Here is a 111,191-nt window from a genome sequence, read left to right as displayed (position 1 = left end):
AAAATCTTGTTAATCCTTTATATATTTTTTTTCCTCAATAAAATCTTTTCAATCCTTTATATATATATATATATATATATATATATATATATATATGGTGCTTTTGTCTTTTAGTTAAAATTTCAATTTTACCACTTATGGAGATGGCAAAAGTACCTTTTGTCTCGTAGTAATATTTACAAAATTATCATACAAAAGTAACTTTTTTAAAAAAATAGGCTACAAAATTAATAAAAATTCACCCTTCACAACTCTCTATATCTTGAGCCATTGTAATTTGAAGGGTTGTTAAGTTTAGATTATTCCAGGGTTTGTCTAGAGTTAACAACCCCTCAAAATACAAAGGTTCAAGTTAGAAGAAGTTGTGATGGGTGCATTTATCAAAATATTTATTATTTTTTATTAAAAAATTGTTTGAATAGATAACTTTACCATCAAGCAAGAACAAATTTGAAATTTTCACAAAAGTACAATGACATTTTGGAAGTTAGTGTCATCGAACTTTATATGTAGAGTGCTTTTGTCCTTTAATTAAAATTTCAACTTTACCTCTTATGGAGATGACAAAAGTACCATTTGTCTTGTAGTAATATTTACAAAATTGCCCCACAAAAGTAACTTTTTGTAAAAAATAGACCACAAAATTAATAAATGTACCATTGATAACTCTTTCTATCTTGAACTTTAGAAATTTGAAGGGTTGTGAAGTTTAGATTATTCCATATATATATATATATATATATATATATATATATATATATATATATATATATATATAGGGAAAGATTTCTATACTTCCCTTATAGCATAGAAGATCTATTCTTCTCCTACCATCCAGCCGTCCAATTTTGATCAAGAGAGTCACTCATCGTTTGATCTTAGATCTGACATCTAAAAGTATTTTATTTTTATTTATTTTTATACAAATTTTATGAATATGAAATTTGGTACGTGACATCTTCTCATTGGGGTGCACCTATAAAAATATTAAAAATAATTTTTGATAAAATATTATGATCAAAATACCCCTTCAAACTTGTAAGGGTATTTTGGTCATTTTATTTTATAGAAAATAATGTTTTATATTTTTACTAGTGCGAGTTTAATAGAAGATTGGACGTCTAAAATTTGGTATCAAATTTTATAGAATAAAAATTAAAAATAAAATAATATAAAAATATGACATTATGATTGAGACAATCTTAACCCTCAATTCAAAATGGACGGTTAGATAAAGAGAAATATATATGTTTCATACTGTATTGTATGGAAAGCATAAAAAGCTTGTCCACAAATTTATAAATATATTTCCGTGTGATAAGTTAAAAATGATGGGAAAGGCATTTGAATAATTGGAGCTGTGCTAGGGAAGCATACAAAACTAGTAAAGGTACAGCATTTAATGTTATTACATCCGATACTGAGGTGTACGATCAGACATGGTGTGGGTCTAGGCCAGGTGGCGTACACACATTTCCACAACCATGACCTGGTGAACGCAAAATAATGAAGAAGGCATAGCCATATGAAAATTAAATCATACTTTTAAAGGTTTGGTGCACGCTTTGAATATTTGGGTCGGATGTTCGGATCGATGTGTGCTGGCATGTGAAAAATGATAAACGTTTGGGTGGGGCAGGGATCGATTTGTATTGGCATGTGAAATTTATTACTATCATTCGTGGGTATATATATATATATATATATATATATATATATATATATATATATATATATATATATATATATATATATATATATATATATATATATATATATATGAAAAAGATAGGGTTAGGTTATCAGTTTATGTGAATATATGAGTTCAACGGTTCAGATTAATTCAGATCGATTTGATGGTCACGATCTCATTTTATGTTTGAATTTTAATTTTTTTTATATAAATCCAATAACTTAAAATTTTAGGCGTGTGATCTTCTCATTAAGACGTACCTAATAAAAATATAAAAAAATTATTCGTAAAAATTAAAATGACAAAAATACCTCCAAATCTTTTCAGGGGGTATTTTGGTCAATTTATTTCTTGTAAAATATTATTTTGATATTTTTCGAAGATTCAACTAGTTTTGATGAACACACTCTTAAAATTTTAAGTGATTTGGATTTGTAAAAAATCAATTAAAATTCAAATATAACCAAACATCTATGATCGTCAGATCGACCAAGATTCAATTTGAGTCGTTGGGCTCATATGTTCATATGAGCTAGTGGGCTAATCTCAGCTTTATATATATATATATATATATATATATATATATATATATATATATATGGGTTTGTCTAGAGTTAACAACCTCTCATAATAAAAAGGTCCCAGTTAGAAAGGGTTGTGATGGGTGTATTTACCAAAAAAATTATTATTTTTTATTAAAAATTTATTTAAATAAGTAACTTTACCATTAAGCAATGAAAAATTTGAAATTTTCACAAAAATACAATAGCATTTTGGAAGTTAGTATCCTAGAACTTTATTTTTAGAGTACCATTGTAATGTAGTTAAAATTTCAATTTTACTCGTTATGGAGATGACAAAAGTATCATTTGTCTTGTAGTAATATTTACAAAATTTCCCCATAAAAGTAACTTTTTTTAAAAAATAGACTACAAAATTAATAAATCCACCATTCACAACTATCTCTATCTTGAACCTATGTAATTTGAAAGGTTGTGAAGTTTAGAATATATATAAATATATATATAGAAGATACTACTATTAGCCCAAGGGCTAACAAGAAAATATGAGCCCGACAACTCAGATTGAATCTAGGTTGATCTGACAGTCACGACCTCATTTCGTGTTTGAATTTTAATTTTTAATTTTTACAAATCCAAATCAATTGAAATTTTAGGCATGTGTTCTTCTTATCAAGTCGCACTTAATAAAAATATAAAAAAAATAATCTACAAAAGTAAAATTGACCAAAATACCCATGAATCTTTATGGGGGTATTTTAATCACTTTTTTTCATGTAAAATATTTTTTTGATATTTTTCAGAGCTTCATCTATTTTTTATGAACACACGCCTAAAATTTCAAGTAATTTAGATTTGTAAAAAAATATTAAAATTCAAACACTATGAGTCATCTGTGATCGTCAGATCGGCCCAGATTCAATCTGTACCGTTGGGCTCATATCTTCTAGTTAACCCTTTGGCTTGTCTAAAGTTAACAACAACTCCTCAAAATACAAAGGTTCAAGTTAGAAAGGGCTGTGATGTGTGTATTTATCAAAACAATCATTACTTTTTTATTAAAAATTTACTTAAACAGATAACTTTACCATAAAGCAAGGGCAAATTTGAAACTTTTATAAAAGTACAATGACATTTTGGAAGTTAGTGTCCTGGAACTTTATTTGTAGAGTGCCCTTATCCTTTACTTAAATTTTCAATTTTACCCCTTATGGAGATAACAAAAATACCATTTGTCTTGTAGTAATATTTACAAAATTGCCCCACAAAAGTTACATTTTTTAAAAATAAACTACAACACACACACACACACACACACACACATATATATATATATATATATATATATATATATATATATATATATATATATATATATATATATATATATATATATATATATATATATGAAAAACTATATGAAAAACTCTTCCCAACGCCTGTAGGCGAAAATAAACAGTGATTTCGCCTACCCTCATCACCATCCAAACTTCATCGCGCGGTCACAGTTGTCCGGTAGTTTTTCAATTGTCATTTTTTTTTACAAATCCAAATTACTTGAAATTTGGAGCCTGTGTACATTTTAAAAAATGTACCTTTTATCATAGCTTTATCATTAAGTAAAAGCAATTTGGTAAATATTACTACAAGATAAAATGTATTTTTGTCATCTTCATAAAAGATAAATTTGAAATTTTTACTAAAAGACAAAGGCACTCTACAAATAAAATTTCAGAACACTAACTTCCAAAATGCCATTGTACTTTTATAAACATTTCAAATTTGCCTTACTTAATGATTAAGTTACATATTAAAATAATTTTTTAAACAAAAAGTAATAATCTTTTTGATAAATACACCATCACAACCCCTTCTAACTTTAACCTTTGTATTTTAAGGGGTTGTTAACTATATATATATATATATATATATATATATATATATATATATATATATATATATATATATATATATATATATATATATATATATATATATATATATATATATATATATAAGGAAAATGCTTGTATGCGCTGGTTCATGTATGTGGGAGTTGTATGCCCAACGGTTGAAATTTGGCGTGGGGTTTGGACGGCGATAAGCTGGCTTTCTCTGCCTGACAGGAGCCTGACACCCATAGGCCGCCCACTCTCTCTTCGCAGGCTATTCCTACGCGAAGGTTACCTATGCTTTCTCTCTCTTCACTCTCTCAGACTCAGAGAACCTCCGCTCTCTCTCTTCGCTCTGAAATTTGGCGTGCGAGGGGCTTACTCTGCCTCTCTCTTTACGCAATCTGCCTCTCTCTTTACACAATCTGCCTCTCTCTCTACTGAATCTGCAAGGGGCTTTCTCTGCCTCTCTCTCTGTACGATCTGCCTCTCTCTCTCTCTACTGAATTTGCCCTAATCGTTCACTGGAAAGTGTTGGAGGTTCGTTTTCTAACTTGGCCTTGAAGACTAATTGGTTCACCGAGGTGTTTATGACCCAGGTGTTTTGGACTAATCATCTCTCCCCTTTCTCGTATTTCTGGATTCTCTTTCTAGGGTTCATAACTGTAACCCCAAATCTTTTCTTTCTCTCTCATAAATATTTGTATCTTTCTTTTGTCCCTCTTAACTCCACTCAGTGACGCTCATTTTTTTTTTATGTGGAAAGCTTATCATTTGTTTTATTTTGATTTCTGCTATTGTTGTTGTTTGTTAATTGGTATTAGAATGTTTGCATAAGAGGACTTGGTTATGAGAAATGTAGAAATTGGGGCAAATATTTGAGCCGTTTTTTTTTTTTTTTTTTGTAGATTTTGGGTTTGTTGGGTTTAGGGATTTTTGTTTGTTTTGATCGTTGCTTTCTATTTAGTCTTAGTCTTTGTTGTCATACAAAATCAGCTCCTTCAATGTCATTTATCAAGAGATACACTCATGGCTGGTTCAGGGTTTGAGTTTTTATTTAATTTTTTAATATTTTTATCATGCTATTGTTTATTTTGTCATAAACATCATTTTTAATTTGTTGAATATTTTTAGGGAGAGTTCTCAGAAGCTCCAATTCTCTGTATTAGCACCTCTTTACTTTCTCCCTTATGGACAAAATTGGTAATGAGTAGGTGTTAGTTTTTCTTGCTTCCAGTCTTTGAGCAGCCTTATGTGTTTTGCAGACAACTTAATTCCTTAAAACGTTCGATTTTTCTTTGGTGAATGCGACTGATATCTAGTGCTTAGTCTCTATTTTATTACATCAAGTGCTACTTATCTGTCAGTTTAATTTTGAATTTTGAATTTTGAATTTTGAATTTGGAATCATTTTTGGGTAATTGATTTGTGATTGGAAAAATAAGTGCTTCTTATATGGAGCTTATAGTCTAGATTTGCATCGAGTATATCAAGAAAAAGTAAGTGAATTGAGTGGTTATTTGCAGAAATAGTTGAGAACGAGGACTTTGAGAATGTTTTTCAAGCAAAGAAAGATTCATTCAATCTCTAGAACATTTACAACTTCAAGAGTGCCAGGTAGGCATAAACCACTAACCTATTCTTTAATGGAATGGCACTAGAATATCAATACCCTTTTTTTAAAGGACTGATATGCCACTCTTTCAAAATTGTTATGTATGCTCTTGCTTTTAAAGAAATAGCCCCTATGCCTGTGGTTTCCTACTCTCCGACCAAAAAACTAATTTTCATGTTTTAACATTCATTCCTATAAACCATGCATGGATTATGAATTATGAAAAAGTGATTCTCCTAATCTTCTCCAACTGATTTCTTCCATTTGCGAAATGATTTATCCTTCTAATTAGTTGATATATGACCTCTCTATGTTGTTTCAATATTATTTCTTTATTTAATAATGATTGTATAGTTTTCTGGTTATTTGCCCCACTTAACTTTGATATTTGTTGAAAGTCATGTGAAGTTGATATTTTAATGAAAGTAATTATCTCTCTATATAATCTGTTATCGCACATGTGATCATATATTGTTATAATTGCAAAGTCCTCATGGGAATAATGATTTTTGCACAGGTCCTTGCTGTGTACATGGCTTTTGATGGAACTCTGGGGAAAGAGGAGGCTGATCAATTTGTGTCCATGGCTTTTGATGGAGCTTATGGGTAGGTGGCTAGACTAAGAAGACTAACATTTTGGAGATGAATTATTTCTAGAAGTAGCATTTTAGAGAGAGAAAGATGGGTCTTCGATAGAGAGAACCAAGGTTATACAGAATTTATGAGTTACTTTTATGTAAAAGTTGTACAGTTCTTTGTTTTCTTCTTCTTCTTTTCTATTATGTTCTCTAAAGGGAACTGATGATGTGGCTGTTTGCATTATCCTTACTTTTAATGGAAAGATAAAGTTGTGCATCTTGTATCTTGGGACTGTGCCATTGAATGGAAAAAATCAATGCTCTTTCTCTTTGGACTTGTTTCTTGATAATGGGTCATTGAATGGAAAGATCAAGACTCTCTTTCTACTCGCTCTGTCACACACACATACAAAATATACCTTCTTGCAAAGTGTGAAATTTGATAAGAAGATGTAGTTTGCATTTTGGTTTTCTCATGATGGTATTGTTGCTTGCATTTTGTATATTTGAATTTACAGATGCTTGAGCACAATATACCTGCTACTAGAGTCATTGTTCTCTCATTATTTTCCTTCTCAATGAGGGAGACAGAGAATAGCCACTATTTTCAAGGCTCTTTCTCTGTCGACTTGTTCTGTCATTAATTTCCTTCTCAATGAGAGAGAGAGAGAGAGAGAGAGAGAGAGAGAGTGAGAATAACCAAGTGATGGACTGAATGCATCCATTCATATATTTGGAGTTCTAACTAGTATTGTTTCAAAAAATAAAATCACCCACTAATCAAATGCTCATTCAAAATAAAAAATTGCCCACTAAGAGTGCTTAAGTGGAATTGATCAATGGATAAAGCAAAACAAAATTGATCAAGGATTTCTTTCATGTGGGGAACATGTTTAATATGTTAATTTAGAAATCTCAGAGTTGGCATAGAAATGAGATAATGAAAGTGCTTCAATGAATAATTCACCCCCACACCCCTCCTCTCTCTCTCTCTCTCTCTCTCTCTCTCTCTCTCTCTCTCTCTCTCTCTTTATCTATCTATCTCTATAAGAGAGTTGTTGGAACATTGGCATTTAGCACAAATTCAATTCTACAATGAGAATAATTACATTAATAAAAAGGCAACCCCAAAAGATGAGCTCAAGCACACACACATTTATTAAACACAAAAAATACAAAAATTGTTGCAAGCGCCCAAAGGCACCGAGTAAGAATTGTTCCAAATGCCTTATGGCACCGAGTATCATATCATGGCCAACACTTCTTTCTTTATTTACAATGAGACGTTCTTCTGATTCATCCATTGGATTCCACTGTTGTGTATTGCGATGCTTAATATTAACATTTTGCATGGCGGTAACTTATTCATCATACCATTGGAAGAACCAACATAATGGACACTCATAATACATCCTGCCCGGGTTAATTTGCTTGCCGATGCTTTCGTAGCACAACCTATACCATACTTAGGGCATTGTCGAGTTGTATATCCTCGATTACTTGTAGAATGAGATGACATTGTTATGGCCTACAACAATCGCATTAGGATCACATTGTCAAGGACTAAATAACTATGTAGTTCAAGCACATCCAAAATCTGAGGGTGAAGAAAATGATTCAAAATTCAACTGACATAGAAGTAGAACTTGATGTAATTAAATAAAAACCAAGCACGGGATATCAGTCGCGTTCACCAAAGAAAAATCGAATGTTTCAAGGAATTAAGTTATTTGTAAAATACACAAGGCTGCTCAAAGACTGGAAGCAAGAAAAAGTAATACCTACTCATTCCCAATTTTTTCCAAAGGGAGAAAGTAAAGAGGTGCTAATATAGAGAATTGGTGCTTCTGAGAACTCTCCTTAAAAATATTCAACAAATTAAAAATGATGTTTATGACAGAAGGAACAATAACATGATAACAATATCAAAAAATTAAATAAAAACTCAAACCCTGAACTAGCCATGAGTGTATCTCTTGGGAAATGACATTGAAGGGGCTGATTTTGTATGACAACAAAGACTAGGACTAAATAGAAAACAACGATCATAACAAACAAAAATCCCTAAACTCAACAAACCCAAAATCTACAAAAAAAAAAAAAAAAAAGGCTCAAATGTTTGCCCCAATTTCTACATTTCTCATAACCAAGTCCTCTTATGCAAACATTCTAACACCAATTAATAAACAACAACAATAGCATAAATCAAAATCAAACAAATGATAAGCTTTCCACATCAAAAAAAAAAGGAGCATCACTGAGTAGAGTTAAGAGGGACAAAGAAAGATACAAATATTTATGAGAGAGAAAGAAAGGATTTGGAGTTACAAGTATGAATCCTAGAACGAGAATCCAGAGATACTAGAAAGGGGAGAGATGATCAATCCAAACACGAGCTTCAGAAGCTCCAGCTATGGCAACCCATAAAACTAAACAATTTTCGCATTTCTTGAACTCCCAAATTCGTATAATGTGCAGCTCTCGCTCTCTTTGAATCTCAATAAACACCTCGGTGAACCAATTTATCTTAGGGCCAAGTTAGAGAACTAACCTGCAATGCTTTCCAGTGTTCGATTAGGGCAGATTCAGCAGAGAGAGAGAGGCAGATCGCAGAGAGAGAGAGAGAGAGGGGCAGAGAAAGCCCCTTGCAGATAGCGCAGGGAGAGAGGCAGATAGCGTAGGAAGAGAGGCAGAGTAAGTCCCTTGCACGCCAAATTCCAGAGCAAAGAGGGAGAGCAGAGGTAGCCTGAGCCTAAGAGAGCGAAGAGAGAGAGCGGAGGTTCTTTGAGCCTAAGAGAGCGAACAGAGAGAGCGGAGGTAACCTTCGCGTAAGAGTAGTCGAAGAGAAAGTGGGAGGCCTACGGGTGTCAGGCGCCTGTCGGGCAGAGAAGGCAAGCTTATCGCCATCCAAACGCCACGCCAAATTTCAACCATTGGGCGTACAGCTCCCACATACGCGAACTGGTGCATACAAGCATTTTTCATATATATGGGTATATAGAGTTAACAACCCCTCAAAATACAAAGGTTTAAGTTCGATGGGGTTGTGATGGATGTATTTATCAAAAAAATCATTATTTCTTATTAAAAAATTATTTAAATAGATAACTTTACCATCAAGCAAGAGCAAATTTGAAATTTTCATAAAAGTACAATGGCATTTTAGCAGTTTGTGTCATAAAACTTTATTTATAGAGTGCTCTTGTCCTTTAGTTTAAATTTCAATTTTACCTCTTATGAAGATGACAAAAGTAACATTTGTCTTGTCCTAATATTTACAAAATTGCCCTACAAAAGTAACTTTTTTAAAAAAATAGATTACAAAATTAATAAATCTACCCTTCACAAGTCTCTCTATTTTGAACCTTTGTAATTTCAAGGGTTATGAAGTTTAGATTATTCCCTATATATATATATATATATATGAAAAACTCTTCCCAACGCCTATAGGCGAAAATGAATAGTAATTTTTCCTACTCTCATCACCGTCCAAACTTCATCACACGGTCACAATTATCCGATACTGTTTCAATTTTCATTTGTTTTCTATAAATTCAAATTTATTGAAATTTGGAGCGTGTGTACATCTTAATAAGACAACCCTAATAAAAATATGAAAAAAATAATTCTCAAAATATAAATTGATCAAAATAGTTCTGAAAATTTATGGGCTTATTTTGGTCAATTTATATTTTACGAATTATTGTTTTCATATTTTAATTAGGTGTGCCTCACTAATATGTACACACACTTCAAATTTTAGATCATTCCGATTGGTAAAAAAAAAAATTGAAAATTGAAACATTACCGGACAATTGTGATCGTGCGATGAAGTTTGGATGGTGATAAGGGTAGGCGAAATCACTATTCATTTTCGCCTATAGGAATTTTGTAGTATCTTCATTCATATATATATATATATATATATATATATATATAGGAAAGAAAAGAAAAGAAAAAGAGAAAGAAAAGAGAAGGAAGAGAAGATAAAGAGAGAATCTTTTCTTTTAGAGAGTGAAAGCCTCTAAAAAGAAAAGAGGTATTTGAGAAAGAAAAGAACATCAAAGAAGAAAATATAGAGAGAATTCTTTAGAAAAGAAGTCAATGATCCCAAGAAAGTTGGTTTCTTGGAATATTGTAACCATTGAGTTAACATTGGATTGGTATATTTCTCCGGTGGATGTAGCCTGAAAAGGTGAACCACATAAATCTCGGTGGGAGTACGTTATTTTCTTTATTTGCATATTTTCCCACTCATATGTATACACATCGACTTTAGCATATTTTTTATGTCTCAATATTCACGTTCTGCTGTGCGCATCCGCATTCGTGGTTGACGACCCAACGAGTGGTATCGAGCAAGGTTCCCTGGCCACAACCTGACTCTTGAGCATATGATCACGATGAGGACAAGGTTCAATGGGTCGCTGTTAATCCTGCTCTTTGATCATAATCATTGCTTATGGGTATTACCCCGACGTTAACTTTTGGTTAATTGGGCTTTTGGGATTGTTTTGAGACACATTGTCAGTCAAGACTGTCGATGAGTGCCCACTGTGCAAATAAGGTTCTGATAGAATGACCATTAGTCATCACCTTAACCAACAGTGAATTGCCACTTTGCAAAGAAGGTATTGATCAATAAACTGTCAACCACCACCTTGACCTACACTAGATCCGATGTTAGATAACTAATCGACTAGCGATATCTAACCGATAGGTAATAGCTAACCTAAGGGCGATAGCAAACCAACAAGCGATAGCTAATTGACGAGCCAAAACTAACCCACGGGCGATAGCTAACCTACGAGCGATCGCTAACCTACAAGCAATAGTTAATTGACAGGGGATACCCTGACAAACGGGGGATAACCGTAATAGATGGTGAATAGTAGAAAGGGTGTGAAAGACAATATGTATGGATTTAAGATGGATTCCAATACCGGGAGTAAGATGATATCACTCAATGGGAAGGACTGGATCATCTGGAAGCCAAATATGAAAGTTTTGTTATATTGTCAGGACTTGTATGTACTCATTGGAGGGCTAGAACACAAGCTCGAAAGTATGACATACGATGAGTGGAAGAGATTGGATCGAAAGGCTCTCGTAACTATTTGACAATGGTTGAAAGAAAACGTGTTCCACCAGGTGTTGATGAACTCGCACGCCTGTATCACAAATCGAACTAGATCTATGAATGGGGAGAAAAACCAATAAAAAATAAGAAAGGGGACAAGGAATGACACTTCAAGAAAGATTGCCAAAAGCTCAAGAATGAGCGGAATGAGGAAAATACCATGAATGATGGCAGGGAAACAACTATAGTGACTACAAATATTGATGTAGTTGAAAACTATGGTGAATGATACATTAATATTGCATCATGCAACTCAGATTGAGTTTTGGATATCAGAGCATTGTTTCATGTTACTCCACAAATATGTTATTTTGCTTCTTACAGAGCAGAAAATTTTGGCTCTGTAAAGATAGGGAACAATAGTTCCTCAAGATTGTGGGTACAGGAGATGCATGTATCTCTAACTACATGTGACCAACTGTTTGCTAGGAAAACAACATAGAGTCTCTTTATCTAGTAAGGGCTCTAAGAAAATCCTGGATCTGGTGGATTCAGATGTGTGTAGTCATATGGATGTCAAGTCGTTTGGTGGCGTATCAGATCTCGTCACCTTCATCGATGATGCTTTATGAAAGGTATGAGTGAAATCGAAAGATCAGGTGTTTATGAAAAAGTCCTCACATCATACTATCTAATATCAATCCCCATTGTTTCCTCTAGATGGTCAAATCCCAGAGAGAGTTTGGATGGAAAATGATATCTCTTATTCACACTTGTTGGTATTCAAGGCATTGGTGCATGTGGATAAGGAACAAAATTCTAAGTTGAATGAGTTAAGTTGAATGAGAAAACACTCCTATGTGTCTTCTAAGGGTACTCAGATGAATAGTTTAGCTGTAGGCTGTGGATCATGAGTAAAGGAACGTGATCTGGGGTATGGGTGTTGAAGACGTGAGGAAGGTATCAAAGTCAGAAATCTTCAATGGTTCAGAACCAATCATAGTTTCTCCACCGTAGTAAATGAAGATGGAGGAAAAGTGAAACAAGAGAATGGGTCAAAAGAGTTGACATGCCAGTTCCGAGTGATGAGAAGCAGGGAAGCAACCTGTTTAAGAAGACCAACCTACAGTTGAACTGAGAAAGTCCTTTTCTAAGGGACATAAACCCTTTACCAATTACATTGCATCAGAGTATATCCTATACACTGAAAGGGGTAGACTAGAAATCTACCACGAAGTTCACGCTGCTGACAAACACAAAGGGGTGTGGGTTAAAACTATGAAATATGAGACAAGTATTTGCATAAAAATAACACTTATGACTTGATAAAGTTGCCAAAAGAAAAGAAGGCACATGAGTTAAGTGCAAGGAGATCCCTTTAATCAAGAGGTAGAAGGAAGAAATACACAAAGTTTCCTATAGGCCCACCGTAGGAAGCACACACAGTAGAAGTGTTGTGAGTAAATTTTAATCTTGGCAATGAACACTAGGCAACAATCAATTGGACATTCAGATATCTTAAAAGAATATCCAAAGTGTGTTTGTGCTTTGGGGGAGGAAAGCCTGTATTACATGGGTATACAAATGAAGACATCATTGGAGAACTAGACTCCAAGATTTCAATCTCAAATACTTGATTACTTTTGCAGTGAGAGTTGTTGTATGACAGTCTAAGAAAGTGTTCCAACCAGTGGTTTAAAAAACGGATTGGTGGCCCGGATCGGGCACCCCAAAAACCCATTTGGATCGGTGGATCGGCGATCCGGATCGAGAATCGGCCAAATCAATAGGATTAAGCTGTAAAAAAAAATATAAAAAATTATTAAAATTTATTATAACTGTTGTTTTTTAGGAATCCAATAAGAAATCGGGGTACTATATTATTAATTCTAATTTTTTGCATCAATATGTGAATATTGAGATATTTTTTCTTTGTATGAACTTATTTTAACCATTAAATTACATCACACAAAATAAAAATCATAGAACTATCATGGATGAGGTATATAATCATACATGGACTACAATAAAGAATGATTGTTTTTATAAGAACATTTTAGTTTTTTTGACAAAAACCTTTTATTTTTTTACAAGAAATGTTTGTCGTATTACATTTTTTTTGTTTTTAGAAAGAACCTTTTTTTTGACATAAAATACTTGTTGTTTTTTTTTTTATATAAGAACTTTTTTTTTTGACAATAACTTTTTATTTTTCTGAGAAAAACCTTTTATTTTTTTGACAAAAAAAAAGAAATTTGACAAAAAAAAAAATTGATAAGAACCTTTCATTTTTTTTTATACGAAACTTTTTATTTTATTGATAAGAAAAAAATTTGACAAAAAGCAAAATTAATAAAAAAAACCTTTCATTTTTTTGATAGGAAATTTTTTTGACAAAAAGCGAAATTGATAAAAAAAACCTCTCATTTTTTTCTTATGACAAAAATAATTATTGTATTATTATTTTTTTATAAGGAATTTTTTTTTTTGAAAATTTTTTTTTATTTTTTTGACAAAAAAATTAAATTTGACAAGAAAAATAATTGATAAGAACCTTTCATTTTTTTTTTATAAGAAAATTTTTATTTTATTGATAAGAAAATTTTTTGACATAAAGCGAAATTGATAAAAATAACCTTTCATTTTTTTTTTATAATAAAAAAATTTGACAAAAAGCAAAATTCATAAAAAAATATTTTATTTTTTTGACCTCAAAAAAATAAAATTGACAAGAAAAATATTTATAAGAAAAAAATTTGACCTCAAAAAAATAAAATTGACAAGAAAAAAATAAAATTGACAAGAAAAATAGTTGATAAAAGAACCCCCTTTCGTCCCAAGGAGAATGGAACCCACACCTTCCACATACAGAAAGAATGTTATAACCAGTACGCTACATGCTACTTAGTAGTACTAAAGCCGCAACCAAAATATAAAATATATTAATGTTTCAAGTTAATACCTTTACATTATCCCACATCGAAGAGGTAGAAGGAAGTTGTAGTGAATCAATACCTCTTTGTAGTTAACGAGGATAACGCGTGCGAAGTGAGGAGAGTCACGTGACGAGGTGTGCGGACCTTAAGGTACATGTACTTTTTAAAATTTACAAAATGCCTATTGAAGAAAATTTACAAAAAGGCCCATTGAAGAATCGGCGAGCCGTGACGTCATGAATCGAAGAATCGAACATCACATGGCGATTTACGGCATGGAATCGCCAGTTCTTCTCTAGAACCACGCGATTTTCGGTATTTCATTGGAACCAGATCGGGTCTGCCGGTTCCCGAGTAGAATCGGACGAGTTTGGTTCGACTCTCCGGTTCGACTCGTCGACTTTTGAATCACTGGTTGCAACTAAAGAAATCCATACTAACAAGAGTATGTCAGATATGATGACGAAAACCTTGGTTAACATGCAAGAATCATGAAGAAACATGGATGGCACATGTGCCATTTAAGTACCTGATTGATCTGCGAAGGGATACCTCCCTCCTGGGATTGGAGGCGGTAATTGTTGCGTGTCCGATCCCATGAGGAAGGGACACCAATGGAAATTATCTTTCTAAAAGGGAAGTTTTGGAAAGATATGAATATGACTTGTTGACCTAATCAAAGTCCCATGAAATATTGGAAGTTGATTTGCGAAGGGATACCTCCCTCCTGAAGTTGGAGGGGGTGATTGTTGGGTGTCCTATCCCATGAAGGAGGGACACCAATGAAAATTATCTTCCTAAAAAGGAAGTTTTTGGAAAGATAGGAATATGACTTGTTGACCTAATCAAAATCCCATGAAAGAGATTATTGGAGAGAGATTATTCATTTTATTCCTAGTTTCTTTGGCTCTTCTCTCTCTACTTTTTTACAAGAACTTGGTAATGTAGTGCACAAGACCCGTAGCCACCATGAAACCTCTTATTCTCTCTCTTCCTCTTCTCTCTCCCACTCATCACTCTCTCTCTACATCTCCTGGCTCCCACCTAAAAAATGTCAACCTGATGATGATGCAGGTCTGTTAGGGTTCAAAGCCCTGATTAAGGAGGACCCATCCGCCATGCTTTCTTCATGGAAACCCAACACTGATTGTCGTAAATGGGATGGAATCAATTGCCTCTCAATGAATAGAGTAATGGCTACCTTCCTCTGTGGCCAAGAAGATGACCCCAACAGCTTTTTATCAGGCCCATCTCATTACCTCTCTCTAAACTTACTTACCTCAATTGGATTTATCTCCAGAATCTCAAAAAAATTACAGGTACTTTGCCCACTTTTCTATTCAAAATCCCCAACATCAACTGTGTAGATAGAGAATTGTTAGCTACATGGCGATTTGCAAGAAAATATAGGCCAATTATTTGGACTAGAGGCTCTTAGTTTCAGAGCAAACAAGCTTTGGCCCAATTCCGAACTCCATATCTAATATGACCAAGCTTGCCCATGGACTTCTTTCTTCTACTTTCTCTGAGTCAATCTCAAAGCCATAAGTTCTCGGCAGTGCTTTTCAATACAATTATGCACATGAACCTCTTTCTTCTGCTTTCTCTGAGTCATTGGATGGAGAGAAGGAAAATGGAGAGAGAGGGAGTGAGAGAAGCGGAGGTGAGTGGTGGTGATGGTAAGAGAGAGGGAGAGGAGACGCGGTTGGGGGTTTTGCCAAGAGATAGAGATAGAGAGAGAGAAAGGAGTCATTTTAAACAAAAAGACACGGAGAGAGAGAGAATGGAGACTCTATTTTGTGAGTTTTTTCGGTGGGTACGAGAGAGAGGAGAGTGTACGGTAGTACATGGTATCAGCATGCAAGCATTAAATGGAAGGAAGGGAAGAGAGAGATTACAGTGGTACAGGGGCAGGCATTAAATTTCGAATGAAAATTGAGAGGAACAACATCGTAACCGTCAATTTTACACAATTAAATCAGAACCATTTGGCGCACGAAGGGTATGCGAGCTCGTGCACATAATCTTTTTCTTTTATATATATATATATATATATATATATATATATTACACAATTAAATCAGAACCGTTTGGCGCACGAAGGGTATGCGAGCTCGTGCACATGATCTTTTTCTTTTATATATATATATATATATATATATATATATAGTAATAGAGTAATGATCCCATGAGACCCTCCCACACCTATGTGTATAGGATCTCAAAGGATCACCATTAACTATCGTACATATATCTAAAAAAGTTATCACATGGATGTAGGAGGGTCTCATAAGATCATTACTTTTATTTATATATATATATATATATATATATATATATATATATATATATATGAAATAAAGTAGCAACCTTTCATCATATATTAATACCCGGGTGAGTATTGTTCATACTCACTAGAATATCCTAGAACGCATTCTTACTTGTCCAAGGTCTACAGTACTTTTGGCGACTAGAAACAAAACTAGCCCAAGTATTGTTCCCCTTGCCTATGTAACCGAGGTGTACATGGGTACTCATCTCAACGCATTGCCGAAAGTAGTTGACTAGGCCAATTCTTGAAATATTTGGGTGAGGAACTCGAATTTTTCAAATCCATCCTCTTTATGTTCAAAATTAAGATCCAGATGAAATAATGAATTTGAACCTCTAAGCATGTTCCATGTTTTAGTGCTATCTCAAACTTAGTGACAATTATCGTCAACGGGATATTATCGCCGGAGTTTTTATTATATGATATTATCGAGTGAGTGCTTTTTATCATTAATTTTTCAGTAATTTATCGGGAGTTTAAAATGTATTTACTATATATATTTTTTTATATGATCCAAACCACTTTTGTTATTTTTTGCAGTGAAAAAAAACTTTGGCAAAAAGAAAATACATTTTTTGCATTTTTATAAGATTGATCAAGTATTTTAAAATTTTGAAAAAACGATCCACACATTATCCATTCAGTTTAGATTTGATTTTGTAGATGTTTTAAGCTTATTAGAGGGTTTTTAGGAAGCATTTGAGATTGAGAAACATATCCAACATTGAAGATTGACGATCGAGCAAAAATGTTAGTTAAAAATCTTTATTATTTCAATGTCTTTTCTGGGTTCTTCTAGAAGTGGTGATCCGGGATGGAAGTATGATTATAATTTAAATGCCAATAAAATATATAAGATGTAATTATTGTAAAAAAGATCTTAATGGGGGTATAAACCGGTTCAAAAAATATATTACCAGTATTAGGGGAGAAGTTGCCCCTTATAAAAAGTTCTTGATGCTATCAGGGAGGAGATTAAACAATATTTGATATCAATAAGACATAAAAAATAATAAAATGCTCCTTGTCATTTGGATAAATCTTATTCTGATTCTTCTTTGTGGTGATCTAGGTTGGAAGTATAGTTATAACCTAAATCAAATGCTAAAAATTGTATAAGGTGTAATTTTTGTGAAAACGATACTAATGGGGGTTTTAAATCGGTTGAAGAAACACCTTGCCGGTATTAAAAGAAATGTTGCTTCTTGTAAAAAGTTCTTGAGATGAGATTAGACAATATTTAAATTTCGTAAAACCAAAAAAAGAAGAAAATGAGTCAGGCTATATGGAAGTATCTTCTTCAGGTTCTTTTAGAAGTAGTGATCCAAGTTGAAAGTATATTCATAACAAGAATCTGAATGATAAAAATTGTATAAGGTGTAATTATCGTAGAAATGATTCTTATTGGGTATTTCCTGGTGCAAGAAACACCTTGCCGGTATTAGAGGGCTGTTGCCCCTTTTAAGAAGTACCAGGGAGGTGAGTTTGGTCATCTGTACAAAGCAACAGGGTGGTAGAAGATGATGCAGATTCAAAAAATGAAGAGGACAAGCGTTATGGTGAAGAAGAAGATAACTTTAATGATGTTTCTTCATCTGATGATGTTGGACTCAACTCTCTGATGCATATAATGAGGCTTATCCCTTTTTTTTTTTAATGTTGATTAAAGACTCTTGAGTCTTTGAGTGCATTTTTTCTTTTTCTTATTGTCAGCTGCTACGTGTATGCCTATGTCATTGTATGAAGCTATAGCTTATGGATTGCACTTGTATTACTATTATATTTTATGGATTGTACTTGTATTATTATTATATTTTATGGATTGTACTTGTATTACTATTATGGATTGTACTTGTATTACTATTATATTTTATTTTTGGTTGGCTAATAGTCTTTTACAATGGTTTGAAACTCTGGATTATGGGATTTTGAATATTTTATGTTGTGGTAATGTGTTAGTATTATATACTCATATTTATGTTAAATTATATAGTTAAATAGTCATAAATTTGTAATGTTGTATACTCATATTCCTCTAGCTACTTCAACCTAGGCCGCCAAGAAATCTCGGTGCCCTCCTAGGCACTAGATTGCCAAAATTCCCCTGACCGCTTGACATTATTTTGTACCATTGAGTCAAACCACTTAAGAAAATCATTAAGGATGTAAAATTATCCTATTTAATTCGGAATGTTGATTTTTATATTTTATTGAGTCGGGTACCTTCTTCTTAAAAAAAATATATAGTAAAAAAAGCAACCAAGGTCATTTTCGTCATTTAGCTCCATGTAAGTAGCCCAAGCTGAAAATGACGAAGATCCATTGGCTATTCAAAGTTAGAAATGTTCAAGAATTTATCATTATAAAAATGAGTTTTGTGTTATGCTAAATAACTAGATGTATTTTTGTTATTTTGCAATTCCATATTGTTGATCTTGAACAATCATGAGTAATTTTGTTGTTTGACTCGAAATACTCAAAGGAACCTAAATTGCAATCAGCCATTTTCACCGTTTCTTATAAAAAGAACTGCCGAAATAAAATTCAAAAGGAACCTTCTTAATATCAAATGGGATAATTTAACTGGGTTAGTGGTTTTATACTTTGACTACTATTAATTAATGGAATTAATTTCTATAAGGCTTAAGAATTATGAAAAAAAAGAAGTGAGTTTTACTTCGTCCAAAAAATACTTTAGGGATGGGACATCTTTATGGTGGCTCTAAATCAATTCCCCCCATCTATTATAAAATTTGTAACTAAAAAAAAGGTACAAATCTTGTGGATCCATAAACACTTGAAAGTGGACGGTCTAGATAATGTGTTGTAATATACATTACTTTTGAGATTTGAAATCCTATTTTTTCTTCACAACCATAATTGCCAAGATCGAGAAGATTGATTTGAAGGTTTTCTAAAACCAAAATTGCAATTTTTCCCTGTGTTTTGAGGTGAAGTATTACTTATGGCTGCAGTCCTATCAAAACATTTTATTTAATTAATATTTTACCCCGATTCCTTGAAATTCATGCAGATCCAAATTTAAGGTTGCACGAGCAAATAAGTAAAGCTTATTTATCATTTTTTCTTGCACGTGTAACCCTAACTTTTGAAAAGTAATGAAAAAGTTTATAAGGATACTATTTATTTTTGGTACAAAGAAGTTACATTTATTTATTATGTTTTCGATGTTAGATCTGAGCAGTTGTAAACTCAAAGTAAAAATAATTTTTAAACTATGTGATATATCCGAATCCATCCAATTTAACATCGGGTAATTGTGACCTCCTTGAAATAATGATAAATAATTTCATAGCATACAACCTAAAAAAATCCCCAAAAAAGTGGATATTGAGGGATGCCGGGACCTAGTTTGGCCACCCAGTCTGGCACTATTGGGGCACCCGATATTTTTGAATCTCCAACCCAATGGATGGGTTGATGATACTATTTATTCATCTCAGTATTTCCCTTTAGTTGAGCACTTCAGATCGATTTGTTTTTACTAAAATTAATTTCCTTTTAATGGAATACTAAAAAGTTCACATGCGTGGCCGATTAGCCACTCCAGAAACTCAAACAAGTACTAACTCCAACGAAATCCCAACTCCACAGGACCGCAAACATCTCCTCCAAGTTCCAAGGTGCCAATTACTCATGATATAATATTACCTTTAAATAAGAACAAATAGACATGGCAAGTTTCACTAGTAACATCCAAATAGATATTGGAATCGGGTTTGGATCAAAACAGTAGAGGGGGGGTTTTCATTAGCACAACGCCTCAAGTTCCATTCCTATCTAACTTTACAAAAAAAAAAAAAAAAATCCAAATAGATCGTGAATCAAGATAGATTTCATTTATCTCCATAGGACAAAAGAGAGTGATTTCAATTTCATAACCATTCAAGCATATCACTAATTCCTCAAAGAGATTAGGTCATAACAAAGATGGTATCCGACATGTTCCTAGTGAAAGTGTGCGACGTGTGCTGGTTTGAATGAGGTCATTAAGGTAATTTGGTGCAAGCATGAGCGGGTCTTGGTTTCTTATCAAGAAGCGTTGGAATTTGGGGTTATAGGGATTTTACAATCATTTTAACCTTGTTTTCAATTAATTGAAGTCGACTATACAAATCTTGATCCATTATTCTTTTCTATTGAAGGTCATACCTTTAGTGAGATAATAAGTCATTATATCTTTTCAAACTACTTCCAACATCGTCATTTCGAGTCTACCCCTTATTATTTTCAATCATTCCACTTTAATTAACTTGCACCTTTTAACAGGTGCTGTATTTGGTCGGCACCGCGCATGGCCAACTCATCTAAATCTACTATCTTCATCTTATCGCCTATTGGTGCAACACCTTAATTCTTTTGAATTGATTCATTTCATTTTCTATTCACTCTTGTCTTGTCACTCATCTATCTCAACATCCTCAACTCTGCTGCATTCATTTTATAGGCATACTGGTTTTTGTCCACCCAACATCGATCTCAACATCCTCAATTCTATTCATTCTTGTTATTCTTTGCATATGGCAAAATAAAGTTTTCCTTTTTTTTCCTTTATTTTTAGGTACGGTGTATCTCGCACCTCTCCAAATCAGGTAAGGGACACTACATTTCTTCTGTAAAATTGCAGTTGATATTACTCATTTCAATCACTAGAATACCTCTTACAATCAAAATCTAAAATCACTAGAAAATCTGAATTGAAAATCTACTCCATCGCATACCCACTAAAATGATCAGAAAATCATTTAATATGAAAATCTTTTCCAACATACACTTAGAAGGGAAATCTTCATCATAAAACTTCTGAAGAAGGGTCAAATTATTTATCCCAAATTCCCAGTATACTTTTTAAGTCCTAGAATATAGGAATTCAACACTATAGAATAATAATACTTTTTTTATATCTTTTATTTCTTCTACTTAAGGGAAACTTAGGTGATCGTTTATCGAACTACTTAATAACTCACTCTACCATTGATCCAAGTAACTCATCAAAAAGCACATCGTGGGTCTAAATTGTTAGAAAATGTTGGATGCATTAAATGTCAAATAGCTCATCTCCCAAGTGCAATTTCCTAAATTTTCCTATTATTGTATTATTTATTTTTGAACTAGTGCGCGTATTACATTAAATTAATGAAAGGAAATACAAAAGAAGGAAACCAAAAACAAAAGCCAAAAAAAATCAACAGAACAGAAGGAGAACTCCTTAAGAAGACGTCGCGAGCTTTACTAAAAGATCTGCATCCGAGTTGAAGCCACGACGAACATGAACAAAAGAAATTTCACAAAAGCCCAAGAAAAGTAATATCTCGTCCATAATAGTGCTAGTTTCCAAGTTATTATAATATTTAACCCAATATTATCAAACTCGCTTCGCTTCGGCTGAAGAGGCCAAAGCCTTCGGATTTAAGGCATAAACCGAAACGAAACCTGGTGCCACCGCTTCAGCCAGATTCGGGTATGCTTTCGTCAACAAAGAAATAACTATATAAAACTATTTTTTTAATTTTTTCTATAATTTGTATATATTATATGAGTAATGAATGAGACCCTCCTACACACCTGTGTGTAGGACCATAAAGAATCACCATTAAATTTAATACATATCTCTAGAGATGTCAAGTCTCACACCCATATGATAACTTTTCTGGAGATCTGTGCCATATTTAATGGTAATCCTTTAAAGTCCTATACACATAAATGTGGGAAGGTCTTATAAGATCATTACTCATATTATATATATAATATCTAATTTATATATATCAAATTAAAAAACATCTGAAATCTTCCCTCTACCAAAGCATCAAATTGCTTTATTTTTCTCACCAAACGTTAGAAAACTCCAAAAAGAAAATACATACGTTTCCATAAAAGCAAGGCTGCTTAATTTTTACATAGTGATTTGCTTCAGCTTGAGTCTGCAGCGTCTTCGATCTAAGTGAAAGAAATTTAAAGAGTGATTTACACGTGTTCTCCTAAAACCACTTTATTTAAAAAATACCAACGTTTTCATGTTATTACATCTGTGCTCAATTTCTTTGTAATGTTTTTTGAATGACGATACTGCTCCTACTTCAGATTTTGAGTCTTTGAGTTTTAGTTGAGAAACCTTCAAAATGGGAAAGTTCAAAGTATTTTAGTTGAGAAAATACTTTGGAACTTGAAATTCAAGTAGTTTTCTTTGGCAAAGGCAAAATATTCCAAAGCAGTTGTCCCACTAAAAGGTGTTCAAATCCCAAAGCATTTGTTTAACAAAAATACTTCGGATCAAATCCCAAAGCATTTGTTTAACAAAAATACTTCGGATTTTCAAATTCCAAAATATTCGTAGCCCCCTTACAATGTAAATGTTAAGAATCCTAAGTAGGTGCAAATTGTCACTCTTGAAAAGTCAGAATAAATTAGGTATAGACATAATAAAAACCCTAGTTTGCCTTAGTTCTCGATGTTAAGGTAAACAAGACTTGGTTCATCCAAACTCATTCTTAGTAACTGAACCTGCAATGTTGGGTGAGAGACGAGAAGATCCAGAAAACACTATGGTACAAGCCAGAAGGAGGTTTGATTTCAGCAATAAGGGCACATAATACAGGCAAACAAAAAGGAGCAAAAGCTATTATATTGAACTTAAAAAAAAATTGAATAAATGGAAAAGAAAATTCCTTATACAGGGAAAATAAAAATGATGCTCAGCTTTTCATGGCTTAAGATGAAATAAGGCCAACATAAGCGGCACATAGAGCAAAAACAGAAGATATTAGATAAGCCATCGCGACAATGACCGGTTCCTTGACACCAAAAAGTTCAAGGTGGTGGTGCAAAGGTGCCATGCGAAACAATCTTCGGCCACATATTTTGAAGTACGCAACCTGGTCCCATATTTCCCACTCAGTCTCTTTAAAAAATATGTTGTCTCCTACTAATCAATTCATACTAAATAATACAAGGTTGCTAAAGTAAGAAAAGAATAGGTGAGACGAACAAGCAAAACATGGCGCCAGGGTGTGCCATTGAACTTCATTTGAATCGGTAATGAGTATCATGCATATTTAGTCAAAGATGTCACCATCCTTTTCTGAAAGCATTGTGAATCTGTGACAAGCTAAAATATAACATTGTCCATAATAATGTGATATCTTCCCCCTAGTATTTCTATTTTGTTAGGAAGATTTTTTAAAAAGATCACTTCTCAGAAACACAAGGATTAAAGGGAAAGTCTGTTTTTCCTTTTTTATTTCGACTTCTTTAATTCTTGTAAACTAGCAGGAGTTACTGTTACTGAGCTGGTTCTAGAATTGGATATTACCTAAGTGAAGCAAAAAATAATTGCGAAGCACATTTGTCTAGGAAGTGTTTTTTATCCTTGGGGTCTAACCAGAGTCGACACTTGACGGACACAGGCATGTGTCGACACTCGCACACGCATACGACACCTCTATTAAGGAGCCACTAACGTATCCCTTTTTCAGATACGTTTCTTTTTTAAAAGCGACATTTTTTTTTTTAGAATTCTTCATTGAAGAGTATTTTATTTTAAAAGTAACAGGTATTTAAGAATAAAATAAATAATAAATAAAAAATATTTTTATTTCTTAAATTAAAGTTTCCATAAGTCATTATTATAATAAATAAAAAACATGATTTATTTTAACTACCATAAAACTTTTTAGGGTTTCTCCCTTTGGAATCCATGGACCACTGCCTTCTCCCTCTCCAAGCCCTGTGGACCACCAGTTTCTCCTTCTCCAAGCCGTGAGCAACTAGATATTCATCTCTCTTCAACTTTTCTCTCCTCCATTCTCGTTGTGCAATGTGTCACATAAGATCTTTATTGTTCCATCTTTTTTCTATTAATAGCATGAATGTATTGTACCTTTGCCTTAACTTAGCGATTGACGTTTACTGGTTTTGGAAGCTTGCACTAATATTTAATATTCTTTAAATTTTGTAGTACTTTTGTCATAGAAAGTGTTGTACTAGTATTTGATAGAATTTAAAGCTTGTAGTACTTTGTCATACAAAATATAGAACTTGTTCTTGTCTCAACTTTTTTAGCTTGGATCCTAGACATTAGGACTCTTTCCAATAGCAACACAATAAGAGTGCTATTGTTACGATACAACCTCAGATTGGTCTATAAGAAATTTTGATGAATAAAAATTCAGATTCACAAAGCAACCTTTTTTGAGATATTAATTTAACTGTTTTTATTTTTTGGATGCTTTACTATTTTTATAGAATGAATTGTTGGATGTGTAAATGCAGATGTGAACTACATTTAGATTTTAATATATGTATATCTAGACATAGATATAAGCATTTATATAGATACTTGTATGTATTATACGGACGTGTTGTGTTCAGATGTCATTTTTTGGGAGTTCACATTTCTGACACTCGTATCGGCGTCATAAATTGACAAGCGCATCTGTGTCTATGTAGCATAGTTTTTAACGTATTCAGTGGAAGTGATTAAGATTGTGGGCATGAATAAGAGAAGGGCAAGCCAGCAGGCAGTCCATTTTATATTCTAAATGAAAGGTAACTTCATAGAAGGCCCCAAGATCCAATTACAATTTCTATTAAGTGAGACAAGAAAGTGGAGTGCACGTCCTGACATTTTCATAAGTACCACTCATGGATACGACTTAAAAGCATTTTCTTGTATACCCTAGGGTTCCCATGGTATGATATCTCTTCTATCCAACATTATATGGGTGAGTAGATGGTTAGATATCGAAGGCATAAGTGACAGTTTCCACCAGATATAAAAACTAAAACAATGTATGTAAGATCAGATAGAGCCACCTTGCCATGAGCCCATTCCTGAAAAAAGGGTAGGTCAGCCTCTTTCAGTTTCCTTTGGCACAAACTTCAAGGACATGAACCACCCTTGACATCCCACACCCAAACTGATATGTCTACCACTAAGCAAAGCTTAAGGGACAATATCTTTGACTTCAATAGAATTAATGTACACATTTGTCTTCAAAGGGTTCGAACATAGTTCACCAATACTCCACCAGCAGAGATTATCCATTTCTTACTTATGAGTAAATAGACAAGATATTGCTAGTTGTTTCTAAATTTCCATAAGCAATGGAGCCATCAGTCACAGAGAATTTTTTCAACATGACAATGAAAAGAAGTACAAAGAGGGACATGGAAAAGTATAGTGAATTACATGCACGTGAGGACTATAATTTCAAAAGTTCAAAGTTAGTGGCATACTTCTTGAAATATGTTCATTAAAAATTACTGCTTAAGAGACAAGAAATTAAATATACTTCTCTTGAAATTTTTATATCAAGAACTTCAAAGCTTCCTAGATGAGTACAAGATATCCAAGAAGAATCTATTGTAGATTAAAATCAGGTGAAAGAGCACTTCCAAAATTATGCCACCAAACCATGCATGCAGTCAGAATGCATGTTCACACACATAGAGCTCTGGAAGTCATAAAACTGTGACATGTAAATTAATCTAGATTCTTCACTACGGGCCTGTTTGATAAATATCCCCTGGAAATTGGAAGTTTTTCTTTATTGGGAAGAAAGAAGTTATTTAAGTTCAGAATGTTTGTTTGATATCTTGCTAGAATGTTAAAGAAGTTCTAGGTACCTATGTTTGACAACCTGTTGGAGTATAAAGTCATCTTTATTTAAATATTATTTTCATATTAGACATAAAACAATATATAATATATATTGTACTATAAATATCAACTACATACATAAAATATATTATATAACAAAAAATATTACATTTTATATTATGCAATATAATATATTATATTAAATAAATACATATATTATATATAATAGTCTAAAGAAAATACATGGTAATAAATTAAATATAAGTATATGATATCTATATCATACTATAATATAATGCATTTTATATTTATTTTATTAATATATATATTATATTACATAAATATATAATATATATAACATAATATAATATATAAGATAGTGTATTTTATATTTATTTTAATATATAATATAAAATAAAGGAAGATACTACAAAATGCTTATAGGCGAAAATGAACAGTGATTTTGTCTACCCTTATCACCATCCAAACTTCATCGCACGGTCACAGTTGTCCGGTAGTGTTTCAATTTTCATTTTTGTTTTACTAATGGGAATGATCTGAAATTTGGAGCGCGTGTACATCTTAGTGAGGTGCACCTACTAAAAATATGAAAAAAAAAAATTCACAAAATATAAATTTACCAAAATACGTCAGTAAAGTTTCGGGGGTATTTTGATCAATTCATATTTTGCGAATTATTATTATCATATTTTTATTAGGTGCGCCTCACTAAGATGTACACACGCTCTAAATTTCAAGTAATTTGGATTTGTGAAAAAAAAATGAAAATTAAAGTACTACCGGACAACTGTGACCATGCGATGAAGTTTGGATAGTGATGAGGGTAGGCAAAATCACTGTTCATTTTCGCCTATACAAGTTGGGAAGAGTTTTCCTAAAATAAAATATATTATATTCCATAAATATATATATTATATATAATACAAATATATTAATAATTTAAATATAAATATAAAACATAATATAATACATAATATATAGTGTACTTTATATATTGTATTTTATATTTATTCTATTAATATATATTTTCATTATATATAATAATATAAATGTCTATTATACAAATAAAATATATTATATAATAAAATATATTATATTATACAATAAAATGTAAAACATATTTATACTACATGATTATATTATATCTAATACGCATATATATTAGATATATTATATATAATGCAAATGTATAATAATAATTTAGATAAATATATATACATAACGTAATATAATATATAAAATAATGCATTTTATATTTATTTTATTAATATATATTGTATTGTATAATAAAATATATTATATTAAATTAATAGATATATAGTAAATATATATACTATATATATAAAATACAAATATATTAATAGAATAAATATATTAATAATTTAAATATAAATATATAATATATATAACATAATATATATTATATATTGTATTTTATATTTATTCTATTAATATATATTTTTATTATACATAATATTATAAATATATATTATATAAGTAACGGGAAAAGTTTATATAAAGCCGAGGCTCTAAACAATCAAATTGGAGCCTACCACAAAAATTTCACTAGAAGAGGTTGTTTTGATACCCAAATGTCCTCGAATTGGTCATCTCGACATCAAGATGCATGGACATGAGAAAAAAATGGATTTCAAAATTTGGAAATGGTGTATTTTGTAATGCATTTTTGGACTCTCAATTTTCAAGATTTTCAAGCTTTCATAGATCTGCCAATCTACACTATTTTTGAAGCTTGTTAAACTTTCTAAATAAAGATGAAAATATATTTTAAGGCTATCACAAAGATTTCCAGTATTGAAACTATGTTTCTCTATGCTATTTGAAGGTAGGTTCTAATTTGATTGTTTAGAGCCTAGGCTCTATACAAACCGCACCCATAAGTAAAATATATATCATAATATAATACAATATTGTATTATAATATAATATGGTATTATAATACATATATATTAGATATATTATATATAATGAAAATGTATAATAATAATTTAAATAAATATATTATATATAACATAATATAATATATAAAATAGTGTATTTTATATTTGTTTTTATTAATATATATTTGTATTATATTATAGAATATAATACAAATACAAATATAAATTAATAATATAAATATAAATATAAGGAGGGAAGCAAAATAGGGTTCAAGGAATCAAGTTCCTATTTTAAGTACCATCATTTAAGATGGAATTTTTTTTTCTTTAGCACAAGGAAATAAGGAAATTCTAGGGGAACTTCTTTACTGTATAAGTAGCGTGCATCAAACACGAAACTTGTACAGTAATGGGGAAGTTCCTTCTTCCTCCCCTAACTTCCTGTTATCAAACAGAACCTTAAGGGATACATGTCGCCTTGTTACATTAAGAGAGTTCATCAAATTATGTGGTACAAAATTTGATGAACTCTCTGGATGTAACAAGGCAACATGTACACATGGTCATGATTTAAATAATTTAGAATGTTAGATATTAAATAATTTTTCTTGGTGTTGGGATAAGATCGGAGGAGGGTGATGATGATGATGATGAAATAGTTTTTCTTGGAACTAAGGTAATATTCCAAGAAAAACTATTTCATCATCATCATCATCACCCTCCTCCGATCTTATCCCAACACCAAGAAAAATTATTTAATATCTAAAATTCTAAATTATTTAAATCATGAACAAGTTTCCTGCACATACTAAAGTCTAATACTACAGCATACAGTTTCCAGGCATTTGACGTGGGGAACATCTTTATGTGTTTCGACTAAGTGGGTTTTAAATATAAATATACTCAGGTAAGTCCCAGGCCTAACCAGCTAGTTTTAAACACTGCTCTAGACTTAACTGTAAGCCCAAATCACCTTATGCTTCAGTGTCCTAGTGAAAGCTCTAGACTAGAGTGGCTATAGTGTACAATTTAAAAAATTTGACATAACAAGCTCATATGAGCAAATAAATGTAATGCAACTAAAATCACCACAAATGTGGCTGAAACAAGGCCCAAGACATTCCTCTAACTTTGTCCCCACACACATTTCAATCAAAAACATGATGGAGATTGCTTACAACAAAAAAAAAATTCACAGTTACGAAAACTTCTGCACCAAAAAACAAAAAAAAAACAGGACTAATGCATGCAACTCACAAGTACCAACATAAATACTTAAAAAGCGATCTCAATTTCACATTTACAAGCAAGAAAGGACCATGGAATTCCTTAAATCAACAAAAGAAAGTCACTCAAGATTACCTCAACAGACTAGCGCTGGGATATGAGGCCCACCATGCTCCAATCTTTGGAAGCCAAAGAAGCTATTCAACTCTCACTAAATGAATGAGAAAGGCGACTGATAAAAGACTAAAAGGCCCACTTTAAATAATAGAAGAATTCTCCAAAACTATCATCAATGGTGCTTAAAGAGTCTCACCAAGGTGATAGTCGACCAAACTAGGCTATCAAGTGGGTATGAAATGGGACTCCAAGTGGCCAACACACTGAAATTCACCTCAATTCCTGCTGATGGCAGCCATGGTGAGGGTTGTTAAAGCCCAAGAGGAAGACGAAGGATGGCATGAAAGGCTTATGGGTTGAAGACCATGTAGTTCTATACACCATGGACCATGAAATGCCTAACAATTACGATGGGTTAAGCTCTACACAAGGCCAGCTCTTTCGAGGGGCACGTGGGAGACCAAGTATGATATCTAACGAAATTTTGGCAGCCTAGCACCATATTGGTCTTAACAGAAAACGAGCTCCTCATGGCCTCTACTTATAGATGAGAGCTAGGATTTCTTAATGGCCTAGAAGCTTCTTCTTAAGATGGAGCTATGTGGGTTATTGATCTAGGAAATATATAATAAAGGCTTCATCCAAGCTATTCATCCTTTGATGAGCTATCTCAAACAAAGGTTGACATTTAACACCTTCTCCCCTAGGTTTCCAAACCCTAATTACCGTTGATTTCAAACTATACATAACACTTTATTAAATATCATATGAGTCCTTAAAATATCTTGATATTGTGATTTCCACATTATGTTTAAATTGAAAAAGGTAGAGAGAGAAAGGAGGGTGTGCCACTCATACAGAGCTTCTCTCTCCTAAAACATGAGAGGAGAGAGAATAGATCATGATATCTTCTCTTTTTAGGTTTAACCAACTCACACATGTGGCCAATAAAAAAAAACATGTATATGAAATACTTTACACATAGGGTGGATCTTTATGTGACATGCGTCCAGTGCCGAACCAATGTCCAAATCATAGAATCGGTCTCTACGTGAACTAGGGCAATCCACTAGGATCACCTTGAAACCCACTCCCGCATTCTCAAATCAAGGGCTTAAACGATAGGATTTTGAGGCTTAGTAGATTACAGATCCACACCCAAGGAACAAGTACACTAAGCACCATACATAAGGATACATTTCCTCTCCAAGCACATGTGCACGTCCCACGCCGTGCACTCTTCTAGAAAGGAAACCTCCCATATAACACAACTGCCATATGCACATATTGCCAATGAGGCCGTATCAAGGGTTTGGCCCTTGTTCTCACAAGTTGCATCTTCCAAATGGGACCATTCTATCCCGGCTCCGACCAAGGGCACGCGCCGACCATGACCGAGGATTACCCCTAATCCCTTGCAGCAACAATCCGGGAAATAGCCCACAACCCCGTGGTCAAGGGCTTTTGTGACAGAGAATTCTCTCCTTGGCACCAAACTGCCTAGAACCGGTGATGTTGTACAATATGCCTCTAGTTTTTGAATTTTTCTTGTTAAGTCTTTTGGATGTATTTTTTAAAATTTTTGAAGTCTTTAAGTTTTTTTGGGATTCTAATTTTTTTTTATATATATATATATATATATTTTTAGGATTTTAGGACTTGTTTAGAAAAGTAGTCATAGTGCTTATGGCATAGTTGCTTTATCAGGGGTAAAAATATCATTCCAAAATTTTAATTAGGGATTTATTTCAATTAGAATTAGGATTTCTTGGGTTTCAAGTGAAGAACTTTATTATAAATAGGGATTCTATTAGAGTTTTTCACATAGAATTGAGTTTTAAGATCTTTTTTCTAGTTTAACTAATGCAGAGCCATTGAAGCCTGGCTTGTAGGCTTCCTTAAATCAATAGATTATTGGATTTTTCTTCCCTATGAAATTCTTTCAATATCAGTTGGCATCAGAGCACAAGATTCCCTAACAACAAGGGCAAAAATCTTCAATCAAGTGCAGGGTTTGCTGAAATCAAGTATCGTTCCCTATTTCGTGCCTTGATGATATATTGAACATGCTGGTTGTTGCTACAATGTTTCGAAGAAAGATTTGAGAAGCAAGTACTATCAAATCCGTATTCGGCCAAGGGCTAAGTGGAAGACAGTTTTTAGAACACGAGAGCCTTTATGAGTGGTTGGTGATGCCCTTTGGTCCAGTACTTTTACGAGGGTGATGAAGCAGGTGTTTTGAGTATTTTAGTGGTAGATTTGTGGTAGTCCACTTTGATGATATTCTAGCATACAAAATTGGTGAGTAGGCACAAATGGAGCACATGCAGTTAATTTTTGACTTGTTCCAGGGACGACAGCTGCATGTGAATATTAAAAAGTGTGAGTTCATGACAAATAGCTTAGCCTTTATTGGTTATGTTGTCTCAGCTGAGGGCATAGCGACCGTCAAGGATTGGCCTAGTCCTACTATAGTGCATGATGTTCGCAATTTTAATGGGTTGCCTACTTGCTAGAGGAGGTCTATTAGGGGTTTCAGTTTGATTATAGCGCCTATCTTTGATTGCATAAAGAAGGGCGCGTTTGTATGGACTAATGGGGCCAAGAACAGTTTCCAGATGGTGAAACAGAAGATGGCTGAGGCACTTATGTTGGCTGTTAGAGTGATGCTTTGCATGTCAGAATTGGTGCAATGTTAAGTCAAGAGCGGTATCGTATTGCCAACTTCAGTGTGAAGTTAAATGCGACGAAGGAGATATTCTACACATAATGTTATGCTATTATTCAAGGCTTAAGGCATTGGCACCATTATTTGATCCAAAGGGAGTTTATTTTGTTAGCAGATCATGAAGCACTAAAATATATTAATGGGCAACATATATTAACTCACCAACAATGCTCAATGGGTTGCCTATTTGCAAGAGTTTACTTTTCTCATTTGGCATAAGGATCCCATGAACTCAAAGAGGTATGAATTTTATATTTGTGGTAGTGGACAGCTTCTAAAAAATGGCACATTTTATACTTGTTGCTAATTTGTACTTCAAAGAGGTAGTAAGGTTGGATGGTATTCTGAAGACAATAACTCCATATCTGGAAACTAAGTTTTTCAGCCATTTTTTGGGGAACTTTGAGGAAGAAATTGGGAACTCAATTACAATTCAGTAGTGCCAATCATCCACATATAGATGGGCACATGGAAATCTTCTCAGAAGTATTGTGTGGGAAAAGAAACAGTGGGATCTAGCACTTTCTCAAGGAGCTTGCCTATAATAGAGTTAGTAGCAGATCTACTGTTAAGTGTCCGTTTGAGGTGGTACAAGAAACGAACCCTACTTGTTTGCTTGACTTGGTTCCCATCCAGACTAATGGGAAGGGTCATATTACTACTGAGGAGTTGGTTGAACAGATGAAAGAAGTCCATGAACAGGTGCAAACAAATCTAGAAGCTACTACATCCAAATCTAAAGAAGCGGCAATCAAACATCGACATTTCAAGGAGTTTAATGTGGGAGATTGGGTGATAGTGCACCTTAGAAAGGAAAGGCATCCGGCAGGCAAATATAACAAGTTGATTGACTGCAAGGTGGGACCGGTCAAAATTTTAAAAAAAATGGGCAGCAACGTCTACAAGGTCGCTTTGCCTTCATATATGGAGACTTTGGATATCTTCACCATTGCTTATCTTTCCGAGTATCGTCTATGGGAGCAGTAGATTCCTCTTAGAAGGGCTAACAAGAAGAACATGAAGCATTCCTCAGGATGATTTTCAAGTTATTTAGGGTTATGTACAATTATTTTTTATTTTTTAGACCAATTGGGGACCTTTTAAGCATGTTATTTAATGTCATGGTCATTTAGTTTAAAAGTCACTTAAGTTACAACTTGTGTCATTTTATTTATTGTATGGACATTTAATGTCCTTGAACATTAAACATTGTTACTTAAGAGGTGCCTGGGGCCTAGAGGGGATCATTCCACGTGAATTTAGAAGCCTTAGTTGGTTTGATGAAGAAACCATAGGTTTCTTCTATTTGCTACTTCTGCTTGGCCTGAATTATTATTGATTTTCTGTTCTTCTTTGAATTTCCTACGTCGCCTGACACAAGGGTAGACGAGCCCCCCAACTATCTGCCCAAGCTCCCACTAGAGCCAACAAACAATAAAGGAAATGAGTTACCCCGTTTTAAGGCCTTAAAAGGCCACACAAGCCTACCAACTCTCACTTAGACTTTTGAGGCCTTATGTACAAATAGATTGTGTCTCACTACATTCCTTACCCATAACCCATACACATACTTTCTCATGTATTACAACCAGAAGTTTCATCACATTTCGAAAACACATTAGCCACATACCCATTTGACAAAGGGTCCGCCTGCACTACCTCAGAGCAAATGTCTGGTAGATTGACTTCACGGCCTGCGATCTCATTGCAATTATGGTAATATTTTACCTTAATGTGCTTAGATTGGCTATGGAATATTGGTTCCTTAGCTGCATAAATTGTGGCGTAATTATCACACATAATGCACACAGTTCCACACTTAACGGAGTCAAATTTCAACTGATTAAAGATCTTTCTAATCCACACTGCTTAGTAACCATACAAAAGGCAACAAACTCGGCTTCCATGTTGGATTGAGCTAGTGTCGTCTGTTTCTTTGAGTGCCAAAAAACAACCCCACCACCCAAAATAAATAGGTAAGCCGATATGGACTTGAGTTGGTCTAAGTCACCTTGCTAATGGGCATCTAAGCCTCCATGCACAGTCATGTCCGGAGCATCCCCATAAATAAGAGCAAAATCAGTTGTTTAAATATCTCAGAATTCGCTTGACCGCTTTCCAATGCTTCACTCCCAGGTTCCTTTGGATTCTCCTTATTAGGCTTTGGGCATAGGCTAAGTTGGGTCTTGTACCCATTGTGGTGTAAATAAGGGAACCAATGGTGCCACGATATGATACTCTCTCCATTGTTCTTTTCTCGCTTTTGGTCGTAAGGCACATGTCAAGGCTTGACTTCATTTTCATTTAGTGGATGTGCTTACATCCATCCATAGAAAATTTTGCAATACGTGGCCTGGGATAGTTAGATGGTACGAGCCGATCTATTTCTTATGATTTTCACCCCCGACACATATAATGCCTCGCCAAGGTCTTTCATGTAAACGTGACTCGATAACAAGGCCTTCATATGCCAAGATAGGATCATTGAGTTACTAGTAATTAGAATGCCATCCACATAAAATGAGAGAAACACAATGTCACTCTTACATACACACATGATCCTCCTCATTAGATATGAATCGTTGTCTAGTTAAGGTCTCATCAAATTTGATGTACCATTAAGTCCTTGCCTTTGGGCGAGGCCTTTGGCTACTAGTTTACCTTTGTATTTTTCTAACTTACCCTCGCCTTTCAATGAGTGGAAGTGGGACAAGCTCCCATACACGTTTTGTACCATTGAATGGATTTCATCACTTATGGTTTCCAACCATTCTTTTTAGAGCTCTTTTCGGCTTCTAGAAAGGTAGTTGGCTCATCACCCATTTCTCACTTATCCTCTCATAGTACTGCCATAGGTAGGTTAAAAATTCAGGTGGTCTTCTAGTTCTTTGGCCCCTCCTAAGTGGTTGAGACATGGAGGAGTGAGTTGGTTCTCAACTACGTCACGAGCCAACTCATAAACGTCAGCTTGCTTAGCATTTTAAAAATCGGTAACCCGATCCGGATCGGGAATCGATGAGACCATGTCGGATCCGAGGAAAAAATGGGATTTGGCCATTCTTACCAATTCTGACATCATAAAACCGAATTGGATTGAGGAAGGGGAACTTCTGAAAGTTTTTATAAAACAAAGAGCCAACCTGCAAGTGGGATCACATGGGGCCATATCCCCAACAACACACCCACCAGCCATCTGACACCTCACGTGTATGATAATAAAGTTACTTGCGAGTTTTTTATAGACTTAAAACTTTTGTGGCTCTTCGATGTGGGACAGGTCCCATCCCTCCCATTTCAAATCGCAATAATATCTCTCTCCACCCCCTCCACCCACGACCAACTAATATCTCTCTCTCTCCACCCCCCCACGCCTCCACCCACAACCACTCCCATCCAACTAATATATCTCTCCCTCTCTCTCTCCACCCACGACCACTCCCACCCCAATACTTTAGCGTGTCTCTCTCTAGTAATCTACTATAAAATTTTAATTATATGAATACAGTCACATTAAAATTAATTTAATATTATTATGTTGAATAAATATAATTATGTAAAAATTGTTAACTTATTTAATATAATTATGTTAAAATTGTTATTGCCATATTGAAATTTTTATTGTTACAAATACATTAAAACATCACATAATTTAATATATTAAATTGCTATGTTATTTAACAAATTATTATTGTTATATAGATTATGTTATTTTCATAGTTAGTCTAGATTGTATTTTTAAATAATATAATTTTTCACAAATATTAACAAAAAATTTATTGTTAATTTGTTATTATTACAATAACTTATTTGATGCGGCAATAAAAATTTGATATAATTTTGAATTGTATTAAGATGTTATATAGAAATCCTTGAATCATGTATATTATAATTAATAATTATATATGGATAACAAAATCTTGTATTTTATTTATTAATTATACCTCCAGACAAGAAAATAGCATCTTAGTATTCACCTATTTTTACTAAGGTTTAAAAAAATGGATTGGTGACCCGAATTGGTTTCACCCATATCCGCGCGGGATTGGTGGATCAGTTTGGAGAATCGGTCGAATCGACAATTTTGACCCAAAACAATTACAAAAAATAGTGTTCTTTTAGTTTCTAAAAGAAATTAGGAGGGGTGCATTATGTACTTTTGGTACTCTGTAAAAATAGGTAAATACTGAGACGTTATTTTCTTGTCTGAATGTATAATTAATAAATAAAATACAAGATTTGGTTATCAATATATAATTATTAATTATAATAAACATGATACAAAAATTTCTATATAACAACTTAATAGAATTCAAAATTATATCAAATTTTTATTGCTGTATAAAATAATTTATTGTAATAATAAAAAATTAACAATAAATTTGTTATCAATATTTGTAAAAATTGAATATATTATTTAAAAATACAATCTAGACTAAATATGAAAATAACATAATCTATGAAACAATAATAATTTTTTTGATAACGTAGCAATTAAATATTTTAAATTATGAGATGTTTTAATGTATTTATAACAATAAAAATTTCAATATAGCAATAACAATTTTAACATAATTATATTAAATAAGTTAGCGATTTTTGTATAATTATATTTATTCAACATAATAATATTAAATTAATTTTAATGTGACCGTATTCATATAATTAAAATTTTATAATCGATTACTAGAGAGAGACACGTTAAAGTATTTGGGCAGAGGGGTGGTCATGGGTGGAGGTGCGACGGGGGTGGAAAGAGAGGGGGAGAGATATATTTGTTGATCGGGGGTGGTCGTGGGTGGAGGCAATAGTGGGGGTGGAGAGAGAGAGATTAGTTGGTCAGGAGTGGTTGTGGGTGGAGGCGTGAAGGGGGTGGAGAGAGAGATATTAGTTGGTCAAAAAAAGAGATATTATTGCGATTTAAAATGGGAGGAATGGGCCTTGTCCCACATCGAAGAGCCACAAGAAGTTCAAGGTCTATAAAAAGCTCACAACTAGCTTTATTATTATACACGTGAGGTGTTAGGTGGTTGGTGGGTGTGTTGTTGGGGATATGATCCCACGTGATCTCATTTTGAAGGTTGGCTCTTTGTTTTTATAAAAAATTTCAAAAGTGCCCCTTCCTCAATCCAATTTGGTTTCATGATGTCAGATGATGTCAGAACTGGTAAAAATGGTCAAATCTCAATTTTTTCTCGAATCCGGTATAGTCTTGGCAATACCCGATCTGGATTGCCCGATTCCAGATTGGGTCACCAATTTTTAAAACACTAATTTTACAAAATAACAAAAGTACATAATGCACCACTCCTAATTTCTTTTAGAAACTAAAAGAACACTATTTTTAGAAATTTATAATGATTTTTTGAAAAACTTTTGGGCAAAAATTGTTGATTAAGCCGACTTTCCGAACTGATCGACCGATCCGAAATAGGTATGGGTGGCACCGATTCGGGTCACCGATCTATTTTTTTAAACCTTCCTTAAAACTATGCTTGCCATCAAGGAATTCATCATCAGAGACGTGGGCATCCGTACTTTCTATGATGGCCCCCATGTCAAAGTTGTAAAACTGTAACCCCTTCCCTGAGGGTATCCGATAAACACACATTTGATGGTTTTGGGATCCAACTTGGTTCTATTCACTTGGGGGACAAGGACATGAGCTGCACACCCCCAAATACCCTTAAGTGATCAAGAGAAGGAATGCAACTGGTGAATATTTGGTAGGGTTTGACCGCCTTAGAGGGAGAGTCTGATTAAGGATATACCTTGTGGCTAGAACCGTCTCACCCAAAAAATTGAGGGTGAGGTTGGTGCTGCCCCATCATATGCTCCTCACCATCTCCACCAAGGTCATATTTCTTCTCTCGACCACTATGTTTTTCTTAGTTGTGTAAGGCATGTTGAATTGATTTCAGCTTAGGGACTGATACCAAGCTCTTTCGCATGCTAGATGTGCAAAGAGCTTGTTTCAAAATGATTATATTATCATCAGCAAGCTCATGAACAAAAATCACCCACTCCTAGGATTCCTTGCCTTGCTTTCCACTCATAAAAATCCATTGCTTCCTGGGCTCAATTTCACGAAAGTCACAATAACTAACCTTGGTGTTCCATACATGCACGGTAGCCCCAAAGTCAAAACACCATAGGTTGGCCCTTGCCCGTCGACAAACAAAGTCTCAAAGACCATACACGCCCTCTCCTTCCTAACATTGGCACCAGCGTTGTGGGTCGCTCTCCAGTGTCAAGTTGAGGATTAGCCTCGCAATATCGAATAGTATGCCTATATCTCTTGCAACTGAAACATTAACCCTTACTAGAATCCTTCCTAAGTGAGCCTACTTTGTTTTGATTTGGCCTAGGAGGAGGGTTAGGTGGTTCATGTGCCTTAGGGTGAGGCTCAACCACCTTAGCCTTCCCCTTAGCCTCCCGTTAGCTTGCCCCCTTTTCTTAGAACTTTGAAAGGAAGGTTGAGAGTTTACCAGGTGGACTGGGTCATGCCAAGCCCCTCTCTGCCTTAGCTTAGAGGGTCCTGATGAGCACATCAAATGTAATTGTAGTGTCCCGGGTGGTGATAGTAGAAGAGAAGCGATCCCATGATGGCAGCAAGGTGGTGATAAGTTGACACGCTTGAAGGGAGTCATCAGACATGCTTGAAGGGAGTCATCAAAACTGATATCAGCTCCTTCAAAGGTCACAAACCATGAGCTTGAAATTTTGCACATCGTGCGCAAGTTTTGAGCCCTCTTGCCTACGTAGTCCACAACCTCTTCAATGCCATGACCTTACAGCTCAAAGAAGGATGAGTAAAGACTCTCTTGAACTTGTCCATAATCTCATTGGCCGTTCGGCAAGTTTCATACTCCCTAGCATAATTAATCGCCGTAGTAGCCAAAATGGTTTTCTTAGCCCAAATATTCTTTGCCTCCCACATCAGACTTCCCTTGTGACTTGCGCAGTATTAGCACAGGTTTGCAGTGGTGGGCATTGGGTGATTAAGGGCGTGAGTTGCTCAATGTGGATCACACAGACAACCTTCTACCTCCATGTGAAGTATTTTGGCCAATAAACTCGTCATCTTTGAGCAATTCCACCAAAATTACATTAGCGGCAGCAACAGTCCTTAGTAACAAGAGACTTCAAGACACTCTAAGACACACTAAATTGAATAGATTAAATTGAACAGACTAAATTGAACAGAAAATGGGGCTCTATAGGCCCGTCTTGTACCAATGAAAGCTTTAAGACTATAGAGTAGCTAGGGTGTACAATTTAAAATTTTAACATAACAAGCTCATATGAGCACATAAATGTAGCACTTAAAATATAAATTACAGCATTACAACAATGTGAAGAAACTCAAAATCACCACATGTGTGGCTGAAACAAGTCCCAAATGACTCCTCTAGCCTTGCCGCCTTGGACATTTCCAATCGAAAACAGAACTGAGACTGCATTCTACAAAACAATATACAGTTGGACAAAATTCTGCACAAAAATAACAGGCCGAGGCATAAAACTCAAACAAATACGAACCAAATACTTAGAATGCAATCTCAATTTCGCATTCACATAAACTCACATGCCATTGAAGTTACAAAGCAAGAAAGTACCATGGGAATCCTTAAACCAACAACAGAAAGTTACCCAAGATTACCTCAAGGGACTAATGTAGCCCATGCCGGATTTCCACCTTCGATAGCACCAGGATATGAGATCCACCATGCTCCAATCTTTGGAAATCCAAAGAAGCTATTTGATTCTCACTAAAATGAATGAGAATGGAGACTGATACGAGGCTAAAAGGTCTGCTGTATATAGTAGAATAATGCTCCAAAACTGTTATCAATGGTGCCTGGAACTTAGAGTCTCACCAAGGTGATACTCAACCAATCTAGGCCATCACATAGGTATGAAATGGGGCTCCAAAGGCCAACACACTGAAATTCACCTCAATTGCAGCTGATTGCAGACATGGTGAAGGTCGATAAAGCCCAAGAGGAAGATGGAGGGTTGCATGAAAGGCTTATGGGTTGATGTCCATGTAGTTCTATGCACCATGGACCATGAAATGCCTAACAATTGCTATGGGTTAAGTTCTACACAAGGCCAGCTCTTTGGAGTTGGGCATGGGAGACTAAGAATGACATTTAATGAAATTTTGGTAACATAACACCATATTGGGCTAAATAGAAAATGGGCTCCTCATGGCCTCCATTTATAGATGAGAGCTAAGGTTTTTTAAGGCTCTAGAATCTTCTTCTTAAGAAGGAGCAATGTGCGTTATGACAAGGAAATCCATGAGGTGAGAGAGGCTTCATTCAAGACATCCATTCTTTGATAAGTTATTATCAGTCAAAGGTTGGCACTTAACAACTTATCCCCTAGGTTTCCAAACCCTAGTTATCTTTGATTTCAAACTATACATAACACTAGATCAATTATTATATGAGCCCTTAAAAAATTTTCGATATTTGATTTCCACATTATGTTTAAATTGAAAAAGGTATAGAGAGAACGAAGGGCCATTCCACTCATGGGGAGCTTCTCTCTCCCTTCACATGAGAGGAGACAAACAAGATATTCCATGGGATCTCCGCGTTTTACTTTTAACAAACTCACACATGTCGTCAATCAAAAGAAAGCATGTATATGAGAACTTTAGACATAGGATGGGTCTTCAAGTTACATTTTGTCCAGCCCCTAAGCAACCGGTGCAGGTGTGTTCCCAAGAGCGGGAGCTGCCTCGGGTCTGCAGAACTGTGTATTGCTAGAAGCTCCTTGTTGTCAGGATCATCACCTATATGATCCTATATCAAGGGAGAGGGATCCTTGTCATAGGGAAGCACGATTCCATGAGGAAGGAATCACACAAGTAAGTTTTAAGGGATGGCAAATGATGCGTGGGTTCACAATACCATGGGGCACAAACTTAAATCAATGCATATGAAACATTTATGAATAGATAAAACATTATATGCACTGAATCATACACTTGTGAACCGCGGTTCAAACACGCTGGGAACGAGGATCACAATATAGGGATCCGCATTCCATCTAAGATTCCTAGTTCGAATCGTGGGATCGAGGTTATGGAGCGGGTCCATGACCTTCCCTACAAGGTTCCAGCAACTATGGTCCAAAGTATCTTTGACCTTAGGTATCTATAAATAACCAAGGGCTGCCACTCAAATCCCATTACATGTGAGTAAATAAAAGTAACACATTGGCCCCATTAACAAACACAAGTATTCAATAAAGACCTAGACACCCACGTCATGATGACATCAGTTCTAGGTGGCCCACGAAGGAGGCCACATCGGGGCCCAAAAGGTTCCTGTGGGGTCCACTGGCCATTTGGACCTCGCATCTGCCATGTTTCCCATGTGCTTGGTCCATGTGCAGCATTCTTTGATTTGTTCTGTACGGCCAATTTCTCAAAAAAGATTCCCAAAAATTCCAAAAACATTAAAAATCATTTTTCACCATAATCAACACAATCAAATTGTTTTGGACTCCTAGCAAAACTCAATACTTGCATCAACTTCGTAAAATCAATGGTCACTCTATTGTTCGCAGGAAGATATCATGTTCACAATGGCATCTTGCACAATGTTAAACAAATAGTCCAAGTTTTACCTTACCTTGCGCTGCTTGTCAACACCTCAACCAGTAAACATGTCCGACCTTGATCCATACATGTCATCGTTTTAGGGCTCTGACATTAAGGGTCAAGAGATCTTAGACACGTGGTACCGTATTTTTTTATATTATATTGTTATGGAAACAATGCCCATTATGGGATTTAAACCCACAAGCTTTTGTGGTAAGAGTAAAGCCTCTACCATTATGCTGAAGATGTTACTTGTGAACTGTTTCTCAAAATTTTATCATTACCTGTGTCTTAACAGAAGCATTATTTTATTTTTTTTGAGGTAAAGGTTAACGACTTAACAGCTAACACTAACTTGCATACAACGCTACCTTCTATTAGACTGAGAGAAGCCACATCTACATCTTTTCTTTTGAGAATGCACGTCTACGTCGTTTTAAACAGAGACAGAATCAATCATGCCAGCCCCATCATCCGACCACTGATTTGATTGCCTTGCTAATTGCTCCTTACAGGTACCAATCAAATCAGAAATTGCATCTAGGTCTCACAATGGTCATGAATTACATGACCTCATATAACATAAATCATGCTTTGACACAAACAACCCATGCCTTTTCATGAATAACTTGTACTCTCTTGCAGTTAGAATGTGACTCACTATCCCTTTAAAAATCTTCAATCCTTATGACTCCTCCTATGCATCTCTTAACCATGAAAACCATCCTAAATGTTGTTAATCTTATCTTTCAACAGTGTCCCCATGTCTTCTATGATTCAATATTTTAAAGCCTGGATCACTGAATCATAGTTGACAGTTTATCCATTTAAGTCCATGAGTTGTCACTGAGTTTGTCTCATATTTGTTGGAAACGCCTCAGAATCCGAATCGCTTTAGGAACCGGAATCGTAGTATCACGACCGACTAAAAGGTTATTGTCTTAGGAATCGTTGTTCGTACAATAGGAATCGCTAGGAACGAAATTCCTAGTTTTTGATAATTGTGTTTCGACTGAAATAGATCCAAGGTTTCATCCACATATGGAATCAAGATTTCGTCCACCTTGGAATTGAGATTCCCATCTCCCTGAAATCGACACTCCAGGAGTCAAGATTCATTAATATGCGGAATCAAGATTCTGACATCTATGGAATCGAGTTTCTGACATGTGGAACAGAGATATGTTGCTATTTCGAATAGTGATTCTAACATATTTAGAATCAAGTTTCTGAAGTATATGGATCAGAGATCCATGACAGTTTGAGATAGAGATTTACAATAATATGGACTATGGAATGTGTTTGATGACCCCTAACAGGAATCAAGATTTCATTTTTATGGAGAAGGAAGCCACAAGCACATCTTGAGCATCATCAACTTTAGAACCCATATTGCATGTCTCTTATTAGCAGGTTTTCCAAATTTTAAAGTGATCGCATTGACCATTGAACTTACGGTCATTATATACAAAAGACAAATAGTTCTAAATTGTGATTTTGACTTCATTATTATAAAGACAAAATAGGATAATGTCTACACCATGGTTTTACTTTTAATTGTATATATTGTATTTACCAGTTATATTTTAAATTTAAAGTAAAGGCCATCCAAGTGGCACAAGTAAAATAATGAAACCCTGTAACAAGTAGAAGTACTCGAAGGAAGATTTCTACTCCAATTGACGTGGAATGAAGAATTAATCATTGCTGGAATCCAGATTCGATATATTGGGAACGTCTACCCACAATTAATGGGTTCAAGTTTCTAAATATGTGTTGGATCGAGATTGCAAAATTAAGGAATCAAGTTTCCTTTGTTCCGATAAATGGTATCTAAAGATGTGTTGAATCGAGATGTCGAAATTAAGGAATCAAGTTTCCTTGGTTGCGAAAAGCAGTTTCCGTGGAGATTCCTTAACTGAAACGCGGAATCCGGTTTTGGAACAGGAAACGCGACAACGGTGGAGAGTAATTATGGTTTGCATTGATTAACAAAGAACAGAACAATCAACAAAACAAAATAATTAATAGGAGATTAAATAAAAGTTAATGACCAAAACTAATCACTAACCCGAAAGTAATATGACCAACCAAAATGTTAAAAATGCCAGATAAAAGGTGGTCAAAATGCATAAAAAAAATACCAATACCTAATGAAGACAGTGATTGATGATTTTTTTGGCTCAGCCAGTTTGGTCTGCACAACACTTCTATATAGGTTGACATGAAGCCTCCTTTCACATTAATGAAAATAATTTTATCTCCACAAGTTTCAATTCTCATAATTTTAAATTCCATGATATTTATTTCTGCTAAGTAATTTTGATATATTGGTATTACATAATGTTTCATGTGCAACTAAGAAACCCAACTACAAGAAAACAAAATGGAGAAGAATACCTGTGCCATAACAGATGATACTTCAATGACAAAGATGCCGGATGAAATAAAGAGTGGGAAAAACATCCCTGTACAAGCAGCCATGGCAGCTAACCCTCCACCTAGTGCCAAGGAACCAGTATCACCCATAAAACAAGATGCCTTGTGCCGATTATGCATAAGAAAACCCATACAAGCCCCAGCCATGGATGCTCCAAAGATGGAAAGATCTGCATTAGCAAGGAAAAATATATTTAAGGAAATGGATAACATAATAAATTCTTAAATTTGAAACGTTGTCACATATTTCACTAAAACACATCTTCAACTAAAGTTTTACATTGTGAAAATCATTATTATAAAAAGGTTGGAAATTATGAAAAGAAAAGCACAACAAAAAGTATCATTATAAAAGATAAAACAAGGAATGCAATGATCTCAATATTCCATATCCAGATTACTTTAGATCTTGGATGAAATATATGCATCTTAAAGAAGATTAATGTTAGTTCTAATCATACAAGTAATAAAAGTACTAAGTAAATCAACCTAAACTTGCATCTTCTGAAGTCTCAGGTATCTTCCAATACTAGGAAATGCTTAAGGAATAGGTGGTCAGGGTGTCGGCATGCCATGACATAATGTTTTGAATTCCATTCCTACCATAAGTAGAGTACCCCTTCCTTGCTGTTTTACCCTCTCCTCAACAAAAACAAAAGAAGAAAAAGATATCTTGCAAAACTGAGTAGAGTACAGAAAGGTGTGCTAAGAGGTGCATCCACAAGATGATGATTGATGAACCACCCCACCTAATTTGATACAACTTGGATAGTTACACGTATTACTGGGCTTCAAACATTAGGCATTACATGAAAGACACCAAAGAAAAAGATCTCCAACAAACACAGAACTTCTTGACTCTCGACTTCTGTAAATTTAACCACTACGGATATTTGACGATAGACACTTAGGGATGTGGGGAGACTTATCCAATCAGGACGACACTCCAACAATAGTCCACGTGTGTATCAAGCACAATAACCTCCACTGCTTATTAAAGATGAGAATCACGAAAAACAGAACTCCTTCATGCTTTCCTCTGGCAACCTTCTTGAGGTAGCTGAGATGGGTAAAGAGGAATTTCTCAGAGCTTGGATTCAATGGAACAAAGCATGATGAATGTGAGATCTACATATTCTCTTCAATGACTACCCAAAAATTCTTAATAGGCCAATAAACATTTTATTTGAATGGGTATCAATGCTTTTGGATAAGGAGAATGTAAAGGGCCCTCGAGAAATTTCAGGTTTTGATGAGTTCATAGCCAGTCTTATAGTCAACATATGTAGAGATGACTTGGCCCTAATGAGGTGATTTCAGTCATGGTTTCTCTCTCAATACACTACCGTGTTGCAGAATGAATACTCACAGCTACACGAATTCATTCTGAAAAGGTTCATTATTGCTTTGATCCCATGTTAAACCCTCGAACGTAATTCAGGGTTTCAATCATAGTTACTGGAATCAAGAGATGCACAAAGATCAATAGGATAGTGATCGAGATCGGTACAATGCGAGTTAAAGGGATCATGATCCTGACATGATGGGAATACCATCCAAATTTGTACAGCATCGAATGATAAAGTATATGAAATAGAGGTCCGTGTCCCTTAGAATTGAGGCTCCCCTAGAACAATTAACTAAGGCGCTCTAGCATGAGAACAAAATCCGTTGAATAATATGATAAATGTTATTCCTGAACTCAAAAACCACAGTTGATTAAATACAAAGAATCCCATTTTTTTTTAATATCTTTTAAATTATATTATCATTGGAGTGTGTTTCATAAGTGAAACTGAAAACCCAAAAATGAGGACTCAAATTTCAGTCCTCAGGTATGAAAGAAGCTCTAGCGTTCGATGAAAATGTTGTGATCCAGACAAACCAACTCAAATATGCTGGTGATCCACGCTCACGTTGTGAATGAATCTCAAAATGTGTTGGTGATCTGCGATACCGATGTAAAAGAAACTCGATTCCATGTTGGTGAAAGTTTGACTTCACTCACATGGACCCATGATTTGGGTGAGAGGGATGTGGATCCCAATAGCCAAGGATCTAGATCACCAATTTTGTTGTTCGAGATCCCTAAATTAAAAAAATGTCAGTAATCGAGAATCCTTGTCACGGAGCACAGGATCGAGACTCTGTAGCCAAAGCAACCACTTTTTGCGAGATCCAGGTAACTACGGTTTCAACAATATGCTTCTAAGTGATATATCTATTTGCACTGCAACACCACTACCCAGGCACAAGTGATATATCTATTTGCATTACAACACCACTACCTAGGCACAAATTCCAAATCTAACCAACCAAAATCAATAGCTCTATTAGTGTACAATTACATGACATAAGAGTCATGACATACATAATTAACTTGCAGAATGCAAATATCACGAATACATACTCGGATATGCAATCATGTGCACAAATGCATGGTGTATAATAGACACAAGAAGAAATTTGAAACTGCATAGGGTACTTATTCTAACTTTCTTCTCGTTTTGCATTGTAGTAGTGTTGCTGCTCTTGGCTCTTAGGCCTGCATATTCATAATCCTAAAAGGGTTACATTGAAGCAAATACTCAGAGTTATAGGGCTAACCCTAACATTTTGATCACCTCCATGAAAATGGAGCATGAATGCATCTAAAACCAATGTCTTCATAGGAGATGTAAGAAAGGGCACATCGATGGCTACTACTTAGTCCCACTTATTCAAAATATGGGGATTGATTAGCTGTAGATGCCATACTTTTAGCATAGTTCTCCGTTCTATGTAGCATGAATTAGTAACAGATGTTCCTTGGAACCTCTGAGACTTTATCTAAGGAAAAAATATTCACAGAAAGATAGCATCAAAAAGATATACTTATTCAACATCAAAAAGATATACTTGGTCACATAAAAACATTCCAACTGAGCAAAGGGACAAGAGTCTCGATGAATGCTGTGATAATTTGGAAAATATGTGGGAGGAGCTCAGCCACTTTGCTCCTTCTTGTACATGTCAAGACAGGTTGACAATGAAAATTGAAGTGTTTAAGGTTTTCAAGGTCCTGGAGATTTTGAAAAGTGAATGCAAACCACAATCCTGGCTCGACAAAGTTTACTGACACTGAACTCCATTTACGTCGTAACAAGAAAAGGCTAGAAATGTTGTGATTTCAATGCTTAATGAGCACCCAAGTTTTGCTGCAGATAGTAGGAGCAACGTTCCGAGATTTTGTTGCCGCATGCATGCATGTGGCCATGCTATAGATTTGGGAACCTTGGGGTTTAGGCCACGGTCCCACCTTAGGAACCCAATCCCACAGTTCCTGTACTGGCTCTTAGAGGAAGCTGAGTTTAGAAAAATAAGGATCTCGCTCCCTATAAAATGGGTTCTCGGTCTATATGCTTGTAGGATCTTTCCAAGGAGAGGAGCAACACTATTAATTGAATTATTGCTCCTCTCCTTAGTATTCTAGATCAATTTCTTTAGAATATATTAAACTGTGGTGCATATCACATCGTGGTATACTAGAATTATGGTATTCAAAAACTATTGTTTGATATCATAGTAAGCCAATTTATGATATTATTAAACTGCATTATCACAGTAAATTGGAGTATCATAACTATGGCATTGGTAATAAGCTAAGGTGTATGATAATGGATCGAGCGGGCAATGGCTCGATCCTAATTTTATCATATACTATTAATTGACCTAGTTTTATATAGTGAAGCTTAGATCCCTCTAAGTCAAAACCTCGATTCGAGTGACATGGGATCTCACTCCCACGTATCCTAGGATCTAGCTCCTTAACTAGTTGAATGTACGGACGTCGATCCTACCCCCCCAAGCAACTTCTACCCTATGGTTTTTGAACATTCCCCGAACCAATCCTGCTTCCAAACCCGCACCCGGCTCCAACAACTATGGGCCATGCCATTGAAGATGATATTTTAGACCCCACAATCAAATAAGATGTAGTGAATGGTTACACGACAAACACTGTAAACTTTCTCCCTTCTCAAAGTGCCTTTAAAAACTTTAGGATGTGGAAGACAATCATAATCGACCATAAAAAAAATGGACCGCATCTTCTGAACAAGGTCCGGTTGCATTAAAAACCTACCATGGATAGGAGCGGTAATTGTGCATGCTTGTCCAAGTCATCCATTAGTAAGAGTATTGAAATCCAATCTCGTTGATGCATATGTCTTAATCCTGTATATTAGATGTAAATATGTATTTCTATACGGGTATTATATTCTTTATGCCACATATATGTAAGGATAAGTCCCTATAACAAAATTGATCAATCAACTAAAGAGAACCAGTCTAATTCTTCATCTTAGTTAGGGATTCTCAAATTGCAACAATGTTTCCATCATAGTAATCAGTCCTCAGTTACAGGGATATCTTAACTTGGTGGCAATCCCAGCGATCCCACGCTCCTAGAGGTGGGTCTTGGGTGGGCCCCATTCCCTTATGGGGGGAACACAATACAAATTGTTTAGGAATCAATCAATATGGTTCACATACATGTGATATCTTTTATATGAAACAAGTCTTAAATGCATATCTATAAAAAGAAAGTAACTAGGCTGTAAAATCATGTTCAATATATTTTTCGAAGGGGAAACAGACGCCTTAATCCATATATTCTAAAACACTCTTTAATGCATACCAACCAATGATCAAAAAGGTGGATTTGATGGCCTAGGCAGTGCCCAATGCCTTGGCCGGGGGAGAGAGAGAGAGAGCGCATAAGGTTTTGTATGTGTGCCTGCGGCCTTGTTTCGAACATAAGAAGGCCATAGTGTCTGAATTTTAATTTTGTTTCTACAAATCCAAATCACTTGAAATTTTAAGCATGTGTTCATCAAAAATAGGTGAATCTTCGAAAAATATAAAAAAAAAAAAAATTACATGAAAAAAATTGACCAAAATACTCCCATAAAGTTTCAGGGGTATTTTGGTTAAAATTTTTTACGGATTATTTTTTTATATATTTTTATTAGGTGCGGCTTGATGAGAAGAATACACACCTAAAATTTCAAGTAATTTGGATTTGTAGAAAAAACATTAAAATTCAAATACCACCAAACAACTGTGACCATGAGATGAAGTTTGGATGATGATGAGGGTAGGCGAAATCACTGTCATTTTCGCCTACAGCCGTTGGGAAGACTCCTAAAAATGATGTGTACAGGAGAGAGGAAGATAGAAATTCCTAACGTTAATGCATAGAGAAAGAAAGAAAGAAACTCCCAAATTTAACATGTAGAGAGAGAGGAGAGAGAAAGAAACTCCTACTCTAATTTATGGTATCCATAGGAGTAGAGAGATAGAAACTCCTAAATTTAACCCTTAAAGAGGGTGTGTTGAAAGAGATAGAGAGAGAGTGAGAGACTTATAAATGATACTAGGTGAAAAAGCGATAGAAATCCATAAATAATTGTGTAGGGAGGGAGAGACAGAAACTTCAAAATTTGATGTGTAGAGAGAGATAAGTGAGAAAGAGAGAGAGAGAGAGAGAGAGAGAGAGAGAGAAGGATTTCTAAATTCAATCTATCTCTGGAAAGAGAGATAGAGATAGAGAGAGAGAGAGAGAGCATAACCGCATAACCAAGCATTGGAGAGTCACACCTCTCTATTCAACAGTTACTTCTTCACTCTATAAATAAGATCTGTTGCTCTCATTCTACAAAAATATTTTCTTACAAAAATTTCCAGCAATAACTACTCTCTCTATATAAAAAAAAGGTCAATTCGGTGCATTGAAGACTCGATAAATAGAAAAAATATGCCCTATGCTTCAAGTTCCAAGGCATCCACAACAGTCTACTGCTACCTCTGAACCCTTCTATGAAATTTGCTCTCCAAGGCTTCTAATACTCTCCCTTCTTTTCCTCATTGACAACCTATTCTTCTCCTTATCAAACAATCAATTAGACTATCATATGCCTATGTTGCTATCTCATCTCATATCTATTATACATATGCCTATGTTGCTTTCTCACTTCATATCTATCATGCATGACTATCTCTACATATCTACCATATGCCTACTTCTATTGACTGAGATTAATTTGTTTAAAAAGAGAAATTGAAGAGATTGAATAAGAGATTCTAACATGGAAAAGCGTTATCATTACCTATCTATCCTTATCTAGGTAACAATTTTTCTTGTTTTAGGCCTTTATTATTTTGTAAATTTGTTTATATCTCAAAGGAGAATTTCAGGATAACCATCTACCTTTATCGCATCTATCACCCTACCCTTCTTCTCCATCACATTACTAACTCTAAAACCTTCTCTTTTATTATCTTTTAATGTTTTGTAGTTGTTTTTCTACGTCCAACAATAAATAAAAATAATGCCTTGGCTGTTACATTGTATTTATGTTGCTTTCCTTTTCATTAATTCCTTCAATGTCAATGAAGCGTGGTTCATCTTTAATGAACGACGTACGATTTATTTAAAGTTCTTTTTGTTATTTATATATTTCACTTTTTATTTAGTGATGCTGATTTGAGCTTTTATAAAATATATACTTTTGTTGCTTTAGAAAGCAAAATAGATTTGGGATTTCTTTGTGGATTTGTATTCAAATAAATTTTATTTTTGCATGCAACTTGGAGTGTTCTCTTTTTTTTCTTTTTAGTCGATGATCAATATACTGTATCTTCTTTAGCCATCAATAAATAACCTAGGAATTATGCCGATTTTTATATGAGAAGACTTGAGCAAATAAATGAGTTTAAATTTACTTGAGAAAACACAAGTAAAATAAATGAAACCCTTCTACATTTGCTCATTATACAGTTGTGTATCTAAATAAATTTATGAAAAGTGTAAGTTTTATTTTTTATATATTTCTTGTAAGAGCATTCCTATAACAATCCCAAATAGGGAGCTTCTTCCTGCCAACGATCCCTCACTCCTGCGCCGGCTCCTGCTTCCAACAACTATGAATCAGTCCTTGTCCAATGAAGTTTGTCAATTGTTAGGACAATAATCTTCGGCCTTCCTTAATAATGAGCCATGTAATGAACCTTCGCTTTACTGCATTTTGATGTAAAGGTCCAGTTTACATTTTCTATATGCCTAGCATCTGGTGTATCTGTTTTATTAGTGATGGTACACATGGTAATTACATTTATCATAAGAAATCAATAGATAAGGTTTTGTTGTCTTCAAGACAGCTGCATAAAATGTTGGTAACTCATTATGATGCCAAAATTTACATTTTTGATGTAATAATGGAACCTAATTCATTCCTAGAAATACATTGGAAAGTTTTACACAGAATGGTATCGTTCATGGATTTCTCGTCTTGCTGCACTACAGAAAAATGGTGGTAGATGACAAGCACAAATATTGCTTGCAGGCAACTCAGGCCTTTTATTATGAACATGCATCTTTGCAAATCCCTGGATCTCATTGGTACCCTACTTTATAGGTAGCAGCCAATACAATTTATCATTGTCCACCACCGCCTCCCATTTGCTTGGTTGCATGAAAATCAGCAAGTTTTGAGCTTTTCAGAATCCATGGCAATATATGCATTGTTTTTTTTTTTTTGAAATTATATATATGCATTGCTAATCCCCCTTAGGAGGTCCATGATAAACATTAGAGGTTTGGATATTGTTTTTTGCTCTGCTGGTTATGTTGTAGCTTCATAGTTGGTTCATAGTTGTCGGGAATGAGAGTAAGATTATGGAGTGGGGATCGTTGCTTGCCAGAAGCTCCTGATTAGGGAGCATCGATAAAATAATTCTTAAAAAAATAAAGAGAAATCTGCATATATCTCCCCTTCAAATTGAGGCATTTCATAAATAAATAAAAAACCATTTATATTCATTTGAAGCAGCAATGTATATTTGAAATAGGGCTCCCTTCCATAGAGATTCTTCCATTTCCTCCCTTATTTCTCCCAATATGTGCCCTGTTCAATAACATATTTTCATCTACGTCTAAAGGCCACACCCTGCCAATTCTCTCTCTCTCATATACTCACACACATTTTCTCTCTAAAGCCCGGATGATCTCTCTCTTCTTGCTCTCATTCTCACATGTTTCTTTCTCTCTAAAACCCTAGTCGTCTCTTTGAAAACCATCAAACCATTCCCTTTGTGGCTCGAAACTTCAGAAGGCCAACGGATTTTCTTTTGTCAATCTTTTCCCCCCATCAACTTATCCACCATTTATCTCTCGAATGACCTCTGGTTTTGTTCCACCCATCTGTGTGTGTGTGTGTCATATGTTCAAAAAAAATACATGAATGTTGCTCCTTATGTGCGATCCACCACAGTGTCAATCATGAAGCGTGCAAGTCATCGACCAAACTGTTCACCTAAGTCAATGAACAATACATACTTGGAAACACAAGATTGTTCTGAAAACACTATTCATTATCTTTTGCAGATATGCATTCATCCCTTTTGCATATCTATGCATGCATGTACCTCTATATTTTTCTATCATCCTTTCTCTTCCTGATACTTTACCAATCTTGCTTCTAGTTTGAATGCCTTCATATTTGTTCACTCATCAAATTCTATTGTAAATTTTGCATGGTAACAATTCAAGTTTCGTTGTCTATTGTTGTTTATTAATTATCAAAAAAAAGTTGTGTTGTCTATTGAGCAATGTTCAAGAAGGCAGATGCAGCCACGTAGGCGGGCGCCCAAATACCTGGGCACCCCCTAGGGAAGGGGGTTTGGGGTGGAGGCCATTTGTTGTTTTGTGTGTGTGTTTTGTGAATATGTGAGTATGTGTTTAGTGAGTGTATGTGCAAGTGCACATGTGTGTGTGCAACGTCTCACATGAAATTCTTACAGATCATCCTCTTTTTTTCTTTTTTTTTTTCTTTCGGATTTGTATTTGTGAGAGAGAGGTCTTGCACACTTGGAGGACATGGAGAGAGAGAGAGAGAGTCTGTGAGAGAGAAGAACCTCACATTGAACACTTGGAAGTCATCTTCTTCTTTTTCTTCTTCTTACATGTAAAGAGGGAGCATATAGGTCCATGTGTATCTTTGTGTGTGTATGTGTGCGTGTGAGCAAGAGAGGCCGCGCATCGAACACTTGGAGCCATCTTCTTCTTCGTCTTCTCATATGTAGAAAGAGCACATGGACCCGAGAGAGAGAGATTGAAAGAGGATGAGAAGGGCAATACCAAGCCTTATTTTTGTTTGGGTGGATTTGAATTTTTTTATTATTATTTTTCTTAAGTGGGTGCCCAGACTGCCTAAACGCCCGCCTTGACCCCATAGGCGCCTGCCTTAAGCATACCTGCCCAATCCCCACCGCCTAAGCTACACCTAGGCGGTTTGTCAACGAGGCTGACTAGGCAGCAAGGCGGCCAAATTTTTGTTCATTGCTATACTGATATTTTGCTCTCCATGTTCAGGAAATAATTTCCATAGAGTATTGTCTAGTTCGCTCATGATGATCTCAAGAGCTAAGTTACAAGTAAAAGGGTCAGGTCTAATGCCTTTGCAAGCTTCGAACCATTTGCCATCCCAAGCTTCTAATTAGAGAGAAAAAAATTGATGTTTTCAGAGAGAGAGGGTTAGGGTTCTAGAGAGAGGGGAGAGCATGAGAGGATGAGAGGAAAAAGAGAGAGGAGTGCCAATATTTTAGAGAGTCCTGAAAGAGTGTGTGAGAATTGACAAAGGTCTGGTCTATAGATGCCGATAGAAATAGGTTAATGAGGAGGGCATGTGTGGGGCGAAATAAATGAGGAAAGGGGAGAACCTGTACGGAAGGGGATTCATAAAATCCTCATTCAAATATATTATGCCGTGTGAAATGAATATAAATGGCGGCTTTTTTATGAAATGATCCACTGTGAGGGGGATCTATATAAAAATTTATTTCAGAAATAAGAACTTTGATGCTCTAGTTCTCTTTGAAGCTTCATTTACAACAATGTTTCAAAATGCGGCTCACCTAGAGGCTACGCTGGTGCCTAGGTGAGCTAAGGAGGCTAGGCACCTCGCCCAAGCCTAGGCAAGCCTTCTAGGTAACCCTGGCGCATGCGCAGAGCCTAGCCCTAGGCGGGCACCCAAGAACTGCAACCACGCAAGGGTGAAAATGCCCTTTTGGTAGGAGCATTTCCCGTAATTTTCCCCCCCTAATAATGATGTAAAAAGGTTATTATCCAAACATCATCCTTTTGTTTTGGATTCAATTTTATCCATTTAGGAAGCTTATTGGAGGTTGGGTTATTAGTAAGCTTTTGACATTGGCAAACATCTCAAACATTAAAAATTGACGATCAGCATAGGTTAGTAAAAGATCTCGTACTTGAGATTTTTTTTGTTAATGGATTCTACTAGTAGTGATCGGGATTAGAAATATGATTATAACCTGAATGCGAAGGATAAATATTGTATAAGGTGTTATTATTGTGAAAAAAGTATTAATGGGGGTTGGTTCAAAAAAATCTTGTCGGTATTAGGTGGGATGTTGCCCCTTGTAAGAAGGTTCCTGAAGCTATTAGGGAGGAGATAAACAATATTTGAATTAGGTAAAACAAAAAAGGCAGAAAAGTAGACTTGCATAGCTGATATAAGGGCTGGGGTTTGTGTATTTAATGATATGAGAATGAGGATTAGGGAGATGTTGAGGTGGATCAGGTGGCTTTGGCCCAAACAAGGAGAGGAAAAAGAGATGCAATTCGGTTTGGCCAAAGAAGCCTCGGGGGCCTATGGATTTTTCTTTTCAGCCTAACCTGAGGTTACAATTGAGAAAACAAAGAAGTAAACCACAATTGAAAATCGATCAAGAAGGATGCGAGGAGTTGAGTAAATTAGTACAATGCTCGATGGATGTATCAGGCGAGCATTCCATTCAATGCTGCTCGGCTAAACTGCTTCTACACCATGGTGGAAGCAATTGGCCAATTAGGGCCTCGTTTGAGGCTCCCAACCCCATATAAGCTTTCAAAGCCTCTTTTGAAAAGAAGGTGTAACTCACGAAGTAGTTCGTCGACACACATAAGGAGGCATGGGCTCAATATGGGGCATCTATTATGATGGACACTTAGAGATATAGGAGATATAGGATAAGGAAGAGTCGAATGAAGTTTTTTGATCAACTGTCCTTTGGGGACAACTTTTTTGAGATATATTGATGCCCTGATGTTGCCCATGATGCTCCATACATATGTAAATATATTATGTGATTTAGATGGGTATTAAGGAGGTTGGGGAGCACCATACTATTCAGGTAGTCATAGACAATGTTGCTTTTAACGTAGCTGCTTCTACTTTGTTACATCAGAATTACCCTCGTTCTTTTGCACACCATCCACAACCCACTGCATAGACCTCACGCTTTAGGCTATTGACAATATGTCCAAGATTGAATGCATAGATAGTAAGGCTAGGTTAGTTACAGCCTTCATCTATAGTCACACTCTCACCCTTAGCATGATGTGCAAGTTTACCAAAAAGAAGGAGATAGTGAGGCTAGGGTCACAAGATTTGCAACCTGGTTCTTGTGTTTGCATAGCATATATAGGAGTAGAAACCATTTAACACAGATATTCACTTCTAAGGATTGGACAAGATGCAAGTGGGCCAGGCGTCAAAAAGGAAAGAAGGCACAAGATACTATCCTATTTAGGAATTTTTGGAGTGGGGCCAACTATGCTCTTAAGGCATTTTTTTTCCTTTAGTCAATGTCTTGTGCATGGCTAACAATGAAAAACCCTCTATGGGCTACACGTATGAGGCAATAAAAAGTTGCAAGAGACAAATAGATGAGAATTTGGGCAATGATGCGAGCCTCTATAAGCCAATTTGGGAGATTATTGATGAGAAGTGAAGTGGGATAGGAAGTCTAACCAACCATTGCATGCAATTGGGTATTATTTGAACCCAGCTTTTTTTGCGCTAACCAGGAAATTCAGACAAATGACACAACTAGGACTGAATTTAATCATTGTCTTGAGAGGATCGTTCCCAGTCAAGAAATCCAGGATTAGCTACGTGTAGAGGAAATAGTCTTATACAAGTGTGGATTAAAGTCATTTAACAATGGCATGGCAGTGAGGCAAAGGACCAAAGTTGACCCAAGTAATATATTTAAATTTGTATTTGCTTCAATTACTTACTTATCTTTCCAGTTTCAACTTTTTAATTTCATATTTCATGTTTGACGTTTCATTTCATTACTCATTAACTCATAATTCACATATCATAGTTCAAAATTAATTCATATTAACTCCAGAGATCACAGTCACTTTGCAGCCCGTTGGTGAAGCTAGCATAGGTGTAGCGCTCCAAACTTACAAAAGATGGATATTCGGATCTTGAACCCAACCACTGGCTTGTCTAGTTGTAGCATTAAATACTTCTGAAATGGCATGTTACTTTTGTTTAATGAATATAACTTTGTTACTTTACCTTATTTACTTTATTAAGTACTGAAAATTTTAATAATTAAATTATTTTTTTATGTTATTGATAAATAATGTAAATAATTAAATTATTAGTATATACTAATTACTAATTATTAACTTACCATATTAACATTTTATATGCGTGTGCTTTCATAAAAGTTCATACAAGGAAAAGAAAAAAGGAATATTTGCTAAGCATGATAAGTGAGACCCCCTTTAATCGAAGAACATGGATAATGCCATGGAGTTATTAGTTGAAGTGGATGAAGTCGAAGGGTGTGAAGGATTGACATGGGATTCAAAGGCATCACGTAAAGCAACCGACCTCCTAGGGCCACTGGATCATCTTCACAAGGAAGGAGGGGGATGGAGGAAGTGGAGGCAGATTCAAAAGAAATGGAGGATAAGTGTTACGTTGAAGAGGGAGATTACTCTTGTGATGATGGAGTTGACTCTGATTCTAATGATGAAGCTGCCCCTAGTTTTTCCAATGATGACTGCAAACTCTTGAGCCTTCAAGTCTAGATTTATTTTCTTAGTTCCTCCTCTTATTTTATGGATTATGGGATGGTTTGGACTATGGAAATGGATCATGGATTGTGACTGTTTTGTATTTTTGGTGTTGTGCTAGTACTACGGTCTAGATTATGGGATTTTAATATTTTATGATTTGTTAATGTGTCAGTGTCATATACTCATATTTTTGTTAGATGTATATGGCAGTATGGTACTATGCTTTATATTTATGGAATATGGAGTGAGTCTATGGAGTGTATGGATTTACTTTGGTTTGGTCACTATGGATTATGAATCATGCATATGGAACTATAGAATGGAATGCCATGGAACTATGGATTAAGGTTATGGATGGGTATGACTTATGGTTAGGTTAATTTGTTATGGATTGTGTATTTTTGGTAGTATCTTTCGATTTGGCATGATTCCACATAAAAATGATAAAAATGCCGGAATATGCATCTTTTGCACAAAATTTGGACCTAAAACAAGATTCTTTGGATAACCCGCTGCCCCCATGTTGAACCTGAGCTACCCAGGTCCCTGGGTGCCTACCTAGGTGCTAGGCAGCTAGGACCCCCATGGCTGCCTAAGCGCCTCGTGGCATTTTTTGGAACGCCGGTTTAAAATTCCCCCTTCTTGAAAATCCAACACTTACCTTATGATCCATTTTATGGGTCCCAAAATGGAGACTGCCAAAGGAGAGAAGGGGCTTTTCCTTGGAAATAATAGCGGAAAGAGGTGCAAAGGACGGAGAACTTGCTCCCAAGAGAATGGGAACGCGCTCCTACTCTTAAACTGAGGAACTAGATTTTGGGGAGTGCAAGCACCAAGTAACTTTCCGTTTTTTTTTTTTTTGAACATTAACTGTAAGTAGTGGGTTAGCAATTTTTTTTAAAACCGTTAGTAGTTTTCGAAAGGGGTTAGCATTGGTAGGAATGGAAATCGAGATCGGTAGCTGACCTCAACCCTATTTCTGGTTAACTCCTTTTTAATCAGTTATAGGCATGTAGATAAAAGGGATTCCATCCATTTTAAATAGAAAGATAGCCGTTCCAATAGAAGTAGCAACATAGACCATCCTTTGCACTAGAAGGTAGAGATACCATGTGGTCGACTAAGCAATTATGTTTGGGTTTGCACAAAAGATCAGTTGTAACACCAGCAAACTACTAGAATATGTGTGGTGCAACGCAGCAAAATTATCAACTCTTTAAGGACAAAACCAAGGCTCAAATAATTTCTATTAAATAAACAATGCCCACCTTATCAAAATAGCAATAAAATTAGTACTTAAAACTTTAATTAATAACATTGACAACTCCATAATTGATTGAATTAAAACTAGCAGAAAAATACATATTCAACTATTAGGCTTGGTCCAGACTTAAATGCATGATTAAGATCAGGACTTACTAACCAGAACATAATGGGAGAATAGCAACAGATAACGCTACAAATGCAAAAGCAGCAGCTCCTCCAGCCAGGCCATCAAGGCCATCTGTCAAGCTAACACCATTCGACATAGCAACAAAGCAGAATACAGAAAATATTAAGTAGGTCTTCCCCAAATATATGAGTCCCAGAGGTGGCGGTAGAGGTACCAACATTTTCCTACAAAATTAGGCAAAAGCTGCATAAGTAATCCATAAATTCCATTTACAGATAAATGCAAGATCATCATCATCATCATCATCCAAGCCTTATCATCCACAGACGGATGGACAGTGATCCACTAGCGAATCATCCATTTACAGTTATGCCTATCATCTACAGACGAATGGACAGACTGAAGAGTTGAAAATAATAAAGGGCATATCAATCAAAGAAGAGAAGAGAAGGAAAGTGAAAAGAAGTTATTAGAGAATAGTAGGAGAGGGAAAGAGGAGGAAGAAGGACGAGAAGAAGAGAGAGAGAGAAAGTGGTGTGAGGAAGAGACAAAGAGACAAGAGAGGAGAAAGAGAGGGTGGTGTGATGGTTTGAATGACCATCACGCACTCCTTTTACTAAAGTGTATCAATTACAATATTTCCCATGACTTATGAGAAGTGAAATAGACATATAAGTCCTAAAATAAATAAATTACATTCATGCCCTCAAACATAACAATAATTAATTATTTCCAACACTTCCTTTTGAGCTGGTGCATAGATATCTCATACCCAACTTAGTTCTGATATCTCTTAGTCTTTCCCGTCCAACGGCTTTAGTGAAGATATCAGGAAGTTGATCATTAGACTTCACATGAGGAGCATGAATGATCTTGGCATAGATATCAATCACGGCTAGCATGCTTGTGATATCTCATAGTCTATCATGTCCAATAGCTTTAGTGAAAATATCTACAATATCTTTAGACTTCACATGAGGAGTATGAATGGTCTTGGCAGCAACCTTCTCTCTAATGAAGTGACAATCTACTTCAATGTGTTTAGTGTTTTCATGAAATACAAGATTCTCAGAGACATGAATGGCAGCTTCATTGTCATAATACAAATTCATGGGAAGCTTATGGGAAGCTTAGCCAGACCTTATCCCCCAAATCAAATACAACATTGTTTAACTACATTATTTCACAAGTACCATAAGCCATAGCCCTTGTTTAGCTTCCACACTTGATCTTATCACTACATTTTATTCTTACTTTTCCAAGAGACCAAATTTCCTAAAAGAAAGGTGCAATAGCCAGTTGTGGATCTCCTATTAGTTTGGCATCCAGCCCAATCAACATCAATGTACATAGAAATATCATAATGCCCTTGATTGGAGAAAAATACCCCTCTCTGGATCAAACTCGAGATATCTCAGTATCCGATACACTGTCGCAAGATGTGGTTTACGTGGAGCATGGATGAATAGGCTGACCACACTAACCGCGAAAGAGATGCCAGGTCGTGTGATCATGAGGTATATGAGGTTATGCACCATTATTTGATACTGGTTGGGATTTTCAAATAGCTCTCCCCTTTCTCCATGACGTTTATACTTGACTTCTATAGGAGTATCAATTGGTCTAGCTCCTAACATCCCAATTTGTTGTAATAAGTCCAAGACATTATTTCTAGGAGATGGCTATTCCTGCCTTTGATCTTTCTACTTCAATTCCCAAAACACACTTAAGAGGGCCTAAATCTTACATAACGAACACCATCGTAAGATAAGATTTAAGGTCCTCAATATCCTTCACATTGTCATATGCCACAACAAAATATCAACATACACCATCAGGGTTGTAATCCCAACACTATTCTTCTTTATAAAGAGCATACAATCAGCTTGACCTCTTCTAAACCCAAATATCAACAGTACCTAATTGAATTTTTCACACCATGCTCTAGGAGATTGTTAAAGTCCATAAATCGCCTTCTTTTAACTTGCACATGTTTCCTGTCTACCCCTTAATCTGAAAACTTGAGGGCATGGTCATATAGATTTCTTCCTGGATTTCTCTGCACAAGAAAGGAATATTTACATATAGATGGTGGAGCAGCCAAGATTTATTAGCAACTACAAAAAGAATGATCCTCACTGTGTTCAACTTGGTCACATGAGCAAATGTTTCTTAGTAGTCTATACCAAGAGTCTGAGTGAAGCCCATGTTTATTTTGCTCAATCTTCTTCCCTTAAGAAGGTTTGTGACTTCTCATGTATTATTTTGTACAAGTGCTTGCATCTCATCACCCATGGCAGCTGTGTATTGAGATTGTGAAAGGGCTTTTGCAATACAGGAAGGTAATCGTAAAAAAGCATGGTTGATATGAAGGCACAATAAGAAGAAGACAGAGAATTATAAGATACACAGTTCCTAATAGCATGCTGAGTACATAAATCCTACCCTTGCACAAAGCCATGGGTAAGTCCACATTAGAACTCTCAAAGAAAGTGAAATAATTACTTGAGTCATGACCATTTCTTGATTCTGGTTAGAATTTGGGGTATAATCACGGTGAACTTCAGGTTATACCATCCTCTATCTCCTGATATACGTCTTTAGCTCCCTCTCAGGGTTTACACCATTCTTTTCAGGTCCCCCATTCTCTTTCGATAGAACAGGTATAGGAACACAGGAAGGGGAACCACATATGTACTCTCTTCACTGAAATGTACCTTATTCTCCCCCCTGAAGAGAGAACTCATGAAAAGTAGATGAGAAGTACAGAATAAATTCAAAGCAAGTAACATCCATGGACACATAATAGACTTTGTTAATAAGATCATAATACTTGAATCCTATTTTGTATGAGATGGATATCCAAGGAAAACACATTTGACAACTTTAGCATCAAGCTTGTCCCTCTTTGGACCAAGAATGTGGACAAAACATACGCAATCAAACTCCTTGCGGGGTACAAGAAATAGGGGAGAGTTTGGATAAATAATTTCAGCAGAAGATTTGTCCTTAAGAACACAAGATAGCATGCGATTTATTAAAAATGCAGCATTGAGAACCGCTTTAGACTAGAAAATATTTGGAACCTCCATTGCTAGCAAGAGAGCTCAGGTGACTTCCACCAAGTGCCTATTTTTCCTCTCAGCAATATTATTTTGTTGGGGTGGTATACAGACACATTATTTGGAGCTCAATCCCTTGATCAACAAGATAATCTCTAAGTTAGTTAGACACCTACTCACCCCCATTGTCAGAATGTAAAACTTTAATTTGTGCATCATATTAAGTGTTAACCATTTTGTGATAAACTTGAAATAGATTAGCATCTTCATCTTTGTGTTTCATGAAGTTTGAAAATGGTTCTTAACTTAGAGACACAAGTATGTTTGGACAACTCGAAAATGTTTGGACAGCTCGAAATAGATTAGCAAAGATTAGCAACTCGAAAATGTTTGGACAACTCACAAATATCACATTGAAATTGTACTCGACTTAGAGATTCAAATATGATAGGAAATAAAAAACACAAACACAATGTAAAGAGAACATATGATTAAGATAAGTGTGCCACAAATACACCCTTTCTTCATTAGCAATGGAAGATGTGGCTGCAGCCAAGGCATGATCAGGAGTCTCCAAAAGGTACAACCCTCCATCCTCATGACCACACCCAAATGTCTTCCCCGTCATCAAGTTCTGGAAGCACAATAAGAGGGGAAAAATGAATAAAGGTTTCATTGCAGTTTAAAGATTTTACGAGATTACTAAGTGACAGGAGGTTACTAGAAATATTGGGAACATGTAAGGTGGAGGACATATCAACAGAAAGGGTGACAAAATGGTTTCCTTCCCTTTGATTGGAATAAGAGAACCATCTGCAATTCAACAAGATTCTTAATTAAAACAAGGTATATAAGAAGAAAAAAGATTAGTCATACCAATCACATGCTCAATAGCCCCAAAGTCAACAATTCAAGGGGTTTTTAGATGAATTTCTAGAGGCATGATGAGTTGATCTAGATATACTTGTTTCGGTAACATGGGATTTAGAGGAAAGAGGGTCTCGAATGGAATCTTGCCGCTTGAGATCAAGAAGCCATCTTTTAGAAATAGTCCTCAACCCTACTCTAAGTTCAAAGGCAGCAGCATCTTGCTACCCGTGCACAGCAGGAGCAATACTTACACCAATTGTTACCGAATTTTCTCGAGAAACATTACATCTAGGGTGTTCAATCAGGATCTAAACATGTATCCCATGTGTCTAGTCTTCCCATAGTGGGTGGACTTTTAACTTGTCCTTCTCATCAAATGTGGGGACTCCACGACCACATCCACCACCACGGCCTCCACCTCAACTCCCGAAATATCCTCCACCTTGATAACCACTTGAATTTGAGAATAGGGTTTGTTTCGCCTATAGGCACCGCCATCAAGTTGCAGGAAGCTTCCTCATGTTCAATCAAAGAACAATTTCAAAAGTGATGATAAAGTCTCGCCACCTAGAACATTTTCTTTAATTGATTCATATTCTCCATTAACTCCTCTAAGAAGATCAAAACCTTCCCTGTTCTAATCTCTCCCTTTGTTACTTTGCACAAGATCAGCACTATATGGGCTGATAATAGCTCATTTCCTTCCAAAAACTACGAAGATTAGCATAATAATCACCCATTGACAAGACTTGCAACTACTGTTTTGTTTCTCCAGCTCATTGATCTTTGCAATATTTTTCTTTTGGGAATAAGCCTCATAAACTGCATCCCATATTCCTTCGAGGTATTGCAGTTCATAAAAGTTCGACTTAAATTGGGTTGCATAGAGTACAATAACCAATTCGTAATTCCCATATTATCGGCTTCCAAATCAACATATTTAGATCCTTGAGATCTGGCTTTTCTACTCAGCCTTCAATATATCCCAATTTTTTCTTTCTGACCTGACCCATTCTAAATAATTTGTGCCATCAAATTTAACTGTTGTAATTTGGAGTTCAAATTATTCCATATTTGAAGTTTGTAAAGACATTTTCTATTGTGGTTGAGATATGGTTTCACCCCAAGAACTAATGAATAGTTGAGATCAGTTTACACCGTCAGATCTTCTCAAAAAAGGGAATGACAGATCTGGTTATACCCTCATCGCAAATCACACCTCTTGTTTTATTCAAAAAAACATCTCAAATCTCTTCCAAAAAGATATTTACAGATTCGATATGCCCTCAGATCTGACCACACCTCTCTTTTTATTCAAAAGAACATCTCAGATCTCTTTCAAAAAGAGATTTACAGACCTAGATACACCCTCAGATCTAGTCATACCTCTTTTCGATCCAAAAGAACCTTAAAAAGAGCACTACCAATGTTTTCTTGAATGAAATATACAAATCCCAATCCACCCATTATCTAGATTTCTACCAAACGCATGATCTACATCAAGAAATTACTAAAAGGACTACCTTCATCAACATAATCATTATTGGAAAACACTAGGGTTTTAGGGAATGATGATGTCATCTAACCATATAGATGACATCAGCCATAGACCATATCTCCGCGCACCTTCTCTTCAATGCTTTAACCTTTTTTCAATGCTCTGATACCAAGTTGAAAGTAATAAAGGGAAATCATTCAAATAAGAGGAGGCAAAAAGCAAAAAGAAGTTAGTAGAGAGTAGCAAAAAGAAAGAGGAGGAAGAAGGAAGAGAAGAAGAGAGAGAGAGATAGAGAAAGTGGCATGAGGAAGAGACAGAGACAAAAGAGGGGAGAAAGAGAGAGAGCGTGATGGTTAGAATGACCACCACACGCTCCTTTTATATTATTAAATTGTATCAATTACAATATTGCCTTTTAAGTGAAGTAGAACATATAAGTCCTATAAACAATAAAAGACAGTCATACCCTCAAACATAACAACAATTAATTATTTCCAACATGAACTGGTAAATCGTATTCTTGGAAATCTTCTCAGAAATATTGTGAGGGAAATGAAGCAATAGTGGAATCTAGTGTTGTCTCAAGCCGAATTTGCCTTTAATAGTGCTCACATAAGATCTATTGGTAAGAGTCTATTCGAGGTGGTATATCAGAAGAGCCCTACCTATTACCTTGAGTCGGTTCCTATAGTTAAATGTAATATAAATAGTTGTTTGTGGAGCCTAGGCAGCTCATGCATGTGATTTTCCAGCAAACAAAGTTAGGGTTTGAAGAGGAAAGTTCTTTCTTTTTTGTTGCTTGTGCTTGACCTGAAGCTTGCGGATTTTATTGTTTTGTTCAAATTTCCTACATCAACTACAAACTTAGTTACTCAGCAAGATGTCCTATAACAGAAAGAAATTTACAACCCATGAACCAAACTTCGGTATACAACCTAATTAACTTCTCTGATATGCATCAGTAGACGGATGTTGAAAAAGTGACTGATCTCCAAGAACCTCCACCTGAAAGAAATGGTTAACCAATAACAGAACACCATTGCATAACTACCCTCAGTCTTCATAAATAAGCTCAAGGAATTAGCAAGGCTCCAAAATGTTTGAATTATCAATGTACAACATTACTCAAACATTGCATATTTAAGAATCAAACTACGTAAAGCCATACTAAGCCGAAGGTAACATACATTTAAGGATTCAAAACTTAGGCATGGAGTCCATCAATAAGAACAAAAGAGAGCTTTCCTCAATCTTAAATAAATGCTAATGTTGGGAGATCCACCACAAGAATAATCTCTAATCATTGTCGCCATAAGGATAACGGTTGCCACCTCTATCTCCACTCATAATTATATCCCAGACCTGGCATATTGAAGTGTTAGGAAACACAAAGGCTGTCAGGGTTCTTAGGTGCCTAAACCCATGAAGCACTTTGTTAAAAAACAGAAGTACTAGTACATGTTAATTATGGGAATTTATTATTACACTAAATTTTGCTTATTGGATTGAAGTAATGAGAAGATATATGGTAAGTTACGGTTTACCTGAGGTATCCCTTGATATAGCAGAATAGCGAAAAATGATTCATGTAGCAGACCTCAAATTGTTGGGATAAGGCTCCGATAATGATGATGATGATCATGATGGTGTTATGAGTCTCATGAAACTGAACATTGACAACGTGAGCAACAATTTTTGTAATCTCGGATTCCCAATATTTGGGTATACAACATGGCCACTACATGTCTCAAGCACACCACTTCTGAACTCTTGTGAATTTTGGCAGTAAAAAGTATTGGATTAGTTTGTTCCATTGAGCTCATAAACTAATATCATCACCACTATATTGACCAAAAAGACAAGCATTCCAAGGCACAAACTGGACTTGCTAGACTAACAAATGGCAATACTAATAGCTTAATTTCCCAAGGTGCTTTATCCATCCCAAAGATAAACATCTCATGTTCCATTGTTCTATCTCCATTTATGTTAGGAAAGGGCTTATCGTCCCACTTCCATTCCCATCAAAATGCAATGATCATAGTTTTCGGGACTTGGATTGGGAACTGTTTGAAGATCATATCAGCAGTGAGAGATGGCAAAACGCCAAAATGTCCTTAGCTCCAGGATCACCATCCACACACCCCAAAATTTAGAGATTGAGATCCCAATATGCTTGGGAGCTTGACCCCAACTTCTAGGGATCAAATGAAAAGTTCTACAAGCCTAAGCTCCGTCAACTTAAAATTCAGGTCCTCAAGTGCACTTAAAGAGCCCAAAAGGGACAAAGTCTAATCTACTACCATTGGAAGTTGTGTGTGTGAACAAACCATGGAGCTAATATATTATACAATATTTAAAAAGTGTCGACTAATTATGCAAAATAGGTGTTAGTAAGTGAAGCGCAAGGTTCAAACTCAGATCTTATTAAAGAGGGGAAGAGCGATAGTAGAGTCTACACCTAGGAGAATCTTGATCCCACGTTCATGGAACCGAGGTTCAGTTTACCTACAAACCCTTAGATATGAGGCAAAGGAAATTGGAACCCATTGTTTGAAATAAAACAACTAGGTTTTATGGTATTTTATGGGCAGAACTGTCTTTTATCTTTGTTTAGGACTTGTTTGTCTTATTTCTCTAAGTAAGGGCAGTATTATCCAGATTGTAATTAGGCTATAATATAAATTAGAGAAGTGGAGGCAGTGTTTTAAAATGCGGGATGCGGCCCTAATGCGGTGGGGGGCCGATGCGGTGATGAGGCCCGGATGCGAATGCATCGCGATGATGCGGTCAATAAATGTAAAAAAATTCTAAAAAAATAAGTTAATGCATAGAAAAAAATATGAAGATGACATATGTGATAGTTGGTATTTTAGTTTAATGATTGACTTCAAAACTATTAGCTGTCAGGATTCTGTATCCGGTTATCCACTAGCCCTTGATATAAACTAGAAACTTGAAACCAACTTCATAAAGCATTCAACAATCAACAACCATCAACACAAATTTGCACCATAAGCACAACTATAATTAAGCACAACCATCAACAACCATAAGTACAACCATAAACATAAAATAATGATATTACAAAATACAAATCAAAAGTAGAGCTCAAGAAGAGTTAATAGTTAATAAATAATAACTTAATACACTCATCTATTTTGAGAGCCAATTTTAAAATTTGAACTTCATTTTTTCAAATATCAATCAGACAAGTTATCTTGAGAGTCGTCTTGCGCATCATCAATATTATCCTCGATGGCCTCCATGTATTCTTCTTCATCGGTCTCCTCTGAGTCAGCTTCCTCCTCAACCTCTGAAGCTAATGTGCGAGTGCGACTAGATCCAGTAGCTCCTCCTCTACTCTTTTGTGCTCTAGTGTTAGGTCGATCTTCTTCATTAGCCCCTGTTGCTAGCTCGACATCAAGCCATGTAAGATCCTCACCCTCAAACACACGCTCTTGTCATCGATCCATGATTCACTCACTTATGGAATCACCATCAGCTTCATGTAATTGAATAGGGTTGACCTTCGTGCGATTATCATACCTCTCCCTAAGCCGCTCGTTATACCGCACATAAACCAAATCATTCAACTTTTTCTGCTCCAAACTATTTCTTTTTTTTGCATGGAGCTGTAGTAGAAATTTGAAATCAGAGAAATTAGATTTTAGATTAGAAAATTGAAATTCAAAAAATAAGGATTAAGGAATCAGGAGTAAAAGACTTACTTGCTCAAATGCACTCCAATTGCGCTCACAACCAGATGAGCTACATGTGAGATTCAACACTGGAATAGCGAGACGTTGTAGATTTGGTATCTCGCTTCTATATAATGCCCCACGATGCAGCTGTATAATATTTTATAATTTAGAATATAGTTAAAAATTAAGGGTATAAAATAAACAATGGAACTATACATAAAGTAAGAGACAAGTAAGATTATTTTTGGGCTTTTGGCCTTTACCTGGATCTGTAGTGTCCCTATCGAGTGGCAATATCTCTCCCAAAGTTTCTCAAGGCTAACTTGAACTTAATCAATTCATGGCTCTGGATCTCATCCTGGATATCTTTGTCTGGCACCAACCTCTCCAGCACATCTAAGAACCCACTATTTATTACACGATCTGACTCAATGGATGGGTGTTTGTAGTGAAGAGATGGGTTTAGAAAATAACCGGCTGAATGGAGGTGCCTGTGAAGCTGGGTATCCTATCTCCTATCAATAATTTCAAGTATAGCTTTGCGCATATTTTCATCATCCTTTAAAACATCTTTTTTTTCAGTTCTTGCCCTAGTCATTGCCTCATGTATGGAGCCCACGGCGGGCTTCGCATCACCATCAACCAGTCGAACCACTCTCACTAAAAGGCGAGCCACCTCCAATGCAATAATTATTTGACTCCAAAAAGATGTGTTCAGAATAATCTTTTCAGCCTTTCTCCCATCCTTATGCTTTGACCATTTGCTTTGACGCCATTGCTCTGAAGCAAACATGGTCCTCAAGGCACTTTTTTGCTTGACTAGGCTTCGAAGAGTGAAAAATGACGTGGCAAATCTAGTGATACCCGGTCTCACCAATTCTCTCTTCTTTGTAAAAGACCTCATCATGCTTAGGACTATGGTGTAATTGTAAATAAATCCAACAACAAACATAGCTCTTGAAATCACCCCACTAAATAAAGATGTACCCATTTCCTTAAGCATAAGATTAACACAGTGAGCTGCACAAGGCGTCCAAAACATATGCTTCCTTTTCAAAGTCAAGAAATGCCCAGCTGCAGCATAGTTAGCACCATTGTCAGTGATAATTTGTACAACATTTTGCTTCTCAACAAAATCGACAATCTCATCCATCAAGCCAGATAAGTATGTACCATCATGTGACTTGTCGGATGCATCAATAGACTTAACAAAAAACGTACCTGTTGGGCAGTTAACCAAAAAATTAATGAATGCCTTTAATTTCCTATCGGACCAACCATCACAGCTAATAGTGGCCCCATATTTCTCTCACCCTTCTCTCTGAGAAATCAAAATTTTATTCACGTCAAATACAACATCCTTCAACAAGGGCTCCCTAACCTCATGCAGTGAAGGAGGAATAAGTCCTGGGCCATATTGCCCAATTGCTTGGACCATACATGCAAAACTATCCAGAGTTATAGTATTAAAAGGAATGTACGCCATGTAAATCCACTTTGCAATCCACTTACATATCGACTTCCTTTGTTCTTTCTTATATTTATTGTCAATTGTGGTTTGTTTTGTTTTTTTCTTTCTCTCCTGAACCACAATTTCAGAACTAGGGGTGAAAAAAGAATCCATTGGCCCCTTAGAGAGAGGCGTTCTTCTCTCAGCACTACCACCAATATTTATAACCCTCTCTCTTGAGGTTGGAGTATGAGTACCCCTTTGCCTCATAGCAACTTCAGACATATCATCATCATCATCATCATCAACATCATCAAATAATTGCAGATCAACAAGTAATTCCTTTCTTTTCTTTTTTTTTCTCTTTATCTTTTTTCAATCTATCCAAATATTCTCTAATCTCCTTTTTTATATCATCTGTAGCCTGTGGGCATACTTTTACGTTCCCATAAATTCTGGCTAAATGCTCTTTTTATCGAAAAATTTCACCCATATAAGTATTTCCAAAGAGCAAGCATATCACACAATTTCTATCTTCGGATTTTTTAGTTTAGCATATTTCCAAGCCGGATCCTTGTTACTAGAAGATTGGGAAGAAAACAATGCCCCAAAAATAAGTACAACAGTATTATTATACAAGAAGGAATAAAAAGTGACCGACTCTGTGAAGTAGCACTCGATTTCTTCACGGCCTCTGAAATCCCCAATTTCTTATCACAAATTCACCTTAACATCCCCAAATCAATAATCAAAGGCATCAAATGAACATCCAAGTATCAAACAACTGCCAAATCGAAGATTTGGATGAAAAAAAAAATTTCGCCAAATTTTTTTTTCCTTCGATTTGAAGCAAAAAAAGCCACAAAAGTGGCTGGAAATCTTCGTTTAGGGAGTGTAATAACCCCTCAAACAGTTTTCCTAAACTTTGGAACTACAAAAAGACCATTTTGCCCTGCCTTCAGGGGCAAAATCAAAAAAAAAATTTCTCGAAAACAGATGCAGCGCGATGTGGTCTGATGCAGTGCGATGCGGGATGCGGCCATGATGTAGCCTGATGCGGCGCACATGCAGCTGCATCTGTCAAAAGCGCATATGCGCCAGTTCGCGATGCAGATGCGAGCGCATCCCGCATGATGCGGCCACATGTGCGGCGATGTGGCCGCATTTTAAAACACTGAGTGGAGGTCACAAGAGAGTAACACGCCACTCTTTTTCTCTATCTCTCACACACCTCTCTATATCTCTTCTTGCTCATCTTTATTTTCTTCCCTCTTTCTCTCTCCAGAACCCATCTAATTGTTCTCTTCTCTTCTTTAGTTTCAACTTGGTATCAAAGAAAAAAAAGAAAAAGGGGGATCGATATTCAAAAAGGTGTACAAGAACTGTATTTAGGGCTGACATCATTCTTGGGGTTAGATGCCCTAAAACTCACACCTTCTTTCTCTAGCAATAACTAAGTCAACGAATGTGAGTTTTTTTTTTCTTTTAATAAATGATTTTGAATGCCAATCAAGTGTTTATTAGAAGACCTAGTTTTTTAATGGATTAGGATTTGTATACCCCAACCAAATAAATATTGTTAGTGCTGTTTTTTTTATGTTTTTCTTAAAAAAATGGAGTGCCATCAGATCTGATGGTGTAAACAAATCTGTAAACCTTTTATTCGAAGAGAACAAATGGGGTAATTTGATTCCAATTGTTGATTAAGATTTGAGGGTGTAAACAGATCTCCACTATAGTAGAGAATGCTTCTACATGCACCAAATATGGAGCCTTATGGACCCCAAATCACCTCAATTAGATTTCATGGCACAAAGTATTTAGAATGGGCCAAGTCAGCTAGACTATTTCTTGGTGGAAAGAGAAAATTGGGATACAATGATGGCCTTGTGGAAAAATCAGACCTAAAGGATGCTGTAGACTGGGAGGCTGAAGATATGGCTATTATGAATTGGATACGATTTTCTATGCAGCCTAATTTAAGTCAATCCTTTATGAATTGTAATACCACTAAGGAATTATGAGATGCGGTTTTTGGGTCCTATTCCCAAAAGAAAAGCAAGGTGACTTGTCAATGGGAGACTATTGTGCTTGTCTACATCATTTTTGGGATGAATTAAGCCATCATCAGCCCACACAGCGTTCTTCTTGTGCAAAGTAACAACGAGAGACTGGAATAAAGGAAAATTTTGATCTTTCGAGGGGAGTTAAGGTTGATTACAAATCAGTGATTAAAAAAATATCCAGTCGGCACGGAATCACCTGATTCTACCTGGGAATCAATCACCCCGTGCCAATTTTGTCAATATATAGGAAATCGTTCGAGGTGTAGAAGAGAATCAGTGATTTGCTACAATAGAACAGCACTTTGCTACAGTAAAAATGTCATTTTGCTACAGTAAAAATACCATTTTTCTATAATAAAAACGCCAATTCACTCATCCATATTGATTTTTGGCTGGTTCACTGTTTTTGCACGTGATTGTTTGCCGGTGCAGTATTTTTTCCACACAATAAAACGACGACGCGAACTGCCGATTCGAATCGATTTTTGCAATGCCCAATCCTGGTCACCAATCTATTTTTTAAATCACTGGTATGAATCAATTAGGGCAAATGTTCCCGGTGGCAAGACTTTGCCATTACTTAGTACTGCTTTCTCCCTTCTTCAGTGTGAAGAAACTCGTCGCAAGATAATGGTAATGTCTATGAATCAAACTTTAAGATCTACCCTATTCACAAGTTTTAGTGGTAATCAAGGTGGAGGACGTTTTGGGAGCCCAGGTGGAGGCCGAGGTAGTGGACGTGGCCGAGGAAACCCAACATTTGATGAGAATGATAAATTAAAGTGCACCCACTGTGGGTAGACTCGACACACGAGGGAAACATGTTGGGATCTGATTGGATGCACAGGAAGAAACTTTCTAAGGGAAAATTTTAGTAACAATTAGTAAAAGTGCTAATCCGGCTACGAGCAACAAGATACTAACTTTTTTCAACCTGAGGACGAGTTGATGACTTTTCCCAAAAAAGAGCTCTTGGATCTCAAGCAGCAGGCTTCCATTCGAGACCCTTCTTCCTCCTCTAAGTCTCACAATGCACAATCAGGTATATCTACATCAGCCCATCATATCTTCGTACATAGACCTGAAACCCTTTGGATTATTGACTCTAGAGCAACTAAACATATACCTAGTATGGCTGTTTTTTCTCCTCTTATGTCCATTGTTCCAGTCATGAATATGTGATATTAATTTGTCATCCACCTAGCGTGTTCCCAATCTTTCTAGTAAGGTCCTATTAATTAGTAATCTCACAAAGCCCCTAAATTGCAATATAACATTTTCCCTTCTTACTGTGTATTTCAAGACTTGATGATGGGGAAGACATTTGGGCATGATCGTGAAAATGGATGGTTGTACGTTTTGTAGCAGTGTTTTAAAATGTGTAATACAACCGAAAGCGGTGGGTGGGAGGGGGTGGGGGATGCGGCTCGATGCAATCCGAATGCAGGTGCATTGCGATGATGCAGTCAATAAATTTAAAAAAATTCTAAAAAATTCTAAAAAATCTAAAAAATAAGTTAATGCATAGAAAAAAATATGGAGGCTATATGTGATAGGAGGAATTTAGTTTATTCATTTATTCCAAAAGTATTAGCTATTGGAGATTTTGTATCCACTATCCCCCGATAGAAACTAGAAACTTGAAACCAGCTTCATAAAACATTCAATAATCAACAACCATAAGCACTAATCTGCAACCACAAACTTTAAATTTATAAAATACTACAAACGAAAGTCCATAAAGATTAAAGATTTATACAGTCAAGCTCAAGAAGAGTCAATACAATCATCATCATTTCTCAAGTCTTGAGAGTGAGATTCTAAATTTAAAGCAAGTATCGATTTTTGCACGGCCCTTGAAATCCTCAATTTATCGTCACAAGGTCGCCTAAAGTTCCTCAAATCAATACCCAAAAGGTACAAATCAATAACCAAGTATCAACAAATGCACAAATTCAAGAACTTCAACAAAAAAAAAAAAAATTTCCGCCCAAAGTTTTCTTTTGATCCAATTGATCACAAAAAAGCCACAAATATGGCTGAAAATTGTCGTTTGGGGGGTTTAATACCCTCCCAAACCCTTTCCCCCAAATTTACCATTTTACCCATCCCCGAGAGGTACTGTATTGAAAAAAAAATGCAAAAAATTATGCGGCTTTGATGCGGAGAGATGCGACATATATGTGGGCGCATCTCTCTAAACTGCATATGCGGTCAATTTTGATGCGGTGCCTAGTGCATAGCGCCTGACGCGACTGCATTTTAAAACACTATTTTGTAGACTCCTAATCGAGCCTTGACTACTGCAGCCACATCTTCAATTGCTAATAAAGAAAGGGTGTATTTGTGGCGCCCGTCATGGTCATGCATTGTCTTTGACTTTGAATGCTTTATTTTCTAAAATGATTGAGTCTCTGGGTGAAGTTCAATTGCAATGTAACATTTGTGAGTTGTCAAAATATTGTACAATTTCATTTCCTATCAGTATCAATAAAAAAAAGTAATGTTCCTTTTTCTTTCATACACTTTGATGTGTAGGGTCCTTCTCCAATTGCCTCTATGCGGGGATTCCATTTCTTTGTTACATTTGTGGAATCTAGTTAGTTGATGGTAGTGCTTTAATCCCATATCCACTGCAGAACCGGACATGAGAGTTTTTTCTCATCTAGCTCCTCACGAATTAAATGATTCAATTCATAAATACATGTATTTAATGAATAATACATTGAATCATCGCATTCATTCAAATGAAATCTCTAACATACATATCAGATTCAGATATTTGTTCTATATAGAATATAGAATTCTAAAAAGAATTAGATTCCAAATGATAGCATTATCTATAAATATACATCTAGCTGTATACTTCTAATTCCATTTAATTCTTATATTAACTTAGAATTTAATTCCTATATTATAAGTAAAAGAAAATATAATTCTTATAATAAAAAAGACTACTGAATTCGAATTGTCCAACATTTTCCAATCCGACAAGGCTTTCGCAGGCGAATATTTACTCTTTCAATATCTGGCTCATTCATAGGTTTAGTTCAACCTATGACCTCTCAGAAAAAATCTATTGGTTCTTGGTTTGTTCTGCCACCCCATCCAATGAATCATTGGGATTCATTTTCAATAGAATCTTATGCAGTCACTAGTTTTGTCATTCCCATAGCTTCTCCTTTAATATCTAGGCCTTACCTCTACAATGGAGCATTCAATTTGTTCCCAAGTCAATCTTCTCAATCTCTATCAACTGAATGTTCTTTATTATTTCTCCTATGAACCAAATTAATCTGATTATTGTATTTAAATTTTTAATATTTTTATCGACCAATTGGTATTGATGCTTTGTCACACTGCATTTCTTAATGTGAGATGATTCATAGACCAAACATATTGGAATAATATGTCGTACTTCTTCTCTTTCTCTCATCCTTCCATTATCCATATCCCTCTATTTTTGTTTCACAATGCACCATCAATAATGATTTATTTGTACATAAAAGGATTTATGTTGCTGCAACTATAAAATAGATAAGCATATAGTGAATGAATGCTTCCTTCGATCTTGAGAATAAAAAGCAATGAGTTATTAGTTCATACTAGGAGTTGGTCCTTCCATAATCCATAATTTTATTATAGTCACCGGATCTCAATGAGTCACACACTAATAATTGCAATTTTACCAATTGGTCAATCGAATCTTTATTCAACCATATAGAATTGAATTCCTTTTGAATGAAGGCAAAAGAGTGAAACAGTTTTTCGTTTTTGTCCCTATCCACGAAATAGAAAGGACCCTTTATTCTTCATCTACAAATATCCAAATTTTGATCCCTTATACCGCATAGATAGTTCGAACCATATAAGAACAATAATCAATTTTATCTCAAATAGTTTGTAGGGAAACCCTATCTTCTCTTATCCATTCAACACGGGCAATCTCTTTTCCATTCAGAAGCCTTGCAATTTGTACCCGAATCCCTTTTGTATTTGCTTGTTCAGCTAATTCAATAGCTCTCTTCATTGCTTTTCCAAATGAAACTCTATTTTTTAATTGTAGAGCAATATATTCTGCAAGAATATTAAGTTGTCCATAAGGTCTTGCAATTCTTGTGATAGCAATTTTGAGTTTCTGATTTATAGAATTTAAATATTTTTGTACATCTATTCGTAATCCTTTGATTCCTCAGGTTGGACCCTCAATTAACAAATTGGAGGACCAAATATAGATTGTGACCTGGATGAGATCAATTCTTTTTCGAATCCCTATATGTGCAATTTCTTTGAACCCTGAGGATATTCTCATGTGTTTTTGGACATAATTCTTGATACAATCCCATATTTTTTCATCTTCTTATAGATTCCTCGAATAATCCTTTGATTGTGCAAACCAAAGGAAATATGACTTTGGGTTGTGCCAAATTAACAAGCCGTAGTTTTGACACCGTACCAAAGGAACTAGCAATGACGAGATCGTTACTAAAACATAGTACGAGATCATGACTAGAGCTTAGCGTTAGCGTAACAAGCATGTGTGCCAGTAGGGACTATCAAGAGATTGTTACTAGCACGCCTCTTCTCGATCTTTGCCTAAGTTATCTATGGCAGTTGAGACTCATCTCATATCTGAAACCAAGTGGATTTATTTTATGTCCCATATCTTTCTATATAAATTTCTATTATTTATTTTTATAAATATTATTTGAATTTTATTTCATTTTCTTTATTTCAGTATTCAGTTAAGGTAAGACTTCTTTTTGTAAGATTTGATTTGTCAAATTCAAAGTACAAGGGGATTTTTTTTATTTCCTTTAACCTCATTCAAAAAAAAAATAGTTATATGACAAGTGGGTTTATCGGATACCTGCGTCCCCTAGCTTGAGGTTTGACCTTTTTCATCATGGCACCTCCATTGACTTCCGCTTTACTAATGAATGAATCAGCTTCGTTCAAACCCATATTGTGACTAGCATTTTCCACTGTAGAATAAATCAATTTGAAAATGCAATAACATACTCCATAAGGCATGAGTTCTCATATCATAAGTGTTTATTCATAAGAACATCAGCAAATTTGATCAATACCTCTGGTCTGAAGTAGTTCTCACTGCTGCCTTTTAATAAATCGCATGCCCTATTGTGTTCTTGAGAGAAAATCTCACGCTGAAATTGTTAATCCTAACACACCCATATTTCCTATACCTCCCAAGGTGTTTGGTTGTGTATATTTTGTCCACATCCTTAGTCCAAAGAGGGACAAACTTGATGCTAAAGCCATCAAATGTATCTTTTTGGGATATCCATCTCATCAAAAGGGATACAAGTGTTATGATCCTATTACCAAGGTCTGTTTTGTCTCCATGGATGTTACTTTCTTGGAATTAGTTCCATACTTTTCTTCTACAGGTCATCAGTGCTCTCTTCATGGGAGAATAAGATATAGTTTAGTGAAGACAGCACATCAGTTGTTCCCCTTCTTATTCCCATATAACTTTTATCTGAAGAGAATGGCTTATTTGAAGGGAATGGTGCGCATCCAGAGAAAGAGTTGAAGACATATACCAAGAGGAAGAAAATGGTACAACCCGAAGTTCTAAGCGACTATACCCCGAATGTTAACCCGGAACCAGGAAATGTTCCTGACTCAGGTAACTCTTTCATCTTCTCAGAGAATCCTAATTTGAACTTGCCTATTGCTATTCGCAAGGGAATATGTTCTTGCACTTAGCATCCAATAGGAAATTTCATATCCTGCAATTCTATGTCTTCCTCTCATTGTGCCTTCATATCTGCTCTGTATTCTATTAAGATACCTTCCTGTGTTGCATAAGCACTTTCAAAACCTCAATGGAAGGCTGTCATGGGTAACGAAATGCAAGCACTTGAGCAAAATAATACATGAGAAAGCACCAACATTCCTAAAGGGAAGAAGGTCCTAGAATGTCGATGGATATTCACTATAAAATACAAAGTTGATAGCACCATTGAAAGGTATAAAGTAAGATTGGTTGCAAAAAAGTTCACTCAGACTCCCGGTATAGATTACCAAGAAATTTGGGCTCCTGTGGCCAAGTTGAACATTGTGAGGATCATTCTTTCACCAGCTACTAAAAAATCCTGGCCACTCCATCAACTAGATGTTAAGAAGGCATTCTTGCATATAGTCATCCAAGAAGAAATCTATATGGACATGCCACCTGGTTTTCAAATTGAGAGGGAGACAGGAAAGGGGTGCAAGTTCAAGTAGGTGATATATGGTCTTAAACAATATCGTAGAGCATGGTTTAAAAATTTCAGTGAGGCACTACTGAAATTTGGGTTCAAAAGGAGTCAAGTTGATCATACACTATTTGGGAAAAAGAATATTTTCGGAATTATTGCCTTGATAGTGTATGTTGATGATATTGTTGTGACAGGGGGTAATGTGAAGGGCATTGAGGATCTTAAATCTTATTTAAGCAAAGTGTTCAATATTAAAGATTTAGGACCCCTTAAGTATTTTTTGAGAATTGAGGTGGCAAGATCAAAGAAAGGGATAGTCATCTCCCAGAGAAAATATGTGTTGGACTTGTTACAACAAACAGCGATCCTGGTATCTGGACCTGCAGATACTCCTATAGAAGGCAATCATAAACTTCATGAAGAAAGGGGAGGGTTACTCAAATATCCTAATCAGAAATAATGAATAATGGGCAAGCTTATAGACCTCACTATCACTCGACCAGTCATCTCTTATACGGTTCGCATGGTCAGCTAATTTATACATGCACCATGTAAACTGCATCTTGAAAGGGATATTAAGATGTCTCAAATATGCACCAAGGAAAGGGATATGTTTCTCTAATCAAGGACATCCTGATATTGCAGTTTACACTGATGATGATTGGACTGTTTACCAAACTGATAGACGATCCACAACCGCCTATTGTACCTTCATTTTGGGAAACCTGATTGCTTGGAAAAGCAAGAAACAAAATGTGGTGGCAAGATCAAGCACTGAAGTAGAATACACGGTAATGGCTCATGGTAAATGTGAAGTAATGTGGATCAGGAGTGTTCTTTTTTATTTGGGGGTTAGAGTTAAGAGTCTCATGACTCTATATTGTGAAATATAAACAAGAGGGGTGGAGGTCACAAGAGACTAACTTGCCACTCCTTTTCTCCTTTTCTCTTTTTCTCTCTTTCTCTCTCTATCTCTCACACACCTCTCTCCTCCTTCTTCTTTATTTTCTTTCCTCTTTTCTCTCTCTAGAACCCATCTAAGTGTTCTCTTTTCTTTAATTTCAACTCCTGTGTAACTCAAGATCTCAATTCTTCATAGGAAGGATTGAGATCCCAAAGTTTAAAAATCACAAGGGAGCGAGACCCCTCCCTAAAGCATGCAAGCTTCCAAATAGGGATCAACTACTTGATTGGGAGATCCAGGTGACTATGGCATAGACTTTAGCTTCATCAAATCCAACCAAGGAGATGAGTGTAACTTCCTTGATTACAGAGCCTCCTATGTATTTTTAGACATAATGTATAGTCAGACCCACCTCCTTTCACACCTAATCAACGTAAATATATTTGCATCCACTATTACATCCACCAGTACCCTCAGTCTAGCTAGCTCAACATACTAATGCTTTAAGTTATAGACCCAAATAAGTTATCATCTCTCGACTCCCACCATGTCTAACCAACAATACAAGACCCTTGAGCTCTCCATTTGATAATTCAAGAGAAGAAGAGCAGAGTAGCAGCTGTCAAGTAGAATCCACCCACCATCAAAATCTTGATGCATATATTACCAAACATTTCTTTGTTTTTCTTTCTCTTTTTTGGCTACATTAGTATAGACTAGAGAAATTCAAGTGATTTTGACTCCACTATTCAGGACGTCAGTTTCTCCAATCCTGGTTAACATGAGATACCATGAAACATGGCATATTGGCCCTTTTTAACGAAAGCCCATTGTGCTCAATTTTTGGAAACACAAATCATAACTAAGATGCTTTCTGGAGAAATCTATACATATGGATGATTAACCATGCAATCAGTTCATATACAGTTCTCATATTATTGCCACAAGCACTTACATTATGTTTTAATGAAGCACAAGCATAAGGCGAGTTATGCAAGATCAGATTTGTTAAGAGAGAGTATACATGCCGTAGGGTGACAATATATTTGTGGAATCGAACCAAAAGGAAAATCCGGCGCCAACAGCAACCTGTTAACATACAAATACCAATGTCAGTTCAAAATATAAGATGAATCCAAGAAGCAAAATGAAAAAAGAGACAAAGGGGGATGTTCAAACAATAAAAGAAAGATCTTGCCTGTAAGACAAGCTTCAACCCTGCACGTAGCCTATAATTTTGACCCTTACAATGGATTAAGAGGTCATCAAGTAAACCAATTGCGGCAAAGGCAAGAGTTGCAGTTGTTGCCCCAAAAACTTCAACTGAAGAGAAACCAGCAACAGTTCTGGTAACTATGACCCCAACTGAAATAAAAAACAATCCACCAACTGTAGGAGTTCCCTTCTTAATGAAGTGCATAGCCTGCCCTTCTTTCCGTAATATTTGATGAATCTTGAAACTTCTAAGTAATGGAACACATACAAAACCTAGACATGTTGCCAAAACCGCTGATATACAGAATGGATATGTTAAAAGAAATGGTTCCAATGGTATCCGAATGATCCGCCATGCACATGAGTCCACTACTAACAGAAACAATAGCAAAGAGACTAACAATCCTATATTAATCAAAACCCCAGTGCCACACCTGCAGCACAGATAAAACAAGTCAATTGTTAACATAGAAAAATCTGTATCAAATTACAACACTGATAACATTACTTGTCATGGAACAAATAACTCACACTACTTCCAACAAGAATTAACAATGCAAAACTATAGATAAGCATATCAAACACTCGAGCAAAATAACTTGCGCATAATTAATGAGGCTAACATCAAAATATATTGAAAATAAGAAGCTTAGAGTCTAGACTAGTGATGGAAAGCTTGGCGCACAAGTTACTCAGATTCAGCAGGCTGCGGAGTCCAGAACCAAACACATGGAACTGCTCAAGCCTAGCTGGTTCGTATTTTTTTTTTTTGTTCCTTTTTTTTATTTGTACCAGGCCGGCTCTTTGACAAAACTCGGTTGTCTTTTCACACCTTACTCAGGCTCGGGAACCCAGCCAGCCCTTGACCCAAGTCATGGTTTTTAAGCACTGGTCTAGACCTTAGAAGCCAGTTTCCCTACACTGTTCAGTTTCCTGCTCCAAAGATGCAGCATCTTAGGCTATCATTGTTAGGAAACCAATGCCTCTATAACCTTTAATGCTTGGCTCCTGCTTCCAATCGCAAATCTAGCGTCAAAGGTTTAGATTGTTGTCCTAAAGCCCACCAGAAATAAATGATATCTAGCAAAAGACCACTGCAAAAAAAACTGATATCATAACTTTCCAAGCACAAAAATGTGTCGAAGCAACTTAAGGAACAAAGAACTTACACCATTAAAGGCCTTGGCTCTTGTAGTACCCCATGTGGATACCAATGTAATTAGTGTGATAAAAGAGAAACACCACAATTTTGTTGGTGCGAGCGAAGTGGTGCATGTGGAAGAAAGATGCTCTACAAATGAAAAAGGCCATAGGAGCTAGATGGCATGAGTTCCATTGGATTCATGCTGAGCTTGGTGGCCTAAGCCTATGACTCATTGAGTCGAAAATCCAAAACACTAGGTCCAAAGAGGAAAGAAGACATGTACTACGTTACCCTTGAGGGTTAGCGGGTCATCCCTTGTTGAGAACGGAGTTAGCCCCATGGTCAAGAGTTTAGCCAAGGGAAAGGATACTCTAGCGTGAGGTTGGGGGCATATAAGGGCTAAGGGAAACTCCTCAACATTACCACCCAACGACATGCATGCATGATAGCCGAATTTTTGGTACGTGGACCTGAGTGCCCTGCACATGTATATGCAAAGAGGGAGCCCGCACCAAAGGGATTTGTGCATATGCCTAAGGGTGACATGGCTTGCCCTTGGGTGCACCTAGAGTTCATGGCAACCTTGTAGTCCATCTACTTAGTAGCTAACTTTGAAAAGCCGATCATGAGCCCCTGCGAGAGAGATTGTGGATCATGGATACAGTTGGGATGGTTTGAGAGGATTGACTGTGATTACAGATGTTAGCAAAAATCGAGTACCTAATTATAAGTTGATGAGTTATCCCACGGTATGGGCACTCCTTCAATGTTTCTAGTTTCTATTTTCTTTTATTTTAAAAGCATTATTGTTATTTTTTAAAAAAATAAAAGAAATTTTCTTTGTAAATAATTAGGTGAATATTATGTGATTTTGTACTCTTAATATAATGAAGGAAATATGTAGAATTGTGTTTTTATGCTGAAAACAATTGTATTAAAATTTCATGATTTGTTGTGTTCTCCATGCCTCAGATTAGATTTTCTTGAATTCCAACGCGTGGGACACATGAGCAAAACTTAGGACCACGTGAGGCCATGTCATCAACTAGTAGGACTGCATGGGACCCAATGGCCAACGCGGTATTACAAAATCGTAAAGTTAGTTGAAGTGGAGCATGGAAAGAAATCAAGGAAAAAATCTAAGATTCATATTCCAAGATTTCAAGAAAAGTTGACTACCACTCAGAGGAGGACTCTAAGTAAAAGAATTTAAAAGATTCAAGAAATCTTGAGCTTCAATAGAATCTTAGAAACCTATATCATTAAGAGGGACATCCATTTGAATTATGGACAAGTGTGGGATAAAGCAATTAATAAGTGATATCATTGTCAGAATCATGATGGCTGATTTGAGGAATAAAGGGCAAGCATTAAACGCGGCTCTTAACTCTCATATCTCCTAATTGGAGTAGGCAAAGTCAACTCCTTTCTAGACCCTAACCTCATCCTCTAAATTAACCTTGAGCCCAACTCTCCCACCTATGGGCAAGATGTGAATCTCACCTGAAATTTACTTTCACATGGGAGAGAGATTTAAAAGGCAGGGCAATGAGCTTCAAGAGGGCCTCTGCTAAGGTTACCGAGATCTCCTACTTTGGTAGGCGATCCCTTCTAGGATCTCGATTCTGTCGCTCCCAGAACGGATCTCTCAGGGATCTCAATTTTTAAATTTTGGGATCTCAAACTCCACTCATAGGGATCCTGATTCCTGTTATTAGGGATTATCATATGTACTCATAGGAGTCTCAATTTTTAACATGTGCATTTTATGGATGGCGTCCCCTACCATAGGGATCTTCTAGCATTTCATGATCCCTCGCTCCCGCTCCCAATCCCGATCCCAAGAACTATGGTTTCATCTAAGGTTTTCACGCCAAGAGAAAAAGATGAAGGAGTGCATTGAAGAGAAGACAAGGAGAAACCATGCCCTGCACTGCACATGATAAAAAATGATAGCCTCTAGGGCAGGCATGCTAGCAGGAGGGCAAAGGCTCTTTCAAGGTAGGCTAGTGATGAAAATCAAGTTGATTTCCATGGCTGGACAGGAGCAGCACGTGATGGAGAAAGGAATACTCCGGCTTGGCACGTGAAGGGTGTTACACAGTTCCCTTTGGGGTTGCATGTTAGAGGTAAAAGTTTTTTCTGGGCAGGCAAGTTAGTTCCTGCTCCAAGGCAAGTACGTGGGCAAGAAAAGAATGCTTTCAGTTACAGGTGAGACCAGCAAAGAAGATGAGGGAGAACAGTCAAGAATATCATCATGGAACAAAGAAGAACAAGATAAATATGTATGGACCTTCATGTGACAAATAAGGAGGGCTTTCGTTTCACAAGGTCCACAACTGAGAGATGACCTCCATATAAAGACCGCTTCTCAGAGGGCCATCCACATGGGAAAGGTGAGAAAAGATTCTCTAATCTTGCTACAAATTCAAGGTACAGAATGGCATTCTCTACAGGCCACTCAAAGTACACAAGAATAAAAAAGTTTCTCTACAGCCTGTTGTGCATGTACGATAAAGGAAGACATCCTCTATAAGCTAAAGATCAACAAGAGATGATCTTCATGGGCTGCTCCATGAAGATCAAGAGTTCCCTAGGGATGCTCGGGAGAATAAAAGATGAAATCCTTCAAAGGGTTACAAAAATCATTAAGAAAAACCCCAAAGAGGAAAAGAAACCCTAAGAATCATGAACAGCAAGGTCTTCAGATTTTAGAGGTTCCCAAATTGGAGTTTGAGATGACTTCTGCCCGAGTCAGTGCACCATTGATGGTAGGCGATCCAGTGAAGGGTGTACCAAGTCCCAAGAGCTAATCACAGGCAACTCTCACAGTATGTTTCTTGTGTTTTTGTTTTGTTATGTTTTCATTTTGTAGGCACCATATGAACATGACAGCAGCAAGGTCTAGGTGTGTTTACTGATTCGGTCATGTTCTGTATTATGTGTATTGACGTACAAAAGTATGTAAGAAGAGTGGGCATGTCGGCATGAGGAATAAAATTGTTCAGAAAAAGTTTTTTTGTTTACAGGTCTGGCAAGCACCACTATAGCTGCTTGCAAAATGCAAAAAGGATATTCATTTTACCAATATTGAAGAATCAGTATACCATATTTGATTTAATTATGGGAAGAGATAACTACCTTCCAAAACTAAGATGTTAAAATTACAGTGAGTAATAAATAGTGTAAATAAACCTGTAAAAAAATTTATCCCCATCCCATGATACCATCCCTGAAATTGGCACCAACACGATAAAGGATGATTACCTACTGCTCCGCTTCCATTCCCAACCTCCTGCAGTCACACCAAACTATTTATTTCAGGCACAGACTGTAAACCAAAAAGTACGCTAAGAGATTATTGAGTATTTTTAGCGCCATCTGGTGGATCAGTCTCAAATCCAACCCAGTGTTTTTATGTGGCATTATAAATTGAGATTATTGAGTATTTTTAGCGCCATCTGGTGGATCAGTCTCAAATCCAACCCAGTGTTTTTATGTGGCATTATAAATTAACGCAAAATGAGTGCAAATTTCAAATTGCTCTGTACATCTTAGCGGATTCAAATTCGAGTCTCAATAAGACACCCATTGCCATGCGAAAACATGGCTATCACTGGTAATCTTTGTACCATGCTTGCAAAGTGTTTTGCTCTGCTTCCTCACCTCCTCTTATCTATCATCTTCCCACCACCTGGTCCGCCTCCATTTTTCCCTTTGTTGATTCCTATTCACTTTAACCGATAAATCATTTCCACATCTTTGATGACAAAAAAAAAAAAAGCAAAATAGCAAAATCTACATAGAAGAGGAAGGAAAGAAAAATAGTATCATTGTTCCCCTCCACTATCACTTACCCAAAAACATGGCATCTGTTATCCCAACAAGTCATCTTTGAAAGAGCCAAACCATTATCCACACCCCTTAAGTTCTTTCCAAGAAAGAAATCTCCGTATGCATTGGAGGCCGATATCAAAACAATAGCATACCTTGTGACAAGAGGAAGGAAACAAAAATAGTATCATTGTTCCCCTCCACTACCATTTACCCAACAAAACGTGGCATCTGTTATCCCAACAAGTCATCTTTGAAAGAGCTAAACTATTACCCACACCCCATAACTTCTTTCCAAGTAAGAAATTCCCTTAGCCATTGGAGGCCGACATCAAAAGAATAGCATACCTTGTGAACTTAAATAACCCCTATACTTTCTATTCCTTTTCTGTACTTCGGGAAACATGTATAATTTTGCTTACAATGGTGAGTGAAGGAGAGATATCAAAGAAAAAAAAAAATAATTAGAAAGCTAAAACAACTAAAAAATGAGCTTAAGCATCATGGCATACAAAGGATGGCAAATAAAGGACTCAACAATATCATAAACACAAAAAGACTTCAATCCTGGGAGAAAAAAAAAGCGTCACCTGTTCTTTCCTCCTCCACTTTGGAGAGTCGCAACCCGGTGGGCAGTTGTGGTCAAAGCTGAATCAGGCCCTAACCACCTAACTCTCTTGCGAGGCAAATCCACATCCCCCGATGGATTTATAAGCAATTCTGTATCACTCTCTTCCTCTCCTTCACTCGAAGACCACAAATAGGAATTTCCCAAGGAAGTTCCCTCATTATCATCCCAATTATCAAAACAATCCATTTCAAATGAATCCTAATAACAAGAATAAAATCTTTAAACGCCATGAAATAATACATAAGAACTTTATCTTATTTGCTTTTTGTGTCAGTGCAGGAATTCAATCTACATACAAAAGGAAAAATCACGAGTTGAGACAAGAAATCCTATTGACTAGCCCCCCATCATTGATAACAGTTGGAGACAAGGGAATTGAAATTCGTTGTGATTGCAGCTACTAACAAGCAGAAGGCTAGAAACCACAAATCACAAGAATTTCCTATAACTTCACATTTAATGAGAGCCATAAAATCACAATAAGAACCACAGAGGGACAAAAGCAAAGGCAAGGATTTCTGAAACTGAAACTGAGAATGAGAGTTGGAATACCTAACCTCTCCCATGGCTGAGACTTGGATCCATTTATGCCCCACAACGCATCGATGTCTTTGTCTCTCATATCCAAGAAAGGACAGGCGTTTCGATATTGATTGCTACATGATCAGAACAAACGTATCACTCCGTGATAGTGAGAAAAAAAACAGAGAGAAAGTATTCGATGATGACGCTTCTAAAAAATAAACGAAACAACAAAACACTCAATTCCTGAGTTTGTCAACGCTATAAAAGCGATCCAAACCTTGTTATTGAGGATAAATTTCGAAGGAGGAAGGCAAGCAAATCGACATAGTGGTTGGAGAGTTGCAGAACGCATAACTCTTAGAGAAGGACTGAGATACATTTGGGCGTCAGTACGAGATAGAGAGAACTATAAAACTGAGAGAGAGAGAGAGATTAATGGTGAACTTCAAAACTGAGAAGTGGATGGAGCATGTCCTTTACTTATTATGGGTGCCAGTGTATTGGAGAGAGAGAGAGAGAGAGAGAGAGGAGGGCGAGGAAAACAAGGGACTTCAAAAATTGAGGGTTCGATGGCGACATGCCTATACCTGATAACAGACAAATTAGGAGAAAGTCAATCAATTTTGGAACTGTAAACAAGGGGAAATAAACGTTTTCTCCAATTCATTATGGATGAAGGTTCTAACTTTATGAAAACAAAATAAAACCTATCTTAAATCGTTATATGGAAAGCACTTTCAGTAACCCTAAAATCAATTTTTAATACGGACAAAACTCAAAAAATATATTGATATTGCGAACTAAGAATACTTATTTTTAGAGTGAAATGGACACTCTATATAATTTGTTATAATATATGATATTTTTAATTTAATATATATTATTTTTAAAATTTGAAATTCTAATTTTTCTTTACAGCGATAATGTTGAACCCCATATGATCAATGTAAAGATTTTTCTAAAGCTTGAAATACAATTTGCAGCCCTATCAAACCATTTTTTTTTTACTATTATGTTAGGGCCTGTTTAGCTTATTGGATTCAGATTTCTAGGAGTCACTTTCATAGAAAAGTTGGGCCAATTGTGTTTGGTTAGTATATAATGGACATTTCCATTGGAATTGAGATTTTCATGGGATTCCTGAATACTCATTTTAAGCCTAAAATTTGGAAATCTCAATTCCATCAAAATACGTGGAATTGACATTTCATGGAAATGATCTATTTTGTTGCTCAAGAGCAAAAAAAAATATTTAAATTTTAGAGAGAAACTATATCAAGTTTTAAAGAGAAAAAACATATTAAAATTTTACAATATGTCAAATTTTAAAGAGAGAAAGAATATGAAATTTTTTAGAGAGAGAAAATATACAAATTTTTTTGAAAAAAAATTATCTCAAATTTTAAGTTTTAGAGAGAGAGAGAGAGCATATTAAATTTTTAAAGATTAGAAATTATATCAAATTTTAAATAGAGAAATTGCCAGAAAATATTTAGAGAAAGAAATTATCAAATTTTAAGTTTTAGAGAGAGAAACTATATCAAATTTTAGATAGAGAAAGTATTTGAAATATTTAGAGAGATAAACTATTTTAAAAATATTTAGTTAGAGAAACTATCTCAAATTTTAAGTTTTAGAGAGAGGAATTACATTAAAAATTTTGAGAGATAAACTACTTAAAAAATAATTAGAGAGAGAAACTATATAAAATTTTAAGTTTTACCGTGAGAAAATATCTTAAAACTTTAGAGAGAGAAACTATATCAAATTTTAGATAAAGAAAATTTTTAAAAAGAGAAACTAATTGAAAAATTTTAGATAGAGAAACTACATCAAATTTTTAACTTTTAGTGAGATAAAGTATATTAAAATTTTAGAGAGAGACTACCTGATAATTTTAGAGAGATAAACTATCGTAAAATTTAAGTTTTAGAGAGAGAAAACATCTTAAAATTTTAGAGAGAGTAACTATATCAAATTTTAGAATGAGAAAGCACCTAAAATTTTTTTGAAAGAGAAACTATCTTAAAAATTTTTAGAAATAAACTATCTCAAATTTTAAGTTTTAGATGGAGAAAGTACCTTTAAATTTTAGAGAGATAAACTATATCATATTTTAGAGAGAGAAACTATCTTAAAATTTTTATACAGAAACTATCTCAAATTTTAAGTTTTAGAGAGAGAAAATATCTCAAATTTTAGAGAAAGAAACTATTTCAAATTCTAAAGAGAGTGTATAAAAATTTTAGAGAGAGAAACTTTCTCAAAAAATTTAGAGAGAAACTATTTTAATTTTTAAGCTTTTGAAAGAGAGTGTATTAAAATTTTAGAAAAACTTTTAGAGAGATAAACTATCTCAAAAATTTAAGAGAGAGAGAGAAAGGATTTGTATTTCCAAAAAAAAAATATTATAGGCAATCCAAATGGAATTTTCATTTCCTTGATTTCTACTGGGATTCAAATAGTATACACCAGCGTTTTAAAAAACGCCGAGTCGAACCGGACTCGCCCGGTTCGACTCGGAAATAGTGAAAAAGGAACCGGATCGCCCAAAAATCGGAAATCGTCCGGTTCTAGAGAGAACCGGACGATTCTGTACAGTGAATCGCCGATTCACTGTACGGAATCGGCGAGTCCGAACAGTGGAATCGGCGATTCCGTACGGAATTTTTTTTTTTTTTTTTTTTTTTTTTTTTTTTGGTAATCCATGATAGATTTTTTTGTAATCCATGATCGAATTTTTTGGTGTTTTGTAACCCATAATAGAATTTTTTGTAATCCATGATCGAAATGTTTGTTTTCTTTTCTTGTAATCCATGATCGATTTTTTTGTTTTTTTTTTTTTTTTTGTAACCCATGATAGAATTTTTTGTAATCCATGATCGAATGTTTTGTAATATATGATCGAAATGTTTGTTTTTTTTTTGTAATCCATGATCGAAATGTTTGTTTGTTTTTTTTTAATCCATGATTGAATTTTTTGTTTTTTGCTTTTTTTGTAACCCATGATAGAGTTTTTTGTAATCCATGATTGAATTTTTTGTAATCCATGATCGAACTATTTTTTTCTTTTTTTGTAATCCACGATTGAATTTTTTGTTTTTTTTGTTTGTTTTTTTTTGTAATCCATGATCGAATTTTATGTAATTCATGATCGAATTTTATGTAATCCATGATCGAATTTTATGTAATCCATGATTGAATTTTTTGAAAATTTGTGATTTTTTTTGTTTAATCCATGATCGAATTTTTTTTTGTAATCCATGATAGAATTTTTTGAAAATTGTGATTTTTTTTTTAATCCATGATCGATTTTTTTGAAAATTTGTTTTTTTTTTTTTTTAATCCATATTATTCAAAGAGAAAACGAGAGAGATGATGATTTTGAGGCCACCCTATCCCAGCCATATAATTCACATATCGAGTCCCAACAGCAACAGTGTAGGGATGAGCACGAAATACTGTAAATTAAATGCTGAATGGCGGTTCATGCAGGGAAAGAACATATCAATATTTGCATATTCATTCAAAAACATGAAAATTCTTAATGGAGTACCCTCATTTTTTATTGAATTCTTAAAAACCAATATTTATAATGAATTTTAATAATTTTTTCGGATTTTTTTGAAGCTTTATTCTGACCGATTCACCCGATTCCGATCCGGATCGCCGATTCGCCGATCCGGATCGGTTTTTGAAAAGCCCGATCCGGATCACCAATCCGGTTTTTAAACCATTGGTATACACCATATTCCAAGAAATGTCAATTCTAAAAACACAGCATAACTCATAAGAAATGTCAATTCTAGTAAATCTCAATTCCTTGATTTTTCCCTAGATTGAAAAATCCAGTGATCCAAACGGCCCTCAAGTAAATCTAAACCCTGCGCTGCGACTTTCAAGGAAGGTTCAATGGTGGTATTACCCCCAAAACCTGAACGCCCTCCCTCTCTTCTGCCATGCATCTTAACCTCTCTCCCTTGTCTACCGGCGCTACTCCACCACACCCTACTCCCTCCGCAACGCCACTGCTCCAGCTGCAAAATCTCTTTCCCTTCCTCTCTCTTTCATGCAAAATCTCTCGCTCTCTCTCTCTCTCTCAAGTAATTGTATGCAATTATATCTTTTTATAATAGGTGCAATCTGCAGCACTCTCTAAACTTCCTCTCTCTTTCATGTAATACTTGTTTCTCTCTCTAAAACAGTTATGGGTTTTTGTGCTCTGCTTTCCATCTCTCTCAAGTAATTGTGTGCAAATATCTCTCTCCATAGTAGTTGTAATATTCAACTCTCTCTCACTAAACAATAGCTGCAAACTAAACTCTCTATCTCTCTTTCAGGTAATACTTGTTTCTCTCTCATAGAAATTTATACTTTGTTTGTTTCCATTATTATAAAGGATTGGGATCCTTTTAATTCTTCCAGCCTTGTTTATGGCAGTTTAGAGCCCCAAATGAACTGGTAGTGAGAATTTTACTCCTAGTCAGTTATTTTCTTAATTTAATTGAATATTTGATACAAAATGTTGTTATACTTATGAAAACAAGTATAATGTTCATTGAATATTTAATGTTTTGCTATACTTTATGGTTTTTCCCGACAGTTGCTTCAATGGTGGAAAAATTAATAGCTTGTGATGGTTCCATCTCTTCTTCTCTCTCTTCGATGCTCTAATTTGTCCTTGTAGCTGCTATATATGGGGTTGAAATTCTGGGTAATGGATTTTATAGATGAATGGGAAGGGTAACTGAACTGGGTTTAGTTTTAACTCAAATGGAGATTATGGAGTTGTAATTTTAATTAATTGATGGGTGTCTCATACTCTTAACTGATGGAGACTCAACTATACATTTTATAAAAATGCATTAGATGGGTTGCAACAATAAAATCTTATTCAAAATATACATTTTACGCATTAAATAAATGAAATACATAAGGAACGATTAAAATCAGCAGTTTCCTGCTTTCTCATTGATAGAAATAAAATTCAAAATTTTCAATTTTTGGAAAGACCACAATAGAAATATTTTTCTTTCCTTTTGAGATGAGAATGTACCATGAGAATGAAAAATTACAATTTCATATACAATGACACCACCATATGTAATAGTGCGGTGCACAATTACTATTACCAAAGTTCATTTCTCTCTCTACAATTCTTCATGGTATCAGAGCCGGCAACAACCTCCTCTTCTCATGATGCATCGATCAACAATCTTAGCTCAACATACTTCTTTCCTCTGCTCATATTTCACTTTTTCTAAGCCATCATCTTCAATTTCACGCTCTCGTTGAATTTTCCACAATCTTTACAAAAACCAGATACAAAGCCATATTACTCCCCTAACCACTTTACCCCTTCCTCGTTCGTTTTTCCTTTGCAAATTTGCAAAGCCACATTACATCTAAGAAAGCCACGTTACTGTTGTGCGCGAAAGCTCTAAACCTGATGGGTTGATTTTTTACAAATAAAGTACGAGAAATAAAATATGAAACACACCACAAGAACACAAAGATTTACATGGTTCACTCCAAAAGGGCTACATCTACTAGTACGGCAAACTGAAATCCGCTATACTAATTAAAGTTACATCAAAGATTTTGGAACAAACCTCGACAAAAACACAAGTCGTGCAAATCCTTTTAAACCTGCTCTCCCAAACGACACCACTGTCGATCTCTCATCTCTATTCCATAATTAAATCATTATCAAGGACGAGAATTTTGAGAGCAAACGAGACTTTATCTCACTAAAAGGCGAACAACTCAAAATCTCTATGGAAACCGCTTCTCTATAAAAAAACAAACCTTTCAATCTTCGAGAGTCTAAAAGAGACACCATCACAATATTTCTATCCAAATGAAGCTTTCTTCTCTTTAAAATGAGAGAAGAAAATTGCATCTTATGCACATACGGCTCTAGCTCCCTCTTTCTCTAGAAGAACCACCATTCTCATATGGTGACCCAAATAGGGCACACAAATTCTCTACACTTTCATCCCATATATATAAGATTATGAATCAATACTAAATAAGAAATTTCCTATAGATATCACATATATCTCAAAAGACCAATAGATATATCAAAGAGTTCTAATAGTTTTGGATTTCTATTTCCTTTAGGATACTTATCAATATCAATCTCAATCCCACATAATATAAGAATATCTCAATTCTACAAAATATGATAATATCTCAATCCCATATAATATGAGAATATATCAATCAATTCCACAAAATATGATAATATCTCAATCCACATAATTTGGAAATATTAATTTGGGAATATCTTAATCCCACAAAGATTTCCTTATGTAGGTGATTTTGGATAGCACCAAATCCAACAGTTACTCTTCACGATTTTTGCAAAACCAGTTGTAAAAAAGGTGAAGTTAGAACCTCTAACCACATTTAACTCATTGGATTGTTGGTTTTCAGCCTTTCACCTTGAGATCGTTCCCCTACAGTAAGTCCCTCTCTCACTCTAACTCCATACTCCCATTACAATCAAGTTTCTCTCATCGTCAAAGCCTCTCATTGTCTTTGTTGACATTATCTCTTCATTACTTTCTGGCTTATACGTTCCCCATATTCGTCTTAACCCACTCTCTTACACAATCTCTAAACCCACTCTCTATTATCCTCTCTCAGCCAATCCATATATAATGAGATACCTGTTCGCTTAATGACCACTTCGTTGTCAATATCCATGTATCCACATCCCTCTACGCTAAATATAAGAAACTTTATGTTTATTAAGTTGACATAAAACAACTATCTATTATGGGAAACTTAAATGCTCTCTCTTATTAAGAGTCAGGAATGTTTTGGATTCATTAATGGTGATTGACATACATCAAGTTAAAATATTTCTTATCTTAATGGTGAGAGTGAAATTGAAAACCCAAATACAAATCATGGCTAAAGTCCGATTCACTTCTTAAAGCCCAGATTAGGAACATTATCAGAAGAGTGTCGTAGACTTGTTGTTGGGCTCAAGATTTTTGCTGAAGATTGAAAATGCTTGAAGAATGCCTATGTAGGTAATATTCAAGCTAAGGAGTTCCAACTTATCCAGCAACTCCAACTCTGCAAGTATCAAAATACATATGCAAATTCAATAGTATTTGTGAAGATTTGGTGGCTATCTGAAAACCTATACCATATGAAAATAAGGTATTTTGGCTTCTTAATGGACTTAGTCTAAAATATGAGAGTTTTCCTACCACTTTGCTTAAGCCTTTTATTTCTTAATGGACTTGGTCCAAAATATGAGAGTTTTGCTACCAGTTTGCTTAAACCTTTTATTCATTTATATTATGAAATTATATATCTATTTGACAATTATGAGATTAGGAATCAGCCTCATGTTTTTTAGGAACACTTAGATTCAAATCAAAATATGATCTTTGTTGGACAAGAAATTTTTTTTTGGACCCAACAAAGATAACTAGAATTACAGAGGTAATGGGAGAAACATCTTTGGTGGTGAACATTTCTTCAACTCTCGAAGATGTGGGTTTGTTCAAACTAGTTAGATCAGTAATGTGGGTCGTGTGGTGCCCCACAAAAATCAAGAAAGTGGAGATACGATTCCTATGCGACACATGGATCAAGGCTTCCAACAAGATTCCCAAATAAAACAGCTAACTCATATACCTTGAGAAAAGTGTCAAATTTGTAGGAAACTTTGAGATATTGCATTGAAGTGTTGGCATTAATTCAAGCGCACATACCAAGCAAAAGATATTCCTTAAGCCCTTCCTACATTAACTAGAACTGAATCATGAAACTCAGAATGGTTCTCGAACATAGCTGCCTCCACTCATATGACAGGAGATCCAGGTAAGTTGCAAAATCTTCATACCTATAAAGATATAGATACAATTATGATTGGGAATGGTCAACAATTAACTATTTCACATGTCGATGATGCAAATATTGCTATTGGGTCAAGAAAGTTCAATATTTATAATTTTCTTTTTGTGCCTAAAATGACAAACAACTTGTTATTTGTTAGTCAATTTACAACAAATTTCCTTGTATTTTTTAGTTCTCATCAAGCGTTTTCTGATTCATAAAATGAGCATATGGAGAACACTTGCCAATGGAAGTAAAAAGGGAGGATTGTATATATTTGAAGAACTGAAACAAGCCTTATTCTCTAATTGGAATAAAAGAACATCAAACGATTTGCGGCATCAACGTCTTGGACATCCTCAAAATAAAATTGGTCGTTACGTATAACCTAAATAGTTGATTAAAGTTGATGCATAGAATAAATCTCATTATGTTTGTGTTAATAAGAGTTATTTATTTTATGTTGTGTTTGTTGATGATTATACTCGCTTTACTTTGATTTATCCTTTGAAACGAAAATTTGACGTTTTTGCTGCATTCATGAAATTTCATCCTATAGTTGAATGGAGGTTCGATAAAATGCTTTCTTGCATGGCTTTTTTAAGAAACCTATATTTATGGACTAACCTACTGGATTTGTGAGCTCAAAATATCTAAATCATGTTTGTAAATTAAAAAGAGCTTTATATGGTATCAAAACAAGTACCTCGGACCTGGTTTAATCGATTTAGTGCTTATTTATTGTCATTGGGGTTTTATTGCATAATAGCTTATTCATCTCTATTTGTTTCTCGCACTATTCAAGGCACTATTATCATTATCCTTTATGTTGACGATATTATTGTTACCGTTGATAATTCAGATTTTCTAGAATGGTTCATTTCCTAACTTGGAAGAGAATTTATAGTGAAAGATCATAGACATTTGCACTACTTTCTTGGCATAAAGGTATCTTATTGTTTAGGTTGGATTTTTCTATCATAAGAAAATATGCATGCGATCTTCTAGATCGTGCTCAGATGCTTGATGTCAAACCTATTTCAACATCAATGGCAATTAAGAATAATATTAATGGGAATTCTGATCCATTTCCTAATCCAACAATTTTTCGGGGAGTATTATTGGTGCACTCTAATATATTAGTATAACACTGCCTGACATTTCTCATAGTATGAATATAATGTGTTAATTTATGCATCCCCCTACAATTGCACATTTTCAATCTCAATGGTGCATAATCTTGTGGTATAAGAATCTTATCTGCTAGTTCCCTCGAGTTATATGTCTTTTCTGATGCAGATTGGGCTGGGTGTCCAACCACTCATTATTCAATCGCTGGTTTCCGTACATATCTTGATTCCAACTGCATATCTTGGAGTACTAAGAAACAGTCGACTGTGGCTTGTTTAAGTGCTGAAGTGGAATACCGATTTATGACATCTACTATTGTAGAATTGACATGGCTTTCTTTTATTCTTCATGATATTGGGTTTCCTCTTCCTCAACCACAAACATTTTTTTGTGATAATATTAGTGTTATCTACATGATAGTTAATCACGTTTTTCATGTACGGACAAAACATATTGAGTTAGACTATCATTTTGTGGGTGAAAATGTTACTACTGAATTACTTATCACTCGATTTATTTCCTCTCACAAATAAGTATATGATATATTCACCATGCCATGAGAAGCTTTTCAAGATCTTTGCTTCAAACTCGAGCTTCAAATGTCTCCTCAGTTGAATTTGAGGGGGAGTAAAAAACCAAAATTCAAAAATTCCATTTTTTGGAAAGGTTATAGTAGAACTATAGCTCTTGCCTTTTAAGAGGATAATGTAACAAGATAGGAAAGTGTATATAGCATTTAACAAGATAGGAAAGTATAATACGCTATTGTATTACCATTATATATACAATAAAAGAACCACCACTCGTAATAGTGTGGGGCACAATTATTATCAATAAAGCTCCTTTATCTCTCTCAATCAATTAAATACATAAGGGTGTGGTTTCCATAAGGTTGCAACCTTAAGCAATCCATTTAAGGCGCACCTTCAAATTTTATCATGATATATAATTTTGATGAAAATATTATTTGAGATTATCTCAAAATCTATTTTGAACTCTAATTATAAAATGTTAAACTCCAAAAATAATTAAAATCAAGTAGATTTATAAACATATAAAAATCTTGAAAATGGATGATCTAGATAATGTGTTATAAGATGCACCATTTTTGGGACTCAAAATTTTTTTTTTTCATAGTCATACATCTCGATGTCGATATGATCAATTAGAGGACGTTTCAAAATTAAAAGAATCTTTATCGATGGATGTTTGATATGCATCTGTAGTTCTACATTTTAAGGTTACAACCTTATATAAACTTTTCCCAATACATAATGGATGGTTAAAACTGGTAGTTTCCTGCTTTCATACTATCAAACAAGTAAAATAGCAGCAGCACCGTTTATCAAACAAGGTTATCAGCTTTCAGGTTACTAATTTTTATTTTCCATAGGGATTTCCTTGGAAGATGTATTGTTTAATATTGGGTAAAATAGAGTATTTTCTCAATGTAATATATATTTTTGGACATTTGATACCCTTATCATATATTGTAGTAACTTTTTTGTCTAGGGATATTTTAGGTAATTAATCAAAGATAAAATAGAAAGGGAAAGTTTTCTATACTTTCCCTTCAGCATAGAAGATCTATGCTTCCCTTGCCATCCAGCCGTCCAATTTTGATCAAGAGAGCCACTCATCGTTTGATCTTAGATCCGACGTCCCAAAGTATTTTATTTTTAGTTTTTTCTTTTATACAAATTGTACGAATATGAAATTTGGTATATGCCATCTTCTCATTGGGGTGCACCTATAAAAAATATTAAAAATATTTTTTCGATAAAATATAATGACCAAAATACCCCATGAAATTTTCAAAGGTATGTTGGTCATTTTATTTTACTGGAAATATTATTTTTATATTTTTTGCTAGTTCGAGTTTAATAGAGGATTGGACGAAAAAAATTAAAAATAAAATAATGTAGAGACATGACATTGTGATTGGGGCAATCTTAGCCCTTCATTCAGAATGGACAGTTCGATGAAGGGAAGTATATAAGTTTTATGTTGTAGGGAAAGCATAGAAAGCTTGCCCAAATAGGAATTTTTGATACAATAAAATCATTTATTAATTATAGGGGATAATGCCATCATCCACATGAGACATGATAACACACAATAAAATCATTTATTAATTATAGGGGATAATGCCATCATCCAAATGAGACATAATAACACACATATGCAGCATTCATTATTACTAATTTCTTAGATACTTATCTATATCCTTTCTAGTGATCCAAAATTCTATTACTAGAAAAAAAATTATTTCAAAATACATGCAATAAATATCAATAAATATTGAGTACATTAAGGAAATACTCCGCAAGTAGAGTACCTATATTTTTTTAATATTTTCTACAAATAAAGTTAAAGTGCTACTTCCTTTAGAGCTAAATGGCTAAAGAATTGATGAAATTAATTTCATTATTTAGTGGTCTTGCATGTCTATTTATTTATTAATAAAAGTATGCCTATAAATTTTTTTTAATATATAAATAAAATCTTTTTTCTTTATAACTTAGAGAGAGAACATTTTTAATTAATTTACATGAGAAAAATATGGCCCGAGGGTTTACCACTGCTTACACCGCTGCTTACACCGCTGCCTTCCCAAAGCAAACAAAATAAAAGGAGCAACTCGCCGGGAGAAAACCGAAACTTGGGGAAAATTTCGGTGAGGTTAGTTTGAACGTCCATTGACTAGATCAGTTTGGGTGTGACTTTCAAGGCCTCCTAGCATCTTGTATAGGTAATCTATTGAATTATACCGCTTATTAAAAATAAAATTTTGATTTCTTCTAGAAAAATATTTATTTAAAAGATGATGTTAAATTATATTAATAAAATATTTCTAAAAAATCTTTTATAGGAGAGAGTTGAAGCATAGCATACACATGCAAGAGCAGACATAATTTTCCCTTCCTTACCTATCCTTATCCTTCCTAGCTTTGAGACGTGACATAAACAATGAAGTCACTTTTGATTTTTTTCATAAAAGGACCAAACTTTGCATTTAAACACATTAGACTTATTATTATTTTAATAATTTTTTAAAGGGTATGTTATTTTTTAATATTATTTTTTAAAAATTAAATTTATATGAAAAGTGGATTGATTATCCAATTAAGTTGAAAACATATTTATTAGTCGAAATTTTATTTAAGTAATATCATTAATTCATATAAAAATCAAGTATGAACTGTAACTAAATCTAGTTTTAATAAAAAATTCAATAGTCATTTATATTTTCAATATCTATAGGATAATTAGTAATTTTGCCACCCAAGTTCCTAAAAATCAAAAGTAATTACAAAAAAAGCCAAAATTATTATTTTAAGTAAAATGTTTAACTTTAAATATTTTTATTTATAATATCACCTCAGAAATATAATCATGAAATTTGTTTCTTCTATTTTAAATTTTTTGTGGTCCATGAATAATGATAATTATTTTTTGTGTACATAAAAAATATATATATATTTTTTGGGCAGGACAACAGCAGAAAGACATTATATATATATATATAGTTTATGTAGAAATTTCAAAAACAAAAAATTCCTAAATTTTTTTTGTCAAATATTTTTTTGAACACAAATATAAATAATAACATTGCACAATCGATAACCCAAACATGTGTGAAGCATGTGCCCTTTGCTATTTTTATCTATTTGCAACTATTCTAACTCACGATCATTGCAGTAAATTAAAAATTATAGGTAGACTATTAGTAGTTCATCTTTATTTCGATAAATTTTTGTTTTCTTTTTTTTTTAACTTAAATTCTAAGTCTCAAAACCATAATCTATTATTATAGAGTCGACTAGGGGTTCAACGTTCCTTGAAGATGTTTTCACTGTTCACTAAAAAAAATAAACACGGGAAACGTTCGGTAATTGAACTCATGAAATTAGAAGTTTGCTTCCTGATGTCACAAATATTCCTCATCAAATATATCCCTTTGTACTTGATGTATTTTAGGTGTTTTATTAATGAAAACGGAGAGGGGACCAACTTTTCCTGTTGATTTATTCTAAAAAAAGAAAAAAAAAAATAATAATAAAATCTTTCCTAAAAAGACTTTAATAGAAAGTAGTGTTTCAGGTGCAGTTGCACCTATCTCTCTCTCACCAAACACCCCAACAAGATATCTAACAACATGTATTTAAAAAAGGCCAAAGAAGATCGATGCTACATGAGGCTTGTACAACCTTAATATTTAAAGTCAGACCACTAAGGACATTATAGAGATCCATAGCTTCCATTTGGGACCTTTTTGAACTCTTGGCAGAGTTACGGATCATCTGCACCATCAGTGACAGGCCGCCAACGGTGAATATTTCCCTTTAGAAATTTATGGCAAGAATTTTTGTTGGTTAACATGTGGTAGAGGTCCTAATATTGGAAAGTGAAAGCTGAAAACATATGGCTAGATCCCTAAGAGTAGAAGAAGATGTACTATGATCTATATGGTCCAATAAAAGGTATGGTAAATAAGTGTGATCACCATTCAATCAACAGAAGGTTGGTAAAGGGCAGCATGACCTTCTATGTTTGATGCCGCCATGCCCCTTTGTGACTGGGCCAAAGAAGGGTTGCAGAACCCAAAAGGGAAAGAAAGGGCAATGACGTAATAAGGAGAAATTATTAGGATGATTTTAATTATTCTTTTGTTTAGAGAGTGCACAGGGATAATTAGTAGGGCGACTTTAGAGGTTATCTTTATAAACAATAACCAACTTGAGAGGTCTTGTTTGGGTAAAACATGAGAGGAAAACATGGCTATCTAAAAGCCCATGAATATGAGAGAGAGAAAATAAAGATAGGTGTAGAGAGAAGCTTTTTATTAGTTATCTTATTTTAATCTATTTAAAGGGACATCTCCTTTCATTGTAAAACAGTCTATGAATTGAATAAAAATTGGTCTATTGAAAGAAATTGTTTTGGGGGTGGATTCCCTTGCAAACCTTTGAGAGATGGTATTTTTTTCTCAACCTTGTTTTTTTTTATTGTCAATTTTCTTGTTTTATTCTCTCCCTGTACCAATTGGTATCCGATGGCTTCACAAGAGACACCCCTCGATGGATTAAAGGTATTGACTGGATTAGTTCAAGCCCTGGCAGAGAGAGTAGACCAATTCATGCATGTAGCTGTGAAAGTCGATGAGCTTACGCAAAGGTTCACTCAACTTCAGAATGGAAGGAATTCGGAGACCGGCGTTGGAACTTAAGGTAACAGAGATGAAAGATGCATGCATCTTGTTCCTAACCAACCTCTGGTGGCCCAGGTTAATAACGAATTTAATGAACGAATTCTTCAGTTGTTGGAAAGATATTGCAGATCACAAAAAAGTAAAATTAATAACCACAAAATTTTCTGGCCATGCATTGGTTTGGTAGGATGATTTGCAATAGGATCGTCTTCGACAAGGCAAGGAAAAGATTAATTCGTGGGAAAAGATGAAGACGAATATGCGCCAAAAATTTTTACTAGTAAATTATGTCCGAACTTTGTACCAAAGGTGTCAAAACCTCAAGCAAGGTGAAAAGTCTGTAAGTGACTATACTGAAGAGTTCTATATTTTGACATCTAGGGCAAATTTACATGAGTATGAAGATCAAAAAATAAGTCGTTACTTGAATGGGCTAAATCAAGGCATTCAGAATGAATTGGCCTTCAAAGATGTCTATAAGATGTCTGATGCCTATACTTTGGCCCGCAAAGCAGATGAATCAATCAATTTGGGCCTTGGGACAAATAGCTCCGTGACAAGAGGCTCTACTTCAATACAGGGCAGCAAGTTTTTTAACCTTTAAAAGACCACCTATAGTGCGTGGAAATCAAACCTCTCATAATTTCCCAACTAGGCCAGACCCTAATATGGGGAGAGGTGGTGTTGGGAGAGGGTTGGGCAATATATTAATATACTAAAACACTTTGTGATAATACACAAATAATGTGTTTCAAGTGCCAACAACCTGGACATATGACATTCAATTGCCCCTCACGTCAACTCTTTGTCAAAGTTAATTTGGCTGAAGAAAATTGTGAAGAAAAAGTTGATGAAGGATACACTTATGAAGGCCAAGGTGATATTGGGACGAGCCAGTCTTACTGGGCCTTTCAAAGGTGAAGTGGATGATTTGTATGGAGATGAAAAGGGTGAAGTCTTAGTTGTCCAGTGAACTATGTTATCAACCCCAATACCTAACAAGGATGAGAAGTGGCTGCGACATAATATTTTTCAAACAATTTGCACATCAAGAGGCATACAGTATTAATTGATGGTGGCAGCAGTGATAACATTGGGTCTTAAAAGGTGATGTCTAAACTTCAATTGAAGGAACATAAACACCCATGCCCATATCACATCCAGTGGTTCAAGAAAGGAGGTGAGGTACCAATTCTTACTCGTTGTTTAATCTTTTTTTCCGTTGGTGCTAATTATAAAGATAAAGTGTAGTGTGATGTAGCACCTATGGATGCATGCCACATATTACTTGGTAGACCAGGGCTTTATGATCATGATATGGTGCATAAAACTAGGCCAAACACTTATTCTTTTGCTAAAGATGGTATTAATGTAGTACTCCACCCTATGAAGCAACTTCTTAAACCTAAATCCACTAAAGAGGAGGGTTCAAAGTTGCTTAATGTTCAAAAATTAAAAGGGGATAACAAAGATATGGATGTGATTTATGTTCATAAGATACTTGGTATCAGATTATTCTAGGGCAAAAGTGTGGAGTGGTGGGTACTTGTCCTTTGCGTTGTGGTATGTGTTCCCTTTTATACATAACTCTCTCTCCCTCTCTCTCTCAGTACTTGCTCACATATGTATACATGTGTTGTTTTTTATGTATGTGTATGTCCTCTGGTTGTGGGAAACATGCCTACTTTCTGTCATTTTTTGTTCTTTTTTAACTGTTCCATAATTGGGTTATTTTTTATGTTCTTTCTCTCTCTATCAGTTTTATCTTTTTTGAATTCTTCAATGGGGCTTTCAATTGCAGGGATGCTCGTACAAGGGATCTTTTAAAAGTTTTGGGAGTGGATGGGCAGGCTGAGGTTCGTGTAGACATATCATCGGCACAGGAGTCTACCTTAGAAGATGAGATGAAGGTGAAGTTTGTATCAGTCGCAAAGAAGGAAAAAACCCAAGGCTCCCTCAGTTTCTTCCAACGCTCACGTAATGCTTTGATGGGAGCAGCTGATGCTGTTCGCAGAGTTGCTGTTAAGGGTACATTTGGTGACGACAGTCGGAGAACTGAGGCAATTGTGGCATCCATGGATGGCATGATTTGGACTGGCTGTGCAAATGGTGCACTTGTGCAATGGGATGGCAATGGCAATCGTTTGCAAGAGTTCCACTACCACTCTTCTCCTGTTCAATGCCTTTGTGCTTTTGGAATGAGATTGTGGATAGGTTATGCTAATGGTACTATACAGGTAGTGGATCTTGAGGGTAAACTATTGGGGGGTTGGGTGGCTCATAGTTGTGGGGTTACAAAGATGGTGGTTGGGGGTGGTTTTGTCTTCACTTTGGCTAGTCATGGGGGCATTCGTGCTTGGAACATGACATCTCCAGGGCCTCTTGATGATATATTGAGCACCGAATTGGCTCTAAAGGAACTTGTTTATACGAAACGAGAAACACTTAAAATATTGGTTGGGACATGGAATGTGGGTCAGGAAAGAGCCTCTCATGATTCTCTCATAGCGTGGCTTGGTTCTTCGGCATCGGATGTTGGTATTGTGGTTGTGGGGTTGCAGGAAGTGGAAATGGGTGCCGGTTTCCTTGCAATGGCAGCAGCGAAAGAAACTGTAAGATCATCGGTTCTATTTTACTATTGAATCTCTTACATTGCCATTGATTTGTTTTAAACTCACTCTACCATTTTCTTTGCTTTGTTTGTTTTAGCAAGGGTCCTTTGAGTAAATTTGAGTGGCACATCTTGCTACTAAATTTAGTAAAAGCTATTACTAAGCTCATATCATTCATCCAGATGTTAGGAAATGCACCCTATAAATAAGATGGCATCAATGTGAAAGAGTTAACCATAGTTTATTATAAACTTAAGGAACTTAAGTTTGCTTCCCTGCTCTGCTGCTGGGTAGCACACTTTATCATCAGCAGACCAAATCGAATACAAAAAACTTCGCAAAGAGGTGGCTCTATTTCAGAATCTATCAATAAATAAATTAACTTAATACTAACTACTATTGTATTCAGTTGGGCAATATATTAATATACTAAAACACTTTGTGATAATACACAAATAATGTGTTTCAAGTGCCAACAACCTGGACATATGACATTCAATTGCCCCTCACGTCAACTCTTTGTCAAAGTTAATTTGGCTGAAGAAAATTGTGAAGAAAAAGTTGATGAAGGATACACTTATGAAGGCCAAGGTGATATTGGGACGAGCCAGTCTTACTGGGCCTTTCAAAGGTGAAGTGGATGATTTGTATGGAGATGAAAAGGGTGAAGTCTTAGTTGTCCAGCGAACTATGTTATCAACCCCAATACCTAACAAGGAGAGAAGTGGCTGCGACATAATATTTTTCAAACAATTTGCACATCAAGAGGCATACAGTATTAATTGATGGTGGGAGCAGTGATAACATTGGGTCTTAAAAGGTGATGTCTAAACTTCAATTGAAGGAACATAAACACCCATGCCCATATCACATCCAGTGGTTCAAGAAAAGAGGTGAGGTACCAATTCTTACTCGTTGTTTAATCTTTTTTTCCGTTGGTGCTAATTATAAAGATAAAGTGTAGTGTGATGTAGCACCTATGGATGCATGCCACATATTACTTGGTAGACCAGGGCTTTATGATCATGATATGGTGCATAAAACTAGGCCAAACACTTATTCTTTTGCTAAAGATGGTATTAATGTAGTACTCCACCCTATGAAGCAACTTCTTAAACCTAAATCCACTAAAGAGGAGGGTTCAAAGTTGCTTAATGTTCAAAAATTAAAAGGGGATAACAAGGATATGGATGTGATTTATGTATTGGTTGCAAAAGAAAATTCTGTACTGATTGCAATTCTTAGGTCTCTTGAACATCTACTTGATAAGTATAAAGACTTGATACTTGAAGATGGTCTTCCTCCAATAAGAAATATTTAGCATTACATTGACTTGGTGCCCGGATCTAGCCTATCAAATTTGGCCCATTATTGAATGTGCCCTATGGAACATGAGGAGTTGCACAGACAAGTTATTGCTTTGCTTAAGAAGGGATTGCTTTGAGAAAGCATGTCACCATATGTCGTCCCTGCATTACTAACTCCAAAAAAAGATGGGTCATGGAGGATGTATGTGGATAGTTGGGCAATCAACAAAATCACAATAGTACCGATTTCGCATACCTAGGCTAGATGATATGTTAGATATACTTAATGGAGCCAAGTTTTTCTCAAAGATTGATTTAAAGAGTGGGTACCATCAAATTCGGATTCATCCTGAAGATGAATGGAAAACTACCTTCAAAACTCAAGATGGACTATATGAGTAGCTTGTGATGCCATTTGCCCTTTTTAATGCACCAAGTACATTCATGCGCCTAATGACTGAGGTACTTCATCCTTTTATTAGCAAATTTGTTGTGGTTTATTTTGATGATATCTTGGTTTTTAGCGCTGACCCACATGATCATCTTAACCACTTGGAACAAGTTTTTGATGTGCTAAGGAATGAATCATTTATTGTGAATTTGAAAAAATGCTCATTTATGACAAACAATGTCGTATTTTTGGGGTATGTTGTTTCATCTGAGGGAATTAAGGTGGATCAAGAAAAAGTGAAAGCTATAGCTGAGTGGCCGGTGCCAAAGTCACTAACTGATGTGCGTTCTTTTCATGGCCTAACGATCTTTTATCATTGATTTATCAGAAATTTCAACACTCTAATAGCACTAGTGACTGACTGTATGAGGGCTGGAACGTTTTCAAGGAGTCCCGCTGTTGAAAGGAGCTTCATTCTAATTAAACAAAAGTTGATGCAAGCACCAATACTTGCCCTACGAGATTTTTCTAAGGTGTTTGAGATTGAAACTGATGCATCAAATATTGGCATAGGGGCAGTTCTAAGTCAAGAGGGACGACCATTGGCCTTCTTTAGTGATAAATTGAATGATGCATGTAAGAAGTATTCGGTTTATGACCTCGAGTTTATGCAGTGGTGCAAGCCTTCCGCTACTAGAGGCACTACCTGATTCATAGAGAGTTTGTTCTATACTCAGATCATGAAGCACTCTGGTATTTGAGTTCCCAGAAAAAGTTGAATGCGCGACATGTTAAGTGGATAGCCTTCCTTCAATAATACACCTTCCTATTAAAGCACAAGGCTGGAACCCAAAATAAGGCAGTTGATGCTTTAAGTAGAAGGGTAGTGTTACTTTGAACTTTGTCTATGGAAGTGTTGGGGTTTGAAGTGATAAAAAATCAATATAAAGTTGATCCAATTATCAGCAAGGTCCTTGAAAGGTGTGTTGATGGGAGAGACCCTATGGGTGAGTATCTCGTGCATGATAGTTGTTTATTTAAAGGTGTGCGGTTATGTATACCTGATTGCTCTCTAAGGAAGAAGATAATCATGGAGCTTCATGGTGGGGGCTTGGGTGGACACTTTGGGAATGACAAAACTATGGCTATGATTGGAGAAAAATATTTTTGGCCACGTATGCGACAAGATGTTGATCGATTTGCGACCCGATGTTGAACTTGCCAAGTATCTAAAGGTCACGCACAAAATACAGGTCTTTATACTCCTCTTCCTGTTTCAGATGCCCCACGGGTTGATATTTATATGGACTTTGTACTTGGACTTCCATGTACCATACGATGTATGGATTCTATTTTTGTTGTTGTTAATCGATTTTCCAAAATGGCACATTTTATTCCTTGTAGAAGAATTATGGATGCTACACATATCGCGAATCTCTTTTTCAAAGATATAGTAAGCTACATGGTGTTCCTAAGTCAATTACATCTGATAGGGATATAAAATTTTTAAGTCATTTTTGATGCACTTTATGGAAGCGCATGGGAACTAAACTTCAATTTTCTAGTGCCTATCATCCTCAAACAGATAGGCAGACCGAAGTAGTGAATAGGAACCTTGGTAACCTCTTGAGGAGTATTGTTGGTGATAACATATCTCAATGGGACATCGCTTTGCCTCAGGCTGAGTTTGCTTACAATAGTTCAATAAATCGATCTACAGGAAAATCACCATTTGAGATTGTTAATGGGTGGACACCTAATCATGTGTTGGACCTAGTGCCATTACCCATGTCAGGCAAGATAAGGGATGATGCCAATGCTTTTGCTGAGCATATTCGAGATTTGTAATCCCAAATCAAGAAGAAAATTGAGGAGAGCAATGAAAAGTATCAAAAAGCCTCAAATGAGAATAGAAGAGAGAAGATTTTTAAGGAGGGTGACTTAATAATGGTATATTTGCGGAAAGGAAAGGTTTCCATTGGGAACCTATAATAAACTCCAGTCCAAGAAAGTGGGTCCTTACCGCATATTGAAGCAATATGTGAGCAATGCATATAAGGTAGAATTATCGAAGGCATTGAATATCTCTCCGATATTTGATGTTGCTAACTTAGTATCATGGAGACCCTTTAGAAGTCGCAAAAGATGTAGTTGATGTAATGAAGAAATTACTAAGGAAGAAAGAGGATGAAATTGAGCAAGTTTTTGAAGACTAAAAGCTTTCAAACTCGAAAGGGTTCCTATCGCCAATTTCTAGTTAAATGGAAGGACATGCCATACTCTGATAGCACATTGATTTCTGAGCTAGAGTTCGAAAGAGTGGATCCAAACTTATATCGCATATATACTGAAGCCAACTCGCCGGAGTCGAGTTCCTTTCAACTAGGGGGGAATGATGCAGCCATGCCTCTTCGTGACTGGGCCAAATAAGAGTCATCGAACCCAAAGGGAAAGAAAGGGCAATGATGTAATAAGAAAAAATTATTTGGGTTATTTATTAGGATTATATAATTAGCAGGGTGACTTTAGAGTTTATATTGTGTTTATCTTGTATCGATTGGGTTAGTTTGAGGGATATAATTAGGATAAGGGTAAATTTAGAAGAGAGTTTATCTTTATCAACAATAACCAACTTAGGAGGTTTTTTTTGAGTAAAACATGAGAGGGAAAATGTGGTTATCTAGAAGCCCATGAATATAAGAGAGAGAAAATAGGGATAGGTGTAGAGAGAAGCTTTTTATTAGTTATCTTATTTTAGTCTATTTAAAGGGACATCTCTTTTCATTGTAAATCAGTTTATAAATTGAATAAAATTAGTCTATTAAAAGTGATTGTTTTGGGGGTGGATTCCCTTGCAGACCTTTGAGAGAGGGCATTTTTCTCTCAACCTTCCTTCTTTTTGTTGTCAATTTTTTTGTTTTATTCTCTCCCAAATGAGATTGATCACGACTAAGGATCAGAATAGGCTGGGTTTGAGCAGGGTAAACCCTGGCCCTAGCCTAGCTGAGCCCGTGGCCAGGACCCAGGCTAGGGCCCTTTTTAGGTGGCTTGGATTGGGCCAGGTGAAGCCACACCAAATGGAATTTTTGTTTTAAAAAAAGAAAAAAATACAAGGGTCAAGCTTGATATGGCCAAGAAGTGACTTTCGAGATAGAGGGGATGCCTCTCTATGTCATTCATTCTTTATTATCTATTGTGGCAAATGATATAAGTGTGGTTTGTTGTTATTGATTTTAGATTAGAAGCGCTTTTTGTCATTTCTGAGTTTTGAAGCCCTTCCAAATTTATATGTTTCTCATTTCTACCACATCCATGTGAGTTTAGTAGTTCATCTTGGCATTAGTTTCTTACTTGTCCGAGGCCATGGTTGAGCGTATAGAGCAGATGAAATGTATGTGGGATTTAAATATTCTCAAACCTAAGTTGCTATATACTGTGGTAGTATCCTGCGTGGCTATGTTTATTGACATTTTTTTTTTGTTCTTTGTTTTTTCTTGCAGCCATTTGAAGATCTACAAGAGAAACATGATTTGCAAGCTTAACTTGCTCAATGCTGGAGTTTAAAACTTGAGAAAACTGAGGTGAAAATGCTAATGGTTTATATCTTAATATAATATAGGCTTTTTATGGTTGATCACAATACACTCTCCCAGAGGGTCAGGTCCGATATGGCCCTACAAAATTTTGTAAACAAAGCCACCCTAGCCATTGTTAGTCATAGATATGCCGTTTGTAGCTCCCATTCTCTCCACCTCCCCATCTATTAGGTGCCTATCTTAATATAATATAGGTTTTCTTTTTTTATGGTCGATCACAATGTACTATTCCAAAAAACAACAATTACTGAAACTTCTTCAAAAATTTTAATTATTGAAACAAATACAATGTTAATAACATTAATTCTGGTTGAAGATCACACAAAGAGAGAAAGAGAGAGAGAGAGAGAGAGAGAGAGAGAGAGAGAGAGAGAGAGAGAGAGAGAGAGAGAGAGAGAGAGAGAGAGAGAGATATGAGTGTCTGGGAGGTCGTAGGATTTAGGTAAGAACAATGTCGAAAACAGAGGGAAATGACAATGGCCACCAAGATGGGACAGACAGATTGTCATATGCTCAGATTGTACAAAAGACACAGTCTCGGTCGTTGCTATTAGAATCGATTTAAGATGGCTACTAATATGGATTAATACAAGTCATATTTGGATCAAAATCTCTCTTTAAACTTTACTTGAAGATAATTATCAAACACTTTGCATGCATATGATCTAATTACATAAGAAACATAAGCTTATGTCTATAATAAGATCTCCTCAAATGATCTATTCAAATCTCCAATCTGTTATCATCTATTTCAAGCTTTATCCTAATCATGAATCACACCAAGATGAACATATAAAAATATGGAACGAACTCACCAATATGGTCCAACTAGGGCTTCTATAGAACAAGTACCTTTAGAGCGTCATAAGCATGCCAAACCTTGCTGGAAAATTTGAAGCATGAAGAGATTAGTAGCAATATAGAGAGAAAAAAATAGAGAAGTGATGAAGCAAATGGCTTCACAATAGATGATTAGGGTGTCCCTTGCAAGACTACAGATGCACCATTGGACTCAAAACACCTCTAAATACTCAGTGAGAGAGAGAGAGAGAGAGAGAGAGAGAGGGAACAAGGATGTTGAGAGATGATGAGAAGTGCAACACACCAAACTCCCCAAACCCTACCTCAATATATATAGCCCTTTGCTTCAACGGTTAGAAAAAAAGAAGAAGAGTGGAGGGTTTATTATTATTATTATTATTATTATTACTATTATTATTATTATTATTATTATTATTATTATGACAAAATGTAGAACAAAATGAGTCAAGTAATAAAAGGAATATTTTGGTCATTTAGAAAAAGATAAATAAAAATAATTTACCTATCTCAAAACAGTCCTTAAGGGCATGAGAAAATCGACGCTCAACAGTTGCAATGTAATACAAAGAAGGTAGAAAAAGAAAAGCTATACAATTACGAAAGAACTTCTTATGGTATTGTTGTATTGAAGGTTTTACAGGAGATTTGTTCAAATCGTCGAGGGATTCTTCTATCTGTGGTGATCGATATTTTTCACCACTATTATTAAACTTGGAAGGTGATACGTGGGCCAAAAATTTTCTTGAACCGTTACATATTGTTCTATTTGTTAGCAAAAAGATAAGAATGTGCTTGTTATTAAGCAATGCCATTAGAGCTATAGAAGATGTTTTTTTGACTATTTGAATCTTTGAATTTTTCCACTGATAAACCGAAAAGGAAATGGATTAGAGTTGAAGGCACTCCTATTCAGGTCTGTAATTTTGATGTTTTTAAACATATTGCTTTACAATGTGGTAAGTTCATTGAGATGGATTTGAATTGTTTTTATTGGAGATAATGTAGGTGTGATTAGATTTAGATTTGAAAAGATCGTAAGTAAAGAGATCCTTAAAAGTATGAATAAGCAGAAAATCAAGATCTCTTAGTTAAGATCTTGATTGAAGGCTCTAATGATTTAAAAGTCCAAGTATGAGTAAGACTTAAATAAAAAATCAACAGGTCGATAAATTTGTACAGAAGAAAATAGAGCAAGACACGAGGCTAAAGGAAATAAAAATAATATGATGGTAACAGGGATAGTGGTTCGCAAAATACAAAATAGAGATCGAAAATTCAAGGGTATGAAAGGTTTTCAGAGAGTTTTTATAAGTATAGAGGTTAGGGAAGAGAGAGGGAGATTGGACATGTGGGAAAAGAATCACCAATGGGAAGAGATAGATGGATAGGTTGGGAGGGAAAATACAAAATAGATGTGAAAAGATTGGATTAAATAGGGTTGATCAGAGGACTAAGATGGGAGAGAAGTGTTTTTAGATATTCAGGGAGAGAACAATGGAAAACTGAAAAATCTGGTTTGTAATACAATAAAGCAATTTAATGCATATGTATTAGAAAGAGATCAAGAGACAAGATGGAAAATACGCGTGGAGGAGGAAGAGAAAATGTAATGGAGAGGGGGGACGCCGAAGAGACAAAAGAATGAGTGGGAATTCAGGATGATGAAATAGTTTTAATTATGAGCATGAGTACAAGAAAGTAAGAGTCGGTTGATGGGTAGATTTTATTTTAAATTTGAAATGTCTTAGCTATCTAAAAAGTCAAATAACGAAGTAGTTAATAATGCATGGAGAATGGAAGAGTGTTCAGGATGGTAGGGCAATGTTGTATGAAAGAAAATTCAAAATATTAAAAAAGAGTTGATAAAATAGAGAGAATTGTACATAAATAACGATAAGCTCAAAGTAAAGAAAACCATGAGTAAATTGGTAGAACTAAATGGAAAAGAGTTGAATTCTAGTATTGTAATTCATGAAGATATTCTTCTCAAGAATAATCTTAATAAAGAATTATATAAATGGCTGAGATTCGATGCAGTTTACTGAAGATAAAGATCTAGGGTTAGATGGCTAAATGAGGAAGATTTAAATACAAAGTTCTTTCATGCAATAGCAATTGCTAGAAGAAGGATAAATAGTATTCAAGGTCTTAAGATACCTCGAATAACTAATGGTGATATGTCTGGTTTGGAAATTGCTATTGTTGAGCACTAAAAAGAAATATTTTCTGCAAGTGTGTTGCTCGAAATTGATTTTAGTGAGACATTTTTTTCAGCAAACTATATGAGGAATGGAGTAAATGGCTAGAAAGACCCTTTGCTGAGCAAGAGATAAAGGAGGTTGTTTTTAGTTTGGTGGGTGATAGGGTACCTAGGCCTAATGGTTTTCCATTTGGTTTTTTCTCATCATTTTTGGGATATTGTTAAGGGTGAGAAATTCAACATGATGAATGAATTCTATAACAAGGGGTGGTTAATGTCTTTAATACTATCTTCCTT

The 111,191-nt window shown here is 35.4% G+C and overlaps 2 protein-coding genes across 25 annotated transcripts; one reads left to right on the top strand and one right to left on the bottom strand.

Annotated features, from left to right (window-relative positions):
- Positions 1 to 7,434: 7,434 nt before the first annotated feature.
- TRANS11 (translocase 11) lies at positions 7,435 to 86,430 on the bottom strand. Of its 24 annotated transcripts, XR_016050900.1 has the most exons (9): positions 86,041 to 86,429; positions 85,796 to 85,894; positions 85,198 to 85,436; positions 79,613 to 80,063; positions 79,439 to 79,503; positions 61,139 to 62,329; positions 58,664 to 58,857; positions 44,277 to 44,485; positions 23,212 to 23,540 (listed from the first exon to the last, which is right to left on the bottom strand). XR_016050900.1 is itself a non-coding variant. In XM_088860315.1 (8 exons), the coding sequence occupies exons 3-8, from the start codon at positions 85,422 to 85,424 to the stop codon at positions 7,573 to 7,575; spliced, it is 1,401 nt and encodes a 466-aa protein (XP_088716441.1). In that variant the 5' UTR covers positions 85,425 to 85,436; positions 85,791 to 85,894; positions 86,041 to 86,426; the 3' UTR covers positions 7,435 to 7,572. The 24 variants fall into 24 exon arrangements, 9 of the variants coding, with proteins under 9 accessions (XP_088716441.1, XP_088716439.1, XP_020523485.1 ...); XM_088860315.1 differs by lacking the exons at positions 23,212 to 23,540; positions 61,139 to 62,329 and adding an exon at positions 7,435 to 7,827 and having other exon boundaries at positions 85,791 to 85,894; positions 86,041 to 86,426; XM_088860313.1 differs by lacking the exons at positions 23,212 to 23,540; positions 61,139 to 62,329 and adding an exon at positions 7,435 to 7,827 and having other exon boundaries at positions 86,041 to 86,424.
- Positions 86,431 to 99,810: 13,380 nt separating this feature from the next.
- On the top strand, positions 99,811 to 102,999 carry LOC18435204 (type II inositol polyphosphate 5-phosphatase 15). The gene is made up of 5 exons (XM_020667829.2): positions 99,811 to 99,932; positions 100,276 to 100,519; positions 100,723 to 100,883; positions 101,464 to 101,529; positions 101,768 to 102,999. Exons 1-5 carry the CDS (start codon positions 99,811 to 99,813, stop codon positions 102,606 to 102,608), a joined length of 1,434 nt encoding a protein of 477 aa, XP_020523488.2. The 3' UTR covers positions 102,609 to 102,999.
- Positions 103,000 to 111,191: the final 8,192 nt, after the last annotated feature.

This window comes from Amborella trichopoda, chromosome 3 (assembly GCF_054954075.1).
Source record: "Amborella trichopoda isolate Santa Cruz 75 chromosome 3, AtrichopodaSantaCruz75HAP2 v2.0, whole genome shotgun sequence".
Taxonomy (NCBI): Eukaryota; Viridiplantae; Streptophyta; class Magnoliopsida; order Amborellales; family Amborellaceae; genus Amborella; species Amborella trichopoda.
Note: the sequence above shows the minus strand (reverse complement) of the source record. Positions and strands in the feature narration are given on the sequence as shown.

Excerpts from the sequence above, each read along its gene's own strand:
- TRANS11 (XM_088860313.1), bottom strand. The coding sequence starts at position 86,142 with ATGTATCTCAGTCCTTCTCTAAGAGTTATGCGTTCTGCAACTCTCCAA. Across the intron at positions 80,064-85,197 it reads AGTGGAGGAGGAAAGAACAG|GTGTGGCACTGGGGTTTTGA; the intron begins GTGACGCTTTTT and ends TCTGTGCTGCAG. Across the intron at positions 58,858-79,438 it reads ATATTGTCACCCTACGGCAT|GAAAATGTTGGTACCTCTAC; the intron begins GTATACTCTCTC and ends CTAATTTTGTAG.
- LOC18435204 (XM_020667829.2), top strand. The coding sequence starts at position 99,811 with ATGGCTTCACAAGAGACACCCCTCGATGGATTAAAGGTATTGACTGGA. Across the intron at positions 99,933-100,275 it reads GTCGATGAGCTTACGCAAAG|GTGTCAAAACCTCAAGCAAG; the intron begins GTTCACTCAACT and ends TTTGTACCAAAG. Across the intron at positions 100,520-100,722 it reads GCCTTGGGACAAATAGCTCC|TGCCAACAACCTGGACATAT; the intron begins GTGACAAGAGGC and ends ATGTGTTTCAAG.